Source organism: Moschus berezovskii, chromosome 2, assembly GCF_049115385.1.
Source record: "Moschus berezovskii isolate FMDL1 chromosome 2, NW_MosBer_1.0, whole genome shotgun sequence".
Taxonomy (NCBI): Eukaryota; Metazoa; Chordata; class Mammalia; order Artiodactyla; family Moschidae; genus Moschus; species Moschus berezovskii.
In genome coordinates this window covers 2307831-2448797 of record NC_142461.1, presented here as the reverse complement: position 1 = coordinate 2448797, position 140967 = coordinate 2307831, and the positions used below count along the sequence as shown (strand labels likewise).

General features: G+C 55.2%; 2 protein-coding genes across 4 annotated transcripts; both read right to left on the bottom strand.

Moving 5' to 3' along the window:
• Positions 1-10853: 10853 nt before the first annotated feature.
• Positions 10854-23868, bottom strand: LOC148778442 (paired box protein Pax-7-like). The gene is made up of 2 exons (XM_088843052.1): positions 21702-23868; positions 10854-14713 (listed from the first exon to the last, which is right to left on the bottom strand). Exons 1-2 carry the CDS (start codon positions 22102-22104, stop codon positions 14598-14600), a joined length of 519 nt encoding a protein of 172 aa, XP_088699178.1. The 5' UTR covers positions 22105-23868; the 3' UTR covers positions 10854-14597.
• A 29838-nt stretch (positions 23869-53706) lies between these two features.
• On the bottom strand, positions 53707-119292 carry LOC129538356 (paired box protein Pax-7). 3 transcript variants are annotated; one of them, XM_055398480.2, is made up of 7 exons: positions 118977-119292; positions 116242-116477; positions 115555-115684; positions 113701-113835; positions 63250-63449; positions 55713-55878; positions 53707-54498 (listed from the first exon to the last, which is right to left on the bottom strand). In XM_055398480.2, exons 1-7 carry the CDS (start codon positions 119059-119061, stop codon positions 54041-54043), a joined length of 1410 nt encoding a protein of 469 aa, XP_055254455.1. In that variant the 5' UTR covers positions 119062-119292; the 3' UTR covers positions 53707-54040. The 3 variants fall into 3 exon arrangements, with proteins under 3 accessions (XP_055254455.1, XP_055254457.1, XP_055254456.1); XM_055398482.2 differs by having other exon boundaries at positions 113701-113829; XM_055398481.2 differs by having other exon boundaries at positions 115555-115681.
• Between the last annotated feature and the right edge of the window lie 21675 nt (positions 119293-140967).

Genomic DNA, 140967 nt, shown 5'->3' with positions numbered 1-140967 from the left:
AAATTGAAGAAAGTAGGGAAAACCACTAAACCATTCAGATATGACCTAAATCAAATCCCTTATGATTATACAGTGGAAGTGAGAAATAGATTTAAGGGACTAGATCTGATAGATAGAGTGCCTGATGAACTCTGGACAGAGGTTCGTGACATTGTACAGGAGACAGGGACCAAGACCATCCCCAAGAAAAAGAAATGCAAAAAAGGAAAATGGTTGTCCGAGAAGGCCTTACAAATAGCTGTGAAAAGAAGAGAAGCAAAAGGCAAAGGAGAAAAGGAAAGATATAAGCATCTGAATGCAGAGTTCAAAGAATAGCAAGGAGAGATAAGAAAGCCTTCCTCAGTGATCAGTGCAAAGAAATAGAGGAAAACAATAGAATGGGAAAGACTAGAGATTTCTTCAAGAAAATTAGAGATACCAAGGGAACATTTCATGCAAAGATGGGCAAAATAAAGGACAGAAATGTTATGGACTTAACAGAAGCAGAAGATATTAAGAAGAGGTGGCAAGAATACACAGAAGAACTCTACAAAAAAGATCTTCATGACCTAGATAATCACAATGGTGTGATCACTCACCTAGAGCCGGATATCCTGGAATGTGAACTCAGGTGGGCCTTAAGAAGCATCACTACAAGCAAAGCTAGTGGAGGTGATGGAATTCCAGTTGAGCTATTTCAAATCCTGAAAGATGATGCTGTGAAAATGCTGCACTCAATATATCAGCAAATTTGGAAAACTCGACAGTGGCCACAGGACTGGAAAAGGTCAGCTTTCATTCTAATCCCAAAGAACCATGAACTTCCAGATGTTCAAGCTGGATTTAGAAAAGGCAGAGGAACCAGAGATCAAATTGCCAACATATGTTGGATCATAGAAAATGCAAGAGAATTCCAGAAAGCCATCAACTTCTGCTTTGTAGACTACACCAAAACCTTTGACTGTGCGGATCATAATAAACAGTGGAAAATTCAAGAGATGAGAATCCCAGACCACCTGTCCTGCCTCCTGAGAAATCTGTATGCAGGTCAAGAAGCAACAGTTAGAACTGGACATGGAACAACAGACTGGTTCTAAATAGGAAAAGGAGTACCTCAAGGCTGTATATTGTCACCCTGCTTATTTAACTTACATGCAGAGTACATCATGAGAAATGCTGGGCTGGAAGAAGCAAAAGCTGGAATCAAGATTGCCAGGAGAAATATCAATAACCTCAGATATGCAGATGACACCACCCTTATGGCAGAAAGTGAAGAGGAACTCAAAAGCATCTTGATGAAAGTGAAAGAGGAGAGTGAAAAGGTTTGCCTGAAGCTCAACATTCAGAAAACTAAGATCATGGCATCTGATCCCATTACTTCATGAGAAATAGATGGGGAAACAGTGGAAACAGTGTCAGACTTTATTTTTGGGGGCTCCAAAATCACTGCAGATGGTGACTGCAGCCATGAAATTAAAAGACTCTTACTCCTTGGAAAGAAAGTTATGAGCAACCTAGATAACATATTAAAAAGCAACATTACTTTGCCAACAAAGGTCCGTCTAGTCAAGGCTATGGTTTTTCCAGTGGTCATTATGGATGTGAGAGTTGGACTGTAAAGAAAGCTGAGTGCCAAAGAATTGATGCTTTTGAACTGTGGTGTTGGAGAAGACTCTTGAGAGTCCTTTGGACTGCAAGGAGATCCAACCAGGCCATCCTAAAGGAAATCAGGCCTGAATATTCATTGGAAGGACTGATGCTGAAGCTGAAACTCCAATACTTTGGCCACCTCATGCGAAGAGTTGACTCATTTGAAAAGACCCTGATGCTGGGAGGGATTTGGGGCAGGAGAAGAAGGGGACGACAGAGGATGAGATGGCTGGATCACATCACCGACTCGATGGAGGTGAGTTTGGGTAAACTCTGGGAGTTGGTGATGGACAGGGAGGCCTGGCGTGCTGCAGTTCATGGGGTTGCAAAGAGTCAGTCACGACTGAGCGACTGAACTGAAGTGAAGGAGACAAAAGAACTGTACACAGACATTTGTGAGACACTAATGAAAGCAATAAAAAATGACACAAACAGATGGAGAAATATTCCATGTTCCTGGGTAAGAAGAATCAATATTGTGAAAATGACTGTGCTACCAAACACAGTCTACATATTCAACTTGATCCCCATCAAATTACCAATGACATTTTTCACAGATCTAGAACAAAAAATTGACAATTCCTATGGAAACACAAAAGACCCCGAATAGCCAAAGCAGTCTTGAGAAACAAAAATGGAGCTTGAAAAATCAACCTTCCTGACTTCAGATGATACTACAAAGCTACAGTCATCAAGACAGTATGGTACTGGCACAGAAACAGAAGTATAGACCAGGGGAACAAGATAAACCTATTCTTAAGGGAAAAGATAATCAACAGATGCTAACTCTGAGATGACCCAGATATTGGAATTATTAAAGACTTTATTTATATTTATAATCATATCCCATGAGGTGAAGTGAACATTCTTCAAATAAAAGGGAAGGTAGAAATTCTTAGCAGAGAAATAGAAACTACAAGAGACAACCAAATGGAAATTTTATAACTGAAACATTCAATATCAGAAAAAAATTTTAAAGTCACTGCTGCTGCTGCTAAGTCGCTTCAGTCGTGTCCAGCTCTGTGTGACCCCATAGACGGCAGCCCGCCAGGCTCTCCCGTCCCTGGGACTCTCCAGGCAAGAACACTGGAGTGGGTTGCCATTTCCTTCTCCAAAGCATGCAAGTGAAAAGTGAAAGTGAAGTCGCTCAGTCGTGACTGACTCTTAGTGACCCCATGGACTGCAGCCTACCAGGCTCCTCCATCCATGGGATTTTCCAGGTGAGTTTAATAGCAGAATGAACATAACACAGAAAACAGCCATTGAAGTGAGAACAGATCAATAGAAATTACCTAATTCAAAGAGCAGAGAAAAAAAATTTTAATTTACAGAACCTCAGTGATCCATGGGACAATAAGAAAAGATCTAATATTTCTGTCATTGGAATCCTTGGATAAGAGGAGTAAGAGATAATAGGATAAATAATAAATAAAATATAATGCCTGAAAAATTCCCAAACTTAAGTGAAAAAGCATACAAGATCAAGAGGTTAGTAAGCCCCAAAGAGGAGAAGCCCAGAGAAAACCAGGCACAGGTACAGAGGAACCTATTTACAAAGCAGAAATAGAGACACAGGTGCACAGAACAAGCATGTGGACACCAAAGGGGAAAGAAAGGGGGTAGGATGCATTGGGAGATTGGGATGAATATGTAGACACCACTATTTATAAAATACATAACTAATGGAACCTACTGTACAGCATAGGAAACTCTACCCAGTGCTCTGTGGCGACCTAAATGGGAAGGAAAGTTTAAAAATAAGGAACATATGTATACATATAGCTGATTCACATTGCCTCATAGCAGAAGCTAACACAACATTGTAAAGCAACCACACTAAAATAAAAGTTAAAAACAGAAAAGAAAACCAGGTCTAAATGCAAATTTAACCGAACTTCTGCAAATAAAAAAGAAAGTCATTAAAGTAGTCATAGTAAAACTGCATGTTACATAAATGGCAACAGAAATTTAAGGAATTCCTTAGAAACCACAGAGGCCAGAAGACACCGAGACACCATCTTTTCAGAAAGAAAATAACCACCAAACCAGAATTTGATACCTAGCAAACATATCCTTCGGAAATGAAGATGAACTAAAGATATTCTTAAATGGAGGGAAACTCAGAGAAGTCTTAGCCAGCAGACACACTCTAAAAGAAAGACTAAAGGGCGTCCCAGCTGAAGCAAACTGGTCCTAGAGAGAAACTTGAGCTTCAGGAATACAGGAAGAGCAGCAGACATGGCAGATACTTGGGTAAATAGAACCATCTTTCTCCTCCTAAGTTCTTTATTTTTTTTTTAATATTTTTTTATTGGAGGCTAATTATTTAACAATATTATGTTGGTTGGTTTTGCCATACATTGACATGAATCCGCCCCGGGTGTACATGAGTTCCCCCACCTGAACCCCCCTCCCACCTCCCTCCTCCCTTTATCCTCCCTCTGAGTCATCCCTGCACACCAGCCCCGAGCATCCTATAACATGCATCGATCCTGAACTAGTGATTCATTTCACATATGACAACATACATGTTTCAGTGCCATTCTCCCCTGAGTTCTTTAAAATACATGCTTGTTTTAAAAATGTGTTGTGTTATTCAGGAAGTTTCAGTGTATATATGTGTAACACACAACTATAACATCAAAGGTTGTAAGGCATCTATGTTTTGTGTGAAGATGTAAAACATTAATGCTAAGAAGACTGTGAAGAAATTAGGTATATGTATATACACACATTATAATTCCTAGAAAGAGTGAAAGTGAAAGTCAGTCCCTCAGTCATGTCCAACTCTTTGTGACCTCACAGACTGTAGCCCACAAGGCTCCTCTGTCCATGGAATTCTCCATGCAAAAGTACTGGAGTAGGTAGCCATTCCCTTCTCCAGGGGATTTTCCCAACCCAGGTATCAAACCTGGATCTCCTGCATTGCAGGTGGATTCTTTACTATCTGAGCCACCAGAGAATCCCCTTAATTTCTAGATCAACAACTAAAAAAAAAAAACATAAAGAGAATCAAGAGCTGAATTAAAATGAAGCAATAAAATATATTTTTAAAAATCCAAAATAAGGCAGAAAGAAAGGAACAGGGAAATTTAAAATGAAGTTATAAACAGAAAATAATGAAATGATAGACCTAAATCCAACTTGTGTGTGTTGTGTGTACATATAGTGAACCTTCCCAAATAAAATAATACTTTTAAAAAGCAACCATATATTTTAAAGAACTTGAAAGGAGAAAAATGGTTTGTCCTATTTATATATGGCTCAGCTGGTAGAGAACCCGTCTGCAATGTGGGAGACTTGAGTTCGATCCCTGGGTTGGGAAGATCCCCTGGAGAAGGGAAAGGCTACCCATTCCAGTATTCTGGCCTGGAGAATTCCATGGACTGTATAGTCTGTGGGGTTTCAAAGAAGTGGACATGACTGAGTGAAAATCACGTTCATTTCCGTACTTGTATTTATTACATTAAGTGTATTCAGGAGCTTATTCTTGAGTTTTTATTTATTTTATCACACTGTCCCATTTAGGAAGATATCAGGGAGAATGTTCCTTTAGCAAGTTTTCTAGTTCTCATTCACACTGGTACCTGGGTTACTTATCAGGTTTCCCATTTTCCACTGGCTTCTAGGAAGCTATAGGAATCTCCCCATAATATTAATAAGCATTTGTACGGTAAAAGATCTTGTGGTCACATAAGTTTGTGAAACACAGGGCTAAAGAAAATTAATAAATTTCTTTATTCTGTGTCATTTAATCTTTATGACTACCTTGGGAATTGGTACCATCATTATGCCAGTTTTATAAATGACAAGAAAACTGAGTCTTTAGAGAAGTTTAGACTACTTGCCCAAGGTTAGGACTGGAACGTAGAATGTCTGGATTCAGAGTCTGCCCTCTTAAACAAGTAGAAAAGTTATGTATATGAAGCCCTGGCACAGAGGAAATGCTCATCCTTATGGCATGGGCAACTCAAGGGCTTCTCTCAAGCCTGGCTTCACAAAAGGAGGGAGTGTGGTCCCAGCCCAAACCAAGGCATCCAGCCATCCGTCCTCCAACACTTAGCTAAGTCCTACTTGGGGATGCTCCTGCTGAAGCCAGTTTTATCCAAAGCTGCTCCTGGTGACCCACAAGCTTTGTACTGATCCCCTCATCCTCACTCTTATTTTTTCCTCTCCGACTTCCCTCCTTTTGAGGCTTTCTTCGAGAGGTAAATTTTCAGGACTGAGGAAGAGGGCTTCACGGACTTCAAATGCATCTTGGAGGTAACTGCTTTTTGGTCACTTGTGTGCCCGCAGAAGTGGAGAAGGTAGAATCAGACAGATAATCTTTTTTTTTTTTTTTGCTAAATCTCTTGTATACTCCCCTGTAATAGTATTTGGCATCCATACCCTTTCCCTGCCCTGAGATGGACAGAATGGACTTCCCTAACTCTTAACTTTGGGCTTGCCATGGCCTATTGCCATGGCCAATAGGTTGTTAGTAGATCTGATAGGAAAGAAGCTTGAAATGGGATTCCCCCTCCAAATGCCCTTAGAACTCTGATGATCTGTAATCACGGCCCAGAATCTCTTTTCTTCAAGGTCCTCCAAGAAAAATTATTGTCAGAAGTCCAGCTGCCCATCTGTTTTACTTTTCTATTGCTGCATAAAAAATTACTACAAATTTAGTGACTTAAGACAATTCATTAATTATCTGACAGTTTCTGTAGATAAGAAGTCTGGGCACAGGATAGCTGGATCTCCTCTGCCAAGGATCTCACCAGGCTGAATTCACGGTATTTGCAGGGGCTGCGATCTCATCTGAAGGCTTGATGGGGAAGAATCTGTGCAGGGTGTTGGCAGAGTTCAGTCCCTTCTATAGAACTGAAGTCTCCTCTTTCTCGTTGCCTGTCAGTCAAGGGTCACTCACAGCTCCTAGAGGGTGACCTCACACCCTAGCAATGGCCCTCTTTTAAGGCAGCAGCTCGCTTCTTTTCTTTTTAAAGCAACTTTTAATTGTGCATTGAGATGTAGCTGATTAACAGTGTTGTGATAGTTTCAGGTGAACAGCAAAGGGCCTCAGCCACGTGCATACGTGTATCCACTCTTCCCCAAACTCCCCTCCCATCCAGGCTGCCACAACACTGATATTATGCTTCTTTAAATGCAGCAGGAGACTCCACTGAAGTCTGCTGTGATGAAGTCTTCTGTGAAGTAGTGTGATCACATAAGAGACCATCCCATCATCTGTACCAGATAACATAACTATATCAAGATCGCGACCATCTCCTCATCTTCACAGATCCTGCCCACTTCAGCGGCAGCAGACTGTACAGGGCATTCACGCCGAGAGGTAGGAGTCTTAGTGAACTTCAAGGAGTTCTGCCTGCCGCACCATCCATGCCTAAATTAGTCAAACCACCATTAACCCACCAAACTCTGAAGGTGAGAATGAACGCTTATTGTAAGCCACTGGATTTTGAGACAGCCTATTCCACTGGCTGTCTGATTATTGTGGCAATGGCTGGCTGATACACTTCTTTTCAAGAAGCATTGCCCTCCTAGTTCAGACAGTGTCCTATTCCCCTTTGGGGGAGGCAGATGGCTATGATGGGCGGGGTACTGGGACCAGCGAGGTCTGGGGTTGAATCTCTCCTCCTCTCGCTCCTGGCTGGGGGCCCATTTCCTTATCCAAATAGTGGGATCTGCAACGCCTACTTCATCGGGATGTTGGGAAGGTTAGCTAAAACAATGGATGAGGACCACCTGACATGGAGTAGGCTCCACAAACGCTAGTGTTTTCTCTCTAAAGCTTGTATTTCTGGCCAACATTTCCTTATCTCCAGAGGGTGGATGTGATATGCATTCTGGGAGGGGCCACTGCACTGCTGACACCTGCTACCCGCATGGTGTCTCATCACCAGATGGGGAGCTGACCTGCAGGGCTCTCTGACCTTGAATGGGCTCTCTGTTTGAGCCGGATTGTGGAAGGCAGCCCTCCCTGGTTTCTGTGGGGTAGAGACCCTGTATATCCGCCCTCAGACAAGACCGCGCCTCCATCTCTCCAGCACGTTAAAATTTTAAGTTAATTTAAAAGTGTGACATGGAAGCCTTCTTTTGGAGAGTTTGGTCTTTCCCACTGACCAGCATTGTGAACTTGGGCCAGTGACTTTAACTCTCTGACCCTTGGTTTCTTCCCCAAACATTGAGGGTGAGAGTCCAACCTTACAAGGCTGTTATGATGATGATGTGACAAAATCTGTGTGCCTGGGCCCATCGCCAGAGCTCTGCAGATGGAATTCCCTTTCCCATAGAGACTGTCCATGTCTGTCCTTTTATTGCTATTCCCTGCCCTTCCCAACATCTTAGAAAAGAGCACAGAGGTGGTGCTTAAGGAAACGTTTGCTTTCACCTTCTCATCTTTAGCCTCATTTAATCCTCATGTAAAACCCCCTGCAGCAGATGTTGCGGTCAGGAGGGTTGTTCCAAGCATTTCCACCTCTCACCTCCCAGACACAGGATGGATTACGCTTCCCTGCTCCCTTTCAAACTCACTGGGGCCATCGCACTTGCTTTGGTCTGTGAAGGGTGAGAAGTGACCCAGGTCCCTCGGGTTGAAGCTTTAGGAGATAGGGCACGATTCGCTGCCTCTCTCCTTGTGTTACCAGTGACCAGCAACACTCAAGATAATGTCCATTCTCTACCAGGCTGACTATGGGGAGTCTTGAACATGAACTAGGAAAAACGGAAGCCTTTGGTGTTTTAAGCCGCCAAGACTTGGGTCATGGCTACTGTCTCCCAGCGTTGTCATAGTGAGACAGACTTCATCTCCACCTGAAGGGAGCCGGGGAGCAGCTTGTCTGCAGTCACACAGAGGGCGCTTTGAAGGAGGGTGGGGCTTCACCTGAGATGCGCATTTGAGCCACTCCAGGGGAGAGAGTGGAGGCCCCCGGAGGCCTGAAGGCGCTCTCCTGATGCCTCTTGCAAGTGAGTCCCTGCTCCCTGCCCCGGCCACGGGCATGATCAGGGCCAGGAGGGGCTCTCTGTGCAGAGGAAGTCAGTGCCAGCCTGGGGAGTGGATGGGATGGAGTTGTGGAAGCTGCAGCCTTGGGAGGACTAGACATTCCAGACTTAACTTTGCAACAGACAGGATTGTACTCAGAAACCCGTCTCTGTTCTGGGTCTCTTCCCATCTCAAGGCTCCGTTTATCTCCGTCTCAGGAAACTCTTCCCTTCACTAGTAAATTTTCTCAAGGAATGACTGTGACGCTCACCATCACGTGTGCCTCTCAAACGGTGCACAGAGATGGCGCCATTACGCAGCACTGCTGCAGCAGCAGCTGACCGGCACACGGTTGTCTATTAATGATAAATATCCATTCTTCCCTTTTCCCTTAGGCACAGAAACCTGATTTTATTCTGGGTAGTATGTGTGTGGCTGGGTACAGGACTACATCTGTCTGCTCTCTTTGGGGTACAAACAAAGGTTGCTGAGTGGGACCCCAGAAAGCTCCCTAAGACGGGTTCTCTGGGAAGGTCCGGGTCTGGGGTAACTTGGCATCACACACTTAACATCTAGGACTTTATGTTGCTTCCTGAGCACTGGTGATGGACCGCTCCTAGCCACCGGGGCACTCTCCAGGCTGCTTTGAGACCAGCCTGTGGCTGAGTTTATTGTCATGGTAACCTGGAAGATCTTGGATATCATCGAGTCTGCTTTTTAGAAAATATATGTAAATAGAGTCTTCTGGGGAGAGAAAATTGTCTCAGGACCCACGAGTCATATGCAGAGGTCAGAGTAGAACTTGACCAGTTCCTGACTCTCCCCTGTATCTTCCTGATTTACTGAACAACCATGGCTCAGTTGGGGTGGCGGGCAGCTAGGGAGATAGACCTGGGTGAATTGTGGCTGAGAGCCCTAATTCTGCCATAAGCTGTCTGGATTCCTTGGGGGCTGGCACAGAGCTCACTGTGCTGTAGGGATTCTGTGTAGAGAAGGGTGCCTGGCAGCCTCCCCATTGCTCTGACCTTGGGAAGAGAACTTGGCTGGACTGGGTGGACTCGGATTCTCCCTCTGTGCGTGTTACAATCCTTCACGCACATTACCTCCCCCAGACTCCTCCAGCTCACTCCTCCCTGTTCAGATGATCCAGGTAAACCGGCGCCCTGGGATGACACGGGCGCCCTGGTTTAGAGCCAGAGGAACACATGTGGAGTAGATGGTGCGAGTCCTTGCCCAGAGGCCCTTTACCTGGGCCAGTGCGCCTGTCCCGACTGATGTGAGTTGTTGCTGAGGGCTCACTGCCATTCCTTTCTCTGGAGAACTGCCCTCAGCCCACAGGGGTCACGTTAACCAGAGGGGCTTGGCCACACAAACCCTTTACCCAGTCATCCCATCCCATCCCATCCCCAGGCACGGCCAGCAGCCAGTGAATGACTGATCTGTGCAGCGAAAGTCCCCTGGCCTCCAGGTGAGGCTAATCTACTCTCCCATTCTCAGTCCAGAGTTCTCTGCGGGACCAGGCTGGGGCTGGACTCCAGGGAAAACCTCCTCTTGGCCCAGCTCCTTCCCCCGCCCCACCCTTCTCGTTTCACTCCCTCAAGCAGGGCTCCCCAACTGCCTGGATCTAAAGGCTGATGATCCGAGGTGCTGCTTGTAGAATAATAACAAAGTGCACAATAAATGTAATATGCTTGAATCGTCCTGAAACCATTCCCCCCGCCTCGGTCCCCCGTGGAAAGATCGCCTTCCACGAAATCAGTCTCTGGTGCCCAAACAGTTGGGGACCACTGCCCTCGAGGGTTTCTCTCGAAGGCTCTCCAGTAATTGGCCTGCCCCCAGATCTCTCACATCAGGCTCTGCTTGAAAGACAGTAAGTAAACCTGTGAGCTCTCTCCCACCTTGCAAATTCTGTATATTGACACTCAGAGAGACCACAGGGGGTTCTGTGTTGAGTGGCAGGAAAATTCTGGTGACGAGAACTGAGGTTTCAGCAGAGAGATGTGTCCACTGCCCAAACTTCGATGAGGCTTTTGCTATGTGTTTGACATCTGCTTAGCACTGGGAGACCCGTGGGGCGCAAGAGAAAGGTAGTTCCTACCCCGCAACACACACTCTGTAGGTTGGGTCAAAGGTCTTCTTGAGTGCCCCTCAGTCCCTCTTAAGGGCAGCCGCATATGGAGATCAATTGAGTGCATGGAGCCCTGGAGATGCTTTTAATCTCTTTTTAATGTATATGTAACAGTTACGCCTGAGTTACAGAGGAAGCGCTTACAAGCAGGTAGTTAAAGCAAATGCCAGTTTCTCTTTCTAGTCTACTACTCCATATAGCTGAATAAATTATGGTGCGATTATACTTAAACACACACCTTCGCGCCCACGCGGACACCCCGCTCACACTCTCATGCACACACACTCACTCCCACATGGAGCAAAATGGCTGTGAGTCAAACACGGAAGCAACCAAGTCGCCGTTCCTAGGAAGAAGGAATGATCTAGAGTGCTATGCAGATAGTCCCGGGTCGGGACTGGCCTTATCGATATGCAGGTGTCTCTGAGCATCTGCAGAGGTGGCTGGAGGACCCCCATTTGGCCTCAGTTGTGGTGCCTCGGCTAGAGGGGAAGGAGAAGGTCAGTCGGCCTCAAAAAGCATCCAACAGTGAAGGGCGCGTTCGGGGGCTTGAGGAGAGTATCAACCTGAGAGAGGCCCCAGAGCATCATGTCTTTTTCGGGCCATCGTGGAGCCTCCCAAGTTCCTGGATACACATCTCTGAACGCGTTGCCCGCTCCATGTCCAACAACACAGGATTTCGGTGGAGTGATCAGAGCCATGAATCTGCCATGTTCTCAGGCCATCACCAGATGGGAAATCTGACCTCGTTTTCCTTCTGGGCGAACCTCTCTCGTGATTAGTCTCTCCTTCTCTTTCGTCCCCCCACCCCCATCTCTCTCCTCCTTCACGTTCCTCTGGCAAAAGAACGGCAAATGTAAATCAAGAAAAACATAATGAGTAAAAAATAAAACATAGCTTGGTTCTTACACATCACTTTTTTTTTTTTTCATAGCAAGAGAGAAATAGCAAATGAAAAAGCAATAAAAATGAAAGAACCCAACAGAGCCCGGAATGTATAATTTGAAACACACGGTATGCAGATATATCCCTACAGATGGTCCCTGGCGCTAGCACGACACGCACTGTGGGGGGATTCTTTTTTTTTTTTTAGTATTTATATATATATATAAAAGTCAACTTCCTATAAACGAACAGCACATCACCACGTTTCCAACTAATGTACAATGAGTTCAGAAGAGGGGCCCCCATAGGTAGGACCAATAGCTACTTGTGAGAAGTTGGAGGAAGCATGTTTTATTTTGCTCTGGACTCTATTTACAGGGCTGGAGTGGGAATGTTTCTGGGCCAGCCTCGCCACTGGGACTCAGACCTTCTTTCTCAGCCTGTGGTCACCCCTCAAGAGCTGGAAGCTTTATAATTCTCATCCAGTATCATCTTGCCGGTGAAGCTGCAAGCTGCCAACACCAGACGGAATTTTACAGACTGAGTTGGTTAGACGCATTAATACACTAGGTTTCAGGAAAACACCTGTTAGGGTCAGGGTGTCTTTCTGAGGAGGGTGGGGCCCCTGGGGGAGTAAGTCCCACTTTCTACCAAGACGGTCGCTTGGGAGAACTCCAAAGAAGATGGACGTAAGGAGAAATCATTTGGTTGACACCCATTTTGCCATCGGAGGCAGATATTGGGATTGGTCCTAGCATTGGAATGTCACTTCCGGGGGTGGGGTTGGGGGGAGCTGGATGGTTTTGATGTCACCAGCCTGAGATCCCTGCTGCTCCTGGAAAACCTAGGCTATAAGGAGATGCAGAGGCTGGCTGAGACCGGCTTCCAGAGGGAAAGACTGACCATTCAAGGAATGTGGATGAAGACTGTAGTTCAGCTTAAGGAAGAACTGCTTCCCGGCTACGAGAGCTACAAAAACACGTACCAGGCCACCAACAGACAACACACATCCTTCCTTTTTGTCCAGAGCTGGAAGAGCCCAAAGTCTCCTGCCTTGGATGCTCCCGTTGAAACTTTGGCTGAACTTGATGGGCCACACATGTCTGGGTGTCCACTGCTACCAAAGAGTCTGTTTGTCCCCAGTTAATCATAGGCTCCTCGGAAACCAGAGATACAGGCCACCGTGGCCACGGTCCAGGACAGGCCTGAGACTAGTGAGTCTGAAGGTGGGAAGCAGGTCAGAGCGTTTGGCACAGAGGTGATGTCCATGCAGGGAACTGTCCTAGTATCTTGCCAACCCGGCTCCCCAGAATGGAGGAGCCCAGGTTGATTCCCAAAGCGGCAGCCTTTCCCTCTGGGAATGCCCTGTGAGCTGAGGGCGAGGCATGAGTTGAGCGAAGAGGTGGTGCCAGGGGCCCAGGAGGGGCCAAGCAATGTGGTCCGGTCTGCGCAGATCCAGTGCCGGGGCTCCTGTCTCAAGTGCCTTTGGCCCAGCAGGACTTGATGCAGGTGATCCACGTGTAGATTGTGATGATGGAGATGAAGGTGAATCACTTTGATCAAGGGTAGAGGGAAGAGTTACAAGGGAGGCCGCAGTCAGGGGCTTGGGCCACTGCCCCAAAGGTCTCAACGTGTAAAGAGAAGGCAGTCGGGGAGCCGCTGGAGTGGCCACGGATGGCCTTGCCCTCTTGTCCAGAACCTTTGGTGCCCCTCTCTGCCCAGGGGCAGTGGCTCAGAGACCGGCCACGTCTCCACATCCAGGTGTGCTGGGTCAGAAGACAGAGCCATCTCAGCTGAGAACGGGTCAACACGGAAAGAATCCAGTCTGGGTGGGACAGGGACATGCCCCTCCCGCCCCCCAAATGCCAAGGAGACTCTGTGGTCTTGTCTGTGGGGCAAGCAGTCCCTGATGATCCTTTTCCAGAGCAGATGGAGGCGCCCTTCCTAGAGGGCAGGGCACTCAGGGGATGGGCCTGGGTCTCTGAAGGAGGCTTTATGAGAAATCGAAGCTCCATGGGGTGTGTACTTGAAGGCAGACCGCTGAAGCCTTTGCCGCCCACAAGCAGAGCAACCTCAGTTACGAAACCCTCCTCTGAGCCTGCCTCATCACTCACATGTCCTCAAGACTTGGTCTCCTCCCCCTGCCATATGATTCAGCAAATGAGAAAACTGGAGGGTATGTGTGCTCCCCAGACCCCACATGGGGTGGGCAAGGTTGGAACTGGGGCTTCAGTGTTAGAGCCTAAAGCTGCTTCTGAATACCTGGCCTGGGTCCTGGTACCCTGGGCCAGTCCACTGCCAACAAGCCCCACCCATGTGGCCCTGCCCTCCTGACTAAGCCTCTTCCTGGTCATCCCAATCCCCTTGTTTGGGCTAGATTTACCCCCTCCACCCAGCAGAGGTGTGTGGAGAGGTCCTGAAGTCCTCAGAATTCGTGGGTGATTCCTGGGAGCACCCCAGGGCCAAGGTTCTCCCTCCTTTGTTAAGGAGGACGAGCTGTGGTTCAGGCCCTGAGCCAGAGACCCACCAGGAGGGCTGGCTCCTAGCACTTCTGCCGAGATCAGCCCCGTGGGCTCCACCTCTGTCCAGGGGACCCACTGGCACTGGGGTCAAAGGGCTCCTGGACCTCATCCCAGACAGCATCCTCCTTGGTTGCCCAAGGTGCTCTGTTCAGGGTGAGCTGTGATCTCTGGGTCTGAGATGACACAGACCATGTCAGAGTTTGGCTGCGGCAAGACGGCAGGCTGACCAGAGACCCTCCAGTGGGGAGAGTGAAGAGGTCACTCCAGGGCCCTAACCACAGATGAATGGTGGGCAGGCTGTCTGTCTCCAGAGGGCTGGCCACAGGAAGGGAATGGGTTCCTTCTCTGGCCTCTGGGGACCCCAGGGCGATGGAGGGACTGAGGATGGGAGGCTCAGGGATCAGTAAGGGTTGGGCTGGGACTCAGGCTGGGGCAAGTCACCCCAGAGGCCCTAGTAAGCCTGTCCAGTTTCCACAGGAAGGAGTCCCAGCACAGCCGAGTGCTCCCCGAGCTTCATGCGGCGCTGTGTGGATAGGCTCACGTTTTTGGCCAGGTAATCAACAGCAGCTGGGGAAAGAAAGAGAGACTCCTAGAAACTGACGTTCTTTTTACCTGTTAATTCAACCTGTCCTGCATCTATTCATCCATCCTTATATCCATCCATCCATTTATCAATTCACCCGTCTTTCTCCGCATCTACCCATCTCTTCTTCCATCCGTCCATCCACAGCCATATCTGTATCCATCTATCTGTTGTCCATCCATTCGCCATCAATCTGCCCATCCAGTTTTTGTCTGTCTATCCACCTGTTCATCCATCCACCCACCTATCCATCAAGTTCTTCATAAGACTGTCTCACTTCCTTTCTAGTCATTCAGCAAATATTTGCTTACCACATTGTTTACCCAGCTCCCCATGGGCTCTGTAGGAAAGTACCAAGGGTATCCCATTGTCTAGCGAAGAACTGTCCCTTTCCCCAACACGCCTCTACCCATCCCTGTTCTGAGGCATGGCCAGCGAGTCCCCTGGTGTCCAGGTAGTAGTGAGGGCAAGGTCCTTCTGCCTTTTCTGGACCCTAATGGCAAGCCACTCCAGTACTCTTGCCTAGAAAATCCCATGGATGGAGGAGCCTGGTGGGCTGAAGTCTGTGGGGTCGCTAAGGGTTGGACACGACTGAGCAACTTCACTTTCACTTTTTACTTTCCACTTTCACACACTGGAGAGGGAAATGGCAACCCACTCCAGTGTTCTTGCCTGGAGAATCCCAGGGACGGGGGAGCCTGGTGGGCTTCCGTCTATGGGGTCACACAGAGTTGGACACGACTGAAGTGACTTAGCAGCAGCAAGCCCAGTTCACGGCTGAGGCAGAGCAAGATCTCTTACTCAAAAATGAAGGGAGCTTTTGCCAGGGATCCGAGGGGTCCCTGCAGGAGGAAGGGCCAGGAGCCTGTAATGCAGGGAAATGAGACCTGCAGCCTTGCCAGTTCTGGTCACCCAGAGGAGAGGGATGAGAGCCTGAGGGCGTGTGAACCGTGGAAACAAGGATCCCTGTGACGGAGTGATGGACACGAGCGATGCTTGCACTCATATGTGAGCGCAGACATGGTGAGTTGTGTGCAACTGCGTGAGGCGAACGGTGGGGACACAGTAAATGTGCACAGGTGAGCGCCACCTCAGCCAGGTTCACGCGTCGGTGTGTGCAGGTAGGCCCACTTCTGTTCTGGGCTGGCTCTCCTCGTGGTGCCTGTCTGGGGCTGCAGCAGAAACCTTCCTGAACCGGATGATTGGCCTGGCATGTGACCGAGGCCCCTCACAGACAGGCTGCCTCCCAAGGCAGAATTTGCAGCTCTGGCTGATCTCACCTCCTGGGACGCCTCCGATCTGGAGGTGAGAGGGAGCTGGAGGGAGGGCTCTCCCCTCACTGTCCCCTGCCCACGGCGGGGCCCAGTAACACTCTCCATGCCTTCCCAAAGCTGGGGGGCCCCTGCCTAGGGTGAGTGGGTGGAGCCGGGAGGTGATGGCGTGGCTGGAGGGCAAACAGGGAGCTGAGACGGGCTGCATCAGTAACTGAGTTCCAGGAGGCCCCACTGCCTGGGGCCTCAAACGCCCAACATTCAGACTCTGCACCTGTCAACCCTCGGATATACCCTCTCACCTTTCCAAGCCTCAGTTCCCTTGTAAGGTAATAACGGCACCTGGGTTGAAGGATTATTGTGATTAGATGGGAAAATGTATCTACAGCGGTCAGTCAGCACCACGCCTGGTGCACAGGGAGTTGGATGGGTGAGGGCTCCCAGGGTTGGGGCGCAGTAAGCAGGCATGCCCTTTGACGGGAAAAAGAAGGAAAGGGGCAGTGAACTGGGCAACTCAGGCTCCGACTACCTCCTGCTCACGTGGCTTTGGGCAAAACACTTTGTCTCTCCAGCCCTGCTTCCTTGTCTGTAAAGTGGGGAGGAGGGCTGTTTTAAGGATCAAACGAGACAATGTGCTTTCAGATGCCTGGTGCAGGGGGCTCCAGGCATGGCTCCCTGGACTCCTAAAGGATAAATGCAGGCCCTGGGCCTTACTGCAGGCCTGGACTCCATGTCCCTCAGCTTCCCACACTGAGCCCCCAGGGGCTGCCTCTAAGGTTACTCGGCCTCCAGGCTCCTAGCTGGTGGGGCAGCGTGGTGGGGGCCCACCTCACCCTTGCCTCAGGTCCGACCATCACTCTGGGGGAGGCTGAGAAAACCTCCCATCTATGGTCTCGGGGGACCCGGCAGCTGTGACCACACCAGCCCTACTGCATGGGGTCTGTCTTATCTGGGTTCTGGGTCTCGCCCAAGAGGAGGCCACATTGTCAGAGTGGTAACAGGAAGTGGGGGCAGGGAAGAGCTGACGCTTCCCCAGAGCTGGCTCTGTGCCAGCCCCAGTCTAAGCACTTTACCTGCATCATCTCATTCAATTGCCCCAAGACCTCTGTGAGGCGGGGATTCTTACCATCCCCATTTCACAGATGACAAACCAAGGCCCTGCCCTGAGAGGCTGCGTAACTTGAAAGATCCCAGGGTTCCTAAATTGTAGAGCCATAATTCAAATGCAGGCAGTCTGATGCTAGCTGCTAACTACCCCTGCCAGCTCCACCTCCTGCAGAATCATCCCTGGTCCCCACACAGCACTTGAGAATGTATGGAACAGCCTACAACCCGAAGCCTGGAATGGCCCCATTCTCTACTCCAGGCAAGGTAAGGGACTTGTCTACGGGCCAGCTCTTCCTGCAGGAGAGGCAGAAAGGTCTGGCTTTGAATAACAACGATGGGAACTGCTAAGTGCCAGGCAGACGGTAGCTCATCTAATTCTTTCAGCCGCCCCATGCTTGTTCCCATTCTACAGACGTGGAGACTGAGGTTCAGGAAGAGCCACGGGCCCAGAGGCGCACGTGAGCTGGGGGAGCCTGAATTTACTCTGCCTGTGCCTCTGGCCACTCTGTCTCTTCCGCTTTCGTCTCTCCCCGTCACCAGCCATGGCCCTGCACACCGTAGGGACCTCCCCAGGCCCTGCTGTCAAGACGACCAAGGAAACACCAGGAAACACCAAACTTTACTGACGACTCAGCCAGCTTCAAGGGCGCCCGTCATCCCTCAGAGCCTGCCTCTCCCCGGGGTGGGGCCGGGGTCCCGTGAGGGCAGGGCTGTGACATTTCTCATTACAGCCTGTCAGTGGCCCTTCCTGTCCCTCTGTCTCTCCGAGTCTCCCCTCCTATGCCTCGTGCCCGGGCCTGGGCTCTCAACATCTCAAATTAGATTAATCAGGAGTTGGCAGGCGAGGTGGTGGCGATGCCAACCAGTAAACAAATCTCAGCCGTCAGCGTCTCGTCAGCCAGCAGCCCCAGAGGAGGACCCTTCTAGACACAAATTCTTATTAGACTTGTCAGATCTATTAAAATTCTTTTCACACTTCTGCGTTCTATCAGCCCCATCATTAGTACGGCCCTGGCCTCTGGGAACACCAGGGCCATATCAATCTGCCGTGCGCCCTGTCCCTGCCCCCCTGCCCCCACCCCCTTCAGGGATGGGGAGAGACAGACGGATGACCGGATGGCGGCAGGGAGCAGGGGAGGAGGGTGTGAAGGTGTCCCTGGGAAGGTGAGAGGACCGAGGCGAGGCGGCGGGCTCTCCTGCTTTAGGGTTTGGCCCACCTGACCCCAGGCACACCTGAAAGTGATGCTCTTCATGGTCAAAGGGGTGGCCCTGTGCGCCTGGACAGACACTGTTTGGTGGTCCCAGCCAACCTCTCTGGGATCCCCTTTCCTCATCTGCCCAGAGGGAATAACCCACGCCCTGCACCGGGTGGCGGTGAGGATGGGGCGCCAGAGCCGCAGCAGAAGCTCAAGGAATGGTCACGGCTCCTTCCTTTCCACACGTGCAGGATGTAAAGTGATGCCCTGGAGCCATTAGACACCGCAGTGAGTACTCACAGAAAGGACTCGCAGAGAAATAAATCTCTGTCCTGCCCAGATGCACGTGCACCCGTGAGCAGGACCCCACACCCAGGGCTGGTGTGCACCATTCCTCACCATCTCGCACAAGTTTGTGATCTGACTCAAAGAGAACTAGGTTTGAAGTTAGGAGACTCCACTTTCTGTGGGACCACGGGGAAAGTTCCCAGCCTCTCTGAGCCTTAGCTTCTGCATCTGTAACCCGAGGACAAACAACCTGGGGTTTTTGAGGATCACACGAGATGGAGAACATGCATCTCACCCAGTGCCCAGTGGGCGAACTCATGCACAGGGCAGGTGTGGGCAGGTGGCAGGTGGCCCTGGGCTTACACAGCATGGCTTAGAGCATGAGGCTGTCACACATGGACTATGGTGAATTCAGCTGCCTGTGGACATGGGGAGGTGGTCAGTGGGAATCCCACGTGTGTCCCTGGGCTGTCCCAGGATGTCACAGCCGAGGGGGATGGGAAAACATTGAGACAATGGAATTGAATCCCTGGGCCCCCATTTCACAGATGGCAAAACTGAGGATCAGAGAGGTGGGTGACTTGCCCACATCAGGGTGGTGGAGGGGCAGACTCTCCCTCAGCCCTCTCCTAGTGGAGCCTCTGTGGGCTGGGCGGAGAGTGGAGTGTGTGCTGGGGTGCCCCTGGGGAAGGGCTGGAGGAGGTGGCCTGGGAGGAGCTCTGAGCAGCCCCTGGCGGAGACAAGGGAGGCAGGGTGGGGCTGCAGGGGGTGACTGAGTGGGGGAGCTGGAGGTCGGAAGGGTGAGGGGGGTGGGGGTGAGGAGCGGGCAGGGAGGAAACCCCGGCCAGCTCTTCCCCGGCGAAGGGGAACAAAACTCCCTTCCCACCTCCCGGGCCCTTTCCCTTTTGATCCTCCCCTCCCTTGTGGCCCCCATGCTGACTTTGGGGTTAATTTTATTTCCGAGTTGGGCAGGCGCCCCTGGAATCGGGCACGGGCTCCGGGTGTGACTAACGCCCGCCCCGGGCCGGGGCTGTGGCCGCCGCTGGAGCCACGCTGAACTCTTTATCAAGAGCACGTGTGTCCCGCTCCGTGCCCGGGAACGCAGGCAGGGCACGGGGTCACCCTGGCCCCTCTGGAGACACCGCCATGGCCGTGTGCGCACCCAGGTCTCAGACTCGCAGGCACACACACACACACTCACACAGACACAGTTATACACACATCGTGAGTTCACACCCAGAGGCACACCTGGATACCAGTACACACAGCCACACCTGCACCCATGCTCAAGCGTAGCCATACCTGCGTGCACAGTCTGCACACACGGACTCCAAACACACGCTCACTCCAGCACACACACGTGGCAAACACATGCATACACATGTACACACATGTGTGCACAGCCACACATTCCACACTCACACACATACACTCCACAGCACACAGGTCAGACACACAGGCACCCACACACCAAGCCACACGAACACAGCTGAACGCACATTTCAACACACACGTGTGTTACGGCCACACTCACATGACCAAACGTGTCCGCGCGTTCACACACAAACCCACATACAGCCACGTGCACACAGTATGCTCATTCACACTCACACGTGTAAACCGCCGTGAGCTCAAATACACTGTCACTCACACACTCACGGATCCACAGATATACGCGTGCCCCCCTAGACACAAAATGTGTGCACTCACAGTATGCCACAACACACGCACAGACACACACACTGCAAGGTACTCTTGACACGGACACTCGCGCTCACCTAGACACACGTGCGTGAACACACACACCCAGCGGGAGGAGGCCATGAGCACAGGCTGCGGTGGCCGGCGCAGCTGGCCCGCATTTAGCTGGAGGGAGGCTGTGTGAGGGGCGGGGCAGGGCGGGGTCAGGAGGCGGAGGTCGGGGGCCAGGCCAGGCCCTCGGAGGGGCAGAGAGGGCCCTGGGCTGGGAGGTCACACCCTGGTGCCACACGCCCTTCTGATTAGTTTGACACCAGCAGGTGACGCCTTTGCCAGGGCCGGGCAGGGGCCTGCATGGCCTTGCCCCCACCCTACCCCAGCCGTCGGGACTGGCTCCTCGGCTGCCCCATCCACCTGGCAGCTGGAGGCCACGTCCCAGTCTGCGGGCCTGCCGCCTCTGCTCCAGACCAGAGGCCAAGAGCATGGCGCTCAGGGTGGGCACCAGAGACCAGCTCTGGTCTCTGCGGGAACCAAAGCTGGGGTGGGGGTAGGGGAGAGAACTCAGGACAGCTCTGCCCTGGGGGAGCAGGGGAGAAGGAGAAAGGGGCAGGGTCTGTCCCCTGGTGCCTGGTGCAAGCGGGGAGCTGCATGTCACCTTCCGATCTGATTTTCTCTTGGATTTAAAACTGTAATCTGCTTTAATTTAGTGGTTGGGAAGATCCCTTGGAGGAGGCAATGGCTACCCACTCCAGTATGCATGCCTGGAGAATTCCATGGACAGATAAGCCTAGCGGGCCACCGTTCCTGAGTCTCAAAGACTCGGACACGACTGAGCGACTACTGCAGTCACATTCACAGTGACTGAGAAATTTTTCCAAGTATTTGGAGCAACTTGAGTTTGTAGATTTACTTCCTCCAGTTGTAAATGTCATGAAACAAAGGCAGACCAAGTTTTTCCAGTGAAAACTTAGTAACTGAAGGAAAACGTTCTGGATTTCAAAAACAGTCTTTGAAAAAAGAATGTAAAAAAGTCTTACTTATCATGTCATGTGGATTATGTATCAAAAGGATCATCTTTTAGATATACCGGGTTACCTAAGAAATGTCAGTAAAGATCATTCCACTTGTGACAGGTGGCCAGGAGGAAATTTTAAGTGATACTGGTGGCTCATATTATGTTCCTTCGGGACAGCGAGGCTCCAAGAAAGAAGAGCATGAGTTGCAGGGCTCTGGTGCTGTATCATCTCAGGATGACAGTCCTGCCTTTCTGGGCCTCAGTTTCCTCACCTGTGAAATGGGCACCCCTACCCAACACCCCCTCACAGTTCTCTATAAGTAAGTGGGAGGTCCTTGTGGGGGGGGTGTGTCAGGACAGGGAGGGGAGGGGGACACCCGGGGCGCCAGGCACTCACTCTGGCCATACTGGCCGTACTGGTAGCCGGCCACAGGGTCCACGCTGTAGCCGGTGGTGCTGTAGGTGGGCGGGCAGTAGGACTGGGAGGTGGGCAGGCTGTCTCCCGGCTTGATGGAGTCCGCCCGCTGGCTGCAGCTGGCCGAGATGGAGGTGGCCGAGTCCAGGCCGCCGTGCAGCGGCGAGATGGAGAAGTCGGCCTGGGGCTGTGGTGGCACGGCGCTGGGGTTGCTCAGGATGCTCATCACCTGCGGGGAGAGAGCATCAGGGCAGGGCGGGCATGAGGGGCCCCAGGGGGGACCCCACAGAGGCAAGCAGGGCGCAGGGGCAATGCTGGGCTGGCCTTGGACAGGTCTTCGCTGGAGTGTCTCCCTTGAGGTCCCTGCAGCCTTGCAATCCTCCATTTACCTGGCTTACTTGCGTTTGTGGGGAAGATGGTTAGGGGTTTGTCTGGTTAAATCCTGGCCCAGGGAGCATCCCTGCACTGAGAGCTCTGGGGGCAGGGCAGGCCCAGTTCCGCTCTCTGTTCCCGGCCCCGAGGGGCGCCCTGAGCCTGTCTGCTGGGTGAATGAGTACATACGCGCATGAAAGAATGGGCCAGCTAACTCTGTCTCTTCACCAGACACAGCGCTCCCCCAGGAGCTGCGTCCCCATCAGCCCGGGACGCCCCCTCTTCCGACCAGCGGGTAAAGACTGGATCCATCCAGCGTCGGCCCCAGTCCTGTGCTTACTATACTGGCGTTGAACTCCGCCCCTACGGGGCCAGCGCTTCCAAGCGCTTTCACAGATGTCTGTGACCGTCACCCCCTTCTCTGCTTGGCACGGTTGGCAGACAGGAAGTCACTATCGGTGATGGCAAGCCCAGGTCATGCCGTGGGGCTCGTCTCCAGAAACTCAGCCGGAAGAACCTGGTGCTGGCTCACTGGTGTGTTCACTTATTCATTCAGCAAACACACGCGGATGATGACTATGGCTCCAAGCCTCAGGCCAGGCCCTGGGACTTCAGAGGAGGAAGAGCCCTGGTTCCTAACCTTGGCCCAGGGAGAGGGTCTGGGTCTGGGGAGGGTGGCAAGTCGCGGCAGATCATCAGGATCTGGAGTGACGAGGGGCATGACAGAGGGGGCTGTGGGTGCCCGCAGGAGGGCACTTGGGCATCCTGGGGTGCAGCTCTTGGAGACAGGGTAGTAAAGGCAGCAGGGGAGGGGAGGGAGGGGAGGGACCGGGGTGACCTGGCCAATCCAGAGAGGAGGCGGAGGGGAGGGAGAAGCACTCCTGTGGACCTGACCTGCCGGGGGCCCTGTGACCTCCTGGGAACGCCGCCTTTTATGGGAGGGAGACCCGAGGCCCAGGTGAGGTCCGCCTTGCTGACAGCTGGCTCTGCACGGAGCCGAAGGGCCACACTGCCACCCATGCTGGGCACACGGTGTGCTCTCTGATGATCCCACCCGCCCCCTGGGAAGAAAGCAGACTTCGCACATTGGAGCAATGAACTTTTGGCCGACTGGACACCTTGTGAAAACTTTCACCTTCCCGGGTCTGACACATCCCTGCTCCAGGCAGGAGGCATGGCCCAGACAGAAGGCACTGATGTGGACTCCTCAGGCCAGGCCCCAGGACTTCAGAGGAGGGAGAGCCCTGGTTCCTGACCTTGGCCCAGGGACAGGGATCCTCAGGCCAGGGCCAGAGCCTGAGCTCCTCCACATGCTAACCCTTAACCCCTGTGACCACCTCTGTCCTCAGAGTGTGGCCAGCAGGCCGAGACGGGCTCTGCTCGTGGAACGTGCTCAGGCATCAGTGGCCCCAGATCCTCTAATCCTCCTTATCTTTCTGTTCTCTTAGCTATGGACTCGGTGTGACTGTTGCAGTGCAGAGCCCTCCAGAGACGTGTGGGGCAGTCATGACACCCATTTCTCAGATGGAGAAACCGAGGCCCACCAGAGCTGTGTCTTCCCCAGATCTCAGCGAATGTGCCAGGCCCTCTAGCCTGATGATGTCAAGTCTGGCTCTCAAGGATTGGTTTTAGACACGTGACCACGGTAGAGGTTCTCACTCCAGATGTGGCTTCCCCGGGGGTGGGGGGTTGGATCCCAGAGCCCCGGGGGGCCTGGCTCCTCCAGAATACCACAAGCACAGCCTCCCTGACCCCTCCCACAGGACACCTGGTGTGCGCCTCTCAGCCCTTCTCTCCTCACCCACCCCCAGAGCCAAGGGCACCAGGTCTACTGGGGCTGGACTTGGTCTCCCCACAGTTGCTGAGCTTTGGGTGGAGCTTCGCAGGGTGCCAGCCCAGTGAGAGGCAAACACAGGTGGAGCTGGGTCTGTCCTTTCCTGACTGTTGCGATGGGGTCCTGGGCCTGAGGAATTTGCTGGGGGTGTGTGTTGGCTGGTCTGGGGGCACTCAGGAATCTAACACTGCCCTGGGGTTAGAAGACCCGATTCTCTTCCAGGTTGCCTGTCAGTTTCTTGCTCGAGTCGAGATCTCGCTTCCATCCAAATTCAGAAAACCACTCTCCCTCCCATTGTCTGCCCCATATAAACACTAACACTGCTCCTCCTTCAAGGAGCCCTGGCCCCAAGAACAAACTTGGAGGCTCAGGGAAAACACACAGGTCCCATTTCCCTTTCTTCGCAAGGACCCTTGTGGGGTGGGAAGCCTCTCGGGAGGGTTTGTCGGTTCTGATGAGCCTGGTATAATCCTTCTCATTGCATATCGCCAAGACGCCAGGCCCAGCAAGGATGGGATGGAGGAGACAAGTGGGGAGGTGTCTGGGGAGAGAAGAAGGATGCTTTGGAGGACAGGCTGGGAGGTGTGCACAGATCCATACTCATCCTGCAAGGCAACAGCCGCCCAACAAATCTGACTACATTGCTCAAGAATTATCCGCGGCTCTTCGGAACCTCCCAGATGAACAGGGCAAAGCTTCGTGTGACTGGACCTCCACTTGCCTGTCCCAATTCCCCGCACTCCTTCCTGCCTTGCACGTTACGTCCCCGCCGTCCCAAACCACAAAGCGTTTCCTGGACACCCTTCCTTCCTTCCTTCACGAGACGCTTCACAGAGCGTCACTGTACGCCAGGCTTGGGACAGGCTCGGCTGCGCGCTCTTTGGGGCAGAATGGAGTTGTGTTTCGTCCACCACTGCAGCCCCAGTGTCTATACTATACCTCCTACAGACTGTAAGCGCAGAAAATCCTGTCAAATACATGCATATTCACTTAACAAATATTTATTGAGCACCTAATATGTGCCAGACACCGCACCAGGCACTGAAATACAGCAGTGAAGAGTGACAGCTCCATGACCTCCAAGAGCTGCCAGTCAGTCAAATGCAGGAAGATGAAAGCAAGCAATGTCATTTCCAATGCTGATAAGTGCTGTGGAAGAAAGACAAACTACGCGGAGTAGTCAGGGAAGACCTCACTGGGAAGACCTCGCTAGCATGACCAGAAAGAATCAGCCAGGGGAAGACAGAACAGAGTTGTCCAGGCAGAAGAGCCAGCAAGTGCAAAGGCGGGAACAGGCCTAGCAGGTCTGAGACACAGCGAGAAGGCTGATGCTAACCTTCCTGGAAAGCTCTGTGAGAAGGCGCTTGTGTGGAGCCCAGTGGCTTGCGGGGCTTGGACCCTGCGCCATTAGCAGGCAGCTCAGAGTCCGCTCAGGCCCAGGGAGCTTTCCCCGTCATGGGATCTGTTCAGTGGGATTTGCCTGCACCATCAATGCAGGCCCACATCTGGGCTGGGTGTGAATGGGGCTGTGGAGCATCTGCTTGCTCTCTTCCAGGGCGCCCGGAAGTCTGGGGATCAGAGGGCTTCGCCTGCATCCAGCCTCCTGTCTCAAGGCATGAGCGCTTCCAAGCTGATGGGGTCAGACCCCTCTAAAGAGAGGTGGAGCATGGAATGACTTCTCCGGCAAATGAGCTGTTTTACCCCCACTCTGCAGCTGGGGAAATCAAGGCACAGGGATGTGAAAAGGAGTGCCTGAGATTGCACCGCCAGGAAGTGGCAGAGCTGGGACTTGAACCTGTGTCTAGCCACCCCTCGCTGTGATCCCTCCCCACAGCAAGCTGAGCCGGAGAGCATGGGGAGAGAGGCCCGTGGCAGCCCCGCAGGCCTACAGAGCCCTCGCAAGCCTCGGGCAGGCGCACGGATCCCCACGGGTCGCCCTTCGCCCAGGGAAGCAGGAAACGTTGGCCCACAGTTAGGGGCCCAGCCAAAGGTCTGGGGCTGCAAACTTTTGAACTTGAGGAAGTCCTGATCTGATGCGGTAATCGCCCCCCTCAAGAATGCTATGGCCTCTCCCCCAGTGGGTTTTACTTTTTTCCCAGTGACCTTGCTTTCACTAATGTATTACTTCTTGGTACCTTACCGTTACTAACTCAAAATCAATACCGACCTCCACATCTGTAAGGTTTTATCTGAAGGCAGATCTCTGGGCTGTCCGTCAGGCTGAGTGACAGGCGTCCCTTCCCCCCCCCCCGCCCCCGTCCCCTAAGTCTCCCTCTGCTCTAAATCAGTCCCAGCCTCCCCCGGACTAAATCAATGAGTGGGGGGCCTCACCTCCCCGCGCCCCCGCCTTCCGCCCGCTGGGGAGAGGCTTGTAGGCTTTGGGGGGTGGGGGCCGCGGGAACCCAGCAGCAGCCCCCCTTCCGCATCCTCTGCTCACCGCCCCCCTCCCCGGGGACCTGCCGGCACTCCCCTACTTTAAAAGAAGGGGATGGGAAAATGTAATTAATTCCCTCCGTTCCTGAGCTGGCCCCGAGGGCCTGGGACCGGGGAGGCTGAGCTGCGAGATCTGCACCCTCTGTGATAACCGAATGTGGCTTTGGGAGCGAGGCTGCAATTAGAAGGGCGATCGCCATCGTGGGCGCTCCATGGCCCAGCTTGGGGTGGGCGAGTGGGGGCCGTGGCAGGATGCAGGCGGGCAGGGAGGGGCGCGGGCCGAGGCGAGTGTGGGCGGGATGGCGGGCCTGGAGGTGAGACTGGGGCTGGGATGACGCCACAGACCACAGGACCAGCAACCAGGCGGTAGGTCGAGAGCCCCACCCCGTCCATGCCAGGAGACCCGAGGCCCAAGGCCCCGGCGGACATCAGTTTCACCGAGGGCACTTGGCCAATCAGGGCTCTGAGGTGTCTCCCTGCAGCACTGGGAGGCCAGGATGTCTGCATGAGCAGCCACGCTCTGCCGCTGACTAGTTCTGACCCTGGGCAATTTCCGTAGCCTTCCAAACCTCAGTTTTCTCATCTGTATAATAGGAGTGATAGTAACTGCCACTACCTATAGGGTTATTGGAAGGATTAAATGAGTGAACTCACACAGGGTGCTTCAGCCAGTGCCTGGCAGGCTACTGATTCTTGGTAAATACAAGCTCTCCCCCACCTCCCCCTCTCCCCCCATCTTCAACTGGGTTATGTGCGCTGTGGCTTGAGAGGGGGCAGGTCCGTCCAGGAACTCCTCGCTGTCAGGGACCCTGTTTTTCCCTCTCTTTTGCCCCATGGTGCATGGCGGCCACTGGGTGGTTTCTGAATGAAGCGTCACTCTGCTTGCACTCTGGAAAGGAGCAAGATGGGCCACAAGGAAAGGGCACATCCGCTCCGGGGGAGGTCTGGGGTGAGAAGTTTATGGCCTGCCTTGGTCCCCGAGGGTCCTTGAACCTGCTCACTTATAGACAGTGACAGTGAATCTCGAAGTCCCAGCAGAGAACTAGCAAGGCCCAGATCTCACATACCTGCACACACACACACCATTCACGGGGACACACACCTGAATCCCAGAAGGTGAGGCAGCTCTAAATGCCTCTTCTCCAGATTGCCAAAAAGCCTTTCATCAAAACCCCAGTAAAGCGCCATGATAAACCTCACGAAGCCCTTCTGCCTTTCTTAGACTCATCAACGCAGTGGTACACAGCATGCACGCACGCAGATGCACCCAAATACGTACAGGAAAGCGGGGAGGCACACTGGGGATGGACCACAGCTTCAGAGGTGGGGAGACTGAGGCTCGGCGGCTTGCTCTCAGGAAGTGTTGCGGCCAACGAGCGGCGGTGCGGCCAGCCCCAGGACCCATGACAGTCACCCCTTTTGGCCCTGGGCTCCAGTTTGGCCCCAGATGACCTACTGTCTTGGCACACTGAACACTTTTGTCTCCAAGTCTCAGAACCGACTACACCTCTGCCTGGCCCACCCTCTGACTTCCGCAAGAGCTGTGGGGGTCATGTTTGGGGGGCAGCCTCTTCCTCTGGTTGAGGAGGGAAGGTAAGGGTACAGCTTGCCAGGGACACAATGCAATTTCTGTCTGTGTGACATGAAGGCTGTCTCTTGGGGCCCCAAACTGCCCGAGCCTGGGGCTGAGGTGTGGAAGCCTGGCTCACAACCTGCCCTGGTCCCGCAGGGCCCTGAGTCCATCCCTGTGTCCCGCTAAACCCCGCAGGGGCAGGCTAAAGGCCGGGGAGAAGTCATAGGTTGGCCCCATGAGGGTTTGTCTGCTGAGATAGCTGCTTCTTCACCTTGGCCGCCCAGTGCAAATGCCTGCAGAGTCTTCTAAAACACTGATGCCAGCACCCCGTCCCTTAGAGCTGTGGTCCCCAACCTCTTTGGCACCAGGGACCAGTTCCATGGAAGACAATTTTCCCACAGACCAGGAATGGGGGGTGGTTTCAGGATGATTCAAGCACATTTACATTTATCGTGCACTTCATTTCTAAACCAATGCCTCCCTCCACCGATCTGACAGGAGGTACCGGTCCGCAGCCCAGAGATTGGGGACCCCTGCCTTGGAGACACTGAATAGTTGACCCAAGGGTCTGGGAATCGAGATTTGTAAAAGCTCATTCCCCAGGTGATTCTAATGCTGCCAAGCTTGAGAATCACCACTCTCAGACCATCGCTGTTATTGCTACACACACAATATGACTACACATCCACACTCACGTGGGCGAAATCACGGGCTCACACACAGAACACACACACACACTCACAGTGAGATGAGCACAGCATGACACAGGCGGACCAGCACGGACACACAGAGAAGGACACACGTGAACAGCCGCCTGCCCCCATGCTGGCCACACGCTGCATGGATGCGCACGGGCCAGCAGACCTAAACACGCTCGAGCACACCGCAGCCTCTCAGCTCCGTAACCACTAGCTCACTAACGCAAGCTTCCGAGCCTACACTCACCCCCACCCCCGACGGACGCGCAGACACACATCACACAGACGCACCCCGCCTGGCTGGCCGCCTGTCCCCAGCTCCATGCTGGGATTAGTGCAAGCGCGAAATCACCCACCCAGGCAGCTGCCCCCCTGCCGCTCCGTGCTCTCCCGCGCTCAGTTCTCAGCTAAGAGGATCGGGCCCTCCCCGCTCCCTGCCCCCTGTGGACAGCGGTAATGGGCTTCGGGTGCTGACTTTGAGCTTCCAAACAAGATTTCCTGCAGGTCTCCCTGTCCCCGCCCGCCTCTCGCCTTTCTTTTCCTTCGATTTCTGCTTTAGGCCCTAGCCCGCCACCCCCTCCACAGCAGCCACAACTCACACAGCAGTACCCCCCGCCCCCACCCAGGAGAGCTGGTGCCCCTGACTCTGGTTCCCCTCTCACTTGTCCCCACCCAGCCCCCCAGCGAGGCCATTCTCTTGCGAAAGCACAGAACTACAGTTCCCAAAGCCATCTCCCTGCAAGCCTCAGAACTAGTCTGTGAAACTGCTAACCCCATTTCTCAGATGAGGAAACTGAGGCTCAGGAGGATCTCAACCAGAATAGCCTAGGGGGTGAGTGACAGCACGGGGGCAGGAACACTTGACCCCTGACTTCTAGCCCCGCACTCTAGCCCCGCACTGGCTGTGGTTGCCATTTACCACAGATGATTCCAGGCCCTTCTCAACTCAGTGTGTGTGTGTGTGTGTATTCTGCGGGCCCATCTGGGGATGCCCATGTTTGAGACTAGTGTGGGAGTGCACGCGCGCATGTTCACATGACAGTGCTGTGTGTACGTGTATTTGAGTTGTGTGTGTGTGTCTGTGAGTCCATGGGCACATACGTGAGTATTGTGTGTGCGTGCGTGAGTGCCGTGCATGCACACACACGTCCCCAAAGCAGTTCGTGCAGGTATGAGTTCTGTGTGTGTTTGTGAGCTCATGTGAGTATCGTGTGAGTACTGTGCGTGCACGCGTGTGAGCACCATGAGTGAGTCTCACATGTGAGTGTTGCTGTGGATACTGCCCGCGTGTCTGGGCACATGTCCAGCCTGTCCCCGTAGGTGACCTCTCCGAGGGTGCACGCTGGGGTCAGGAGAATGCCAGGCCATGGACTGCCACCTCCGGCCCCGCCCCCAGAGCCCACCGGCTTCTCCCTCCCCTCCATGGGGTAGCTCAACATAAGGGAAAGTCACTCAGTCCTGTCCGACCCCATGGACTGTCCATGGGATTCTCCAGGGCAGAATACTGGAGTGGGTAGTCTATCCCTTCTCCAGGGGATCTTCCCAACCCAGGGATACAACCAGGGTGTCCCACATTGCAGGCGGATTCTTTACCAACTGAGCTATCAGGGAAGCCCAGTTCAACACAGGGGACCCGAAAAGACTCAGGAGTCAGGCTCTATTTGATTGCAGAGGAAAGTGGGAGGGTAATTTCTGCAGAGGGAGGACTCAGCCAAGACCTCCTGTAAGAGCCTCCTTGTGTGTGGAGGGGGACAGGCAGACAGGGGAAGCCAAAAAGGGGCCTCAGAGAGGACTTTCAGCCCGACTGGGGTCCCCCTTCCTGCCCTGGCCGCAGAGCGACCTTGACCCTGGGTCTGACCAAGAGCTACTAGAGCACAGGGACTGGCCAATTCCCACTGCCACTCGCACAGCGGGTGTCCAGCCAGCACTAACGCACGCGTGTCTGTGAGTCCGTGGGCACACTGTGCGTGTGTTCTGTGTGTGTGAGCGCCGTGTATGCATACACCTGGGAGTGTGTGCACGGCTGCGAGTCCTGTGCGTGTGCTTGTGAGCGCACGTGAGGGCCGCATGAGAGTCCTAAGTATGTGTGAGCATGAATTCACACCTGCAAACGTGTGAGTGACTTTTCTGTTTCTCCCCAGCACAAGGCCTGGCATAGACCGGATGGACGAAAAGAAAGGGAAGGTCCTTCCGCTCCCCTCAGCTCTACGGGTGTCAGAGCCCCCTCTTCACCTCAGGGGTCCTGCAGGCTTAGCTCCAGGCCGTCTAGAAAGTGGGGCTGCAACAGAAACTGGGTGGGCTGCACAGAATGCCTTCCCGCTCACTGTCCAAGAAGCTAAGGTGCTCTCTTTCCCTCACACACATTTCCAATGTTTGGTCAATAAGATGTCAAACTCTGTATCTCTGGAAACATCTAGAAATACCGGTGGGGCAGGGGCTGGTGTGGGCTTCCCCTCCCTCGGTGGATCCCAGGTTGGCCCCAGCCTGAAGGCGCTCGGTGCCAGGATGGGTGTGCGGGCCCTGGGCTCCGGGCTGTGGGCTCCCAGCTCCGTGCTCCGGGCCCCGGCGGGTGCTGGAGCTGAGTGGGTGTGGAGGGTTCAGACACCGCCCCGATGGCACGATAATGGGGGCCAGGATTAGCTCCAGTCCGCTCAGAGCGGCGGCGGGGTTGGAGAAGGAAGGGGCCGATTGCTGGGAAAGATATGACTATTTAAAGATAATGATTGCATAAATTTAATTAGCACACTTTCACGCGGCAAATGGCCGTTTTGTAATTAATGTATCTGGCCTTACTAAGCATGAAAGATGCCATCTCCTCCCCCTCCCCTCCCGTCCCGGCGGCCCTAATGAAAGACAGAAAGCAAGTGACAGAAGCAGTTTGTCAGTGGCTCCAGGTGTCGGGGGCCTAATTGGCTGAGCTGGGGGCGGGGCAGCCGTGAGGGCCGGGGGGAGGGGGCCTCCCTGACTTTGGCCGGCCGGGTTGGGAGAGGAGGTTGGGGAACCGGGCGGCTTGGGCTCTCGGCACCCCCAGCGGGGTGGGGGGTCTCCCTCTCAGTAATTACCCGAGACTGGATGCAGATTGGCCATGGCAGGGAGTGAGTGGTGGCAGGGAGGCCTCGTTAGAACCTGGGCAGACAAGCTGGCACGTATCACAATGCGTTAGGGACTCGCCGCCCTGATGGCTCAGGCCCTGCTGGCCCTCTGGGAGGAGCAACACCCCGAATGTGGAAAGAGGGAATGAGCAAACCTCAATTTTCTCTTGTATATAAAGCAGCCCCTCATGATCCAGAGGCTCACAAGGAAACCTGATCCAACCCTTCCATTCTTAAGCACCTAGTATGTGCCAAACACCCACTATAGGTGCGGGCAGCGCTACCACTCACTCCTTAGCACAGCTGTCCGAACGATGTGATTTCAATCTTGCTAGAGCTGGAATGCATTTCCCCATCCACAGCACCGGGCTATGCCTATCGTGGCAGCCAGAATGCTGGTTGGCTGCAAAGCGTTTGTTGAGGCCTTCTGAGACGCAGAAGAAAGGGCCAGCCTCAAATCGTCTTGTTGTTGTTGAGTCGCTAAGTCATATTCGACTCTTTGCGACCCCGTGGACTGTAGCCTGCCAGGCTCCTCTGTCCATGGGATTTCCCAGGCAAAAATATCAGAGTGGGTTGCCATTTCCTCCTCCAGGGGATCTTCCAGACCCAGGGACCGGACCTGTGTCTTTGGCATTAGCAGGCAGATTCTTTAGCACTGAGCCACCAGGGACACCTGATCAAATCATTAGGTTCAGTGAAGCATGGGTATTGGCTCTTCCGTGTTACAGATCAGGAAACTGAGGCTCGAGGAAACTAAAAACCTCGCCCAAGTCTGTACAATCGGGACGTGGTGGGCTGGGATCTGAACTCAGAAAGTGGAACTCCAAAGTCGATTCTCTTTCTAGCATTCTCCTCCTGCAGGGCCAGCTCAGTAACTCCCCCTCCCCAACCCCATGGTACCATCCTCTGCAGGCTGCCTAAGACGCGTGGTCCCACGGGAAGCCTCTTTGTTAGAGGGGGACAACAGTCAATTGCAGGAATGTCCCCCAGAGTTACAGCTGCAAGGTTTTCTTGTCGGGGGAGCAGCTGACGGGGTCGAGAGGGTGTCAGTGGCCCTGACTGACCCTTGGTGGCTGTGAGAGCCCACCTCTCTGACAAAGACCCTCCACCTGCTTCACCAGTTGCCCTCTGCCAGCCTCCGCCACCAGCCCCTGCCTGGTTTTCTTGGAGGAGGGCAGGGCAGAGAGGCCTTGAGTCAGCCTCGTCTGGGTAGAGCAGGGCCCAGCCAGCCCTCTCCCAGACCAAATTCAATTTCGAAGCCTAATGAGTTTGCAGAGGAGCCGGGTGAGCTCACGGACGCCACTCCTTGCCGGCTGGGTGGTTCCCGGCCGGGCCACCGAGTGCGCAGCGGCCGAGCGGGGAGAGCCCTGGGCTCCGTCAAGAGTGGCGGGGGTGCTGAGCGAGTGAAAAATGTCAGAGCAAATTGCTCTTGACAGCGTTAATATCTGCACCTCATAGCAATAATTACATGTAAATAAACAGCAAAATCACACTCAGCTGGAGGCAGCTTGGGGAGGACGGGCGCTGCAAAAGACCAGCTGGGGACCCTGGTCGCTCTGCTCCATCCTTTTCTTCCCTTCCGAGAAGAGTCTCTGCTCCCCGCCCCCCTCCAACCAAACTGCAGTGCAGCACAGAGCAGAGACCGCAAGATCCTGGCCACCACGCTAAAAACAGAAGGGAAAAGAGTCTTTGAGTCCCCCTGTGTCCTCACCCACCTAGGGGGACAGCCGGGCCCAGCGTCCTCCCAGCCTCTTTCTCTCCTCTCCCTCTGAACATACATTCCGTCTCCTGGTCTCTCTAGAGAGATGCCGCTGAAATCCACATCTCTGCCCCAATCTCTCTCCTGGGCACCACCCGCCTCCCCCCGGCCTTGACCTCCACTCGGACCCAGTTCCTCCTTCTGCACGCCCTGTATCTGCGAGGATTACATCAGCCTCTTCGTCACCCAGACTCCACACGTCCAGTCATCTTTGCCTCTCTCCCAGCCTCGACATTTATGAGGTTGCAAGGCATCACGTAGATGACATGATCACAAGATGACATGGCGCAACTTCCTGGAGCGTCGACTTGCCCTGGTGCTAATTAATTTTATTATGATGGCCAACAAATATGGTTCCACAGTGGCAAAGTAGGCAAAATGAGCATGCATTTTAAAGGTAATACGTGAGCAGTCTGTGACACATTACACACCACTCCCAGGGCCTTCGGAGGGGGGAGGGCACACCTTGGACTTTGGAGTGAACCTCCAGAAGTCCAGTGTGCACCCAGAGTTGCTCCTTGCTGCCATGTGTGGGGACCTCTGGGTTTGGTCTGGTCTGTTGTTTGTAAAAGCAAGGACTATGTCTCATCTGCGTCTGGATTCACAACACTCAGCAAAAGCCCTTTAGAGGCATTTGAGGGAAGACAGAAAAGAAACAAACAGGAAGTAAAAGGCCAGGAGGAAAGCGGGGAGGGAAGAGAAGGGCGTCGCAGGGTGGAGGATGGCGAGGAAGCTGCTGTCCAGGGGGTGACAGTCCCGACGGGCCTGGGATGACCGGAAGCTGAATGGACTCGGGGGTCCACCCTCTGCTTCCCAGAGGACCCAGAGGCTGCTTCTGCAGGGGGACTCAATCTCCCCCCACTTCCTGCTCATGCCGTAGCGAGTTCCCTGCCCTGGGAGAAGGAGCTCAGAGGGCCGGCTGCCAGCTACCCCTCCGCCCTGCCTGCCTCGCCGCGCAGGGCAGGGACGCAAGCTCCATTCTTCGAGAAACAAATATCTTCTCCGGAGCAGCCCCCGCGTCCCGCACCATCTTGTTCAGCTCACCGACTAATCCACTTATCAAGGATAAAGCGCCTGTGAATCCCCATTTGATAAAGGCAGCCACAAAATTAGCAGAAACGTGCCCACGGCTCCGACGTACCAAACAAACAAGAGGCTGGGGATGGCCATGGAGAGATGTTGTCTCTTTGCCGGCCCCAGGCTAGGAGAGATGCAGGACGAGATAGGAGCGTTTCGGCTGGCGCTAGGGGCTGGGAAGGCGATGCCCTGGGTTGTTTGAGAAGGGGGTGGGGAAAGGAATCAGAATGGAGTGCCCACCCCATCCTCTGAGGCATGCACCCCAATGCAGCGGGTTTCCCAGCTCCCAATACAATCCAACTCCACGACTCTATACTGACTGCACTTCCAAAGGTAACCATCCCAGCTAATGCGGCTTCAACGCTGACTCCATGCCAAGCAATATTCTAAGCGTTTCCTGTGTCAACCTATCTACTGCTCACAACATCCCTGCGTATCAGGCACTGCCGTCATCCACGTTTTATAGACAAGGAAACTGAGACCCAGAGAGGTCAAATCACTTGCCCAAGCTCACACAGCTATAACCTCCGCTCCTACTTGGAGAGTTATCATCTAAAGCACTCCCATTCAACCACGACCAACTGGAGCTCCACGTGCGTCTCCAAGAATGGTCCCCGACTAACAGCAGTCCCCAAACCACCTGGCAGTATCCCCAACTAGCCACAGTCCCCTCCTCAGCGACTCGCATAACAGCCTTCAAGTGACTGAAGGCCTTATGTCCCCACGTGATTCAGCGACTGGCAAGTTACCTCCTGGGGCAACTGCCAGAGCCACACGTGTTCTGCGCCCAGGCCCACCTTTAGCGCCTCTGTCATCGGGGCTGTAGGGACCTCCCCTCAGAGGTCTCTGTGCTTTGCCCCAACGGGCTCTGGGCACTTTGCTGACATGACCTCCTAACCGTGGCTGTAGGGTTAAGGATATCAAAGAGACGGGGGAGCAGGCGCTTGGATGAAACCTCCGCTTGTCTGAGTTTAAGCGGCTCCTCCGAGGGTGGCTTTGAGGGAGGGTCTTCCCTGCTCTCGGGCCCAGGAGGAGGGAGGCCCACGCGGGGATGCTGGAAGGCTCAAACCCTGTGCTGCCCACACACCCACCAGCTCTGGGGTAGGGAGCAGGGGCAGGTCCCAGCCTCGGGAGCGGGGACATTAATCACAGGGGGGCCCCTGTCAGGGTGGCATCTGGAACTAAAGAGAAACACTCATCAGAAGGCCAAGACTTTTCACCCCTGGTTCCGGGGGCTGGGAGACCAACCACCGCCACGGCAGGAGGCCAGGGCTGGGAGCGGGGCATCGGGGGCTCAGGCCGGGACTTGGGGTGAGGTCCCTGCCATGGACACCTGGCCCCTAGGTGTCCACGTGAAGGGGAGAGGGAGCCCGGATGGCAGCTGGGCTCTGGCAGGTTCCCACAGCCCACTGATGCGGGAACCCAAGGTGCAGCTCCTTCCTTCCCCAAAGCTACAGCTGGCAGCTGGCAGGGCTGGGAATCAAACCTGAGTCTGGCTGCAGGGCCGGGTCGGTGTCTCCCGCAAGCCCTCTGCGTCTGCCCGCTCCAGCTCTGGGGTCCCCCTCCGTCTGGGCTCCAGGCCCCACCCCACTTCCGTGAGCTCGTCTCCCTCCGGCTGTGTCTCTGACGCCATCACACCCGGCTCCCCTTCATCTCCGCCTCTCCTGGTTTCTGCTTTCTGCTCCCTGTCCTCGCGCCTCTCTGCACAGCTCTGTCCGTGCTGTTCTGTCTCCTTTTCGTTCTGTCTCCAGGCATCCCTCTTCCCGTCTCTACTCTTCTGTACGCTGCTCCCCCAGATTCTCTCACCGTCTTTCCGCCTCCCTCCCTCGGCCTCCCCTCCTCCCTCTTCCTGACCATCCTGCCTGCCTAGCTGAACCCACCTCCCCTCTCTCCATCAGCATCTCACACCCCGAGCCTCTCTAAGGGTCTGTCCACCTCCCTGCCCCTGTGCCCACACACCGCCAGCAGGCAGCGCCCTTTAATCAGCCCTGGAGCTCGACGTGCCAGAGTCGAGGTCACCAGGTCGGAAGGCGAGGTTTGAACCCTGGTCCAGCAGGTTGTCAGCCCAGGCTGGAGGAACCCTCAGCCAGCCTCCCCTGCTTCTTCCCCTGAGGGGTTTTGGCAGCTTTCCTCCAAAGCCCCTTCCTGTCCCCTTCCTCAGCTGCCCAGGGTGGACCATTCTGAGTCACTGTAGAAGCTCAGGAGGCATCTGAGACCCAGGAAGGCACAACGCGGTCATTTCGGTCAGTGCTTCTCAGACTTTCCTGCACGTGGGAGTCCCCTGGGAGCTTGTCCAGGTGCAGAGCTGACATGGAGAGGCGGGAGCTCTGCTCTGACAGCCCGGCACGGAGGAGAGAACTTACTGACATCGGGCAGACCGGGCTTCTGAATTCTGACACTGTCCCTTGCTGCTGACCTTGAGCTTTGCCTCTCCGAGTCTTCAAAACGGGCATGATTCCAGGCCCTCGGAGCTCAGTGAGGACCAAATAGTTAACGGGGGTGGAAGCACATCATTGACCCCTCTGGTTCTGAACAGATGAGGGATTTCTTGTCATTATTAAGGACAATATAAAGGTCCTAGAGGACAACCCCATTTCTTTGGGGGTCAAAGCAGAGTGGGACCTCAGCTGGGATAGGCACTTCCCCCAGATGCTTAGAGAGGGAGACTGGAGTTGGCTGGGGATGGAGTCAGTATCCAGGGCGTTCAGGGAATGACGCCCAGGGAGTCCAGGTGGGGATGGTGTTATGTGTGACGGGGAGGAGAAGGCAGCCCCTGGGGAGGAGGCTCAGGAACTTCTGCCCCGGGGCATCACGTCTCAATTTCAGCCTGGATGTGCACTCTTTGTGTAAGACGCTCGCCAGTGTTCTGATGGGACCTTAATCCTTTGGTGCCGCAGGTCAGACCCCCGTCTAGCAGGTGTCAGCCTCACGCTGAGCTCTCATGCTCTCTGGTGGCCCCCAACAGCTCAGCAGGGTGGAGGGACAGGAGCTGGGGAAGCAATGGGTGTCCCTGTTCAGTGTGCTCAAAAAGGTTTCCCAGGGTTTTGTGTCAAACTGGGGATCGCCTGTGCAACTTGACTGCATACGCTGTCCACGAATCAGATCTGAAAGGATCTGGGCATGGCCACGCCCACTGTGCCCAGGAAAAGCCCGGCTAATTCCCGAGTCTTTCTAGGCAGTGCAAAGTGTGTAGCGCTACAGCAGGTGTCTATCATAAAAGGAACCAGACGTTTAACTACTTCCAGGGAGTTGTTGAGCCTGGAGATTGCTGAGAGGGGCCTCAGTTCAACTCAAACAGCCCTGCCCGAGTCACTTCCTAAAGAAGGGGGTTTGGGGGTCAAGGTGCTGACGTGAGGTTGACAAGGTGAAGGCTCCCTAATCTGCTGTTCAGGATGTACCAGACCTCACAACAGCTGCCTCCAATGGTGCCTTCTTTAAAAGGCACTCTCCCACAACAGAGAGTCCCTTGGACTGCAAGGTGATCAAACCAGTCCATCCTAAAAGAAATCAGCCCTGAGTAGTCATTGGAAGAACTGATGCTGAAACTGAAGCTCCAATACTTTGACCACCTGATGCGAAGAGCTGACCCTGATGCTGGGAAAGATTGAAGGCAGGAGGAGAAGGGGATGACAGAGGATGGGGTGGTTGGATGCCATCACCACTCAATGGACATGAGTTTGAGCAAGCTCCAGGAGATGGTGAAGGACAGGGAGGCCTGGCGTGCTGCAGTCCATGGGGTCGCAAAGAGTCGGACGTGACAACGACTCAATAACAAGAACAACTGATCTATCATGGTGGAGCCTGGGAACTTCTATTTTTAACAGGCATTCTGGATCATTCTGATGCACAGCTTTGGGAACCACTAATTGAGTCTCCTAACCCTGGAGAAGGAAAGGGTAACCCACTCCAGTATTCTTGCCTGGAGAATCCCATGGACCGAGAAGCCTGGTAGGCTACAGTCCACGGGGTCGCAAAGAGTCGGACACAACTGAGCGACGGAACGGAACGGAACGGAACCTTCCAAGAGAAGGCAATGGCAAGCCACTCCAGTACTCTTGCCTGGAAAATCCCATGGATGGAGGACCCTGGTGGGCTGCAGCCCGTGGGGTCACTGGGGGTCGGACGCGACTGAGCGACTTCACTTTCACTTTTCACTTTCACGCACTGGAGAAGGAAACGGCAACCCACTCCAGTGTTCTTGTCTGGAGAATCCCAGGGATGGGGGAGCCTGGTGGGCTTCCGTCTATGGGGTCACACAGAGTTGGACACGACTGAAGTGACTTAGCAGCAACCTTCCAAGAAGAAGGAACCTTCACTTCACGGGAAACAGATGGGAAAACAGTGGAAACAGTGTCAGACTTTATTTTTTTGGGCTCCAAAATCACTGCGGATGCTGATTGCAGCCAGGAAATTAAAAGACGCTTACTCCTTGGAAGGAAAGTTATGACCAACCTAAATAGTATATTAAAAAGCAGAGACATTACTTTGCCAAAAAAGGTCCGTCTAGTCAAGGCTATGGTTTTTCCCGTGGTCATGTATGGATGTGAGAGTTGGACTGTGAAGAAAGCTGATCGCCAAAGAATTGATGCTTTTGAACTGTGGTGCTGGAGAAGACTCTTGAGAGTCCCTTGGACTGCAAGGAGATCCAACCAGTCCATTCTAGAGGAGATCAGTCCTGGGTGTTCATTGGAAGGACTGATGCTAAAGCTGAAACTGCAATACTTTGGCCACCTCATGCGACGAGTTGACTCACTGGAAAAGACTCTGATGCTGGGAAGGATTGGGGGCGGGAGGAGAAGGCGACGACAGAGAACGAGGTGACTGGATGGCATCACCGACTCTATGGACATGAGTTTGAGTGAACTCCGGGAGTTGGTGACGGATAGGGAGGCCTGGCATGCTGTGATTCATGGGGTCACAAAGAGTCGGACCCGACTGAGTGACTGAACTGAACTGAACGTTCCAAGAATCCGCTCTCCCAACAGTCTTGACAAAACCAGATCCTGACTGTACTCCCAAGATGAGGGTCTGCCTCCCGTCAACTCTGCCCCAACCTCCCCTGCCCGCATCACCTGGACCCTGGGGGCTCTCCCTGTCCCAAACAGACCAGACAGCCCTGGGGGCTTAGGATGGGATTGTGAAGGTTCCCTTTTGCGCTTAGGTTACATAATCTGACCTCTTGTCACCTCCTGGATTTCCATGGTGGACCCCAGGGAGCCCAGGAAGGTGGTGCGAGGGCAGAGCTGGACCTCCAGGTGGTCCGTCCAGCCAAGCCTGGCAGCTGAGGAAGGTGTGTACTTGTCCGGTGGGTGGGTGCGGCGGCCAAAGACGCTTCCCTACCACCACTCCCCTTCGTCTGGGGCATCCCTTCCTCTCTGGGGGCTTCTGGCTCTTGGTTTGCCCGCTTGACTATTGCCAAACTAATTGGAAAGCCTCTGAAGGCAGGGGGCACGGGGACAGGCAAACCCGGCTGCCCGGTGTCCAGTGCAGGTCCACCTGTGTTTACCGGACCCGCTACGGGCCAGGCTCTGTGCTGAGGACAGGCCCCCCGAAAAACCTGGTTTTTGCTTAGGGAGAGAGCAGACCCAGAAAGTTAGCATCCAGAGGCAAAAGTGCTACCCTGGGAAGGAGCGCAGATCGCTCGGACTGGAGGACGGACGCTTCTTGGAGGAAGTGAAGGCGGGTTGGCAAGTGAGGGCGGCGCGGTGAGAATGTTCCAACAAGCGCGTCAAGGAGCGCAGGGTGCGGGCAGGGGAAGGACGCGCGGTCCACTGGCCGCCGCCCCGCGCCGGCGTTGTTCGGGGCGGCTGGGCCCGCCGGGCCCCGATGCCGGCCGGCCGCAGGAGTTAGGCGGGCCGCCGAGCGCACGTCCTTATCTCGGGGACACAGTTGTTGGGAATCACTTTGACTGAGTGGTTTTGTCTCCCCGCATTTTCCACTGTCAGGCGGCCTCGGGCCATGGATCAAAGGCGCGGCGGCGGCGGCGGCCTCGCGGACCCGGCCGGGCCCCCCTCCCCGCCGCGCCCCGCTCCACGCCACCCCCGCCCCGCCGCCCGGTCCGCTGGGCCCGCGCCGCCCCGCGCGCAGCCCCTGCCCGAGCCCGCGTCCGCGGCTGGGGACGGAGGGATGGGGGGTGGGAGGCAGGAACGGCGGGGCGGGCAGGGGAGGGGCGGGGAGGGGAGGGCAGGGGAGGGGAGGGGAGGGGAGGGAGGACGGGCAGGGGAGGGGAGGGGAGGACGGGGGAGGGGCGAGCAGGGAGAGGCGGGGAGGGGCGGGCAGGGGAAAAGGGGTGTTTTCGGAAACCGGGAGAGGGTGGGAGATTAGGGGACAGAGCGTGGGGAGGGTCTGGGTTTGAGAGAGGGAGCGATGCGGAAAAGGAGGGGGGACGCAGACGGGCCAAAATGGGGAGCCGGGCGCTGGAGGGGAGACGGGCAGGGCGGAAAGGCGAGCAGCCGCCAGTTTTCCATCCCCTGGGCCCAAGGGGAAGTTCTCGGCTGAGCGCCAGGGGCCTGGAGACCACTCCTGCGGGAGAAAGCAGGGGGCGGCGGCCTGAGCGGGCTGACGGTGGGGTCCGGCCGCCCTCGTCCCAGACCCGGCTGGCCCTCCTGACTCACAAGGAGGCAGAAGCACAGGGTGATTCTGGCTGAATCAGCCACGGGAGGCGGGGGCCACACTCGGGCCTTCTGGGGGACCCTGGCCCAGGCCTCCGATGCTCTTGGAAGCCCCAGGAGAGGAGCCTCCTCCCCCTGATTCCTCCCCATCAACTCCGACCCCCCAGAAAATCCCCTGGAGCGGCTCAGAACACCTGTCCCTACGACCAAGGTGTTGGAGAAAGGTTCCCAGCGGGGGAGAGGGCTCAGCCGGGAGGGTCTGGAGGGAGGGGGAACCCTGGGGCTGAGGTTGGGGCGGGTCAGGAGCCTAGAGCCAGAAGCAGGGAGGAGCAGGAAAAGTCAAAGGTGCCAGGAAGAATTGGTCTGGGGCCTGGCCCCACACCAGCCTGTGGCCTCGGGAGCCCCATCTGCAAACAGCTGCGCCACAAGGCACCGGATGCCGAGTTGCTGTATCTACCAGCACTTGTTCCTCAGACCAGCTCTGAGACGGGCGCTGTTTACTAGCCCACTTTACAGATGGGTAAACTGAGGCAGAGAAAAACCTGTTCAGAATCGCCCAGGCAGAAAAGTGACAGTGCTGGGGTGGGGCCCAGGCCCAGGGATCCCAGAGCTGCTGTCCTGCTGGCTCTGCCCTCCTACCTCTTAGGCCCTGGGCAAAGCTGAAATCAAAGGGTTTAAGGACCTCAGAGATCTCACCAGCCAGGGGAACGCAGACCACTTCTGTGATATGTACTGGCCAACAGCATGGTCTCCGGGGCCAGGTGGGCTGAGTTCAAGTCCAGGCCCAAGACTTGTTAGCAGCTGACCTTGGACAAATTAACTAAACTGCTTGGTGCCACTGTCCCCCACCTCGTCTGTAAGACAGAAATAATTCCAGGTCCTCCCCTTCCAAAGTAGATGTTATGACCATTAAATGAGATAATCCGTATAACCGGCTTAGGACAGCATCTGGCCTGTGGTGTAAGTGCCCCCAAAACTGAAATATTACTGAATATTTGTCTAGTGACACTTTGCCGACAAGGGTCCATATAGTCAGTCAAAGCTATGGCTTTTTCCATTAGTCATGTATGGATGTGAGTGGAGAAGGCAGTGGCAACCCACTCCAGTACTCTTGCTTGGAAACTCCCATGGGTGGAGGAACCTGGTAGGCTGCAGTCCATGGGGTCGCTAAGAGTCGGACACAACTGAGCGACCTCCCTTTCACTTTTCACTTTCATGCATTGGAGAAGGAAATGGCAACCCACTCCAGTGTTCTTGCCTGGAAATCCCAGGGACGGGGGAGCCTGGTGGGCTTCCGTCTGTGGGTTCGCACAGAGTCGGACACGACTGAAGCGACTTAGCAGCAGCAGCAGCATGTATGGATGTGAGAGTTGGACGATAAAGAAGGCTGAGCGCCGAAGAACTGATGCTTTTGAACTGTGTGCTGGAGAAGAGAGTCCTTGGACTGCAAGGAGATCCAACCAGTCCATCCTAAAGGAAATGAACCCTGAATATTTATTGGAAGGACTGATGCTGAAGCTGAAGCTCCAATACTTTGGCCACCTGATGGGAAGAGCCGACTCATTGGAAAAGACTCTGATGCTGGGAAAGATTGAGGGCAGGAGGAGAAGGGGACGACAGAGGGTGAGATGGCTGGATGGCATCACCGACTCAATGGATATGAATCTGAGCAAACTCCGGGAGATGGTGAAGGACAGGGGAGCCTGGCGTGCTGCGGTCCACGGGGTCGCAAAGAGCTGGACACAGCAGCGACTGAACGACGACAATATCTGTCTAGTAATACAGGTGTTTTAATGCACTGATACAATGTGACAAATGCACCAGGAAAGCACAACTCACCCAGCACCAGGGCGTGAGGGCCGGCGTCCTGGAAGGGGCCAAGTCCTGAAGAGTCAGTAGGCGTGGGTTTGAGGTGATGACCCGGGCAGGGGATGCAGCAGGTCCCCAGGCTTGGAGGCGGAGAAGTCTGGCCCCCTGGGGCCCCTCAAAGTTTCCCCTGCCTCTCCCATCTGGGGCCTTGCCTGGCCACCGAGGTCCGCTTGTCCTGCCATCTCAGAGTTCTCCTACCGCCGGGAACCCCGGGGATGGACCGGAGCAGCTCTGAGTCTGTCTGCTGTATTCATGGCTAATCTCTGTTATTTTCTTCCCTCTATCAGCTGGGACGGTCTGGTTCAGAGCCCTCCCCGTGCTAATCAGAAAGGACAGATCCCTCTCTTTGCATTCTCTCCCACCATGCCAGGCAGGTCTGGTTAGCTGAACCGCTGGCCTGGTGGGAAGCCCGCCAGCCTCAGGCTGGGGCCCCAGAAGGTTGGGGAGGGTGGGGAGGAGGTGCAGGCTGGAGAGAAAGGCTGGCCCCCACGGGGAGACCGAGAGGCTGGGACTCGTAAGCTCCTTTTACAAAGAACTCCCGGGAATCATGGACTCTGCACAGGAAGGATGATTCCTAACTAGCGGGTGGCCCACTGCATTCACTGTGCAGATGGGGAAACTGAGGCCCAGAGGGCGAGGCATCTACCAAGGCCACACAGTGAGTCAGAAGTAAAGTCCAGAGGAAACTCAGATTGACCGACTTTCCAGCCAGTGACCAGGCCTGGGCTGGGCTGAGCCAGGCCTCCGGTCCCAGAAAAAAATGGCTAATTCAATTTCTTTTTTTCCTCTTCCATTATGGTTTATGACCGGATATTGAATCTAGTTCCCTGTGCTCTCCATGGGACCATGTTGTTTATCCGTTCTATATATTACAGTCTGGTGATCCCAAACTCCCAATCCGCCCCCCACCCTGTGCTCAGTTTCTGCTTAGGGCAGGGAGAAGCAGAGAGGGAGCAGCCGCCACTCGGTGAGTCCTCCTCTGAGCCAGGCACAGCGTCAGGTGTGCCACATGAACCATCTCATTTATTCCCCGAAATCCTACCAGCTGACTAGAATTGGCCCCATCTTCCGGATGAGGAAACTGACTCAGTGCTCGTGTAACTTACCTGTGGTCACACAGCGAGTTAAGTACAGACAGCCTGGGGTCCAAACCCTGGTCTGTATGATCATTTCACTGAGCCCATGATGTGTCTGAATTAGACACTGTTGCAGCATTTGCCATATTAGTTGCTGCATACTGGAAAAGACCCTGATGCTGGGAAAGACTGAGGGCGGGAGGAGAAGGGGACGACAGAGGATGAGGTGGTTGGATGGCATCACCGACTCAATGGACATGAGTTTGAGTAAGCTCTGGGAGTTGGTGATGGACAGGGAGGCCTGGCGTGCTGCAGTCCATGGGGTCACAGAGAATCGGACACGACTGCGCGACTGAACGGTCCAGTCTGCACCAGCCTCCTACTCCTTCACTGATTTTCCTCTGAGCAAATGCTATAGCTACCCCTTTGAGAAGCCTCCTCCAAGAAGCCTTCTTTGACCATACCCTCCCTTTTCTGAACTCCTCTGCTCCTGCTATCCTATCTGACTAGAAATCCCGCTCAACTGTCAACAACTGATTCTCTCATTGTTCTTTGGTGAGTCTCACCCAGAAGAGACTTGGGAAGAGCAGAAACAGTCATGCATATTTCTTTCTTGCACCTCCCTATACTTTGTGTTGGGCTTCCCAGGTGTTGCCAGTGGTAAAGAACCCACCTGCCAATGCTAGGAGATATAAGAGTCATGGGTTGGATCCCTGGGTCAGGAAGATCTCCTGGAGGAGGGCATGGCAACCCACTCTAGTATTCTTGCCTGGAGAATCCCATGGACAGAGGAGCCTGGTGGGCTATAGTCCATGGGGACGCAAAGAGTCAGCCACGACTGAAGCAGCTTCACGCACACACGCGTACTTTGTGTTAATACCAGGTGATAAACAAATGAATTTGAAGGGAACTGCATGTAATGACATTCAGACTAACTCACCAGCTGCCTCAGAAACCTTGGGTACAGGCCAAGCTGCGTGTAGTATGGCCTGCAGTGCGCCGGGGCCTCACTAACACTCGTTGGAGGCCCACTGTGGACCAGACACCGGATTCTGTGTGTCACCAGGGTGATTCATCATACACACAGTTTGAAGACCTTGGTCCCTCCATCCAGTGGTGCGTGGAAACATTGCCTGCTTGATGACACCAGGCCCATGGGGAGGGGCAGAGGTCAGCTCCCACCTATACCTTCTCAAGGAGGGGGGCTCTTGATCGCTACAGATGCATCATGGTGGACCAAAAAACAAAAAGAGGACCAGAGCGTCTGTGGAGGGCAGCCCTGAACCCACGGCTCTCGTCCAGACTCAGGGAGGCGGGTTCAAGATCCTGTCTTCCCAGAATCCCGTTCAGTCCTCTAAGAACGGAGAAAAGGCCAGCACATGCGTGTTAAGTCACTTCAGTCGTGTCTGACTCTTTGCATCCCTATGGACTGTAGCCCACAAGGCTTCTCTGTCCATGGGATTCTCCGGGCAAGAATGCTGCAGTGGGTTGCCATGCCCACTTCCAGGGGATCTTCCTGACCCAGGGATCAAACCTGTGTCTTCTGTAGCTCCTGCACTGCAGGCAGATTCCTTACCGCTGAGTCACAGGGGAAGCCCAAGGGGTGCCTTCAGTGATGAAAAGACCCCAAAGTCACCCAGAAGCCAGGCCCTCCAGTTCCTAGCATGACCTGCCCACAGGCATGACCTGCTCCCATCACTAGCGTTCAGGAAAGTTCCAGATCCCCGTCTCGCCTGCCTGGCCTCCAGCCTCCTCCCCTCCTCCATCTCCTCCACCCAGGAAGAAGGGGTGAGAAAAGCAGAGACATAAACACGGGTCTGTTTTCACAGGAGACGAGGGCCTCTCCCTGTGGGCTGGCGCTGGGCTCTGACTGACGTGAGCAGGTGGCTGTGTTTGGCGAGCAGCCTCCAGGGGGGAAACAACTGAGCCTTTCCCACTGAGGTAGGTTAACCGTGGACAAAGGGAAGCTGGATGTGAGAGCAGGATCTTGGCAGGGTCTGTCCCCCTGGGGGCTGGGAGGGCTGAGGATGCCCAGGACCCCATGGCTGACTCTGAGCATGCAGTTCATCCTTATCCTGTGCTGGGCCTGGCTGGGAGTCAGGCAGAAGGGGCACTGGGCTGCGGGGAGGCTTGATTAGCTGAGTGGACACTCCCCATGGCCCCCAGTTGGTACCCCGATCAAGGCTGTGACTAGGGTTGGCAGATCTGTGACTGGTTGGGGGTGGGGGGTCTGGGAGCTGGGCTGTTGCTGATACAGTGTAAGCCAGTTGAGGAGGGCAGATACTGCAAAAGGGCATTTGGCTTTAGGTCCAGGAAAATCTGGCCATAGACTCTCGGTCATTTCCACAAGCTGACCGCTGATCCTACACCATTGCCACTGGTCATCATGAGAAATAGGTATGTGGGTGGGTGGCTGGGGTGACTCAGATAGCTTTCCCCTAATCCTGGGAAAAACCAGTGTCCTTCCAACTGGAGCTGGTCACTCCTTCCATCCCAGCTCATCCTTCCCTGGGGCCCGAGGGCAGAAGGGGACAGATGGCCTTTCCTGTGCTTTTCACTCCCTGCACCCTGGCGTCCTCTCTTCCCAAGGCTGGAAACCAACTCAGGCATTTTCCAGTACTGAGGGGAAGGGGGGGAAAGACAGAAAAGATGGGGTGCCAGTACAACAGAGTGGGGAGGTGGGTGGAGAATTCATTAGGCACCTGCTGCAAGGCAGCCCACTCCAGTGTTCTTGCCTGGTAAATCCCGTGGACAGAGGAGTCTGGTGGGCTACAGTCCACGGGGTTGCAAGAGTCAGACACAACTTAGCAACTGAACCACCACCACCGCCATTTGCCAGGCACTGTACTCAGAGTCTCCTTCAGTCTTCACAGCACCCCCGGAAAGGTAAGCATCGTCACTCCCATTTCCAGATGATGAAAGGAGGCCCAGAGAGGTTAAGCCAGTGACCCAGGGCCACACAGCAACTTGGAAAGAGGCAGAACCAGAACTCCAACCTGGCTGCTCCCTGGTGGAGGCTGTGCAGTTTCTCTTGCCCTAGGCTTCCCGGGAGAGACCTCCCGGGACAGGAAGAGCCTGGGAGAGACCCTGAGAAGGCAAAGGGAAGGAAGCTGGAGGCAGAGGAGCCGCTGGGAAGGGAGGAGAGGGAAGAGCGGGGCAGGGCCCAGAGGAGTGCTCACTCGGCTGGGGTTAAAGCCCCATGTTCCTACAACCCGCTAAGCTGGAGAAATGAATTCTGATCCCTCCAAAACCCAACCTTGGAAAATGTGCGAGAGAAGGGTCTCCTTTCAGGGGAGCGGGAAATCCTTCACACCTCCTCCCGACGCCCCGGTAATGCCAGGATGTCCCCAATCTGCTTTGAGGAATGGAGAGATTAAGAATAATAAAAAAATTGCAATAAAATATGTGTGAAGGAGGGGGTAATTGTGGACAAACGCAGCATTCAAATTCATTTTTCAGCTCTTTTACACACCATTTCAATCTTATTTTCTGCTTGTTAATGAGATCTTGTTGCCTGGGCTAGGCAAAACCTTCCAATATCAGGACGTAATTGCACATAATTTTCTCTCCTACCAGTGATTTGCATCAGTTTTTTAAAAATTCTGGGCTATTTAACACCCCACGATCCCCCTCCCCGTCTCCCTGCCTACAAATCTCCTACTCCCTCCTCCTTCCCCGTCCCTGGTCCAGCAAGACTCATTTTAAATGCTTATTATAGACGCAGCATCGCCAATAAAGGGGGGGAAACACACAGAGAGGAAGTGAGGGGGAGAAAAAGGCGAAAGGGAGTTCCCAGTGGCCACTGCGTGAGGGGCCTGGGCTCAGGTCCCCAGCGCCAAGGGACCGCCTTGATCTTATCCCGCCGAGGGTGAGGGGAAGGTGAGATGCATGGGTCAGGCACACCTGCCTGAGAATCCCGTCGCCACCACTCACCTTCTCTGTGGCCTTCAGCAAGTCACTTAACTTCTCTGAGCCTATCTTCCCAAGTTCCAGGGGGCTGGAGTCACTTCCCAGAAGCAAAGGGCTGATAAGGGACATGGCATCCGTCCATGATCAGCTGATGGATTGTCTTTCCTTGCTGGATCGGGTCCCCTGGAGGCCTCAACGGATGCCAGAAGGGTATCGGTGGGATCCTACCGTGGAGAGGCATTCAGGAGACCCCACCAGTAAAGAACCGGAAGGCTCTGAGCTTGGTCCCCACTGACCTAGGGAGGGGGAAGCTGGCTTTCTGAAGATGTAGACCACGAACCTGGCCATGCCATTAATTGCCACTGTGGCCTCAAAACGCAGTTTCCCCACATGGATCACAGGACCAACCTCCAGGGCAGACACGAGAGATAGAAGAGTGGGCTCTGGAGCCAGACCAGTCGAATCCCAGCTCTGCCACCTTCCAGAACCTACTGAGGGGCCTGGCAGGTGGTAGGGGCTTAATTAATGTCTGTTAGATGGGTGGATGGATGGATGAAAGTTGAAAGTTAGTTGCTCAGTCCTGTCTGACTCTTTGTGACCCCATGGACTATAGCCCGCCAAGCTCCTCTGTCCACGGGATTTCCCAGGCCAGAATACTGGAGTGGGTTGCCATTCCCTTCCCCAGGGGATCTTCCCAGCCCAGTGATGGAACCTGGGTCTCCTGCATTGCAGGCAGATTCTTTACCATCTGAGCCACCAAGACACTGCGTATCTCCTTTTCCTCATCTGTAAACCGAGGTCACCAAACCTGGCTGGATGAAGCTGGTGCGACCTTTAGCTCACGCATGGCTGGCCCACGGTCAACACTCGCTCTGAGGAAGCTGTCAGCATATCTCTTACAGGAGATGCGGTGATCATGACCATGTGATTAACTTCACACTTAGAGACTACTTTTCATTTTTCATTAGTTCCGTGGGGGGGGAGACTGTAAATATGTAAATCCCTTTACAGGTTCCTCCATGTTAAGCTCCAGAGAGGAGCCAAAAGCGATGATGCCTGGGGCGGCGTGATGGAACAGGCGGAGGAGTGGTGGCAGAAACACCTGCTTCCTGGGAAGGCACCCATGGTGTGGGCCACAGGCCCGGGGTCCCAGCTCGGCCACCACCCCGGTGCCGGGATCTGGGCGATTTTTTCCCCCTCTCTGGGCCTCAGTTCCCACTTCTGACTCAGATGAGAAGTTGCCTCTAAGAAAGCTAGCTAGAGGAGAAGGCAGTCCCAGCCGCGGGCTGCTCCCACAGAACACGGTGGCACAGGCCCCGCAGAAGCCCCGGGACAGGTGGCCTGCCCATGTGACCATGAGGGCCTCTGGTCCTCGAGACCCTCAAACTATCAGATCCTTGCTCCTGATTCTTTGCTCAGAAGCTCAGATAGGTCAGCACTGATTATGAGTCCATGGCCTGTCTCCCCTGTCACACTGGGAGCTCTCTAAGACACAGCTATGGGTGCTTCCACCGTAAGACTGGGCTGTCCACAGACAAAGGGCTTCTCTTCCATCAGACTCTGGGATCTGAGCACAGAGCCCCCAAGTTGCTCCTCAGGGTGTAGGCTGTGTCTCCCTCATCGCTCTAGGGAATCCAAGGACCCGAGTAGCCCCTCTCTCTGTGCCCGTCACCCTTGAAAGTGTGCCTTGCTCACGACTCAGACGCAAGGGCTGGTACGAACCGTTCCAGCTGCAGGAATCGCATCACCCAAAGGGATGTCACCGAAGGGTCCTTTGGTCCTAAGCTGTCCTCAGCTGGCTTCTAAGAGCTGCTTCCAAGCAAAGCCGGGCCCGTTCACCTGCTGACTCCCTAATGCTGCCAGGCTGGGCTCTAGGGGTGGGTGAGGGCCTGGGCCCCGAGGGAACCAAGCCTCAGGGTCATCTACACCTCTCAGGAGGCTCTTGCCCATATGACTCAGCCCCGCCTATTGGCTCCTAACCTGAGGTCCCAGCCTTAGTGTTCTCATCCAAGACATGGGCTGAAGGAGCTTTTCTGTCTGCTGAGCTAGAAGGACCAGCATCCCGAGATGGTTTCCCCTCACTGCCCGTCAGTCTCTCAAAGAGAGAGCAAGGGTGTGCGTTTCTGCGAGGCAGGAGGGCAGGTGGGTGAGCCAATCTCAGGCTCTACAAATGAGGGCTGAACGCAGGCTCAGTACCTGAAGAAGATCAGTACAGACGCAACGCCACGAACAGGGCCTCAGAGAGTTTAGCTGTCCCTGTTGACTGTGTTCAGCGTATTGGCATTAGACACACTGCATGCCGTGCCATCTGCTGGAGCTTCTTGCCTGTCTGTCCGGCTGCACTGCCAGCCCCGCTGGGGTAGAGAGGGGCATTGCTTACGCTCACTGAGTTACCCCAAGTGCTGAGAACAGCGCCTGGCGCGTGGCAGGCAACCTGTGACCAGGTGTTGTATCAGAGCCAGGGGACACCTGGCATGAGTACATGACTTTTGCCATGAGATTCCGCTGGGAAGACCCTCTATGGGGTCTCTGAGGCTTGAGGGACCCACTGCCCAGGCTGGGTCCGGGACTAGCACCTGGTCCCCCCCCCAGGGAGGAGGCAGGTCCTCCCCAGGTGTCTGCAAGGCGGCTGGCGTGACGAGCAGGTGCCCAGCAGGGCCCCAGCCTCGTCCCTTTGGGCTTTTGTAAGAACAAGAGCCAAGGCTGTCCTGGGGGACGGCGGACCTGTGATCCCGGGTAGGGGGAACATGCCCCCACAGCCCAGGTGGGGCCTGTCCTCACCCCATCACCTGGGGGGAGCTGCAGAGAAACCCCTGCTGTTGGGAAGACAGGACACCATGATGCGTCTGTCTTGGTGGAGAACCCCCGGGCCTGTCCTAGGACCACACAGATGAGCTGGAAGTGTGAAGATGCTCAAACAGGGAAGGACATGCATAGCGCTCAGAAAAGCCGAGAATGTCTGCCTAAGACCCTGAAACAGCCCCTCACACGTTCAGAAAGCATTTGCAGCATGACCCCGGCAGGGCCCACACTCGGAAGCGCACCCAGCCTGCCCTGACCTGTGTCCGCCCTGCCTGCAGCCCCCCGCCCCGCCGTCCAGCAGCTGCTCACCTCCTGGTCCCCTCTGCCCCTGTCAGACACCCCCATCTGTCTTCACACCTTTGGTGGGAACCTCCGGACGGGTTTCCGAAGTTCCCTCGATCCATCACGCCATGAGGGATGGGGCGGAAGCTGGGGGCCTCTCAGAGGCGGGCAGGGACACAGCCAGCTTTGGTCTGGCTGCCCACGGCAGCGGCTCAGGCCCTCTTGCCCGCCTGCCATTTCTGGGCCCAGACAGCGCCCGGAACCTCCTTTCCTTTCACCTCAGTGCTTGCTAGTCTCTCCTCTAGCCTGTAGCGAAAGTGCGGCTTTCGGGGCTAAAGCTCAGCCCACAGTGAGACGGGGGCCTGGGAAGGGCAGCGGAGGGGAGCTGGGCGCCCTGGACATGCGGGTCCAGCCCAGCCCACGTGTCCTGTGCCCCCTGTGAAGGGCGCTGGGGGCCCGCTCAGACTCAGCACCCCTCTTCAGATTTCCTCTGATTTGTTTTGTATCACAAGGCTGGGCCTGGGCCCCATTCTCGGGTGCGGACGTTCTGGGTCTCTGCAGTTATCCCTACCCGGCCGGCTCTGGATCCCGTCGTATCTAAACCTGGCTCTGGAAGGTTAGCTTGGCCAGTTAGTCCTTGGCACCAATGAGATGGAGGTGGTAGCCTTGAACCCCAAAGAGGACAGTTAGGCTCCACGAGGAAAACATTCTGGTGGCAGACTGCATCGCCCCCACCAAGTGGGGCCTGAGAGCCTTGGAGCTTCACCACGGGGAGCTCTGCCTTCAGCTGCTTCCGTTCCCTGGGCACTCACAACTCCGCGCTAGACTTGGCTAAGAGCTTTTCCTAGGTCATCTCAGTCTTCCCAACCCTATGAGGTACGAGCTAGCATCACCCCCGTTTCACGGATAAGAAACCTGGCCTGTCGGGAGGGGAAGGGACCTTGCGTGCAGTTTCCCCATCCATGAAATGGGGTGACGCTAGCTCCCACCACACGCAAATGACGGAACTGAAATACAATCAGCCCTCATGCATGCGTGCATGCTCAGTCGCTCCCAACTCTGCGCCTTCATGGCCTGTAGTTCGCCAGGCTCCTCTGTCCACCGGATTATCCCAGCAAGAATACTGGAGTTGCCACTTCCTCCTGCAGGGGATCTTCCTGACTCAGGGACTGAACCCATGTCTCCAGTGGCTCTTACATTGGCTGGTGGGATCTTTACCACTGAGTCATCTGGGAAGCCCCAATAAGCCTTCAATGACACACAGTGACTGAGGCAAATAGAAAAATCCCCAAACATGCAGAAAATTAAAGGGTATTAAGCAGGGGGAATACTTTAGACCAACGGTGGCTTACTTTTTCTATTCGGGCCAGATAGTAAATGCTTTAGGCTTTGCCAGGCCATGTGATCTCTTTGGAAACCACTCAACTCTGCCATCACCATAGCACAAAAGCAGCCATAAATATGTAAATGAATGGACATGGCTGTGTTCCAATAAAACTTTATTTACAAAATCAGGTAGCTGGAAGGAAGTGACTTGTGGGGATGCAGCTGACCTTCCCTTTGGTCCCTTTTTTTCTTTACGTAACAGAGTCTCATATTACTATATTGTCCTGGCAATGGTTGTGGGGGGAGGGAGGGAGAGAACTAATGTTTATTTGACCTCTATTTTATGCCAGCTCTATGCTGAGTGCTTTGACCTGTTAGCATGCTGAAGGCAGAGAAGGCCCTTCTTAGGAGGTTCAGTTCAGTTCAGTTTAGTTCAGTTCAGTTCAGTCGCTCAGTCATGTCCGACTCTCTGCGACCCCATGAATCACAGCACGCCAGGCCTCCCTGTCCGTCACCAACTCCTGGAGTTCACTCAAACTCATGTCCACAGAGTCGGTGATGCCCTCCAGCCATCTCATTCTCTGTCGTCCACTTCTCCTCCCGCCCCCAATCCTTCCCAGAATCAGAGTCTTTACCAGTGAGTCAACTCGTCGCATGAGGTGGCCAAAGTATTGAAGTTTCAGCTTTAGCATCAGTCCTTCCAATGAACACCCAGGATTGATCTCCTTTAGAACGGACTGGTTGGATCTCCTTGCAGTCCAAGGGACTCTCAAGAGTCTTCTCCAGCACCACAGTTCAAAACCATCAATTCTTCGGTGATAGGTTAGCAACTCTTTATTTAATCACTCCTGCTTAATGGGGGATACCCCAAGGCTCAAAGATGCTCACTAGCCTAACTCCCTGAACAGTGGGGCTGGGCTCCAGCCCCCGCTCGAAGCCTCACCTGTTCTTACAGCTGTTCAGGTAAGTTTGCATCACACGTATTCTTACCACAGACACGAGAGAAGGCGGGAGGCAGGGTAAATGAGTCCTGGATCTCATTCTTCCCCTGGGGATGTCTGAGAGCCTGTTACAGCAACAGAAACGGACTCAACAGTTCTTCCTCAAGCATCACTGAGTCCTGCTCCCCGGGCTCACCGATAACCACATCAGCTCCAGCTTGTCTTTCCGGCTTCATCTGAAGATGGTCCCACCACTTCTAACAGCTCCATCAGGCATGGAGTGACTTAACCAGCAGCCAACCACGTGTGAGGGAACAGAGTTCCCGGGCTGGAATCATCCCTCTGCCTCACATCCCCGCCCGACTGATTCTCTCCACCAGTAGGACGTGGTCTTGCCTTTCACACGCTAGTCACTCCTGGTGACCAAAGGTGGGAGACGGAGCCCAGGATGGACTCTAAGAAGGACTACTGCTTCTGGAACAAAGCCCCAACCACAGTTCGCATCCCCTAGGAAATAGTGCAAGGCTTCCACCAATGCACTAAAAGTGCCTGCCTTTCATGGTCTGCACAGTCATGAAGCAGGTGATGGGTCGGATTAGCAAGCTTTGGGTGGTAAGAAGTGTGGAAATCTGCGATGGAAACCTTTTCTCTGCAGCTGCCCACATGGTCACCGATGTCTGCAGCTTGCAGATGACAAACCCAGGGTGAAAGCCTCACAAACAACGACAAGTGAAGGTGGCTGCACACCTCCCACCCCACCTCCCACGTACACCCTCTCAAGTTGACCAACAGTCAGCGATGTGGCGGAGACCAGAGACTTCTTCCCCAAGAGAGAGCCACCTGTGTCCCCCTGAACCCTCGCTGGATGGGCTGGCAAGCCTCTAGGCCCTGGGGCCCTGGACAGAGAGGCGGGGCCCCCTACCTGAGGCGACAGGCCGTTGCTGACGGGGTTCATGTGGTTGGAGGCGGCTGCCGGGTTCATGAAGCTGTCGGAGTAGCTGGAGAAGCCATGGCGGGCTCCGTAGGCAGAGCTGGTGTCTGCGGCTGCGGCTGCTGCGGCCAGGCCCCCCTGGTGCATGGTGGACGGCGGGAGCGGCTGGGGTCGGTGCACAGTGCTGCCCCCGTCTGCAGAGACAGCCAACAGAGGGCCTGAGCCAGTGGCCTGGCCCCAGAGGGTGACGCGGGGCCGGAACCTCCCGTCTGGAAGGCAGGTCCCCAGCTCCTGTCTCTGGACCTCCATCCAGCAGAGGCGGGGGAGGGGGCTGCCTTCTCTCACTGCTGGGTATGGGACACCCGGCTTCTAAGCAGGACACCCAGAACTAGCAGGTCTCGACTGATGACTGAGCAACGTCCCAGACAGCTTCTAGGCACCTACTGCGCGACAGCCCTGTTCTCAGTGACTGGCACACAGCAGGTGCTCAATAAACCTTATCTGGGCGACAAGTCAGATCCCACTGAGGCTCTGTCAGTCTGCTTGGCGCTGTTGGGTAACATCTGGTGAGCATCAAAATCACCAGTGCTTTCACAAATCCCATCTGAGGGTATGAAGCAAGAAGGATTCCCATTTTACAGATGAAGAAACTGAGGCTCAATGGGATCAGGGCCCGCTCTTGCACAAGGTGATGTGACTAGGGAGCAGGGGGCCAGGGTTTGAATCGCCACTCTGTTCCTAGCCGCTGGGCTGCTCTTCTCTGTCACAGCCTCACCATGTGGTCTTCCAGCAGACGGGACCTCCACTGTGGGCGATGGTTCCGTTTCTCATCAAGAATCACAAAGAGGCCTCTCTCCCCAGGTTCTAGAACTCCAGCCTGCCAGTGCTCTAAGAGGAAGCCATGGGGCTCCTCCATGAGACAGAAGTCAAGCAGTGGGGTTCCTGCTGTGTGCTGGCAGAGTGGAGCAGAGGGAGCAGGGAGAGGGCAGACTGGGGGGCAGGGGCCAGGGAGGAGGGGTGCTACCCTTCTCTACCTACAGGGTGCACCACCGTCTCTTCTGAAATTTAGTAAGATCCAAGAGATTCATTGTGACTTTTGTTGTTTGAGAAGCTCTGTTAAACGTGCGCATGGAGGCGACCTTATCGTCACCTGGATGCAGAGCATCCTGCAAGAGCAGGACACCATCTCTTTTATCTTCACTGTCCACATCAAAACAGACAAACATGGTCATTAAAGAGCAAGAAAAACAAATAACCTCTCTCCCCTCCTCCCGCCAAAGCAAACGCTTTTTATCCCTTCTTTGTAGAGAAGGGAAGGAGTGGGGGGGGGGGGGCAGATAAGGGGCCGGATGAAGGGGCGGGGCGGGTGAGGGGCGTGGCCGGGATGCCGGGAGCAGCTGAGACTCACCTTGGGAGATGGTAGTGGTGGGGTAGGTGGAGTCCGGTAGCTGGTAGGGGGGCAGCGTGGGCATGCCAGTGGGCGGGAAGCCACCTGGCAGAAGGTGGTTGAACGCTGCCAGCTGGTTGGCTCCTGCCTGCTTACGCCAGCGGGCACGGCGGTTACTGAACCAGACCTGGGGGATGGAAAGCCGAGCGTGGAGCCCTCAGCCTACTTTCCAGCAGGGCACTGAGGCACAGCTAGAACTGGGCCCCCGCGCCATCACCCTGGGTCCAGCCAGTGCCCTCCTCCAAGGGGAGAGAGCCCCACCTTCCTGCAGCCCAGGACAGTTTGCAAAGCACTTCCATGGGCAGGACCCCATAATATTCTCATGAACACCCAGGGAGGAAGTCACTGTTAAGATCCCCATTTTACAGATGGGCAAACTGAGCCCCAGAGAGGGGGCCTGCCCGAGTGACTCTCAGCCCAGTGCTCTTTCCCTGCAGCTGCTCCTGCCCTGAAGGAAGTCAGTGGGTGACCATGCTTGTTCATCCATGTTGCTCACTCCTCGTCTCCTCCAGGAAGTCCCCAAGGAGGAGGCCACACGTGCAGAACCCGCCTGAATGAGACCCACCTGCCAGACTCAGATGCAAAAGCTAGTTCTGAGTCTGAGGCCCTGCTTGGCTTACGCTGCACAGGCCTCCTGCATTAGGAAAGCCCATCACCCCACCCCACCCCCACACACAGGGACCTAACATCTTTGAGTCTCCCTTTCCTCCGAGCCCTGTGCCAGCGCTTCCTACATCTGTCCATACACAGACCCATGAGGCCTGCCCTCCTAGTCCCATTGACCTAGGGGGAAACTGAGGCTCACAGAGGCGGAATTACTCGCCCATGGCCACATGGCTAGTCTGTAATGGATGTGAGGTTCAAAGTTCAGTTAGTCTGACTTTCTAGAACCTTCTTGTCTGGATTTGCAGCAAGTTCCCTGCGATGGGCCAGAGAAATACGAGAAAGAGCGTGCAAAATGGGGCTCCTGAGAGGTGCTTCTCCACCTTTGGACTTTGCACATGCTGTTCCCTCCATCTCAAACACTTTTCCCAGTGCTGGCTCCTTGGCCTGCAGGGCTCACAGAAACGCCTCCTCCTGCTCAGTGAGGACAGTCTGCCTCAAAAGTACTTTAGGCCAGTCCCCACCTCCTTTTCTCAGGAGGCCTCCAGCTGTGAGCTCCCTTACTCAAACAATTATTGTCTTTATCTGTTTTTTGTCTCCCCTCTGGCCCTAAGCCGCGCAGGCAGAGGCCAAGCAATCCTGGCCCCCTGCTCACAGCTCTACAGGAATCCTTGTTGAATGACTGAATGGATGGTGGGAGGCAGAGATGACTCTGGTGTGTCTCTGCTGCCCTCCTCCCTCTGCAAGGCCCAGTGGGGAGTCCTCCCCTTCACGGGTGAAGACCTAGGCATCCCCTGGCACAGATCACTTGAGACCTTCAAACCTCTAGTCTGCGTCTGCTGACCTGCGGGATGGGGAGTCTGATCGGGGGTGGAGGGGTGTTTGGGTCCCCTCGTCTTTTCTCCGAGGGGAGAAATGGAATTCAGTTTTCCGAGCTGGATGAGCAGAGCTGCTGGCTCTGACCCGTTTAGGGTTCACAGAGAAGGGAGATGCAGTGGCCAAATAAAGATAAAAAAAACTGGCTTCCGCATAAAATGCAGGTCCTGGCTGCTCCCGCCTCCCCAGGGGCGTCCAGGGTGGATGAACGCAGGCCAGGCTGACTGAGGCCCTCTGAACAGCTTTGTTTTAAATCAGCGTTTCCCAAAGGCTGGGGCTCCTATACTCCAAGGTGGAGAGACCTCCCCAGAGGCGAGTGACACAGACATGAGATAACCTTGAACCACTCCCATCTCTCCCGGGCCTGGGGTGAGTGGAAGACAAGGTCTCAACTGGGTGTTCAACATCCCTCACACCTTCCTAACACTCATCAGGGCCTCCCTGGTGGCTCAGCTGGTAAAGAATCCGCCTGCAATGCAGAGGAACCCAGTTCGATTCCTGAGTTGGGAAGATCCTCTGGAGAAGGGAACAGCTACCAACTCCAATGTTCTGGCCTGGAGAATTCCAGTCCATGGAGTTGCAATGAGTCAGACATGACTGAGCAACTTTCACACAGAACATTCATCAACCTCCCTTTTTAAAATCCAGAGAGGATGCCCTGGCCAGTGATGTTTTCCTGAAAACCTTCCGGTGTTGTCTCGTTTCCCTGTGTGTGTTTCCAGTTGCCTTCCTTCTATGAGAGGGATGTGTGCATGTGTGTGTGTGCTCAGTCGCTCAGCCGTGTCTGGCTCTTTCTGACCCCATGGGCTGTAGCCCGCTAGGCTCCTCTGTCCATGGGATCCTTCAAGCAAGAAAACTGGAGTGAGTGGCCATTCCCTTCTCCAGGGGATCTTCCCGACCCAGGGATCAAACCCATGTCTCCTGCATTGCAGGGGGATTCTTTACCACTGTGCCACCTGGGAGGCCCCTGAGAGTGATATGCATGTTTATGATTTTATTTACTTTTTAAAAGTAAATGAAGATATGGATATGCAAAAGTGGCCCAAATCCTGAAGATGGTGGAGGATGATTTATGTTTGGGACACTCTGCTCTGGTTTTGTTTGTTCAGTGAGGGTCATCTGCAGATAAAAAGAGGACTCAGCTAAGGCAGAAACGTTCTCCCGCCTTCTCTCCTTGGCCGCCTCCCTCCTGCTTTCCTTACTTCTCTCCTTCCCATCTCCAGCGGCTCCTGGGACTCCACTCTGTGTCAAGCAGGACAGGAAGGACAGAGGGTGAGCAGGACATGGTCCTAGCCCTCAAGCTGCCCTTGGCCTGGCCACGTGACAGACACGTCAAAGGACAGCTGCTCTTCAGTACAGTCAGCTTAGATGGGCTGGCGTGCGAGGTGCCATGAGGAGGTCTGAGGAGGGGGTTCCAACTCCTCCCAGAATCCAGGAGGACTTCCTGGAGGAGAGGACATGCCTTTTGCTTTCTATTTCTCTCCTCTTCTTCCTCACTGTCCTATTTCTGTGGGGTTGCCCCCAACCCAGCAGGCATCTCCATCTTCACAAAGTGTAACATGACACAAGAGTAGGGGCTCTGGAGTCTGATCAGTTGCCTGAATTTGAATCCTGCCTCTGACTCTTAGCTAAGATGGGCAAATTCTGTTATTCCTCTGAGCCTCACTTTTTTGTTGCTAATAGGCTCAGTTTTAAAGAATCTGCCTGCCAATGCAGAAGCCGCAGGACCTGGGTTTGACCTCTGGGTTGGGAAGATCCCCTGGAAGAAGGCACAACAATCCACTCCAGTATTCTCGCCCGGAGAATCCCCATGGACACAGGAGACTGGCAGGCTATAGTCCATGGGGTCAGAAAGAGCCAGACACGGCTGAGCGACTGAGCACAAATGACAGCCCCACCTTCTCGGTGGTTCTGGACCTCAAAGCAGTTGACAGAGGCACCGTGCTTATTTAGAACAGCATCTCCAACACTTACTTTGCTGGAAAGCCTCCGACGTCTGAACTGGAAGGGCTCTTAGCCAGTACAGACTGCAGGCTTCCTATTTACAGGTGGAGAAATGGAGGCTCCCAGAGGGACGGCGGTGGACCCAGATCCCCACCCAGAATCTCTAATCAGGGCTGAGTCATTTGAAAACAGAGGCTGAGTTTTATTGCTCATTTTGGGCCTTCTCTCCACATCTTCCCCTGGGAGCAGACACGAACCCATAAGAAGAGTCTGATAACTGAGTTGAACGTCTCATCTGGCCCTTCTTCCGATGCAGCCCCGAGGAAAAAAGCACGACAGACAGACTCGGGCTTGGGTCCCAGGACAGCTGCTTATTACCTGTGTCTTTAGGAAGCTGGTTCTGCTAGTGAAAGGCCAGGTTTCTCATTTGTAAAATGGGGAGACTGACTGTCCCTGCCTCTTAGGATCATGGTAAGGATGATGAAGATAACGCGTGGAGGGCGTTGAGCGGTGTGCCTGGCACACGAGAAAGGCCTCATGAATGTCATCCAGCGTAACGAAAAGATTCAGTTTAAGTTATTAATTAGCGAGTCCCTCCAGTGCCTCCCAAATGGGATTCTGTTCAGAGCTCCCGCCTGCCCGCCCCCAAGCAAACAGCAGGGCTCCAAACTGGGACCAGATGAGCTGCATGCAGCCCTGATCCCTGGATGCTGCTCATCTGGAGGACGGGATGCTCTCCCAGGCCTTGTGGGAGACACCTGGGCGGGCCTTGGGGCCTCTCAGATCTCAGCCTGTTTCTAGAAGAAAAACGCAGACTTCGGAATCTTGGAGCTCAAGATGAAACAGATCTGTTTACCTGCAAGGAAGATGTCTACGAGGTGGGGGTCGGGACCCAGCTGTTAGAAATGGAGACTCCCCCGCGGGCCTCCCCCGTCTCCACTGGGCCCTAGCCACGTGTCCTGCTGCCTCACGCCCCTTTCCCAACCTTCACGGTGGCGGGGCTTCCTGCACACTGAGATGCGGCACCTCCGCCAGACACTGGGGTCCCATATAACCCCACACAATGCCCCGCAGGCTTCTGAGGGAGGCTCCTGATCCTCCGCTGGGGGGCAGGGCTGGAGGGGAGGCAGAAGGGGTGACACATGAGTGACGGAGCCCTGCCCGACCTGTGCCCACCGGCTTCCTTGCTGATTTAGACGCCAGCCCTGTGACAGCAGGGATTTCTGTCTGCCGAGTCCCTGGTGCCTAGAACAGCGCCTGGCACACAGGAGGTGCCCAGTATGGCTGCCAGATGAATAAGCCTGGAGTCTCGATGGTGGCCAGAATTGGGCCCACTAACAATAAGTGAGCTTTAACAATCACAGCCGCTGCTCAGCGCACTTCCTGACTCTGTGTGTGAGTCTGTTTACATGTTATCATTTCGTCCTCAGAACAAAGTGGACCCTGTTATCATCATCTCTGTTTTGCAGAGAAGGAAACCAAGGGCAAGGGAATGCGTGATGGAGCTGGAATTCACACCAAGGCATCTGAACCACTCTGGCACCTCCCAGTGCCATTGAAATGAGACGACAGAGGATTGTCAAATCCTTGAACTACAGGCTCTTAGAATCAGAGGCCAAGACGGCAGAAGTATCCAGCCCTAAGATCTAAGCAGTGCTTAGAGGGCTTCAAGGCCCCTGCCACACTGTCCACGGCAGGAACCCTCTCACCAGGGTCTCCCATCCCTCGGACATTGCACTTTGGCTTGAACACTTCTGGTGACGGGGATCTCATCACCTCCAAAAGCGGTTCTGACTGTCAGTAAGTCAGGATCCTAGAACTTTAAGGAGCCTTCACGCTCATTTAGTTTGGTCCCTTTATTTATACATGAGAGATTAAATCTCAGGAAAGGAAACTGATCTGCTGAGGGTGATGCAGCTCATTGGAGGCAGAAACCAATGGGAACCCAGCCTGTGGCTCCTGGTCTTGTGTTTCTGTCCCTTCATATGGGACTTGGGACATTTTCCTGTTGGCCTTAGTCTCCCCCTCCCCAGCCCTGCTCCAGGGCCTCTCAGAGCACCCACGTCCTCCAAGCCTTCTCTTCTCCAGGCCAAATGTCCTACTATTATTCCTGTCTTGATTTGGGGGGGGGTGTCAGCCTTTGTTCATTCTTTAAAACTCAGTGTGTATCGATCCCTTCTTTGCTGGGATCAGGCCCAGTTCTCAGGCCACGAGTCGGGGGAGAGCCTGCCCCGCCCTGGAAGCACTGAGGGTCTGCGTGGGGAGCAGTGTGTGGAGCATGGCTGCCTTGGCCCCCTTGCCGGGGCTGTGCCTGGGCTCTGCTGCTACCCCCGTTCTCAGCACACCCCCCCTCGGACCTTGAGTGACACCTGTTTCTGAGTCCCCTGGGCCAATAAAAGCACTTCCCTGACAGCCAGGACGTTTTACAAGGAGCGGTCAGGCTTCAAGGTGGTGGGAAGCAGCCGTGGCCACCAGACGTGGGAATGAGAAAGCGCCCAGGAATGTGCCCAGGAGAACAGCTGCAGGGCGATCAGAGGCGGCGGAGGAAGGCCTGGCCGGCAGCTCGGGTGTCACCCCAAGGGGAGGGGGCCGGGACCAGCTGAGCTGGCTGCGGCCGCCCATCCGCGCCCCCCGGGGTCTCCCTGCATGGCGGCCCAGGGTCCCCACCCCTCCTGGGCAGAGGGAGGTAGGCTGGTCCCTGGAGTGCTCAAACGCCCACTTGCTTCTAGCTTTACTGCTTTCAAATGCCAGGCTCTGAGTCCCTGCCTCCTCCCCAGATGGAGAGAGCCTGGGCTGGGCACCCACAGGCCTGAGCTCTGCACTAACATCCCTGCGCCATGCCGCTTCTCGGCCCCTGTGCCTGTGACGAGTGACCATCCTGGCCTGATGGGGGGTCTGAGGCTCCCTGGGGTCCCGTTGGAGGAGCCCCGCAGCAGAGATGCCCCACAGAAGCTGGCCCCTCAGATAAGACAGAAGAGCCCCCAGTGAGCGGCTGGGGGCAGCCCCTCAGCAGACTCAGCCGCCCCATTCACGGAGGGGCCGGGCCAAGACGGGCTCTCATGGGAGCTGTTCATCAGCCCCCCTTCCTCCTCCGCCCCTCCCCACTCCCGACCCAGCCAGGCCCCCAGAGACTCTGACTTAGAACTACAGACATCATGCAATCTGAGAACTCGGCTGGGGAGAGGAGGCCCTGAACCCCAGACAGAAACGGCTCCTTCTGTGCCCCGCCTTCCCCAGGCCCACCGATTGGGCACCACACACTTTGCAGGTGTGGATGTGCAGAGGGTGTTCAAAGTCTGCTCACCCTTCCCTGGATGCTTCTAACAGGCCAGGAATATGCGCCCAGGCAGCTTGCATGCTTCCCATAACAGGAAACTCATTACCCATCCTAGGAAGCTAGGTCTGTTCTGGAAAGTTTTTGTCCGGAATCTTTCCTTCCTCCTCAGAGATCTGGAAGTGTTTCTACTTCCTGAGCCCCCTCTCTTGTGGATGAACTAATGTCCTTCTTTCCCCCCTCCCTTTCTGTCTCTCCCTCCATCCCTCCTTCCTTCATCTTCCTGACGTTCTTGTCGGCAGGAGGAGGGAGGCAGTTCAAGTCCTCACAGCCCCTCCCGGCTTCCCTGGGGCTCTCCAAGGATTGGTCAGTCAATCGATTAACGTTTGCTGCCCATTTGCTCTGTACCAAATGCTGGGGGCGTTACTTGTCTACACAGCCCCTGGACCACTTGCCACAAAATCCCCACTCCCACTACAGGGGCCACTAAACCCCCCGACCCTGGCCACCCCCTCTCTAAATCCCAGTCTCCAGAAGACGTGCGTGCTAAGGTGTGTGCTGAGTCGCTCCAGTCGTGTCTGACTCTTCGTGACCCCGTGGACTGCAGCCCGCCAGGCTCCTCTGTCCATGGGACTCTCCAGGCAAGAATACGGGAGTGGGTTGCCACTGCCTCCTCCAGGGACCGTCCCCACGCAGGGACGGAGCCCAGGTCTCCTGCACTGCAGGCGGGCTCTTTCCCATGGAGCCGCCGGGGAAGGCCCTCCAGGTGACGCCCGCAGCGCCGGCCCCGGCGCCCCTCACCTGCACGCGGGCCTCCGTCAGCTTGGTCCTCTGCGCCAGCTCCTCCCGCGTGTAGATGTCGGGGTAGTGGGTTCTCTCGAAGGCCTTCTCCAGCTCCTCCAGCTGCTCGGCCGTGAACGTGGTCCGGCTGCGGCGCTGCTTGCGCTTCAGAGGGAGGTCAGGTTCCGACTCTACATCCGAGCCCTCGTCCAGACGGTTCCCTACGGCCAAGTGAGAGGGCAGGAGAGAGCGGGGGCCCAGTGAGACGGACGGGAGCTGCATGCCCACCTTCAGGCCTCCATGCACTGAGGGTCAGATCCCCCTGAGGACAGGAAGGACGTCCCTCACGGCGCTGTTTATCAGAGCGAAGGCTGGCACGCAACCTCCCTGCCCACCCTAGGGGGCTGGTTAAATACCTTACGGTCCAGCCATTAAAAAAAAACACAAAACCCTGTAGTTGGGCATTTAGGTTGTTACCACTGACGTGAAAGGATGTTCACGACATAGGACTCAGGGGATGCTTTCATGATGAAGCATATTTGTCAAAATTCCTAGAACGGAATTCTCCAAAAAGGGGAGACTTTTTCCCATTTATTCACCGCACCTCAATCAACGTGACAAGAAGGCAAGGTACAAACCAGTGTGCGGAGCCGAAACCCACTTTTGGAGAAAGCACGCATAACGCATTACGGAACGCTACACTCGACAGATAAACAAGCGCAAACCTTCAGGATGACAGAACTTGTGTTTTCTTTCTGAAATTTGTTTGTAGTTTAATATTTTTAAAATGAAGATCACTTAGACAATAACACTACTGCATTTGGGGAAAACACTGCAGAAACTGAGTAAAAGAAGCAGCAGGAAGGAATGAAAGGGCTGAGGGAGGGGGAAGTGCTTGTGCCCAGGGCCGGCGGCCAGGAAGCTGGGGTTCCAGGCCTGGTTCTCTTCCAAATGCCCTGCACTCTGACCCTGGGTCTCGGTTTCCCCATTCTTCCCTATGAAACGTTTAGACTGTGTGACTTCCACACCCAGGCCCTTCCTGGGATGTTCCAGGGTCGCTAAGTGATCTTCCAGGCTGGTGGGGGAGACCTCGCCCGATGATCTGGGTCATGACCATGACTCCCACCCCGTTGTCCCCAGTAATTTCCACCCTGGAGCCTAGGGGTGGGTGAGAGAGAGCTCGGGGGTCTGGGGCCAGCCTGCTTCCTGACTCTGGATGGGCCATCAGGCCAGGCTGCAGGAAGGGCTTGATCGAGCTCCTCAACAGTCAGGGCTGAACATACCTTGGGGACTGAACTGAGTCTCTGCCCACAAAGCTTGGGCCTCTTGCCCATCCCTGATCTGGCAGAAGGAATGCTAGCAAGGGGCTCGCTGGGGCTCTGAAAATGCGCCCTCAGGAGTCCTGGGGGACCTAGAGGGAGCGGGGAGAAGGGGGCTGGTGAGAAGAGGACAGCAAGGACAGGACAAGGGAGCAGGCAGACGGCTCCCTGCTCCCCGCGCTGGCGGCCTTTTCTTACTGAGCTTTTCTCTCCCTCCTCGCCCACCTCCACCGTCAGTGTTCCTGGAAGCGTTCTGTTTTCTCCTGCACTCTGCGGAGCGCTGACGCGGCACCAGCGTGTGCGAGCCGTGTTCTGGGGGCTCACCCGAGTCAAGCCTCAGAAGGTGCGTGCCTGCACTGCAGACGGGAGGAACTGAGTCACAGCAAGTAACTGGAGCGCCAGAGTCTCAGGGAGTGTCCAGGCCCACACTCAGACCCTGCTTTCCTGGCTCCCGTCCAGTTCCCACCCAACGGCTTCAAAGGTTTGTGACACGAATAGGTCGAGGCTCCTCCCACAAGGGACAACCTCCTTCCAACCCCCAAAACAACAAAGCACCTAAGGTAGCCTCTTAGATGCCAGATGAAGGTGAAGGAACAGGCCTTCCAGGCCGGGGGAAGAGTGTGTGCAAAGGTCTGGCATGTCAAAGGGCACGGTGGGTGATGCTATCATGGGGCGGCACCCACGGCTGGCAGGTCTCAGGCCAAGCCCCTTTTCCCCCAGATCCCCTTTCCTCCCTCCTGCTGACACAGCCATCTTCCCAGGTGGCGCTGGTGGTAAAGAACCCCATGCCGACGCAGGAGACATAAGAGACTTGCGTTCGATCCCTGGGTCGGGAAGACCCCCTGGACGAGGAAACGGCACCCCACTCCAGTATTCTTGCCTGGAGAACCCCATGAAATGAGGACCCTGGCGGGCTAGAGTCCAGGGAGTCGCAAAGAGTCAGACAGGACTGAAGGGACTGCGCTAAGGTGGCCATTGGGACGTCATCCCTGCTCTTCACTGGCCACCGGTGGTGACGCCACTCCGAAAGGAACCAACGGCAAGGGAGACGTGCCTTCATCGCTGCCTGTCTCACCCCTAAAGAAAGGGAGCTGGGGTAGGTCCAGCCCCTCCCTCTGCCCTCTCCCAGCTGCCCAGCTCCCCGTCACTGAGAGGAGGCCTCGAAGGGCACAGGTGGCATCTGGGGTGCTTTCCCCAGCACAGCTGGGGCTCAGAGCCAAACACAACTAATCCCAAGGATTCATTTCCTGAAACTCACTGCATAGCTTCAGTTTTCTGACACCGACAAGGAGAGAGGCCCCTGGGGCCTCAGAAGGAGGAAGCAGAGGCTGGCAGGAAGGGAGGCCCGCCCGCAGACGAGGGATGGGACAACTGGCTCTGTCCTCCAGTGGGGACCTTGGGTTCGGACAGGAGCTGAGATGAGGAGCAGGGTTGCCCGGGGCAACGCCTACCGGCAGAGATTGAACTCAGAGCTGTGAGGTCAAAGGGGGGAGGAGATGCGAGCCCCAGTCTGACGGAGGAGGCACAGCCCTGTCGGGGAGAACCCCCAGCCTGATTAAGTCTCAGTGCAGTTTAGAGCGGTGCCATCCGACACAGCGATGATGGGAGTGCTCCAGGTCTGCGCCGTTCCATACGGTAGTATATCAGCCACCTGTGGTTCCGAGTGCTTGACATGTGTCTAGCACAAAATCTGAGTTTTTCATGTTATTTCATTTTCCTGCAAACTTACATCGCCACACAGGGCTGGTGGCCACCCAAAATGACAGCATGTCTTTAGCACCATTGGTCTCTCTTTTTAACAAGGAGAGGACAGGCTTCAAGCTCTTTCTGTCCACACTAGTCTCGGGTAGAATTTAATGACCTCATTTGTTTTTAGGATATTTGTTTGTATGGGTCCCAGGTGTTTATGGGCTTCCCAGGTGGCAGTAGTGGTAAAGAACCAGCCTGCTAGTGCAGGAGACAAAAGGGACGCAGGTTCCATCCCTGGGTGGGGAAGATCCCCTGGAGGAGGGCATTCAGCCCGCCCCAGTGTCCTTGCCTGGAGAATCCCATGGACAGAGGAGCCTGGCGGGCTATGGTCCATGGGGTCACAAAGAGTCGGACACAACTGAAGAGACTTTGCACGCATGCACCTGTTTATAGGACGTGACACGTGTATTCCCTTTACAAGAAGATCAGTTTCCTTGAATTTGGTTTTTAACGATACTTTTGTACCGAGTAGAATATTCCTTAATAATAGAGCAGGCTAGAATCAAAGTCATGCACGCAATCATCAAATGACCAACGTGGGATAGGTTCAAGTGCTTCTGATACCAGACCACGCCCAGCCTCAGAGCCTTGCCGTCCCAGTGACTTCGGGCTTTCTAGGTGTCTCGTGGAATTCTGCGTTTATTTCTCCCCTCGCCTCCCTGTCCTTCCTGCCCCTTATTCAGCACAGATCTGGGAACTCCACGGGCCCAGAGAGACAGCCGGGTGGAAACCTAGATCGGGAAAGGCAGGGCAGGCCCCTACAGGTCTCGCTTGACTGAGAAGACCGAGGGGCTTCCCTGAAGGTCCAGTGGTTAGGACTCCGCGCTTCCCCTGCGGCGGTGTGGGTTCAGTCCCTGGTCAGGGAACTGAGATCCCACACGCCAAAATAAGTAAATAAACACGAAAGAAACAAAGATACAATCACTTTAAAAAAGAGAAACGAATGGAGGGGTCGCACGAGGATGCTGGCGGTTGTCATAACAACCTTCTGGATGCTGCTGAGTGGGGAGAGCAAGGCTGGAAGATGCAGAGAGAGCTCCAGAGCGCGGGGCTGGGGCCTGTGAGTTGTGGCCCTGGAAGGGATCCCCCTCCTCCTCTTGGCCCTTCCCAGGGGAAGAAACCCCCACCCTTATGTTAGGTTGGGCTCATTCTTCCGTGTGCCAGCCTCATGCAGACCTGCAAAGCGGGCGCTGTTGGCTCTTTCACAAACAGGGAAATGGAGCTCAGAGGTTCAGAAGCTCAGAGGTTCAGTAACTGGGAAAGAGGCCGCACCACCAGTAAGCCACGCTCACTCCTGGAGAGGGACGGGGAGGAAGACACACTGGGAGGGGGTCTGCAGGGCCCCCGGGGCAGCTCTGGTCTGGTCCAGGTTCCTTTCCGGGGAGGCCTGACGCTTGGATTCTGAGGTCTGTCTGCCCTCGCTGCGTGGCTTTGCACACGCTGCCTCCCCTCTCTGACCTGTGTCGTCTCAGAGGTAAAGTGAGGAGTGATGCATCCTCGTATTCCTCAAGGGACTGCTTTGAGAAGAGAATGAAGTGACTTTCAGAGGACTCTGGAGCCTGTAGAGGGCACATGAAACATCACTATTATTACTGTCAATTCCTGATGATGATGCCATGACGATGATGACAGAGAAAAAGCCGCCTCAGGGCCCTGCTGCTCGCCCAGCAGAGCCCACAGGGTAAAGTCCTGCCCTGGAGGGCCTTCCTGGGCCCACCCAGGCGAGGCTGGTTTCTCCGCTCACCCTGGGAGCCCTCAAACCTCCTCAGCAGACAGCAGGCTGGCCTGTGTCTGGTGCTCCAGGTCCCAATGGACCGAGAGGAGGGACACAAAGAAGGCAGATGCCACCACTTCGCCTTGGCTTCCCGCACGCTGCCCCTCCCCATCCCCACCCCTGGGAGCCCATGAGCCTCTGAGTTAAATTAATGAAAAGCATTAGGTGGACTTGGCCACAGAGAGGCCCTGCTGGCTGGAGTGGACTCCTCCACGCGCTGAAAGCCTCTGGGCGCAGCCTGGGCCGCCAGCACGGGGAGAGGGGACATGTGGGAAGCGTGGGCGTGGGCTCGCATCCATTAAAGAGGCTGGACTTGGGGGGCGGGCCGCAGGGGAGCGGTCTCCCAGGCAGCTGCGGCTCCTCCTCTCTGGCTCTGAGGCAGCTGTGGGTGGAAAGGCCCCACAGCGGGCGGGACAGAGCCTGGAATGGGTCTTGAGATGACCCCAGGCGAGGAATATCGTGAGGGACCCTCTCTCTGGGTTCCCAGATCCTGTCTCACTTGGGGAGGTGGGGAGTCCAACACAGTTCCTCCCTTGGAGCCCTCCCAATCTTAGAAGGGTGAAACAGCCTCTGTCTCAGGAAACTCCCGATCCGATGGAGGAGGCGTCACCCCTGCACTGGGAACTTCCCAGTCTGATGGAGGAACACTACTTCCAGATGAGCTGGGCCAAGACTGTCGTGAAACAGGGAGACAGCTCCGTGTGATTTGAGAGCAGCTTGAGGACAGAAAGAGAGGAGAGGCTTCAACAGGTCTGCTCCGGCCAGAGTTCAGCCCAGCCGGGCTGATGAGAGTGACCAGAAAACCACTGGGGGGCAGCCCTCTGGTTCTCGACCCCAGCCTCTGCCCGCTCCTCCAAAGCTCCCTGGCTTTCACAGTCACTGACCGGGAAGGCCTCAGTTATGCCAGTGAGGCCCCACCACCTTCGGGCCTGCCCACAGGTCCAGATTCACCTCCCCCCCGCCCCCCGCTCCCTGTCCAGCTCTCAGCTTCCTAAACGACCCAGCCAGGCTGCCCCACGCCTCCCTGCCTTTGAATTCCAGCTCCTCTGCTCGCTACCCTCCCCCTTCGTTGGCGCACTCCTGCTCATCCGGCACAACTCAGCTGGCAGGTGCCCTCCCCCCGCAAGTCTTTCTGGGTCCATGCAGGCCAGGCTGGTTTCACTGGCTTCTCATCCTCCGTGCTCTCAGAGCTCCTCAGGAGACATCAAGCTGGCCTGTCGCTGGGTCTCTTGGTCCCAGTGGACCAGAAGATTGTGGAGTGCAGCGGAGACAGGGCCTGGCACCCAGCAGGGGCCCCGTAAGGCCTTCTTAAATGGATAAGGGTCAGCAGCATGATCGCAGAGTTCCTTTCAGACAGACACTCTGCAGTAGTCACCACCCTCCCCTTGTACACAGACGCCACAGTTCACAGGCCCTTTCAATGTTCGACACAATCTCCCAACGGAGGGTCAAACAGGCGGGATTAGCCCCATTTTACAGATGGTGGGTGGACTTGAGGTCACTGAAGCCTGGAAGACCACCCAGGACTCAGGACTCCCAGCCTAGTGGAAGCCAACTTTGCTATAATTCCCAGGTGATGGAGAATTCCATTTTGGATCATGAAAGCTAAGGCAGCTTCTGCTCCATCCTACCCCTGACACTCAAACTTTCTCTGTTTTCCCGTTGCCAAAGGAAAAGTCTGGAAACAGGATGGTCACAATTTCGGGACTTACCCACCTCTCTCTCAGAAGGCAGGAGGGACCTGACCACCTCCAAACCAAATCCTTTTCATCCCAGATCTGCGGAAGGCAGCGGTGAGACCCTGAGACTTGGGGCTCTCGTCTCAGCTGCCCCCAACTCAGAGATGCCTTCCCATCCCACTCCTGAGCCCCCCACCCCCACCCGCGCAGCCTCCCAGCCCAACCTTTATTACAGTTTAACATAGGCCGGCCTGGAGCCGCGGCAGAGAAATGAATCACATAATAGTTGATATGCGTTTTAATCAAGTAATTCGGGCAGAGCCGAGAGCTGGCGAGTGCAGGCTGGGTGTCCCTGAATACCAAGCAGGCCTGGGCGCAGGTCTCGGAAAATGGAAAAGTCATTTACAGCTCAGCTGGGGGCCGGCGAGCAGGGGCTGCGGTGGGCGTCCCCCCGGCCCCTCCGTGCGAACTGCTCAGCTGTGACCAGCACGTCCTAGGGTCCCTCTGTGACCAGCAGCTCCTAGGGTCCCTCTGCAGGGTCCGGGCCAGGCCACTCAGAAGGGGCCGGGGGACCGGGGGTGGATGGAGAGGCGGGGATCGGACCCCAAGTTATGCCTCCCTGGAAGCGAGCCCTCCTGTTCACCTCCTCTGCCCAAACTGCTCTGGGGTACCCATCTTAGCACCACTCAGGCATCCAGACTGCAGACCGTCGGGGTCCTTAATAACCCCTTCGCTGTCCCATCATGCCTTCCAGGCAGCCAGCCCAGCACCCAAACCGGGAGATGCAGCATCCTTCTTATCTGCAAGCCCACCCCCACCCCACCCAGGTCCGGCCCCAGAGTCTGTCCATCTCTCCCTGGACTCCCATGGTCATTTGCTGCCCCAGCAACTGCCAGCCTTTGCATGGGCTGTGCCCTCTGCCTGGAGCACCCCCCTCATCCTCCTTCTGGCCTGCCCTTTGCAGCAGGCCACCAAAGAGGGGCATTTAAAAGCACAGGTCCCTGACACAGTTTGCCTGGATTCTGTAGATTTCACACATGTAAATATGGATGATAATGGGAATTCCCTCCCCCTGCCCCAAGAACCACTTTCCTTGATTTGCAGTTTTTCCACAGAGCACATCACAGTCAGATGTGCTAAATGTTCCTTTTCATTGCCTGTCCCCACCCCCTCCATCATCCTGGTCATCACTCGAGTCTAAGTTCCAAGCAGGTGGGCGTTTTCTCTGCTGAATCTCCAGGGCTTGGCATAACGTGGACACCCAAATATTTTGTTGAATGACTGAACGGGTAAATAAGTGAGTCTTTTAAGGCCGTGAAAGAGTGCCAGGGACAAGTGAGTGCTCAGCATGTGTCAGCTGCCATCAGTTTTGGACCACTCCTCCAAGAAGCCTTCCATCTGAATCTGGAGTGCCTGCTTCTGTGCCCTCGTGGCTGGGGCTCAGCCAAACCGTCCACATGGATTCACTTCAGTCCTGCTCTCCCAGAGGCCTCCCGATGGGACTGGAGGCACTGGTGATGTGGGGATCCAAATAGGTTCTCAGTTCAGTTCAGTTCAGTTCAGTCGCTCAGTCGTGTCCGACTCTCCGCGACCCCAAGAATCACAGCACGCCAGGCCTCCCTATCCATCACCAACTCCCGGAGTTCACCCAAACTTATGTCCACAGAGTCGGTGATGCCATCCAGCCACCTCATTCTCTGTCATCCCCTTCTCCTCCCGCCCCCAACCTTCCCAGCATCAGAGTCTTTTCCAGTGAGTCAACTCGTCGCATGAGATGGCCAAAGTATTGCAGTTTCAGCTTTAGCATCAATCCTTCCAATGAACACCCAGGATCGATCTCCCCTAGAATGGACTGGTTGGATCTCCTTGCGGTACAAGGGACTCTCAAGAGTCTTCTCCAACACCACAGTTCAAAAGCATCAATTCTTCGGCGATCAGCTTTCTTGACTCCAAATCTCATGCTATTTCTCAGCGACTGGCTGACGCCCAGCGTCACTCTGCTGACTCAAGGAGGAGAGGGAGGGGAGGAAAACGTGACAAAACTTTTTCTTCTCTGGGAAGTGTCCATCTAACCCCAGCAAACTACCTTAAAAAACAAAACAAAACTCTGAACCTTTGGTAGATGATTTGCATTATAAAAAAACTATCCATTGGGGTATTCTCTGATTGTGGTTTCTGTGGTCACAGTAGAGTCCTGTCCTCGGGCACTAGAGGGCGCTCTTCATACAGTCCTGCCAGGAAGGGGCATATCTAGGAAGAAGGAAGTAGTACTGCTAGAAATAGTAGTGTGTTGTTGTAGTTCCAGAATTCAGAGTCATGTTTTTTCTCATGATGGGTCCAGGGATCCTGCTACCCTGAATTGTGAACCACACACTGTGAAACACAAATCATGTTTCAAGGAGAAGACAGAGTAGGTAAAGGGCTGGAACTGTCTGAGCCAAGGGCACTCAGTCAGGGAAGACCTCCTTGGGACAGAGTTTAAAAGCAGGTTCACCTCCTTAAGGCAAGAGGTTGAGCTGAAGGTAGGTGCTGGGCAGACAAAAGAGTTTGCTCTAACCGGGGGGATTGCCAGTGGGGCCTCTTCTCAGAGTGTGGCCGAGCCTGCAGACGCTGAGAGGGGGTGGGCGGAACAGAAGCTGTGGGATCAGATGGACCTGGGCTTGAATTCTGGCTCTGTCTCCCACCACTATCCATGCTGAATGTGTCATTGACCTTCCAGCCTCATTTTCATCCTTTCTAAAATAGGGGCAGTGGTGTGAGTCAGGGAAGAAGGGAAGACAGAAAACCATCTGGAGGCTGAGCTCCGGGAGTGTAGGTGACTGAGCTGAGTTGAGCTGAGCCATCTTTCCTCTCATTCAGACAGAAGCCTGGCAGGTGGGGAGCCAGCCCTCTGGGCTCAGCCCTCAACCTGCTGGGTGACCTTGAACACATCACTCGCACCCTTGGAATCTGTTTCCCCATCCACCCACTGGGAGAACTGCCATCCACCTGCCCCTCAGGGTACGGATGCAGCTGCGTGGATGGAAACTTTGAGAAATACCATGGGGTGCCCTTGATGCAATGATCACAGCCTCCTGCTCCACTAACTCAGGAAAGCTACTTCACTCCTCTGGGCCACACTTTCCTCTTCTGCAAAATGAGGGAAATCGTAGCACGGACCTCACAGAGTCATCACACACGAAAATTAGTTGAATTACTGCAAGACAAGGCTTACAGCACTGCCATGTATACAGTAAGTGCTAAATATATGTTAGTTATTGTTGTTATTGCTATAACTATCGCTCCCTGAATACAAGAACTTCATCTGTCTCAGTAGCGCTTGGAGGCAAGCACATCTGCCCGGCACCGAGCACCAAGGCCAAGAATGCACGAAACGAACCAATGAACGAGCGGACGAACAAATGAGTAAATGAGTAAATGAAGGCCTCCCCGCCGCTTCTTCCCTTCTCCCTACAGCGGGGGCTGTGCCCAACGCAGTCGCGCCATTTCTTCCCTTCTCCCTACAGCGGGGGCTGTGCCCAACACAGTCGCGCTGTTTCTTCCCTTCTCCCTACAGTGAGGGCTGTGCCCAACGCAGTCGCGCCATTTCTTCCCTTCTCTCTACAGTGAGGGCTGTGCCCAACGCAGTCGCGCCATTTCTTCCCTTCTCCCTACAGCGGGGGCTGTGCCCAAGGCAGTCGCGCCATTTCTTCCCTTCTCCCTACAGCGGGGGCTGTGCCCAACACAGTCGCGCCGTTTCTTCCCTTCTCCCTACAGCGGGAGCTGTGCCCAACACAGTCGCACCCACAGACCCCGCATCCCATCCACAGTGGGGGCCATCGCAGACACACATGGTGCCCACGGAAAGGAGAGGGTGCAAAGGTCTCAGGTGAGCAGTCCAGCTGGGGCACCAATGCTGGCAGGGCTGAAGGGGCCAAGGAGGGCGGCAGGCCCCCAGGAAACTGGCCCGGGGAGGCCCGGGGTGAGGCCTCAAAACCAGCCAAGGGGAAACGGCAGCAGCTGGGGCCGCAGTGAGCCAGATGCAGCCGCCCTGTGTGGCAGGGAGGGAAAGGCAGCCTGGCCACCCGTCCGAGCCCCACAAAGCCGCTGTGAAAAGACCATATGCCTGGGGAGCCAAGCCTGCCGGCCCGCCTTCCCCCACCTCCCAACTCCCCTCTCCCCCTCCTCAAAGCTGCAGCCACTAGAAAGCCATCACAGGAAGTGGGGTGGAGAATGGCTTCAGAGCCTGGTTCCATTCACCAACCCTCCTGCCTCCAAGCTCAGCCCAGAGAAAGGGCTTAAACCCGGGGCTCATGGAACCCCAAACGCTGGTCTCTGTGACCACACAAAGCCTCCTACAGCAGGAGTATACAGTAAGTGCTCAATGTATGTTAGCTATTATTGTTATTGCATGAAGGCCACAAGAGAATAAACATGGAGACCTGCTCTTGTGTTTGAGCTCCGTGCTGCTCCTGTGGCAAGTCACGTGGTCCCAGAAGGACCCTAAGAGATGAGCGTTTCTACGAGTCCTATGTGACAGACAGGGAGGCTCAGGAGAAGTGAGAGCAGACAGATGGTTAAACCTGGGCAGTTCGCACCCAAGCCCTGTCTTCACCATCAAGGTGACCCTTGTGAGCCTGGCATTCAGGGTCCTCCCTGTCCTGGCCCAAACGTGTCTCCCCTGCAGGCTATGGCCAGGCCGTCACACACTGTGGTGGCTTGGGAAGCTGCCTCACACTACTTCCTACTGTCTCACGTCCCCCATCCTTCAAGTCTGGACTTAAAGTCCACCTAGTCCAGGAAGCTCTCCATGATTGCCACACCCTGAGCACCCTCCTGAAATCCTCGTGCCATTTGTCCCCCGTGCCACCCTCTCAACGTGGCCTTGACTCCTGCTGGGGACAGACAATTAAGTTTTAAGGCCTGTGTTCTGTTTATTAATATGACTTATCATCCAGTTTGTAAGAGGCTTATTTGAACTGATTGAGAATGGGACCTAGGTCTCCTCCATCAAGCTGGGGGAACCCCAGAGTAGAGGTTATGCCTCCACAATAAGACTGGGGGTTTCTTAAAGTTCTAATCTATTAACATATTTCTTCTATATAACTGGGCATGACTCCAGGGCAGGGTGATTGGGCACAGCTCTGTGATCCGATCACTCTAAAATGTTCTTAATAACAGTATCCAATACAAACTGCAGCCATCAATTGAGCAAAGACACCATGGACCTTGCCATCACGGGCAAAACAAGGAGAAATGACTCAAGTTTCCCCCGAGTCACAAGTTCTCTCTCAGGACCCTGGACGGACCCCTTTCCCCTTGGGACTCATTTCTGGCTGTCCAATGTCCATCTGACCCCGCTCTCACCTTTCTCGAATGGGCCTCCCAGAAAACTCTAACATCATATGGAACATTAAGGGGCACCCACGGGGTGCCCCATAGACCCCCCCCAAAAAAGCCAGGGCAATTCAAGTCCACTGCCATGGAAACGAGTGGATTTCTCAGAATCACGCCCCTTTGGAAGAGAACCAGTCTCTTAGAGGCAGACAGGGCTGTGAACTGATTCTAGGAGGCGGGTTTGAAGGTGAACCAGGATCGCTGGGAAAACAAGCTGCACCTTTAACGTTGCTGAATGGAGGCTGGCCTCCCTCCCTGGAGACAGAAAGCTTTGCCTGGGGAGCCCACCTAACAGGACAGACTGCCTCTCTGCGGGCCATCAGCAAAGGCCCCACCCGAGTCCCATCTCCCTGTCTCGCTGCCCCTGGGAACTCCAGGTTAAAATAAAGAGGGTCCCCAGATGTGCACCTCACCCCTGCCACAGGCGCTGAGACCACGGCAGGAGGACAGGTTATTACTTCACCCAGAGCAGGGTCCCCAGGGAGCCTGGGGACGGGGGGCTTTCCAGATTGGAACCCTGACCTGTGTGTGGCTGGCTTCCCCTCCAACTTGCTGGCAAGTCCCAACCCCTCTCTGGGACCCCTTAGACCCATCCCTGAAAACCAGAGGTCCTCCTGGGTCTCTGAGAATGAACCTGAGAAGGGGGGCTGGACGGTATCTGATTTATGCATCACTTCCCACTCCGGAACCCAGTACAACTCCTGGCATACAGTAGGGCTCGGGACATGCGTCTGTGGCTAGATGAGAGAATGCTTGAGGGTAGCAAGGAGCTCTGGTGGGGCTGGGCTGCTAAGGAGGGGACGCCCGAAGATCATCTGATTCCTGTGGGGGTGGGGGAGGATGGACTTCATGACCCTGGGGTGCACACCGCATTCTGCCTGGGGCCAGCCCTACTCTTAGGGGAAGGGGTGGGCAAGGCTCACCCCTCCTCCCTCTTCCGTCCCTGCCCTCCCCCTCCCCATCCCCTGAGCCTCTGGCTGGTCGCTGGGCAGCGGGCCTTTCACGGTGCGTTCTCCCGCTGCCCCTCCCCAGCCTTGCTCCCCGGCAACCTCATCCTGTTGTGTGCCCATCAATCTATAGCAGCCCGGCCCCTCCAGCTGGCCCGGCTGTGCCGTTCCCAGGCAGAGCAGGTCCACAGTGGAAGGTGGTGGAAAAATGTGGACAAATTTCTGATTTGCAACACTCTGGGAAAGAGTTTATTGCCATTGTTTGAGGACGAATGTATAAATAAAGCAAGGCGAAGATTGCAGGGGGAGGCTGATGAAAGGCAGAAAACGAGAAATTTTATGGCCATAAGGAGCGTACTCTAATGGTGATTTTTGAGGCACTAGACCATGGTAGTTACTTAGCCAAATGATCGCTGTGAAGCTGGGCAAGGCGGCTTATTTCTTAATTACTGTTACGTATTATGTCAGGCGGACGCCCCAGCCCGGGAAAACTTGGTCTTGAGGCAGACACCAGCTCGGAGCCGGGTCCCGGGGTTGAGATGCTGCTGGGTCCACGGGAGGTCATTATTCACCCCCTTCGAGGGCAAGGGGCTTCCCAGGACCCGATGCCCTCTCTCTGTCCAGGCTCCTGCACCCAGAGAGTAAAGCATCCACTTGACACAGAGGGGTCGAACACGTGTAGGTTCTGAACCAGCTCTGGGTGACACAGCAGAGGATGAAATGGACGAGATGTCCGGTTAAAGATACCAGCAAAAAGCGGCTGGGGCTCATCTGGGGCTCCTCCTGCAACATGAGTCAGCCGGCAGGCAGCAGAGGGGAGGAGGCAGCGGTGGAGGGCAGAGCGACGGCTCGGGCTGTGTCGCCTGGGCCAGGCGCCTCTGTGAGCCTCTGTCTCTTTCCCTGAGAAAAGAGGCGGCGGGACGACTCTCCCTCCTTTTGGCTCTAACAACACGGGTTCTGAGATCCTGTGATGCTGTGATTCCACTGTTTTTAGAGCTGGTGGGGTTGGTTTTTTCCAAAAGTGAGCAGCATCTGTCCTGTGCAACACTCTCGTCCGATGGTTCGCGTCGGTCACGTGATGCAGTGACAGCAGGAGCAGGGCAGTTACGGTTGATTCAGGGTCTACTCTGTGCCGAGAAGGCAACACGCATCGGTCCTTGCATGAAACTCTCAGTCGTCTGTTGGAGCCGCTGCTCGTTGGTGAACAGAAAAGGGCGGAGACCTGCTCAGATGCTAAGTGCAAAGCCTCCCTTCAGCCCAGGTGCCTCCCACGCCAAAGCCAAGGAATGCATTTTAAGTAAACCAAACTGCCTCGTCAGCAGCTCCTACAAGGGTGGTTCTCAAGCTTTAGGGCATCAGAATTCTCGGGAAAGTGAAACTCGCTCAGTCGTGTCCAACTTTTCGACCCCATGGACAATACAGTCCATGGAATTCTCCAGGCCAGAATATTGGAGTGGGTAGCCTTTCCCTTTTCCAGGGGATCTTCCCAACCCAGGGATTGAACCCAAGTCTCTTTACCAGCTGAGCCACCAGGGAAGCCCAAGAATACTGGAGTGGGTAGCCTATCCCTTCTCCAGCAGATCTTCCCAACTCAGGAATTGAACTGGGGTCTCCTGCATGGCAGGCAGATTCTTTACCAACTGAGCTACCGGGGACTCAGATATGAAACAAAGATTGCTGGGTCGCCCAGGGAAGTTTCTGATTCAGTAGGTGGAGCCTAAGAAGCTGCATTTCCAACACGTTCCCAGGGGACGCCACCTCTGCTGCTGGGAGCCACGCTTTGAGAACCATCGCTCCACAGGAATTCAGAGAAAAGTAGCAACAGCTAAAAAACAAAAACTATGCTTCTCCAGGGAAATGGAAAAACATGCAAGTCTTCTTACTCTCATCAGAATGGAAGTAGACAGGCTGAAAGAGACTGCAGACCCTCCTGGCACCAAAACCCTAGATCTTTTTCAGAACGATGAGGGAGAAGACGGTCAGCCCAGAGAGGACCAGCCAGGGGGTCAGCTCAGCAGGTGAACTTTTTCTCTCTAGTCCTGCAACCTGCCATGGTGGCTGGGTCATCAGACCCTGCACAGACCACCGGCACGCCTGGAACCCTACACAGGGCCCTGCCTGTCCCAGCTCCACCCCAGCCTCTTCCCACTCCTTCTATCTACCCTGCCCCCCTTCCTAAGCTCCCTTCCTTCTCCCTCCATCTCTCCCTTCACCATCAGCAATCGGGTGGACACTGTTACTAGCAGCGGAAAGACCGCATATCAAAACAGCGACTTTAAAGGGTTTTAAAAGTCAGGGACCCTGCCCCACACCTGCCTCCTCCCTGGCCTGCCTTCCAGGCTCCCAGCTTGAATTATCTGGAGAGTCATTCTTTCCGCTCCAGAAGAACAAGGATCTTCTTCTGTTTTGTTCACTGCTTTAATTCCCAATGCCCAGAAGAGAGCCTGACCCATTCAAAAAGCTCAACACAAGATTTGTTGAATGAATGAATGCACATTTATGGAACGAATGCAAAGCCCCCTCCAATATGCTCAGATCTCTGCTGTGACTTGGATCGCTCTGACAGATGCCGACGAAGGCTTGCTCTTCAGGCCAACGTGCTCATTGGTGACTAGGTTAGAATCATCCAGCACAGTGATCTCATTAGAAATGTATTTATGCATCGTCAGACACCTGGCACCACGCTGAAAGCCCCAGCTAGCCAGCTGAACAGTTCCAAGAGGTCTGGAGGATCGCTGCTCTGTAAACCAACACACAGGTACTCCACTGAATCCCTTCATCTACATCCAGATGTCTGGTCCACTGCGAGGTGGCCCAGGTGCTAACGCACTGTCTGAACGATGCTCGAAAAACAGCCTCCGCGCTGCCACTGAACCTATTGGCCACCCTGGACTGCGAGAGTCTCCCTGCAAAGCATCAGACACCTTTGGAAATGGGTGGTTGGAGGAGCCTGTTTTTAAAGGAGTTAAAATCCAATTTGATCCTGCTGCTTATGCCTTTTCTAGTTTGATGTGTTTTTGATAAAAATTTTTTTGATCGATAAAAATAAAATCTGTTACTCGCACCCTGGGACAATTATTGCTCTGGGCTCAGTTTGCTGAGTCTTGATAGAATAAATAATGTTATTTTCCCCAAACGTGGTCAGCCATAGGTTAGGTCCGTTAAACCAGCAGGGAGGGAGTGGAATCTGAAAACACCCTGGCTCTCAGAGGGCAAAACCATGCTTCGAGGTGGTGAGGGGTTGGGCTTCCCAGCTTCCCAGCTCTGGGGAGTGAGTGGGGGTACATCTCCATGAAGGTGAAGCAGTCGTAACAGGCCCTCGTGATGCTCTTACCTGGTGCCAAGTGCTGTGCTCGGCACGTGTAACTGACATCCTCCCACGAGACTCAAAGTGGAACTGATACAGAACTGATTCTAAGGACAAGTCTCAAGAGGGGCAGTGACTTACCCAAGGTCACACAGCTGGCCGGGGCTTGAACCTGGGCCACGAGGAGTCTGAGCACACAGTCGGACCCCTTTGCCCCCATCTCCCTGTCACTGGGTGGGCAGTGACAAGGCCCGGGAAACCGCAGAACAAGCCCAGGCCGATGCCTCTCTCTCCACGCTTGCCTTCTCCCCGTCTCCCCTCAGTGCCATCCTGGGCTCGCTCCAAATCGACCTGACACAGGGCTGCTGATCAGACCAGCGCTCTCCGTCTGGCCTGGGGTGGCATTGGGGGAGGGGCTGCAGGCCTTGCCATGGGGGCAACACGGTGGGAATGTCTGGAGCCCGTGCAACAAGAGTCCCATGGAAGAGCCCACATCCGCTGTTAGCCACGGTCCCGCTGGGTATGAGCACATGTGCTTACGATTCCTGGGACCTTTACTTCCTGTTAGATTTTCTGAACAAAAAAGTTGATCTTTTACTGAAAGAACCTGACGTAAGAGGTCAGGGGTAGGTGCACTGAAGGAGCGGGGATGGCTTGGCAACCTCAAAGGCTGAACTAGACAGGCAACACCAGGGAGGCACCCAGTGGCCACCTTCAGAGGGTCAGTGGTGACAGAGAGGGAGATGGTCCAGGGATTCCGAAAGTGAGGGGCTTGACCAAGGTGCCTGGAGAGTCGGAAAGTGTCTGACGGTGGTGTGGAGACGGACACTGGTGGCAGATGAAGAAGGACAGAAATATACAATCCCGGGGGCCCAGGGTGTGTCCAGCTTGCGTGCTGTGTGCTAAGCTTCTTCAGTCATTTCTGACTCTTTGCAGCCTTATGGACTGTAGCCTGAATATTCATTGAAGGACTGATGCTGACGCTGAAACTCTAATACTTTGGCCACCTGATGGGAAGAGCTGACTCATTTGTAAAGACCTTGATGCTGGGAAAGATTGAGGGCGGGAGGAGAAGGGGACGACAGAGGATGAGATGGTTGGATGGCATCACCGATTCGATGGACATGAGTCTGAGTAAAGTCCGGGAGTTGGCGGTGGACAGGGAGGCCTGGCGTGCTGCAGTCCATGGGGTCTCAGAGTCAGACATGACTGGGAAACAGAACAGAACTGAACTGGACTGGACTGCAGCCCCCCACATGGAGTCTCAAAGAGTCAGACATGACTGGGAAACAGAACAGAACTGAACTGAACTGGACTGCAGCCCCCCAGGCTCCTCTGTCCATGGGATTTCCCAGGCAAGACCCCAGGCAAGAATAGTGGAGTGGGCTGCCAGGCCCTCCTCCATGGATTGTTCCCAACCCAGCGATTGAACCCTCATCTCTTAGGTCTCCTGTGTTATAAGGCAGGTTCTTTACCACTAGTGCCGCCTGGGAAGCCCTTGGGGGAATCTTCCCCATCCAGTGATCGAACCAGAGTCTCCTGCACGACAGGCAGATTCTCTACCCTCTGAACCATCAGGGCCGCCCCATGTCCAGCTTGGATGGTATTAAATACATTGCCTCCTCCCATCCTGACAACTTGAGCAGAAAGGAACTGTATCATTCCCATTCTGAACTGAGGAGACAGATGATCTCACGAAGGCTCTAACTCAGAGACAAGGCAGAGCCCGGATGCAAGATTCGAATCCAAGCCAGCCGAGCCCCGGTGACGCTGGGAAGGGGAGGCCTCCCCCAGAGTCCAGCTGTTACCCTCACAGCCCTCCTCGCACATGGCCACGGGGCCCCCCAGCACCCCCCCGCCACAGGCCGGGCCGCCTGCCCTCTAATTAGATTCCCTTGGAAATAAGAGTGTATTGTGCCGTTCTGCTGAAGGCAAATGGATTTTACAATTTCTTTTCTTCCCTCCTTTTAATAGCTCGCAATGTCTCAAGGAGGTTTTACTTAGGGCCTGCACGCTGGAAAATTATTCTGTCTCTCATGCGCTCGTTTTTCTCTTGAGGAAAATTGAAAACTGGATTTCTCCTCCACCACTGGCCCCTGCTCCTGGCCGATCATGAGCCCAGAATATGTGAGTCCGTTCCTCAAACCCTCCTTGGAACCTTCTCGACCTCGAAAGCAAGGGCCCCCCTGCCTTCCTGCCCCACAGCCTGGAAAGCCTGGCAGCCCCACTCATCTCGGGAACAGCGAGCAGCCTTTCAAAGCCGAGCGAGCGGGCGGGGGGCGGGGGGCGCAGTGGTCCGCTCCACTTTGAGATGCTTTTTGCCTCCGGAGAACTGGACCAGCTCCAGCCACTTCTGAGGTCGGAGCTGGGTAAGGCAGGACTTTTATTGGTCCCATCGGGTTCCCGTTAAGTGTCAGGGAATAAATCACAAACAAATGGGTCCCATTTCCATTTCTGAAAGCATCCCAGCCCTGCTTTGGCCCTCCGCATTGAAAGGTACATCCCTTTAAGTGGTGCCTGATGGGATGAGGAGCCAGGTGGATGGTGTCACCTCGGCGGCTGGTGGGCACCCAGTCTTCAGCCGGACCAGTGGCCACGTGTGGCAACGGACAGACAGGCAGATAGACGGGTGCCCCTGGGGGACGGCAGATCTGGGCTCCGAGTGGACAGGTTTCATAAATTATCGTTTGAGAGCTCTTGCCCAAGGGGAGGCAGCAGGGTGGAGGGGAGGCTGAGTGCAGAGCAAGGCCAGGGCTGGGCTGGACCAAGGGTGTGGCCGGCGCTACTGCGGCCGGGGCTGAGAGGGTGGAGTTGGGCACGGCGGGGCCTTGGGGCCGGGCGCACAGGACTCGTGGGACAGGTCTCTGGCATCATAAGCAGGGTGACACCCCCTACACCCCCCACCTTCCCACTCCTGCCGTCCCTGCTCCCACAGCGGGGGTGGAAATGGGAAAACACTCAGCTATACCCGCGCACAGAATTCATCTGACAGTAATGGGACCATCTGCCAGGCATCCAGGTCCAGGCACTTATGGCGCCTGGTCTCACTTAATCCTGGCAGTATTCCCACCAGGTAGGCACCGTTACCCCCGCTGTACAGAGGAGGGCTCTGGAAAGCGGAAACACCACCCCCAGCAGTTACTACCACCCCCAGGAAGCACTTCGTATGCGCCTGGCACTGTTTAAACGTGAGTAACTGAACTCCCCTAACCAGGGCAACATGTTGCAATGACTATCATTCCATTCACAGAAGAAGAGCCCAAGGCTCAGAGAGGCAAAGTGTGAGCTGATCGCAGGTCTGGGGGAGGCACCGACCTCTCTGTTTGGGGAGGGGAGGCTTTCCCAGATGATCTTTGAAATCCTTTGTCAAGAGAGTCTGTTGGTTCAAGCTAGGAGACCTGAGAGTCCCAACTCATTAGGATTCAACTTATAGTTGCAAAACACCAAGACCAGAGAGGGGGTGTGACTTGCCTGAGGTCACACAGCAAGTCAGAGGGAGAGCTCGACTGGCCCTCCTCTAAAGACCCCTGGGCACTCTTGGGTACGTGAGCAATGGCGGGAAGGGTGGCCCGCAGCAGGCCTTCCGGACAGGGCTCTGCAAAGGGTGCTGCCAGTGTGGCCGCTGTGTAGTTAAGCCCTGGGGTCACTGACCCAGGACGCACGCTTTGAGTTCTGACGATGCCCTGATCCCTCCCAGCCCTCCTCTGCAAATCTGGAAGCAATTCTATTGGCTGCCAGCCCCCCACCCCCCCAGGCTGAGGATGCTGCAGACCTGGGAGTTGGGAAGGAGATAAAAACAAGAGAGGGAGGCCAAGTGCCAGGAACTGAGTGGTGTCAACCAGGCTGGGGACCGGATCATCCTTCTTGTGTTCTCCACATGGAACTAGAGGTGGCCAGCAAGACACGGCTTCGGAGACCAGCGGGCTGGGAGTCGAATCCTGGGCGACCTCACACTGGCCCCGCGGCCTCTCTGAGCTCCAGCATCTGGGAGGCAGGCGGGTGCCCAAGGGACGCAAGTGTCTGAGGACAGGAAGGCAAGGAAGACACTCGCTGTCCCCCCCACCTGTCCCGAGGGCCCCCAAGGAAAACGGACACAGGCGCTGGCTACCTCCTCGTGGGCCCCGATGCTGCAGGAAGAAACTTGAGGAAGACGGGCCTGGCTGGGGAGGGACTCCATGACGGCTGAGTCACTGTTTGCGGACGGTTACCTAAGATGTGCCCAAACAAGAACCAGGCAGAGTCCTCCTCCAGGGCCTCCAGACACACCTGCCCACTCCAAAACCAGGACAAAGGCAACGCTCCTCGTGGAGAAAGACGTGCCAACCCGGCACCAAGCACATGCTCCACGGTGGGAGCCGCAATTATTTTCACAAACACTTAACGAGCACCTACTCGGTCCCAGGCACCTTCTCACGGGCTCTCCCTCCTAAGCTGCCATCCGGTCTTAGTTCTCATGGTTCCCGGTTTTGCAGGTGAAGAGGCTGAAGCTGGGAGCGTGTGGCTCAGGCATCCGTGTGATGAAATACCCACAGCTCTGATTCTGGGCTCTCAACCTGGGCCACTCACTAGAATCCTCTCGGGAGCTTTTTAAGAAAATACTGCTCCCTTCTGAGGTAATGGTCTGGAGGTGCACCTTGGGCGCTGAGGTTTTTAAAGCTCCCCCACGTGACGTGCATACGGCCAGGGCTGAGAACCGCTGCTCTAGGGCTCCTGGGCCCTGCTCCAGAATTTCCCATCTCCTAGTTAGCTCTGGAGTTGAACAGACGGATGGTTAAGACAGTTCAGAGGACCAGCATGTATGCCAGTGACCTTGGCTGGAGGAAGAAAGGAGCAAAGTGTGGACTCTCCCGAACTAACCCCTGGTGCTGGCCGGGTTGGCTCAGGGGCCCCAGCCGAAGGTAAGAGGTGGGCAGGAGCTCCTGGGACTGGACTGGGGAGGTCATTCACACCATCCTCCTGTCTCCACTGCATTCTTGAAGTAAAACCCACCCTGGCCCCTAGCTAATCCTCCTCTCCACCACCGCCCCCCGACTCAGGACCTCATGATTTGTAGAGACTAGTGGGTGGGCATTTCCTTAAACCTGACCTCAATCCTTCCAGCTGCACCCTCCAGAATCTGTCTCCTGGAAACTGTCCTCCCTGGGTTCCACTGTTGTGAGGGGATCTAGCTATGCTTCTTGGGAAAAGCGTTTCCCTTTATGGGGCTGCTGCAAAGTGAGGGATGTATTTAGTCCAAAGAATCTTTCCTTCCCTTGCAAGTCTCTAATAGAGGACGGAAATAAAGACCAGTCACAGAACAAACTTCTCCCCAGCCCTTCCCTTTCTGTAAGATTTCAACACTTGACCATCTGAGAATGGGTGTTGTTGCTGCCCCACACTGTCCCAGCAGTGAGCAGGCACAGGAAGTCCAGCGGTTTGCCCCGCTGCACACTTGGCTAGTTGTGGGCAGGGTCAGCACCTGAAACCAGCTCCTCAACTCAGCCACTGAGTCAAGGGCAAGCAGTCAAGGACCTGTCATCTTTGGATCTACAGCAGGAGGGAACAGAGCCAGACCAAAAGAAGGACTGCCCAGCCTTAGGCGTCCCAAGCCCTAGAACCAGCTGCTAAGGGGGAGCGGTAGGATGTCTCAGGGGGCTCTTCTGAATGAGCCCCAAAGCACGCCTGCCCCCGAAGCCAGCACTGGAGCCAGGCTCCCAGAGACCCCCACCACCAAGCAGTCTGAATCTCCCTGCAGATGAGCCAGAGAGGAAATTCAATCCTGTTTCCTTTTCTCTGAACTTGCCAAGAGCTTGTTTGCTCAGAGAGGCCCGTGAGGCCTTGGCTTCCCCGGTTTCAAATAATTGACTTTCACAGCCTGTCTTCAGGTGGAACGCTGCCACGCACCACCTGGGAGAAAGGTTGAACTCCGAGGACTTTGCCAGGGAATGAATGGGGAGGTGTCCTAGCTCCGAGATTGGGTGGGTGCCTCCCAGAGTCAGCTAGGGGCCCCATCGCGCCCTTCCCCCACCTGAAGCCTTGCTACGGTCACTGGCTGCCATGGAGTTGACTCCAACTGCTGGCCTGAGATGGGCAGAGCGGGCTGAAGGTCCCTCGCACCCTGGAGGATCCTGCCGAGCAGCTATTAGAGGGAACGTGTCACTTGCAGGTGTGTTCACCTGTGCCGTTTGTCCTGCTGGTGCTTGAGGCAGAGAGAACACTTCCCTGCACCCAACAGCCTTTTCTCTGCAGGCCCTGTGGTCCTCACAGGCCACAGTACTCAGGTCCCCCTGGACCGAAACCAGACCACTGCGTGCGTACAGGACAGGGCAAGAGACAGGCCTTAGGTTTGGAGTTGCAAAGTTGGGGGCTCTTCTCCTCCAGATTAAATCATCATTTCAAAACAGAATCATTATTCTGAATTAGCAGAAAATGGTGCAAATTTTCTGCACCTATTGGGCCTTCCCGTATAGCTTAGCTGGTAAAGAATCCACCTGCAATGCAGGAAACCCCAGTTCGATTCCTGGGCCGGAAGATCCCCTGGAGAAGGGATAGACTACCCACTCCAGTATTCTTGGGTTTCCTTCATGGTTCAGCTGATAAAGAATCCACCTGCAATGGGGGAGGCCTGGGTTTGATCCCTGCGTTGGGAAGATCCCCTGGAGAAGGGAATGGCTACCCACTCCAGTATTCTGGCCTGGAGAATTCCGTGGAGTGCGTAGTCCACGGGGTTGCAAAGAGTTGGATACGCCTGAGCAACTTTCACTTCGGGTGCAAATAACCACGCCTTCCTTCCTCCTGCAGGAAACTCCATCATTTCTGCAGCTGAAATGCCCCACTCCCCGAGCCCGCCCATGCCCACGTCTGTCTAGCTCCAGACACAAGACACCTGGTCCCTCAGCCTTCCGTGTTGGCTGGAGTCCTGGGAAGGACATGTGCCATAGATGTGTTGTCAAGGCTACTGGGGCCAAGAGCTCCAATTTCAACCACTCTCAGTCTGCCCCGGAAATAAAAATAATCAGCTGCCACATTTATTGAGAGCTGCATCCAGGCTCCCTGCTGTGTGCGTGCGTCATGCCATCCAACCTGCTCAGCCACTGTCTGTGATGGAGCTCCATCACATGAAGGAGTGAGTGGACATGAGGGAACTCAGGCCCAGAGAGATGAGGTCACCATCCCAAGGACACACGGCAGGGTCAGGATTGGAATTCAGGTCCAGCTGACTCTGAAGACGGGGAGCTCAGCTACCACCCTACACTGCCATGTTAGAATCCCTGGAAGCAAGAGGTGGTATCTCAGGCTGGGCAAGGTCAAGAGCCTGGCGTGGTCCCTGGGGAAGGCAATGCACTGTCCTGTTTCCCTCAGGATTTGGGGTTCACCTGTCATATGTCCAGGGAAGCAGATCCCAGAATAGGAGCTCCTGGCCTGCCCTCCTCTGGGCCTTACACTTTTCATCTGTATAATGGGGGCAGAGAGCTAGCTGACCCCAAAGCTCCCCACCCCTCCCCACTCTGACAATCCATCACGCACTGTGAGGCTGATGTCACCCTTCAGGCCTCAATTTCCCCTTATGTAAAACAGGGTGACAACCCACAGAGCATAGTAAGGATCACAGCCTTGGAAGAGTTTTGTAAACTGTGAAGTGAAAGCCGCTAAGTCGCGTCCGACTGTGTGACCCCGTGGTCCATGGAATATACAGTCCATGGAATTCTCCAAGACAGAATACTGGAGTGGGTAGCCTATCCCTTCTCCAGCAGATTTTCCCGTCCCAGGAATCGAACCGGGGTCTCCTGAATGGCAGGCACATTCTTTACCAGCTGAGCCACAAGGGAAGCCCAAGAATACTGGAGTGGGTAGCCTATCCCTTCTCCAGCAGATTTTCCCGTCCCAGGAATCGAACCGGGGTCTCCTGAATGGCAGGCACATTCTTTACCAGCTGAGCCACAGGGGAAGTGCTGGCCAAAGGAGAAGCCGGCGGTTACTTCGTAAGTGGACTCCAAGCATGGCTAGCTCACCCTCAGCCCCGGGAGCACCTCCTCTCCCCCCTCCCCCCAAAGCTTTGTCTTCCCTTTTCCAGGTCACCGGCTCCCCATTTGTCATGCCTCTTGCTCTCCTCTGGGTTTGGAGGACTCTCAACAGTTGGGAAGGGGAAACCCAGATTTGGCTGTAGGCCGTCAGGGGGGCCAAGAGAGGGGTCACCACCGCCTCAGAGGAACGAGATCATCTTTCTAGCAAGATGGAATCGGTCCCAGCCCTGCCACTAATTAGCTGTGTGACCTTGGGCAAGTCACTTAACCTTTCTGGGGCCTTTGCCCCTCCATCTGTGAAAGTGAGAGGGTCGGACTAGATGCCCCCTGAGCTGACAGATGAGATGGATCTGATGCTGGGGAAGCTCCTTTCTGCTCCAAATCACAATCCTAGTGCAACGACCTGGGAGAGCTGGGAGTTTCCTGATCCTGGATGGGAAAGGGAATCAAAGCCCCAGGACCCCGCATTCTTCACGATGGGTGAGGTGCAGGTGGACATCTTTCTCTGCACTCTCTCCTTAGTGGGAGGGAGAAGGAAAGGCCGTGGTACCATGTCCGAGCCATCAAGGAGTACCGTCACGGAGCATCACTTGGGGTGTCCTACAAGGCTGCTGGGATGCGGCCATCATCTTTGGGTCTGTTTTGAGGACAAGGTCGCCAAAGCTCAGAGAGGCTTGGCCAGGGCCCCATGCTTCAGAGGGCTCACTTAAGGCTCTGGGAGGTCAATCCCGCCCCCAGCCCCCAACTCAGGGAGTTCATGGAAGAAAGGCCGCGTCTCTGGACCTCGAGTGCCTACCCCGTCCCTGGCAAAGCACCCATCCCAGGGCAGCCTCTGAGGACATCGGTGCTCGCTGAGACCAGGCTGTGCTCGACCAGGGGCCAAAAAATAAAGAATGCCACTCTCCGGGCTCCGGGAGGCTGGCTTCCACCCCCTCCCTGGAAACGTTCCTTGACTTCAAAACAGGCTGGAGTGTAAGAGCAACAACGCGTCCTGTGCCCGTAAACAAACAGGCAGCCGCTTAGCCCCCTCCTCCCAGCACCCTCTGCTCACCCCCTGCCACTCGAAGGCGCGGGCAGAGGGCAGGGCTGCACGCCATTGTCCTGGGTAATTAATTGCAGTAATAAGGAGCTGCCTGCTTCAAAGGCCAGCCGGCCGGGGAGCCCAGTCCTGGCTCCTGTGTGCGGCCGGAAGGCAGCACGGGCCCCGGGCGGGCCTCTGCGCCTGCACCCTGAGGGTCTGCTGTGAGCTGGCTTGGCACCAGGCCGTTGGCTTTTTCTAAACTGTTCATCGGGTCATTCATCCTGTCTTACAGATGACAAGACCGAGGGTTAGAGAGATTCTGGAAAGATGCACAGGAGGCAGGAGCTTGAAGAAAAGAAAGACAAACTCATCTCCCTCCCCTCTCAGCCTGCGTGCCCCACCTCAGGCACCGCTCACACCATGGGAGGGGCATATCCTGTCTGTCTGTCTGTCCCCCACACCAAACAAGGGCCCCCAGAGGGCAGGGGTGTCCCCAGGCCGTTCTCTGCTCCAGCCCAGCGCCTGGCATCCAGTCAGAGCTCAACAAAGACCAACAGGGCATCAACGATTTCTATTCTGTCACCCCTGCTTTACCGCATTTTTCTTTTGCTCTTTCCCCTGCAGCACTCCTGAGCCCCTAATATGCCCCAAGCTCCTGTGGGCTGCGTTCACCCACATTATTTCACGGAATCCTTATTAAAGCCCCCAAGAGAACAGAATTCTTAGCTCCATTTTACAGGTAAGAAAACTGAGGGTCAGAGAGAATTCTTCTCTGGGGGTGCTGGCTGACCACTGCTTCGCCCCTAATTCTTCCCACCTCCCGATTGCCCTCCCGCCCCTCCACCCTCACCCAGCCCCTCCTCGGCCGGCCCGGCACTTCCAGCCTGAGTCCGCCCCTCCTCTGAGCGCCCTTCTGTTTTTTCACTCAGGATTCCTAAGTCCAAGGAGCCGGGCTTGTTTATAGCCCTGCTGTTGCCTGGGTCCCAGCTCAGGTCAGCTCTCTGGGGCTAGGAGGGACTTTTGAACGTGCTAAATACAGGTTACAGGGGTCAGAAGGTCACAGCCCTTCCCTGGGGGACGTTTGACTTGAACCATCCATGAAATAGCGACTGTTATCTTGGGGGGCGGGCTGTGGGGAGGAGAGGCAGATTTCTTAAATTATGCTGATGCTTCGACCACCTCCCCATCTCGGCCCTGCCCCAGGCAGGCCTCACTCACCCCCGCCCCGCTTTGGTCTCCCTGGGTAGATTCAGCATCTGGATTTCCCCTTTGCTTCCCTCTAATTCTGCCCTTCAGCCAGAAAGGAATACAGGGTCTGGGGGACCAGCAGAGCAGAAGTGAAGGGAGGAGGGGATATTCGCTGGAGGCCTGCTTTGCTCTGGGCAGACTGGGGTTTGAGGGGGGTCTCACTTCCCTTTCACCGGCCAGGTGACTTGGTGGAAATCACCTGTTGGCGAGGGGCAGAGCCAGGACTGGAGCTCGGTCTGAAGCTGTGTTGGGACCCCCAGGGCAGGCCGCCTGGTCAACAGTCCGCACTTCCACTGCACGGGGCAGGGCTTCCATTGCTGGTCAGGGAACTAAGGCTCCACAAGCCACGCAGTGTGAACAAATGAAGTCAGGACCGAACCAGCAAATCAGAATCGGGCCCACCCTGGTGACCCCTCTGCTGGTGGAAACTGCCCCGCCTTGAGGCCCTAGCCTCAAGCTCTGCTTCCATGAGCACCCAGAACCCTCCTCAGCCACCCAGCACAAGTATGCATGCCCAAGAGGCCTCCCCAGACGCTGCCTCAAAACACAGAGCCCTCCATGCTTTTCCAGAGAGGAAAAGCCCCTCTTCCCTTCCCACCCCGCCCTTTCACAAAGCCTGGACGAGGCTGAGATGACCCTACTTGATGGTGACATAGCTGAGCTTCAAAGAGACTTGTCCCTGAATCCCAGGGAGTAGGGTGACCAGCCACCCCAGTCTGCCTAGAACTGAAGTTTCCCTGGGAATGTAAAAGCCCCAGTGCTGACCCAGGACAACTCCATGCAAACCAGGGCAGACTGGACCCCTCCAGAGAGGGGAGGCCCGATGCAGAGGCTCCAAGGCAGCAGCATTTTCCTGCCACCTGTCTCCACTTCCCTGTCTTCCTCTGTCCATCCCTTTCTCCAGGGAACAGCCACCAGGGAGGAGACCCCTCCTGGCGCTGCTGCGAGGGAAGTTACTCAGAAGGTGAAGGCAAGGCATCCGGGTCTGATTCTCTAGCCCGCGATCAGGAGGCTCCTTTTTCGGGCCCCCTCAGTACTCAGACTGGGACAGGTGTGGGAGGGGGCGAGGGGGACGGGGAAGGGGAGGCAGGGCGGGAGAGACTGGCCTCACCCCCGGCCGATGCCTGGCGCCCCTCTCCCTCCACCGCCCCCTGTCTCAGGCAAGTTCCAGATTCAGGGGGCAAGTCTGGAGCACCTACTCTGCCTATGGTATGGAACCGAGCTGCTGCTGCTGCTGCTAAGTCACTTCAGTCGTGTCCGACTCTGTGTGACCCCATAGATGGCAGCCCACCAGGCTCCCCCATCCCTGGGATTCTCCAGGCAAGAACACTGGAGTGGGTTGCCATTTCCTTCTCCAATGTGTGAAAGTGAAAAGTGAAAGTGAAGTCGCTCAGTCGTGTCCGACCCTTAGTGACCGCACGGACTGCAGCCTACCAGGCTCTTCCATCCATGGGATTTTCTAGGCAAGAGTACTGGAGTGGCTTGCCATTGCCTTCTCTGAGCAGAGGGGGTCAAATCAAAATAGAAAGCAGTTAACTAGTCCTTGCCCTGCAGAACCTTCTAATCTGGCACAGGAAATGGAAGCAGAGAACCAAACCCACTAGGACAGTGAAATCTTCAGGACACACACACGCACATGTACACATACAATACACAACGCACACACACCGTGCACACGACTGCCCACGTGTCCTCGATGTGCACAGGCATGCACACATACATACCACGCACACCACTGTCCATGTGTACTATGCACACACATCCAGACCCATACACACTCCCCATCCTAGTTGGAGGGAACCTAGAGTTTTTCCCCTTCCGGTGGGTGATCTGGGTGATAGTCAGGAAGGGATTCTGGCCCCACTTCCAGTCCGGCGCCCCTGCCAGCTCTTCTCCCGCAGCCCAGTGCCCCAAGATTCAGGCCTCTTCCAAAGGACTGCTCCCCCAAAACAACACCGGTTCTCTCTGATCTGAGTCACAGCCAGCCCGCTCAGAAGCCTGCTTATCACTGGGACTAAGATTCGCTTTCGGCTTCAAACTGTGTCCTGAACACAGACCCTGGAAAACAGGGAGAGGCCTCAAGCGTCAGCCAGGCTTGGAGTACACCCCAGCGGCATCTTCCTTCTCCCTTGTCTTACTTCCCACCCATGACGGGGTGAGTAACCCCATCCTCGACATGAAGGCTTCCCTGAGGGATGACACACATCCGCACCCACTCCAGCCCCCGGGACACAGTAAGTGCTCAATAAAAGCAGTTATGAGGAGGCGGCGAGACGGGAGGAGACCCCAGTCTCTAGCTTTTCTCCAGAGATACCCACCCTGGGGTCCCTGGAAGACTCCAGCAGGCTGTGCCGGGCAACATATGGCGGGGGGGAGGGGCGGGAAGGCAGGTGGGGGCAGGGAGGAGGAGGAGGCAGGCTGCACTTAGGAAAAAAGAAAAACCCACACAAAACCAGTGAATTCCAGCCGATTATTTCTCCTGCCGCAGATGCGCATTAATGCAGGAGAAGCGGGACGGAGCTCCGGGCTGGGGGAAGAGAAACAGCTCCTTTTAACAAGCCGTTGTCTGGCTTGATCTTGTCACTCTGAAGAGGGCCATTGAGGGGTATTCATGCGTCGGCCCTGCGGGACAAAAGGGGCCGGTACTCGTACTGACTGCTCAGTTGCCCGCGGGCCTCGGGGTCTTTGTCTAACCTTCCCTTAATAAACTTTTGGGAAGAGTTCATCAATCCGCCTCAATAGCTGATGTTCTCATTTTCAGAGAGGGAAGAAAAATAGCAGAAGGCTGGCGTGGCTTTTTTTTTTTTTTGAGGAGGCATTCTCAGTGAGAAGGGGGACGGAAAAGAGAGAAAAGGAGAAAGCCGGAGGACACCCCGCTTTAAAGGGAAAAAGAACACATCACAACTACAGCCACAGATTCTAGACGGTCGCCCAGACGAAAGCGCTCTTCACAGGGGCCCCAGGCCTGCCTGCGTCTGAGCCTCTCTAGGCCACTGGCACTGGGGCCCCTCGGCCGGAAAGGCTGAGGTGGCCGCTGCAGGGAGTCGGGGTGAGAGGAGACATTTCTTAGAAGGAACGTGTGGCTCAGAAGGGATAACAGGCAGGCGCCTTCTGTCCAGTTTCTGTGTGAGATCTGGGGTCACGTGGTTTCCTTCCCATTAGGTGTTTTTTAAAAGTGGGAGGAGGTGTGTGTTTATTATTTTTAATTAATCAAGAGAGTGATGGGATGAGGTGGGTGGGCAGTTTTTTCTCTTCTGAGCAATGTTTCCTTCTGCAGTTTCAATCCCCAGCCCCATTTCCCTCTAAAACTCTGCTGAGGTTGTAGGAAGTGCCCCCGTGCATGCGTGCGGCTAAGTCGCTTTGGTGGTGGCAGACTCTTTGTGACCCCATGGACTGTTGCCCACGAGGCTCCTCTGTCCATGAAATTCTCCAGGCAAGAATACTGGAGTGGGTTGCCCTCCTCCAGGGGATCTTCTTGACCCAGGGATCGAACTTAGTCTCTTACGTCTCCTGCATAAGGGGCAGGCAGGTTCTTTACCACTAGCTCCACCTGGGAAGCCCAGAAAGTGCTCCCCCTGCCCCTCCCCAAAGGAGTAGGACCTAGAAATCCCACCCTCCCCCCATTTCCATGATGCATGGTGAGGTAAGGGGATTGGGTTGAACTGGGGGGAACAAGAAAGACAGGATATTCCAACATTCTTACCACACTGGACGCTGTGCTAATTTTGACTCTGTATGTGTTAACTCACTTCTCACCACTGTGCAACTTTCTAACACATTTTTTTTTTCTCATTTTACCTGGGGAAACCAAGGCTCAGAGAAATGATACTTGACCCAAGGTCCAAACTCCAGTCTTCTCTAATCCACATTTTCAAGTTTTAAACAAAGCTGCCTCTTTCATTTTAAGGTGTTATTTATAGTCGTAATAGCTACAGAAGTCACACTTTTAAAGGTGCCGGGCATTGTCATAAGACTTTATGGACATTATTCTCCAAGAGCCCAGTGAGATGGGTCCTTTTATTATAACACCCATAATACAGAAGTGGTGACTGAGGGGAACTGGCAGACAGCCCAACGGGCAGAGTCCGATCTGAACTCCAGTCTGTCCTGACTCTGGAGCTCCACCTGGGCCCCCACGCTGCTGTGAGTGCGATGAGAGGCAGAAGCAGGAAGAAGGAAGCAGATGAACAGACAAACCTGACTTCTACCCGACGAGCCTGGAAGTGGTCTCTAGGTCCCGGTTCAGTTTTGCAGTGCAGGCTCCCAGACACACACACACACACACAGACACACACACACACACCCCTCCTCAAAGTCTCCCCAGTGGCTCTAGTTCAATGTTTTACACACACACACACACACACACACACACCCCTCCTCAAAGTCTCCCCAGTGGCTCTAGTTCAATGTTTTACAGGCCTAATGAGTGTTGACAAGTTTAATGAGTTTGTTTTAAAGAGGGGAGGGGGGACCTGGTCAAACTGAGATTTCCGAGTCAAATGAATTAGTGGAGGCCGCCAGACTTCAGCTGACAGGCCTGGAAACCCTCCCACAACCGGCAGCCTTGAGCCACAGACCCTGGCTCCCTCAATGGGAGCAGGGCCCCACACCAGCCAGACACCGGGGGCTTCGGGGGCCTCAGTGCGGCCCTCGGGTGCCTGGGTCCCAGTCAAAGCCCCCTTTCCACAGCCCCCCTCCCTGCTAGCCCACCCCAGAGGGCCCCCCTTCTGCAGGACTCTCCTCCCCCACTGAGTCCCCAGTGAGAAATTTGATTCAAACCCAGTTTGGCACTTGTTTGCATATTGATTGCGTGGTAATTAAGTGGCTTCATCTGAGGAGGGGATGCGCCACCTGCATTTCTAAGCTTCCCAGTCAAGGGCTGGGACAGGGCGGTAGCCCTTGTTTCTGACCGTGCAAACCGGAATCCAGGGAGACCAGCTTCTGGAAGGGACTTATGTCATCCTCCTTTAAAACAGTATTTTTTCTTTCTTTCTTTCTTGCGGTGTTGAGATGAATTGGGAAGGAGCTTGATCAGCTCCAGATGAAAGAGCAGAGTTAAAATTAAATCATAATAATTATGCCAAAAAGAAAAAAATGCATATGCGCTTCTGATGTGACTGTGTCACAGTAAGCCTGTGCAAAGCGAGCTCAGTTCTCCCTTTGATTGGCCCCCCTTGAGCCATGGTTGGGGAAGGTGGTCGGGGGGCTGACCTGAAAGCCAGAGAGGTTGGGATCAAACTCCTTCCACTTCTTTTTCTAGACCTGATCTTATGCAAGTGACTTTAACCTCTCTGGACCTCAGTTCCCTCATCTGTAAAGTGGGTTTAATAAAACCTGTAATACTCAACAGGGTTGTGGGCACCTTAAGGAGGGCGATTGCCTGGCACACAGTGAGTCCTCCACCCTGACGAGGTTATTTTCCAGAGGTGCATCGGGGTTTGATCCCTGGGTTGGGAAGATCCCCTGGAGGAGGGAATGCCAACCCACCCCGGTATTCTGGCCTGCAGAATCCCAAGGACAGAAGAGCCCGGCAGGCTACAGTCCATGGGGTCCCAAAGAGTCAGACACGACTGAGCAACTAACACTTTATCTTAGCTGGAGAAGTCCCGACCTGTCCACCGGGAACTATCACAGCCATGCAATCTAGTCCCGCTACCTCCCAACCTCTCTAACCTTGTTGTTTTCTCTCCACCAGCCCCTGCCACCCATGAAGTTCTCCAGGGGCACCTGGTCACCTCTCCGCTTGCCAGGAAGAAGTAGGTGAGCGGAGATTCAGGAAGGAGAAAGGCTCTGCATCCCCGTGAGGTGGTTTTGCTTTATTCTCCTGTGCTTTGTCGTCCACTAAGGAGAACAGACGGAGAAGGCAATGGCAAGCCACTCCAGTACTCTTGCCTAGAAAATCCCATGGATGGAGGAGCCTGGTAGGCTGCAGTCCATGGGGTCGCCATGAGTCAGACATGACTGAGCGACTGCACTTTCACTTTTCACTTTCACACACTGGAGAAGGAAATGGCAACCCACTCCAGTGTTCTTGCCTGGAGAATCCCAGGGACGGGGGAGCCTGGTGGGCTGCCATCTATGGGGTCACACAGAGTCGGCCACGACTGAAGTGACTTAGCAGCAGCAGCAGCAAGGAGAACAGAGCTGGAGCTGATCCATCTCAGGCTGGGTCACAGCATCCAGCTGGGATCCCAGCCCCCCAGCCCCTGCCCGTCTTTCTCCTTCTCTCTCCCACATGTGATTATTTATTGGATATTCCCCCTGGAAGGGGTGCCCCGCCCCTTCTTCAACTTTCCCCTAATCGCTGGTCTAAGGCGGTGAACTTGTGAGCAGTGTCCTCTGGAGTGAGCATTTCTTCACAGGCTGTTTTCCCTTCCAGCTGGGAGGAGGAGGGGGCGGGGTGCGGGGGGCGGGCCGGGGGGATGGGTCACTCCGAGGCAAGTGGGCAGACGCTCGCACCGCCTCTCTGGACAGGACTGTGGTGCCTCTCTGCTGATTTCTTCACTTCCTAGGTCTTGCCATTGTTCAGGGCTGTAGCCAGCTGCGGGCGTTAATCTTCAGCGTATTTGCAACCCCAAGAAAGAAAGGCCCCGCGTGCAACAGGGCTGGGCCGGGGGCCCAGGGAGCGGGCAGAGGCTGGGACGCCAGGGTGAGGAGGGGGACAGGCATGTGACTGCACACACATCCACCCGCCAGGCCCCGGGACAGAGGCTGCCGCCATGTACGCTGGCATGTGAACCTTTTGTTGTCCCTCAAACGCTTCCTGGGGACCGGAGGAGAGAGGCTGGAACTCAGGGCAGCCCTGGTTTTCCTTCTCGGCTCTAACTAGCGAGGCGGCTTCTGGCAGCTCAAGTCTCTGAGCCTCAGCTGCTGTCTGTAAAATGGGGGCAGGTGCGTTTAGACCCCAGAGAAACACACTGACCTCGCCCACGCACAGCGGAGATGACGCATCCCCGAGAGTACACACCTGCCCAGGGCCGTCGCCCTGACATCGCCAACAGACGCACATTCATGTCGACACACCCACATACACCTGAACACACTCACACGCCGTCCTCACAGCTCACATCACAAGGACGTACTCACACATACCAACATCCCAAGACAAAGCCCCCTGCCCTGACTTTCCTGGAGGTTTAGTGGCTAAGACGCTGCGCTTCCAATGCAGGCACCTGGGTTCGATCCCTGGTTGGGGAACTAAGAATCCACACACCGAGCAGTGTGGCCAAAAAATAAACTGATTTAGAAAGGAAAAAAGAAAAAACACCCCACCCAATCTAACCAGAGCCAGCTCCACCTCGCCCTGACTCCTAAACATGATCCATCAGCTACCACGTGTGCACAGTACAGCCACAGCCGCAAAACGCACACACGGAAAAGCACTCCCTGAACAGACCCCAGCGTCTACCTTCTAACGCACTCCCGAGGCCACCATGGATTTCTCAGTTCAGAATCCCAGAAGCAGATCAGAAATGTGGGCAGGGTACCTCATTTAAAAAAATCAGATCATCAAGCCGTCGTCTTGCTCAATCTTCTGTTAATGACAAGCCCCTGGCTCTAGAGACAGGGGGAGCCCCTCCCCAGGGACACAGGACCCTGTGAATCAGTGCAGGGCGTTCCAAAGTCAGATGCCTGCCAAAAGCTGGTGCGTCAGAGCAGGAAGAGTTTGTGGCGCCCGGATTCTATTTCTGGCTCTGCTGTTTGCTGGCTGTGTGTCTCTGGGGAATCCAGCAAACCTCTCTGAGCTCTGCTTTCGTCTTCAAAATTGGGATAATAAATTCCCACAGGGAAGGATTGGGTTACGTGAGATGAGGCACCTGACAAAACGTCACGAAGGGGACAGGCCGGCAGCACAGTTCCCAGTGAGACATCCCTACCTGTTTGTGCCCCAAAGGCTGAATACCTCCTTGTGACTCGCGTTTTGAATCTATAAACGAGCATCGCGATAATCCCTCCTTCAAGGTGCTCTTGGGAGGATTTCATGCATTCATTCCTGTAAAGGGCTTGACCCATAGTCAGCTCCCAATGAACTGTTCTCCCAAGTAGATGTTCAATAAACGGCTGCCTCTCTCCTGCCATCCAGGCCTCAGGTCAAATATCGCCTCCTCCAGGCAGGCTGCCCTGATAATCATTGTCCCACCGCACCCCATCAGTCACTTTCTATTAGGACTCTGCTTTATCCTCTTCAAACCTTTGTCCCCCTTCTGAAAGGATTTCTTACTTGAGGATGTGCATGTTGCCTCCCTTCCCCCAAGGTGCAAGGTCCAGGAAACCAGGGCTGTGTGTGGTTCCGGGCTGTTCTCCCAGCCCCTGGCACAGTGCCCATCACACAGTAGATGCTCAGCACATCCGTGTGGGAATAAAGCCGTAGTTCTAGCTCCACCCCCTGGGGCACCAGTGGTGAGCGAGAGGAAGGAGGATGGTGGAGGTTGCAGACTGAGGGGCCCTTCCTTCTCCTCCCATCCTCCGCCCCCCTTCCCGACCTGCCGGCCCAGCCTTTCCGCTGCCTGCTGCCAAGGGGCCCAGTGAGCCTTGATGGGCTTACCTGGGTGTTAATCCCCCAACAATCCCCCCTGGCCTGACCCGAGAGCCAGCCTCCATTCTTGTACTGGGTCTAATTAAGTGCCTGAAATGCCACTTCCCCTTTCAAACCAGGCAGCTTTTCTCCAAGGCGAGGCAGGTAAAGCCCAGCCTGCTGCTTTGAAGCCGAGGAGGCCGGAAGCCCAGGCAGGTGCATGAAGTGGGGGGGGGGCAGCGCTGAGGGGCCTGGGGGGAGGGGCACCTCTGTCTAGCCCTCACCAGAGAGGACAGATGCCTGCAAAGCCCCCACCTCGGAACGCTCACCCTTTCGAGGCTCTTGAGCGCTAGCAGACCCAGGAAACCTAAGGGATTCTCCCTCAGGGAAATGCATACACACAGGCGTGTACCCACGAGCAAAGATTCAGTTCGGGGGCTCCATGTTCCCCTCTGAGCCTCTGCAGTCCCTGGGTTAAGTTGACGTGATGTCACTTTCCTTTAAATATACATTTGTATCTAGATGGATGGATCAATGAATATTGATATAATCTAGATACATGTGTCGGAGAAGGTGACAGCACCCCACTCCAGTGCTCTTGCCTGGAAAATCCCATGGGCGGAGGAGCCTGGTAGGCTGCAGTCCACAGGGTCGCGAAGAGTCAGACACGACTGAGCGACTTCACTTTCACTTTTCACTTTCATGCATTGGAGAAGGCAATGGCAGCCCACTCCAGTGTTCTTGCCTGGAGAGTCCCAGGGACGGCGGAGCCTGGTGGGCTGCCATCTCTGGGGTCGCACAGAGTCAGACACGACTGAGGTGACTTAGCAGCAGCAGCAGATACACGTGTGTACACTGAGATAGCTACACGCCCAGTCTTAACGTTACGTCTAGGGAAGGAGAGGATTCTCTCTAGAGAAGCAGAGGATTATATATATATATATATATATATATATACTTTTATTTTATATACTTTTTTCTGCTTTGAAATATTATGAGCATTACATGGGTTTTGTAATATATTTTAAAATTCATATGAAAAAGCATATGCATACCTATTTTGCAGCCCCTGATAAAACAACGTGTGTTTGGCTCGAGAAACTCTCTTCTCAGCCACTTTTATGGATTCCCTATGCCACACAAATTACTTTCAGGCCTGTTCAGTTCAGTTCAGTCGCTCCGTCGTGTCCGACTCTTTGCAACCCCACGAATCACAGCGCGCCAGGCCTCCCTGTCCATCACCAACTCCCGGAGTTCCCTCAAACTCATGCCTCAGTTTAATCACATGCTCCAGCCATCTTTCCTCTGGTTTCACTCACTCCCTCCTGTCGTAACTCTTGCTGTCCACTGGTTGGGTGGAAAAACCAAGCCTCAGGGAGGTGAAGCGACTCTCTCAGGGGACACAGGGCAGGGGGCTGGGGCTGGGTCTCACTGGTTCCTTTCACGGCCCAGTGGTGGCTGCCTTGGGATGCGAGGGCTGGGCGCCCGGAGCTGAGATGAAGGTGAGTGTCTGGAGGCCATTCCCACGGCGTGGGCAAAGCCAGGCACAGGGCAGGCAGGGAATGCCCTCAGCCCCATGGTTCTCGGCACAGTGCTTTGGCAGAGCACCCCTTCAGTGGGGGCAGGTGACAGTAACAAAACATGAGACGCCCAGAGACCTGGCAGAATGCTCCCTGCACGGCGTCTGGTCTCCCAGTCTGGAGGTCGGGTCTCTTTTCTGACACTGTCCTCAATTTCCTGTGTGACAGGAAACAAGGCTCTTTCCCTCTCTGGGCCTCAGTTTCTCCGTCTATAAACGGGGTGCTGCACTAGACCGATGGCTCTCAACTGGGGTGGCCATCGGAATGACCCAAACCCCACTCCCCTCAGAAGTCCCAAACTGAGAAAGCACCAGATGTGTAGGCTTGGCAAAAATGCCTGGGTGACTCGGGCACACCCTTCTGCCCTCCTGGCCTTCCACCTCCCCTACCCTGTATTGAATCCTGCTGCCAAGACGGCACTGCAACCCAGCCACACCACCAGTGTCCCAACGAAGCACAGAGAGGGCAGCTGCCTCCCCGTGGTCACACAGCAGGCAGGGCAAGGACTCCAGAGGTAGACCCCATGGTCTGGAATCCAGTCCAGCTCTGCCTGCTCTCCCTGAGAGACCTCCCAGCCAGGAGAGAAAGTTCCCTAATCAGGGCAATAGAAGAGGAGGGGGAACCATTTGTCACCCGAGAAGCAATATCAGCTTATCTCTGAAGACCAACGACCACAGCCTGGGGCTCCGATTCCAGGCGCAAACAGAGCTCCTCCCTCCTCCCCTCCAGAGCAGCCAGGACAGTAGTCCCGGCTCCTCTCCAGGACAAAGCTCCATCTCACCAGAGTTTTCTCTATCAATAATTCTGACTTTCTCCCCGCCACAAAGCTCCCAGTGCAGATATGCTCATAGCATCAGCGCTTGGAGAATCCTCCAGACTGCGTCACCTCTGAAGCTCACGCATGGAACCCCAAGACTCCATGGAACACCGCTGGAGAACCGCTAGGCTGGTTGCACCTTGCCATTGCTCAGACTGGAGCAGGGCCCAGAGAAACTGTCCAGAGTCACACGGCAGTCAGTGCGGAAGCCAGGGCCTCTTCCTGGGAGGACCTGAATTCCAGCCCCAGCCAGGATACTGTGGCTCCTTTCCCTTCTTTATTTTCTCTTGCTGCTAAAAGGATGCTTCCCAGACCCTCAAAAGGCCAAATCAGTGGCATCCCTCAAGTCTCAAGATCCCAGCAGATGCTCAAGGGAAGCTGGGGGGGGGGGGACCAGCTTAAGCCACAGTCTCCCTGAGGAGCTGGGTTCCTGCAGGATGGGGAAGGCTGCTGGGGGCTGCACTGTTCAGAAGTGGCAGGAAGCACAGAGGGGTTTGTGCCCTTCAGGCTTCTTCGGGGAAAAGGCACCAAAGTCCTGCACACGCTGCCAGGGAAGAGGCCCCCACGGCCTTCTCCCTCGGGCACACTGCTCTGTGCCTCAGTTTCCCCCCAAAACAGAACTGGAAAGCATGCATCACCTTACACACAGAGAATGACGTGCCATACGGATGGGAAAGGGCAGGATTTCCATGCCCTTCCCCCAAAGCCTTCAATTCCTGGAAATGAGATTTCCACCAGCTTATTTTGACCCTTTACCAAAGCAACTGCCAGCGTACCACGTTATTTCTTCCTCCTTTGGGCTCTCTCTGGCTACGCCCTCTGGACCTCAGCTTTCCCATCTGTGAAATGACCTGATGGCAGTTTTAGATGTACAGGCTCAACCATCTTACCCTTTGGGATCTCAGCCTAGAGAGGAATTTCAAGCTCCCTTGAATTCACCCAGCCAGCCATGGGCTCAGCACACATGGGTATCAGGTAGGAAGAATCTGGAAACAACTGCTTCTCTCCCTGCCTCTCTACCGAGGCTGGGGCTCCCCTCTCCTAAAATCCCTCCACTCACCCTCTGGGCCTTCTGTCTCACATTAACCTCCCAGCTGGTCTCTGCACACCTCCTGCGGTACACACTCTGCTCAGTCCATCCCTGCCCCGCCCTGGCCCCCTACTGCCCTTGAAGTAAGGCCTAACTCCTTCACTCTGCCTCGAGGAGTCTACAATCGGGGCTCTGATGGGATCACCCCCAGCACGGCTCACAGGAAGGAGGGCTTCATTAACACCTGTGGAATGACGGGACGGACAGCGCTCGAAGCTCTCCCATGTCATTTGGGTCAGGGTCTGGACCTACTCCATTTTGGAAGCGAGGAGCCGGGATTGGGGAGGGGAGGTGTTTGGGGGCCTGCTTCCTTTATCCCTGGTGGCTAAGCTGGTAAAGAGTCCGCCTGCAATGCGGGAGACCTGGGTTCGATCCCTGGGTTGGGAAGATCCCCTGGAGAAGGGAAAGGCTACCCACTCCAGTATTCTGGCCTAGAGAATTCCATGGACTGTATAGTCTATGGGGTTGCAAAGAGTTGGACACGACTGAGCAACTTTCACTTTCACTTCCTTTATCCCTGGAGGGTGCCATCTCCCCAGTCACTGCTGCCCACCTTCCTCCCTTACCTGCCAAAGCTGCCTTTCTCTGGGAGTGGGAGTAGGTCAGAGCTCCTTAGGAAGGAAAGTCTGTCGGCACATCTGACAAGGCTGTGGAGTTCTGTTTTGCCTTCTTTGGCCTCTGTTGAATAAGGAGCGACCCACTGACCACTGATTTCTTTCAGTTAAGGAAGAACTCTGTTGGCGCCCAGCTGAGTACCTGCCCTCACCCCCACACATCCCAGTCCAAATACAGGGATCGCCTGTGGATTTCTAGCCCCCGTTATTTCTGACTCCAAAGGACAGTGGGCTGTAGATGGACAGAGGCCGTGGAGAAGGAGAGGTGGAAAGGATTGGAGAAAAATATCAATTCAGTCCCTCAATCGGTCCTGTGATGTATGTCCTTATGTTGTTGACTTTCCAGCGCACTTCGCAGGTGTTACCCATGGGGCCATTTTACAGACGGGGTCACTGAGGCTCTCAAGGGAACTCACTCAAAGTTACGCAGACCGTGCAGAAGTCCAGGACTTCTCCTTTCTTCTCTCATCTCCTCCCTCCCTGGCCTCTCACTCAGGCCTCTCCTCCAGGGCCTCTCCGAGGAGAGGCCTCCGCCCACCAGACGTCACTCATCACAGGCCGCAGGTGGACCCGCCTGGGCTGACTTTCTGAGGCCTCTGGACCCAAGCCCCCGGGTTCAGGAGGAGGAAGGCAAGGCCTGAGAGTCAGGGCCGCATCGCTAGCCAGCACTGCTTCACCCCAGACACCGCTCTCCCTTCTTCCGAGACCCGTCCCAAGTCAGCCAGCGGCTCCAGGCTCCGGGGGGACATCCTCAGCCCCCGGGGCCGCCGGGGGCGGCTGACCCAGCTGAAGCCCCCCAGTCCACCGGGGTCTGGCGCGCCCCGGCCCTGGGCTCGGGCTCGCGGTGGGGTTTTGCGCGTCCTGTTTTGTTCGGTCCCCGGCCCCCGCTCCCGGGCTCCCAGCGCGCCGGTTCTTGACTTCATCCACTAAGTCAATAGCCCGGGCGCGGGCGGGCCGCTCCCCCCGCGCCGCCGCCCCGCGCCGCCCCCCGGTTTTCTTCTCGGGATAATGGGGGCTCTTTGTGGCCTAATCAGCCTCCTGAGGGGCCAGGAGGCCGGGAGCGCTTCCCCCGCGGCCGTCGGTGAAAATGAAAGCGGGATTAGGCCGGGGCCTCGGCCCACACCATAGTAAAGCGCCACCAGGCATTCGCCCCTTCAAAGCCCCTTTCGGGGGTTTGGTTACTTTATTTCTAAAGTTGTTTGTATTTCTAAAGTGGCCATTGAGGCGCGAGCGGGAAGGGGCGACAGGGCGCTGGGAGGAGGGGGCGGCCGGGGCGGGGAGGAACTCCCCTCACCTCCCTCCTCCCCTCCTCTCCCCTTCCCCTCCCCCATCTCCCCCTCCCCCCATCTCCCCTTCCCCTCCCCTCCCCCATCTCCCCCTCCCCCCCTTCTCGGCCCCGCGGACCGGTTTCTAAAGAGCCTTTCCCGGCCCTGCTTCCTGCCCGCCTCCCGAGGTGGGGAGGGGTCTTAGCCCCACTAATCAGATCGGGAAACCGAGGCCCCGCGCTAGAAGATGCGCTCCCGGCATTCAAACCCACCGCGCAGCCAGCCAGGGGCGGAAAGCGGGGCTTGTGTGGTTTTGTTTTGTGTTTTGGTGGGGGGAGACGCCTAGGGCTCTCAGTTCCGAGCGCACCAGCTAAATCACTTGCTGTCGCCTGCCTGTACAGGTCACCAAAGGAAAGTCCCGACCCAAACACGAGGCGACCCCTGAGGGAGGGAAGTTCTGCCCCACTTATTCAAGAAACTTCCAGGACCTCCTGTCTTAGGATTCACTCTCCACACTTCGGATAAACCCCAGAAATGGGGGCGCAATAATTCAGAATCTTCCCCCATCACCGAAGCTGGGAGGGGTGGCAGAGATTTTGCACGTGGACTTTCGCGGGCAGCTGGAGGAGGAACGGAGAAGCGGTAGAGATGGGGGTGGGGCAGGGGGCAGCGGGAGAAAGGAGACGAGCTGCGCCCCTTCTCCCAAGTGCAGGCACTGGGATTTCTTTATTTCTGCCCTACTTTTTGACCCTCCGAAGGGTGAATCCGCGCTCTAAATGTCCAGACTAGGAGGGAAACTGTAAGGATGAGGGTCTCGAGATGAGGCGGGGAGGGGAATCTTAGTGCAGATTCTGGGGTCAGGTTCTAGTCCTTTAGCGGGACCAGCCGTGGGTCCGTTGTACCCGTGGATACAAGAGAGATCCGGATACAGGCTTTTCATAGGTTTTCACTGGGAACCAGAGAGTTCCGGAAGCTTCCTTAAGACCCCCAGAAGGTTCGTTAAGACGCCCCCAACCCCTCCCAACGCCAAAACTGTCGCTCTAGAAAGAAAACTCTACCGTGAATCCCATGTTCTTGTCTAGACAGCGCAGAAAATTCGGCGCGGGCTTTCAGGATCAGCTTCCAGGCAACAGGAAGGTCTGGCCCCATCTCCACGCACAAGTAGAGACAACACTGCACCCAGACCCACGGACACCCGCTCTTGCCGTCTCTCCGCCTTCCCCAGCTGCCTAGAGCCCGGCGGTCTGAATTCCCGCCCCAAGCCATCGCATCCTCTCCTCCTGTCACCCCGGGTGACCCGAGTGGAGCGGGCCCCGCGGAAGGATGGCCGCCACTCGGCTGGGGCTCTGTTGGGTCCGCGTTCCCCAGAAAGGACCCCAGAGGGGTTCAGGGGGAGTTTCCAAGCTACTTCTCAGTGCCGGCACCCCACCCCCTTTTCGGTCCGGCCTGGGGCCTCTTTGATCTCCGGTCAGACAAAGAGCACGGGGAAGGCCGGCGGCTCCGGGCCCCGCTGCCGGCCGGTCCTCCTCCTGCTCGAACCCGCGGCGCGCTTGGAGGCACCGGCGGCTGCCTGCGGCTGCCCAAATGAGCTTGGAGGCTGCGTGCCAAATTCAGCCACGGCCCCCAAACATGTCCTGCTGTTGTGCCTGCCCGTCCAGCTACCCCACACACAAACACCTCATGCCCCCCTCCGCCAGCATCTGGGAACACTAAGACGCACACAGGTAACCAGGTAGGCAGGTAAACACTCACACGGACACATGCTCTGAATCAAGTCTGTTTATCATCAGCCTTTAATTTTGTGTCTCTGCCACCTGGCTCAGAACTCCAGCAAGGCAGGGGGCCTTCCTGATGTCGCAGGCATCCCGGGCACTTAACAGCGTGCCTGGCACATAGCAGATGCTCAACTTTTAATAGAATGAAGGAAGACTTGGGCCCCCGAGAAGATGTCTTTTCTCTCCTCTCTTCTCTCTTTCTCAGGAACAAAACAGGAGCACAGCGTTTGGGTTTAGTTCTGCACAGAACAGCCTCCTAAAGGACCCCTCCAACAACCAAACTGGGGTGGGACGGTGGGAGTCACTGCCTCTGTTTTGGAAAGAGGAGGAAGCAGCAAGGACCAGAGGGCAGCATGAGCGCAGCCCCACCTCTCGCCCCCCCACCCCCATCCCCCCATCCATTTCCTCCTCCTGGACGCCCGCTCCTGGAATCCAGTGCTCCCTCAAGAATACCGGAGTCACCAGAAAACGTGTGTTTGGCCTCTAGCAGCCCAATGAGAGACCCTTTATGTTCTGCCTGTAAAACGCCTCCTGTATGGACCTCTGTGAATGGCCATTTCTCAGATGCTATCCGATTCTCAGAGGGGTCCAGGGTCCCCCAAAGAATGAGAATCTTTGACTTGGTGCAATTCTCTGGTTTTTCATGAAAACAAACAAACAAACAGACCCAGAGGGGACTAAGAAGAGTTGTTCAGGATTTCATTGCTAGTGAGCTGGGGGGTGGGGCTGGCAGAACCCTGACTCCCTTGGTCCACCGCAGCGCTCCTGGCCCCTCCCGGATTCGCCCTGCTGGGTTCAGGCTGAGATTGGGAGAGCAGGCCCTCGGAGGCGGGAATCTACCTCTCAGCCGCCGGGAGCGGGTGGCTGAGAACTGGATCCAGAGCAGCGCGAAGCCGGCAGCTCGTCCAGTTTTGTAACTCCCTCTGCTCACCCTCCACTCTGCGCGTCCGAAGCTGCGAGAGGGGATGATGGCCTGGGCGCCATCTCCTCCCCAAGCTGGGAATTTCGAAGGGGCGGCTGCTTAAAACCGGAAGGCGGTGAGCCTCTGTCTCCGGGCTGCGCAACCCGACTGGGACGTTTCTTTAGCGACGCTCCGAGGAAGGGTTCTCCGCCCCCTGTCGCTCGCGGCTAGTCCCGGAGGGGCCAGGCACACGGGCCGGCCTCTTTCCAGCACCCGGCTTGGCCTCCCGCCCGCCCCGCCGGCCCGACTTGCTCGCCTCTAATTAAGCGGCGGGATCGCAGCGAGCCGCCGGGCCGCGCTGTAATATGATGAACGGCCTTTGTGCAGTGTCACCGAAAGCTCTTCTGATAAGGGCAAGCCGCGGAGGATCAAAAGGACGGCAGCGACTCGCCCGCCTCCCGCCGTCGCCCGGCCCTGCGCGCTCGCGCCCGCCGCCCGCGGGCTGTCTCTGGCCCCGCGGTCCCTCCTGAGCCGCCCGGCCCAGGCCCGCCTTTCGGCGCCTCCGCGCCTCTTTGTCTCCCCTCCTGCTGCCGCGCGCCTCCCTCGCCCCGCGCGAGCGCTCTGGGCCAGGCTCTCTCCTCCCGCGCTGCTCTTTCTCCGAATTTCCGCGCGCGCTCCCCAGCCTCTTCCGGACTGTCTCTCGTCCCCCTCCCCCGCCCCGCGCCCCGTTCCGCGACTCTGGGTCTCCCGGGCCTCTACTCATCCCTCCTTTCCTCTCGACCCGGGCTCGGGCCCAGCACACCCCGAAGCCCCGGGCGACCGCATCTTGGAAACGTCCACGGGTTGACCCGCAGCCCCAAGGAAGTTGAACCAATTCATCCCCAGCCCCTGGCAAGCCACGCTCACTCAGCTGCCCAAGAGAGCTGCCCAGGGCGCCCTGGAATGCCCTCCGGGCCTCTGGGGAGCAAGACTTGGGGTGTACGCAACTTCCCCCGTCGCTCCCTCGCTGCTGCGGTCGGAGACGCCTCACCGCTCCCTGGGGGCTGAAGTTTCAAGTGCAGCACCCCCACCCCGCACCGCCTTCCCTACACCCCTTCCTTTGGCCCCCACCTCCCCTTTGCCCTCGACCCCTTCTCTTCCTCTTGCAGGCCCCTCCCCTTGGCTAGCTCCTAGTGCCCCCTGCGCGCTCTCCCTTCCCCCCACTTTGTTTGAAGTTCTGGAGAGATCTATCTACTAATGGGGAGTTTCCCCCTTAGGTCACCGTTCTGCCTTGATTCGATTTGGGAAGGCGCGTTCCCTCCCTCCCCCTACCCGACCCCAGCCGGGGCCAATCGCTCCGGAGCGGGTCAGAAAGCGCTGACCCCATTTCCACCTTTCCTCTTTCAGTCAGAGCTGGGGGAAGGCGGGGGGGGTGGAGAAGCAGAAAGGCCCGCGACAGCAAAAACTGAGAAGGAGGGGGATTGTCCCAACCTTCCAATCCCTCTTACCCCAACCCCAACTGGGTTTCCTAATTACCTCCTTAGTCTGGAGTGGGAGAGGGAGAGGGACTATTTTCATGGAATTCCTGGAATGTGCCCCCCTTAGTCATGGCCTTCAGGGCCCCAAAGCCCCTGGAGAACGTCCCCTTTGGGGTGTCTCTTCTGCGTCCCTCTTTATAGCAGGAAGTCTTCCCCTCACCAGGGGCCGTCTATTATATGGTGTGAGTTCTCTCTGGCTTTGGACTCTGCTTGTCCCAGGGCCAGAGCCAGAGCCTGGGATCCTGTACATTTCATGTTTATATCCTTAGTCCCCATTAGGAATGAAGCCTCATCAACTTTGCTGATGAAGGTAAATAGAAACGCCAAACAGGCAACCTAGAAGGAAATCTTATTTGCTCAGTGCTCTCTCCCTATATAAAAAAAATATGTTTGTAAATAATATTATTTATATAAAATGTAGTGTGTGACAACTATCATTTTCATAAAGACGTCCTTTAAAAAAAATAGCCCAAATAATCACCTTACTGCTTTAAGGCTACTGTTATATGTGCTTTTAAATCCTTCCATGTAAATTCCACTGAAAAATTTGGAAAGCTGTGAAAGGGGAGGGGGCCGCGGGGGTGGGAGGGGGGAGGTTAATCCGGGTTTAACGCTGCGATGCCGTCTTAGGACCAGGGTTAGCCTGATTGCGTTATCTCTTCCCAACATTTGAGACGCCCATATTTCACCCAGCCAAATAGCTCCGAGAACAGCGCAGATGGCTGCCGTGGTCGCGCCTCAGGAAAATGTGTTATTAATATCTAAATAACTTCGCAATACTGTCTGGTAAATCTCCTCTCCACCATTCCAAACGATGAATTCGTTTGAAGTCTTCCCCCAGCCTCATCTTTTCACTGTCTCTCTCTTCTCTCTTCTTCTTAGCCAGGCTTATTTCAAACTGGTAAATATCTAATTCCTTTAACGGCTGTGCCGTGCACACCAAGTCTTTTAGGTACAAACGCCTGGAAACAGCCAGTGCGTGGCGGTGCGCGCCCGGGGGTGAACAGAAAACCCGCGTGCCCTCGCAGCGGGGGACCCCACCCTGCTCCGAAACGCGTTCGGAGACGGGGGGCCGCGCGGGAGCCTCAGTCTGGGAGCCGAGCCCCTTCCTTGGCGCGCCCCAGGAACCCTCTCCCGGTTCCCTGCGGAGTCCCGAAGGCCTCCCTCCTCCGCAGCGCGCGGCTCTCGGCGGCTCGCGCCTCCGAGACCCCACCCGCAGCCCTCCGAAGGCGTCCCTCGCTCTCTGGGGCGGGTAATTACCCTCCGCTCGCCTGTTCTCGCTTGTTTCAAGTTTGTTTTCTAAATGTCTTCTATTAGATTATGTTCGTTCATTCCCCCTCCAACCTTATCTCCTCTGTCTCTTCTCTCTGTGCCCGTCACACTCGATTTAGGCACGAGTTTATCTGGCAAACAGTTTGCCGACTCTGTTTATTTACCGTGGGTTCTGGGGCTGCGAGCGCGCGCGCGCCAGGGTTCGCCTTTGTAATAGTTATCTCATTGTTGTTCTTCGTTAGTCCCAGCTCCCTCCGCCCCTCTCTCGTCTTCGGTTGGGGGGAGCAGAGGAAAGACAGGGGGAGTCTTGTCATCCCAGTGTGGGCTCGCCCCTCGCCCGCGGCCCCCTCCGCCGGGGCAGATCCCCCCTCACCCCGCGCGCCCCTCTACGCTCCCCCATCCCCCACCGCCCCGGCGCGGCGCAGCCCTCGCCCCTCCCTCGCCCCCTCCGGTCTCACTGAATATCCACCGCCCAGCGCTGCCTAAAGCCGGGGAATTGCCTGACACCCTCCCATCTTCCTCCGAGCCCCCATTATGCGAAGCTGATCCCACTCTGAACAGCCTCAAATCCCGCCTGGACTCTGTTTGATTAGATTGCCAACCCGGGGTAATCCTTTGATTTGGTGGAGTGTCAATTACCTTTCTCTAAACACACATTTACAGAGGAGGGAACTTGTTGGTTTAAATCAATGCAGATTGTTTCTTGATAAATGGACTCTCTTCGACCCCTCCCTCGCTCGCTCTTCCAAGGGCCCCTCTCCCTGGGGGCCCTCCACTCCCCTCTCCCCTTCTCGCCTATCCAGTAAACAATGCCCCTTCCAGGTGTGAAGCCGAAAAAACGGTGTGGGCTGAGGGGAGCCCGGCCCCCTCCCCCTATTCATTCGCTCCCCCGGAGCCTAATTAAATTTGGCAGGTCCTTGTACACACAATCAAAACAGCTTCCTCCGGTGTAGCAAACGACCGAAAACCGCATTAGCAGCTATCGCTGCTGCCAAATTAAATTGTTTCCCACCTCCTTTTACAAGTGTCTAAAACCGAGACTTCGGGCTATCCCCTCCTTCCCCGTCCTTCTCCGTCATTTCTCACTCGACACCTGTAAGTTTGCTGCTTTGAAAATGAATTAAGGAAAAACGCAAAGAAATACAAATCTGCCTCTCACACACCCCTCGGCCCCCCAATTCAGATGTCGACAGATTCTCAGATGGACTTCGCCCCCTCTCCCGGGGAGAATGCACACTCTTCTTTTTAATCTTGTGACTTTCCCCCTTATTCCATATTAACTGTGACCCAGCTGGGCTTTCTATCCTAGAGGCCCCTGAGGTCTGATCTGGTCAGTTTCAGCCTAAACTTGTCAGATGCAGAGGCCTCTTAAGGGTTACTGCTGTTGTTACTCTTTTTCTAAATCATTTCTTCACACTCACTCCCTTGGCGCTCACAGAAGAACGGTTTGACTCTGCAAACCCCTATCAGATTTCCCACAAGCATCTCCCTGGACTCAGGTTGGGAAAATCTTTTTCTTTCCCCATCCCTCCTCAAATCCTTTTCCAGGCGGGTCCCTGCCTGGGTCTGCCCTGATTCTCCTCGGAGAAGGGGTGAGGAGGAGAGAGGCCAAGTGGCTGAGGGCAAGGAAGCTTTCCAGGTGTGCTGAACGTGGCCGGAGCCCCTGTCCACAGTGGTCTGAGAATTCTCACAACCAACAATCCTAATAACTCAGTCTTAACAAGGATAAGAGCAAAAAAAAAAAAAAATATGAACAGCCTCATGAATATCAGCCCAAGGGGAGCAGGAGTGAGCTGTTCAGAGATGAAAGTGCACAGAAATAAAAGCTCAATTTAATCTGCTTTAAAACCCTTCAACTTAACGTTTGTGCTTCAAACTCTGCGAGTGAGGACTGATTGCGGATAAATAGTTTCTTACCATGCCTGGGAGCTATTACACCCCTCTCCAACACAGTTTCCTATTCAGCAGTCCCAGTTTTCATTACCAGCTCTAATAAGTCTTAACATTATTAAATGCCAAGCGGACGATAGGAAAAAACGGACTCAGGGAGGGATCTCTCTTTAGCGCTTAAAGAGGAGAGCTCTTAAACCCCTTCTTGGGCGACTCCCCGCCATGAGAGGGGCAACCCCCGGTGAAAGCATTTGTCAAGAGCAAGAAGCCAAAGCAAAGTTTGTGGGTGTGCACCCCTCCCCCTGCTCTGCCCAAGGGGATCTCTGCCTCTCCCCGACCTGGCCCACTCGGGTGGAGGTTGGGAGGTCTTTTCACCTTTAACTTGGCCATGAAACTGACACCCGGGGCCTGGGAGAGAGATGAGAGTTTCCAACTGGGTGGTTCACCAGGATGCCAGTCACTGGCCAAGGTACTCGAATCCAAGCTGATAGATACGCTTTGTCCACAGATGGAAAGACAGCCCTCTCTCTTCCCCTCTCACACCATCCCGCCCGTCTGTGACCACACCAACACATCCACGCAGAATCCCACGATTCCGTTCCAAAGTCCGGTGGGCAGACAGCCACACTGAGACACATGCACTTACACGGCCATCCAGCTCCCAGCCACAGGGCGCCACATGCCCGCTGTCACTCCAAAACCACACGACTTGCTGGACACCGGGCCCACCGCTTTCGTTTCATTTCTGCAACTCCACTCCTAGACTCGCAGAAGCGCCAGTACTCTGCAACCGCCAGCCTCCTCCTGAAACCCTTGGGGACCTCAAGCTTCCCGGTTCCGCTCAGGGAAAACCTCTGTCCAGCAAAACGGCTTGTCCACTGGTTCTGTAAGCCCAGGTCAGCACTAGAAACCCCTGGATTCCTTTGGGCCAAGGGCATCGTCAGACCGGACCTGCTACCCTCTTCCTTTCTCTTCCGTCTCAGGAGAAATGCATCTGCTGTGCTTCCTCACAGACTGAACTGGACATATCCCTGCCGTGCACACACACACACACACACACCCCCCTAAAAGTCTCTCTGAACAAAACCAAACCTTCTCTTTCCTCCCAGGGTACCTCTCAGAAGATGCATCTGCAGTGCTGTATTTGGCCAGGAAAGATTATTCGAGTTCTCTGTCCCCTCCCAGCCCCCGACAAAGGAAGTCCAACTAAGTCCCTTTCTACTCCAAGCTGAAACACAGAGTGGGTCCCCACGCAGGGATTCCGGGCTGCCTCTGCCCAGCCAGGGGCTCCTTGGCATGCAGTCCCCCCACCCCACTGCAGACCCCAGGCCCTCCGCAGGCCCCACACAGCGGGGTGCCGGGCACAGCCCGCTCCCTTTCTTTCCTGCCCTTTTGTCCCGGTGGGACTGGGCTCTACTAGGGGCCCTGAATGTCAATAGCCCGCCCCTTCTCCAGCCCCAGCCTGCTCTCACACTGGGCTGCCCCTGCTCCCCCCCCCCCCCCCCGCCGCCCCCTTAGACCAGGCCTGTGGGGGCTGGGCCTTGCTGGGACTTGTCTTTGCAAGCGGGGCTTTGTCTGTGAAGTTCATCTTCAAGGTTGGGAGAGACTACTGAAAACCAGAGGGAGCCCCGGGTAGGTCCAGGGAGGCGAGGAGAGAACCTTAATAACCCCTTGGAAGGAAACTCAAACAAAACTGTGTGCTTGAACAAGTTTCAGGGTTCAAGACACTCCTCTCCCACATTTTCCAAAGCCCTCTTTTTTTTTTTGGAGGTTATAATGGCCATTGCCTTTCCCGTTTGCCCGCTGCCTCCATGCGTTGTGTGTCTGGGTGTTTAGCTTCTTTCCCTGGTCCATCTTTGTGACTTTGGGTCTTGCCTTTGTATTTCTTTTTCCATGCCCCCCCACCCCCCCAACCGCCTTGACGCACACTGACCAAGCCTCAAAGAGACCCGTGGAGGCAGTGGTGATGGGGAAGGACTCTCCTTTCTCCTAAAACTAACCCGTCAGTGAACAAAAGCACAGCCCCCTTTCCTGGGCGTGCAGGCACTTGAAAGAGAAATGCCTTCCGTAGCTCATCTCCAAAACGGCAGGGCTCAGACTCCAGCCCCGCTAAAAGCTGGCAGAGGGCGTGATGAAGCTCGAAACTCTCCTTCCCACAGGGACCCCCGACCCCGGGCGTCTGGGAACTTGGCCTCCACCCCTGGGCCCACCGGCGCGTGCCCAAGAGGAAAGCGCCTTAAAAATGTATGCTTCTGCCTCCGCGCTGTCTGTGCGCCCTGGCGTCGCGGGTCGGAGAGTGAGGCGGCTGCCCACGCGGCCCGCGCTAATTTTTATTGATTGCAGCGGTCAGTCAACTGTCAGGCGGGGTTTCAAGGGACCGTTTAAAGAGCGTGTGCGGGTCTGGTTAACAAATTCATTTAGGGAGCCGAGGGCTGGCTTCTCTTTCCTCTCCCCCCCGCCCCTTTGCCCAAGTTTCCTATAAATAATAGATCGACACCGGGACTACTAGCCAAAACGCCGGCCCCGGAGGACGCACGGCCCGGAGCCCTCGGTTGGAGCGGGCGCGCCAGGGTGCGCGGTTCGCGGCCCCCGGAGCCCCCACGCGCCGCCGGGGTCCCCGGGGACGGCTGGACCCCATCTGCCGCTCAACGGCGTCGCGGGAGCCGCTCCCGGCCCGGCCCGGGGGCGCACCGAGGGGGCGCTGCACGCACACCCCGCCAGGCTCTCGCTCTGCCCGCCGGCCCGGTGGGACGGCGCCGCCACTGGCCCGCGCGCGGGCGCGCGGGGAGCTCCGCGGGCGCGCGCAGCCCTACCTTTGTCGCCCAGGATGCCGTCGATGCTGTGCTTGGCCTTCTTCTCGCCGTCCTCCTCCTTCTTGTCCGCTTCGTCCTCCTCCTCCTTCTTCCCGAACTTGATTCTGAGCACTCGGCTAATCGAACTCACTAAACCTCAGAAATTCAAAGGCAAAAGAGCGGGTATAAGTCGTTGGGGCTGCGCAGGCCGGCTGCCTGGGGCGCTGGGAGAAGTCAGGAAGCGCCTGTGCCCCTAAACACACTCAGGGGGACTATCGCAGGTAAACACGTGCACTTATTGGCAGGCACAGGTACGGTCACCCACGTGGAGACTCACCTGGGGCACGGACCCCCCAAGGCTGTGACAGAGGCTCCCACCTAGCGCCACCCGACCACGTCTCTGCACCCTGACTTTGCACCATCACGGTCAGTGAGAGCTGCTCAGGCGTGTCCGACTCTCTGAGACCCCATGGACTCCAGTCCATGGAATTCTCCAGGACAGAATACTGGAGTGGGTAACCTTTCCCTTCTCCAGGGGATCTTCCCAATCCAGGGATTGAACCCAGGTCTCCTGCACTGCAGGCGGATTCTGTACCAGCTGAGCCACCAGAGAAGCCCAAGAACACTGGAGTGGGTAGCCTACCTTCCCCTAGAGCACTCATACCCACCCCCGCCCCCCAGGACCTCCCTGGAGCCCCTCCAACCCGCTTGCTGCTCCCCACACTCAGGTGTGCATCCCAGCCCTGTAGCCTGAATGCACAGGCACACACACACACCCCTGAATGCTCAGGTACACAGACCCCTGAATGCTCAGGCACACACACACACACACACACACCCCTGAATGCTCAGGTACACACACCCCTGAATGCTTAGGCACACACACACACACACACCCCTGAATGCTCAGGTACACAGACCCCTGAATGCTCAGGCACACACACACACACCCCTGAATGCTCAGGCACACACACACACACACACACCCCTGAATGCTCAGGCACACACACACACACACACACACCCCTGAATGCTCAGGCACACACACACACACACCCCTGAATGCTCAGGTACACACACACACACACGCACAGACACACACACACCCCTGAATGCTCAGGCACACACACACACACACCCCTGAATGCTCAGGCACACACACACACACCCCCCTGAATGCTCAGGCACACACACACACACCCCCCTGAATGCTCAGGTACACACACACACGCACAGACACACACACACCCCTGAATGCTCAGGCACACACACACACACCCCCCTGAATGCTCAGGCACACACACACACACGCACAGACACACACACACCCCTGAATGCTCAGGCACACACACACACCTGGGGGCACGTTCCCACCCGCAGGCAGCAAGATCCAGGGCCTCCACATTTGGGACCCACTGGTGGCTGGAGGCAGCAACAGCACAGAAATGGAGACTTGCAGAAATAAGTCCAGGGAGCTTGTGACCCACCCGTCTAGGGTGAGCTCAGCTCTGTAGGACGTTCTCTGGAAGGCGCCAAGGGAACTTCCCTTGTCACCCAACTTTGTAACTTTCTGCTCAACTCCTTCCCCCCCTCCCTTTTTCCTCCCTTCCTTCTGCTCCTCTCTCCTTTCCTAACTTCTTTTCCTCCCTTCTTCTCTGTTCCCATCTTCCTTTCGGTTTTAATTCCCTCCTGTGCCCTCGCCTCCTTTGCTCTCGGGCTCTTTTTCTCCCAACTTTTCTCCAAGTTCCGTGGCTCCCATCGTCTCCCCTCCTCCGCCAGTCCCAGCCGCACAGGACCCGAGCCCTGGCCCTGCTGACGTGGAGAAAGAGGGTGCGGTGAGGGCTCCGGGTGCTGCCGGCTCAGCTGCCTTCTCACCTGAGGGCACGGTGCTGCGGTCGCAGTGCCCGTCCTTCAGCAATCGGTCTCGGATCTCCCAGCTAAACATGCCCGGGTTTTCCCTCTTGTACTCCTCGATCTTTTTCTCCACATCTGGAGTCGCCACCTGCTTCAGAGGTGGAGGTGGGGGAGTCGGAGTGGAGAGATGGGGTGGGGGGAGGGAGACACTTTTAATATCAGCCCCTCAGGAACCCCAGGGCCAGGCGGATGGCTCTGGTCACCATGCCTCCATTCTGAGACTGGCTTTATCCTTTCCAGAAACCTGTTCCTGGCTCCCAGGAAGGCAGCTGGGGTTGGGGAATGTGCAATAGGATAGTGATAGATAATAAACTGGAAACCTAATTAGGACCCCCTCCAACTATTCCAGGCAAGACTGAAGGAAGATTTGCCTCATTTAGGATGGCAGCGGGGCTTTGGGCAGATGTAGGGACAACACGGGAATGACTCATCAGCCTTTTAGGAAATCCGGACCCCAGTTATCCCCATCCCTGGGAAATTCAAGTAGTGGAGGCGGCCTGGGCATGGGGACCGTCTTCCACTGCGCTGCCCATAGGCAGCAAGCAGACTCCCTACTGCTGCTGGATGACACAGGGTAGAGAGGGGGCTCCGGCCAGGACCCCCAGCCGCGGGAAGGCTGGCTGTCAGCTCTGCGGCAAAGACACTCACTCTGGGCTTGCTGCCGCCGATGGCCCCAGGCCGGATGGACCCGGTCTCCTGGTAGCGGCAGAGGATCTTGGAGACGCAGCCGTGGGAGACACGCAGCTGACGGGAGATGACGCAGGGCCGGATGCCATGGTGGGCCATCTCCACGATCTTGTGGCGGATGTGGTTAGGCAGGGGTCGCCCGTTGATGAAGACCCCACCCAGCTGATTGACCCGGCCTTGGCCAAGCGGGGTGGACACTGGAGAGGGACGAGGAAAGAGAGACGCACGGGCTGAGGATGAGGATACTGACCACCGCCCTTTGGGCTTCAGTTTCGTTGGAACCCTGAGACCCCTGGAAGCAGGTCTCCGTCCCCCACATTTGGAGCTGCAGCAGTTCAGATGTCAGGGGGAAAGCTGCCATGAAGCCAAGGGAAGGCCTGGCAGGGGTGGGGAGAGTGGTCACGGCTGGCTGCCAGAGTCCTCCCAGGTGCCGCGTGTCCCCAGTCCTGCTGCACTAGGGGGGATGAGGACACACCTGGGGGACCCGCATCTGAGAAGGGGACGGAGAGGCACAGAGGGGAGAGCCTGGAGACCAGCGGGGCCTGGGGACTCTGGAGCCCACGGCTCTCTGGACCGGCAGCTTGGGCGGAGGGTCTGCTTGCCTTCTAGAGAGGCTGACAACGGGTGAGATGGGGCCCATCTGGTCGGTTCCATGCTCTAGGTGGTCAAGTCTGACCCATTTGATAGCGGCCCTGGAAAGGCTGGTTGATTACTAGCATTTACAGCGCTGACTTGTGCAGTAGAACTGTCCTACCCATAACTGGGTAGTCGAGGCATAGCAGAGGGACCGGCCACAGAAAGCCGCTGGCTCATGCCCCCTGGGGCTCCTGGCTGCCCCTCGAGGGACTCCCCTTCTTTCCAACCCCTCTCCCAGTTCAGATTTCGTTTGGGGATGATTTGGGGGTGATCTGCGCCACGGTCAGCAAGCTCCTAAATCGAATACTCATTTGGCCTCAGACACCCATGAACTGTCCCTGCAGGTTCGGAGAGGCCGGTGCACAGACGGGCCAGAGTCCCTTCTGGGGACCAGGAAGACAGACACGGCTCCTCCGTGTGAGGCGGGGAGGGGAGCACTCGGAGGAAGCGTTAATGCAGAGTCCACACAATTTCTTCCCAGAAGGTTGGGGGTGGGGGGGACACCCGGTGCACTAATCCAGCCTCGATCCCCCCAATTTGGGAACTTGGCGGCTGCGGAGATCTGGTAGATTAGAACGATTTCACAGCCCCCGGAGTGGAGGGAGCTGACAGTATAATTGGAAGAAAGGAGGCGAGCAGAGGCTCAGTAGCTGAGCTGTTCTTACCGCCTCCTCCCCTCGCTCTGCCGGCGCCACCCCCCACCATGGAAAAGTGGGTGCCTGAAGCCACCCTCGGATTTAATCAGAAATCGTGCGTCGCCAAGTCAGAGTCACTCGGTCTCCGTGGCGGGATATGCCATTAGCGCTGGAGAGCTCTCGAGCGCCCAACTTTATATTCAAGAGCCTCTTTAGCGACCGGCACTCGGCTCTCCTCAGTATTCTCCGTCATGTTGGGCAAATATTGTCCTAATCCGCTGCGCGGCCGCGGCCGCCTGTTTTACTCGCATTCGCTGCAAGAGAGCGGCTGCGACAAATCCCCGGGCCGGCGCGCCCTCCCGCCTGCGCGGCTGCTCGCGCGCACTTGATCACGGAGCCGCTCTCCTCGCCGCGGTCTAATTCCGGGGCCCGCGCCGTCTAGCTGCCGGAGGGACACCCCCTCCCCAGATCGCAGGCTGCCTGCCCGTGCTTCCTCTCCTTGCCTCGCTTCCCTTCCTCGCGCACAAGTGGCTCATACAATTGTAAGAAGAGTAATTAAAAAATAAAAGTCGCACCTATCTCTAACCACGTCTGACATCCTGGGCTACCTACCCCCAGAAGCCAAGGGATCCCTCAGTTGACAGGTCGAAGGCCTAATATTAGTTTAAAAAGAAAACAAAACAAAAACGCAGGAAAGCGTCTCGGTGCGCTCCAGCCCTTGCTGGAGCCGAGAACCGGCTCACCCGCACCAGTCCCTTCGGCTCATCCCCGGTGCTGGGTGTTTAGGGAGGAGACCTTAGAAAACTAACACTTTCCCCTTGTCTGGACATTTCCGTGCCCTCTCGCTGTCTTGAGGTCTCTCCCGAGGGGTTTCTAGAGTTCGGAAGCCCGAGTGGAAAGTTTCCGGGGGGCGGAAATCGTTACTGTTTATTATTTCACATTAGTTTGTTTCCAGCCTCGAAGGCGAGGTCCTAGTTAAGACATATAAAACATCACACACTGTTGGTATTTCGAAGTAAAAGGGATTGTTAAAGCATTCCGGGGTGAAAAGAACAAAACAAGAGTAGAAAGCCCCGTGGCTGGCAGAACAGGGGAGAGCCGAGAAAGTATTAGGTGGAAAGTATCTGAAAATAGTGGAATGAGTTGGGATCCACTAGGATTTGAAATTGACTAGGAGTCGAGATCTACTCGGAGCCCAGCCTGGCGGGGAAAGGCCGCGACCCAGGACCCGTGACGCTGGGGCCCCGGTCGGTGAAACCCACGCGGAAACGGACAAGTGTGGGTCCCCAGAAACTCGGAGCCCAAAGGGAAGGGAACCCCCCGGCGCCCCCTTTGCTGGCGCCCCCGCCACCCCGCGAAGATTGCCACCTCTCCGAGGACTCTGAGGCCCCGGCGGAGGAGGGAGGCCACCCCGGGCGCTCTTACCTTCCAGGGGAAACCCGGTGCGCGGGTAGTTCTGCCCGGGAGCCGGCCGCACCATCCTGGGTACCGTGCCGGGAAGCGCCGCCATTCTTCGCTCAGGCCGGCGGCGGGTCCCGAGTCGGCAAGAATCGCTTCCCGTCCGCTCCCCTTCCCCCGGCCGCGACCTCTTTCTTTCCTCTTCTTCTCCGTCTCTTTTTTTTTAAACCTCCTCCCCCTCCCCTCGGCAAAGGCTCCCCACCCCCAGCCCCGGCAGAGCCGCCCGCGTCCAGAAGCCGGGAGGGCGGGGTGGGGGTGAGCTTGGGGGGCGGAGGTCGGGAGGCTGGGGAAGGCGGGGAGGCGGCGACGAGGAAGTTCAAACAAACAAACACCGCCGCCCCAGGACTCCTCCGCCCGCCCCGCTCGGCCAGAAGTTGTGCGGGCGGACGCGCGGGGCAGCAGCGGGGGCCGCGGCCCGGACGCCGCGCGAGGCCGGCGGGTGGCGGGGCGATCGCGGCCGGAGTCCGGGCCCCCAGCCTCGGGCTGGCGAGGGCCGCGCTCCCGCGCTGCGGGCCGAAGTTTCAGAGCCGAGCGGCTGCGGACTGGATTCCTGCTCCCGTATTTATTTATATATTTATCCTCTCGCTCCCCCGCCCTCTCCTCTCCTGCTCTTCTCCACGCCTTCTTTCTCCGACCGCACTCGCTCCGCGCGGACACGCCGGCTTTCACACTCCCGCCCCCGCCCCCCGAAGATCTGGGGGGGAAAGAAGGAACCTCTCGGGTTTCGGGGGCCGGAGGGGGGCCGACAAGGGGGTGGCGGGGTCGGGGGGAGGCGAGGGGCGAGCGATCCGCCGGGTAAGTTGCGCAGAAGTGCTGGCTGGAGCGCGCGCGGGAGGCGGCGGCGGCGGCGAATGGGACGTGATGGGTTCGGACTTTTCTTTTATTCATGAGGAGGGCAGGGGGCCAGGGCGGAAGGCAGCCGAGGACCAATAACGAGGAGAAGAAACCTTCTACGAATTTATTTTTTTCCCCCTGTTTTTTAATCCTCGACTCACCTCGCTTTGGGGGGAGCATCTGAGCCGCCCGTTAAGACAGAGGCAGCAAAAGGCGGGGGCGTGGTGGGGGCTGGGGGCGAGGGAGAAGGGAAGGGCCCCCGGTCCTGGCGTCGTCCCCTGGCGGATGGGCCGGGTCGGCCTAGCCCCCAGCCCCGCGGTCGCCCACAGCCCGGCCCTGCAGTCCGGCTGCGTGGGAATGCCTGCCTGGAAATCCCGCCTCAGCTCTAGCCTCCCAGAGTCGGAGCCCAGCTGGTCTCCCTGGTCTCACTCACACACGCTGACATTTCTGCCCTTGGGGTCCACCTGGAAATGGCCTAGGTGACCTGCGGGTGGGGGCGTGACTTTCTCTGTGAAACTGCCTCTGAGCCCCCGTGTCCTATTCTTGCCCGGCCTCCTGCAGCTCTGGGAAGCCCAGAAGGATGGCGGGGTCTGGGGCTCAGAAAGTCCTCTGCTCCGTGTTAGGGACCCAGCCCCTCCTCCCCTCCCCTCCCGGGCCCCCAACCCTCGCCCATCTCCAGCCACGAATAAACTCCCGCCGGCCTTCAGCACACACCCAGAAGCCCTCTCCAGCAGGTACTTCACTGCCTTGAGGCGGACCCGCAAGGAGGTGCCCAGGATCTGGGGGCCCAAAGGGCTGGGACGTGGGGGGAGGGTACCCCCGAGACCCCAGTTCTGAGGTCCTCTGCTGGCGGCAGGGAGGGAGCCCCAGTGGGGAGCGCTCTCCCCACCTTCCCCAGGGCCGGAGTGACTGGACCCTTCTGCCAGGGGGATGGCGAGTCCTGCGGGCGAAACGCCCTCCCAGCGGGGCAGGACGCCACGACTGCGGGTCTTTTGTCTCCCCCAAGAAAGAGTGTCTCCTGCCCAGCGCTGGAGGCCAGATACAATAAAATAAACCCAGCCCCCAAACTCGCCCCCACCCCCAGCCTGCCCCCTGCCCGCCCTCTCCCCGTGCTGGGGTCAGCCCCTCCTGGCCTGGCCTGGGCACCCCCTCCCCTCCCCCTTTCCTCACCTGTGACCTTTGCCCCTCTCAGCCTGCAACCCTCTCCTTCCTCTCCTCTCTATTCCAATCCTGGGGGCTCTTCCGGCCGGAGGTGGGGCGGGGGTGGGCAGAGACCTTCTAGAAATGGGGGCCTGCTGAAAAGCTGGTACACTCGTACCCCGCTTGGGCCCCAGAATTGAGGGGGGAAGGCCAAATAGCTTTAAAATTGGAGAGCCCCCCCACAGTCCCTTTAGGAAACCAAGGTGCCAGGCTACCTGAGTTACAGGGGCTCTGCAAGGTTTTCTGTGACCCTTTCTTTTCTGGCGATGCTACCGCACTGAATCCACTTGGCCCCAAGAGATGAGAAGGTGGCATTTTACGCCGCAGTGTGTGAGTCTGGGGACGATGAGTCAGCCTTGAGTCAGTTCCTTTTCCATCTCACCTCGCTGGAGGTTCTGGCCTGCCTTGCCCTCCTGAGGTGGCTGTATATATATACACAGTATACACACAGATATACCTTTGTAATACACACACACGCACACATATACTGTTTATTCATTCATGCGTCCATCAGTAATTTCCATCGTGGTGAAGAAGAATTTAAGCCTCCCTACCTCTGTCTGTGTGGGTGCAGTGGGCCGTGTGTCTGTGTGTGAACACAGGTTTCTGCCCACATCTGTGTGAGTCCTGGGGAAGGTGGGTCTGTGTGTAGGTCTGCGGTGGGTGTGTGGCTCGTGTGCCCTACTCTGTGTACTTCTAAGTGAGGGTCAGTGCCAGCGTTTAGGCTCTGCCATCTCTTCCTTGTTGTCCTAGCGTAGCTCTAAGCACCCATCAGAAAGGTGAGCCAGGATCTGGTCAATCCCCCAGGGTGAGAGAAGCCCTCTAGAGCGCGGTGAGCTCCTTCTCCCGGCACCCTTGGCTGCGGGTGCAGGCTCATCTCTGGACTGGGTGGGGTGAGCGCTCAGCCAGTCCTCTCGGTTCAGGGCCCCAACTGGTGGCTGCCAAGGACCTTGGAACCCCGGGCGGCCCACTTGGGGCCATCTAACTCTTGGCCTGGTCCCTGCCCTCCGCTGCTGCAGAAGACTCAGCGGGGTGGGTTCAGTCAATCACGAGGGAGACCCCCCAGCCGGCGCCCCTAAACCCGGGCGCCATCGCTGGGTTTCCGTGGCTGGGGGACCCCGTGGGCTCCCGCGGGGCGGGCGGAGGGGGTGTCTGTCGGAATGAGCGTGGCCGTTCTCGCCTATTGGAGACCAATTTCACAAATGATTTTTGCAACAATTAAGAAGTGTGGCGGGGTGAAATGGCGATTTCACATCCAGCAGGGGAAAGGGGGGCGGTTCACCTGGGCTCGGGCCGCCGCCGGGACGGAGCGCTCCCGTCCTCTCGGTTCCCTTGCTGACCCCCGGCCCCGCTTCACTCCCCCGCAAGGGGTTAGCCTCCTGGCAGGAGCTCCACCCGCCGTAAGCCAGAGGGCGTCTGTGGGGCTGACGGTGGCCCCGCTCCGAAGCCTCTCCCTTCTCCTGTTTCTTCCGCCGCTTGCACGCTGTCTCTCCCGCGTTTCTGCCCCTCCCTGCCCCCGCGGGCTGTCTTTTTCGCCCAGTCCCCCGTCTCCTCTCGGCCTCTCTGGCCCCCCCGGGCCATCTCCTCCCCGCCTCTGCGCAGTTTGTCCACCGCTCCCCCATCGCCATGGCTTCCGGAAGCGTGTATTGTCCCCCTTGGCTCTCTGAGCCTGAGTCCCTGGGCAGGGGGCCCTTTGGTTAGATGGGGATCCACAACGACCTTTGGGAAGACACTTTCCTCTGTTTGGCATCCACCTTAAACTCTCGAAAGGAGGCTGTCCAGGCCCGGCCCAGTGTGGCTGAGCGACCCACTCACTGCAGGGACCAGTGTCTCCTAGACACTCTAAAGGCTTGAACAGTGGTTCTCTACCGCCACCTTGTCTGGGCTAAGATCTCCACCTCTTTATTGAGGGCCACAACAATGCTAAAATAAGGAATCCTCCACTCTCCCACGTTCCCAAATGGAACCCTCCAACCCCAGTGAAAATGGGAAAGACAAAGAAAGGCTCAAGGGTTAGGGGCAAGACCCCAGGTTGACTTCAGCTGGAGAAGTTGGCCTTTCTCTGGCTGTGAATTGCTGAGGCGCGTGAGATCAGTTAAGGCCACCACTGGGGCTCCTCTCCCGGGCCCCCAGGGAGCCAGGGGTCTCTCTCCAGCCCAAAGGAGAGGACACTCTTTCAGATCCCTGTGCAATGAACACTTTTTGAAGGTGATTACCCAATAAATCTTCCTTTAAAGGGTGATAAAATCCACCTTGAAAACCAAGGGTTTTGATTTTCGCCGGGCCTTTTGCATTTTCAGAGGCTCCAGCCGAAGACATCAACGAATGGAATTTTTCAGTCTTCAAATGTTTGATAATGAGGGAGGTGGGAGCGGGAGAGAAATGGAATATCCTCTAACAAAGGCCCCTCCGGTGGCAGCTCCGGGCTCTCTCCAGGTTCCGGAGGCTAGAATTCCTCAGGGCCGTGTTGGAAGAGGCACCCTTAAGAGAAAACACCTTTCCCCCCATTCCCCAACATCTTTTATAATTTTTTTCCTTTTAGAAAGGAACATTCTTCTCAGAGTGACCTTGAAATATTTGCTCAAACTCGTGGAGGAAGAAAAGAAAAACAGGGGTGTTTCTGGGCTTGACATTTTAATTTCCCCCAGAGAAACAGAAAAACAGTTCCCAAGGTAAACGAGGGCACACTCATAACGAGGCTTCTCCCAGGCCCGCTGCTCCTTAGGCTTCAGGCAGCCTCCTCCTTGCTTCCTTCTTCCTGGGGCTCCGTCCTCTTCCTCCTCCTTCTCCCCTTCTGGTTTCTCCTTATTCTCAGGCTGGTCCTGAGAGCCTCCTGAAAACTTGGAAGGAAAGACAGTGAGGCTGAAGCTCAGAGGTGCCGAGCTGCCTGGGTCCCCACTGACGCGGTGACTTGGCCGCCAGGACCGCCCCCTCGTGCTGTCCTGCTCTTCCTCCTCTGGACTTCCCTCTCTTGTAACTGCTTTTCCGCTGACTCTCAGAAGTGCAGTCAAGGCCGAATTCACCGTGTGCTCCCCCATATCTGTACACACCTTCCCTCTGCCCGTGAGTCTCTCTTTCCTTGCCATTTCTGGGGTGGGCAAAGGACCTCCCCAGGAAGAGAGAGTGCCCCTCTGATTGGGTCCCAGTGGCCTAAGGGGCGTGGAGTGGGGTGGTGGTGACTGTGTGTCGCAGTGTGGACCAGTGAGGCTGAGCGCACGTGGGTGCCCAGATGAGTGTGTGAGAGCTCATGGGGACGTCTGTATGTGGGCGTGTGTGCCTGTGTGTGCGTGCACACACAGATCCGAGGAGGTGGAAGTGAGTGTGCAACAGAAAGCCCTGTGTGCTGGATCCACGGAGGAGCCTGGGGAGGGACGTCTCCTCCCAAGCCCCCGCTGCCTGAACAAAAGACCATGTGTCAGAGGAAGGTGGGCTGCAGCCACTGACCACTTCAGTTCATTTCTTCAAGTTCAACTTGCCCTGAGTCCAGCGTTAACGGGTTGCCTACCGTGCTCAGACAGTTACCTTATCACAGCTGAGCATCTATGGAACCGGCAAAGCGTTTTCATTAAACAAACCCAAAAGGGGTGGTGGCGGTCTGCTCCAGCCAGCCCGGAGCTTGTGGCTCTGCATACGTTCCAGGGAAGCCCACAAGCCCAGTCAAACTTTCCTTCCAGGCCCCCAGGCTTTGGAGGGCTGGGGTGGGACCGGATTGAGGATTCAAAGATCAAACACTGCTGGGTTCCCACCTCAGGTGGGCTTGTTACTAAGGGCAAGCTGGTGTAATGAGTTCCTCGGGTCCCCAAGGTTTCTCTGTTCTCCTCTCCTGGAGAAGGCCCCTCCTCCATCATATGGGGAGGGGTCTTTCTTCTCCTGCATGCAGAACTACTTTGTGTAGCTCCTGCTGTCACCTAAGTTCCTTAGTAGATGTTCAGTAAATACTCACTGATAAATGGGTGGGTGAGTGAATGAATCCAGCACAAGCAGGCTGTCTGGCCTTGAGAAAAGGCTGGGAGACCTGGGCTTGACTCTTGGGAGGCCAGTGATTTGCAGGGATACTGAACCTTTGGTGTGGCTTCTGTGCGCCAAGACTTTCTCAGTCTCTTGGAGCGTGAGAAGGGTGACTAGCCACACACGCAGAGAGAAAGAAGCCCAAATGGAGCTCACAGCCTGGCTGATCTGTGCCATCTTGAGCAGCGGTGGTGAGGTGGGTGCAGATGCCTAGGCTAGTGTTTGATCTGCTGTCGGCACTCAGTGGGTGCCGGCTCTACTCATTCCCACTTCCTCCACACAGTTGGCCACTGGATTCCATTTGCATTTATCTCTGGGACTGAGCTAGAACACAGGGTGCTCAAGAAAGGGCTAAACCGAGTGCCCATGTTACTCTTTGACCGTGAGCCCCAGTGTGGGTAAGTAGTAGTGCTGAAGGGTAGCCCCGTGCCAGGCACGCAGGAAAGCCTGTTTAATCTGAAAGCCAGTCCTGGTGGGAGATACCAGCATCTGTATTGTACAGAGTGGGAAGCTGAGTTTCAGGGAGGTCCAAGGTCAAATTCTTTCCGGAGCTATTTTTCCTCTCTTCCCCAATGGCGTATTGGACACCTGCTGACCTGGAGGGGCTCATCTGGTGTCATCTTTTTTGCTTTTTCAAACCAGTCGATCGTAAAGGGAATCAACCCTGAATATTTACTGGAAGGACTGATGCTGAAGTTGAAGCTCCAATACTTTGGTCACTGGCTGTGAAGAGCCGACTCATTGGAAAAGATCCTGATGCTGGGAAAGATTGAGGGCAGGTGGCAGAGGATGAGATGGCTGGATGGCATCACCGACTCAGTAGACTTGAGTCTGGGCAAACTCCAGGGGACAGTGAAGGACAGGGAAGCCTAATGTGCTGTAGTTCATGGGGTCTCAAGCGGTCGGACATGACTTAGCGATTGAACAGCAAAGGTCAAGCTGAGGCTGGTTCCAGGCCAAGGGGCCATCAGGCGAGCGGGTGAGCGTGGTCCTCCTTGGCTGCGAGGGCTGTTCTCTTCCTCGCTCCCGTTCCTTTTCTTGCTGCCTCCGTCTCCCCTCTGGTGAACTGGGTGGTCGCCAGCTCCAAGCACAGAGGCTGGCGCGTGGCAGGTGCTCAGAGACGCTACTGCATGAGTGAGTGGATGACACTGAAACGCCCTGATGGCCACGGGGCATCGTGTCCTGTCCGAGGGTCCGCAGGGTGGGCAGGGACGGCCACGCCAGAGCTGGGGGCGTCTTTGCGATGACCTTGTCCATGCAATTCACAGGTTCAGGAGCCCAGCCCCCTCCTGGGGGCCCTGGGGAACCCAGAAGCTCAGACCCAGGGAGGAGGTGGCCAGTCTTGGGGGGTCACTCTGCAGCCCCGCAATTGCCGGTCCTCATCGGCATGTGTAGACGGAAGGCAGAGAGCACTGCACATTTGTCTAGGTGAATTAAAAGCACAATCCCCGTTTCCCAGAGGGAGCGGTTGGTTCATATTTATACATTTAGTCTTACAGGTGTAAAATAGGTTTCCTTTATGCTTATATAATAATTTTTCATTTGAATTTCAAGGCTTTATTCCCTTCTTTGGATTCAAGTCTTCCACCTGAACCCAATTCTCTCCATAACCATTAATTCCTTCATCATAGAAATGAATTCCATCTAATTCTCTATAGTGGCAGTTAGAGGAGATCAAAAAGGGCCTTTGCACAGGGCCCCCCCGCCCGCCTCTACCAGCGTGGTTTCAGCTCTCCTGTTCACCCCACCCCCACCAATGCTGGGTTTCAGAAACCAGAGCTTGGAGCAGAAAAACTTATTTCTCTCACTCAGTAAGAGAGTGTGTGTGTGAGCATGCGCCCATGAGTGTGCTGCAGAAAATACTGCTCAGTTTCAGAAAGGCAACAACAGCAATAATAATAATGATGGTTATGATGAACCAGACACCTGCTAGGCACTTCATAAACATGATCCTTTTGAAAGCTCCTACACTCTCATGAAGGAGGGATTGATATCTTCATATTACAGAAGAGGAGATGAAAGTCCAGAAATGTGAAATAAATTGCCCAGGGTCACAGTGCTCGGAGGTGGCAGGGTTTTAAATTTTTTTAAAAAAATTATTAAGTATTTCACACAGATATAATAGAGTGGGCACCTATAGACAACTTCGTCATGCGCTCCTCTGCTGAATTATTCCCTTTCTTTTCCTTCAGAAGAAACACAGTCATGACTTTGCTGTTATTCCTGTACACGCTGAAGGAGGCTCAGTAATGGCCCCCAGAGATGGTTGTTGTTCCATTGCTCAGCCGTGTCTGACTCTTTGTGAGCCTGTGGACTGCAGCACGCCAGGCCTCCCTGTCCTCCACCATCTCCTGGAGTTTGTTCAAACTCACGTCCACTGAGTCGGTGATGCCATCCAACCATCTCACCCTCTGTCGTCCCCTTCTCCTCCCGCCCTCAATCCCTCCCAGCATCAGGGTCTTTTCCAATGAGTTGGCTCTTCACATCAGGTGGCCAAAGTATTGGAGCTCCAGCTTCAGCATCAGTCCTTCCAATAAATATTCAGGGTTGATTTTCTTCAGGAGGGACTGGTTTGATCTCCTTGCAGTCCCAGGGATATCAGGTCCTAATTCCTGGAACCTGTAAATGTTACCTTAAAATCAAAAAGGATCTTTGCAGATGAGACTAAGCTAAGGATCTTGAGACAGGGAGATTATCCTGGATTTTCGAGGAGGGTCCTAAATGCCATCCCATGTGTCCTTCTAAGAGAGGGGAAGAAAGAGATTTGACACAGACAGGGTTGCTGTGACTGTGGAGACAGACTGGAGCGATACGGCCATAAACCAAGGAATGCCGGCAGCCATGGAAGTCGGGGGAAGTAAGGGATGGATTCTCCCGTAAACCAAGGAATGCGGCAGCCATGAAAGTCGGAGGAAGTAAGGGATGGATTCTCCCACAAAACTTCCAGGGAGAACGTACTTTAGGACAACTTGGTTTCGGCCCCGTGACTGTGTGATGCCCTAGAACCGTGAGAGAATAAACTCCTGCTGTCTTAAGCCACCAAGTCTGTAGAAATCTGTTACCACAATCACAGGAAAGCAAAGTACATCCTTTTATAATCTTACAACCTTTTGCCATGAAATATGCAGTCTTTACAGTTTATATAATGATATGCTGTAAGTAGGTTTCATCCTGAAACTTGCTTTTATTTCCCAACATGATGTTTTTGAAATTCATCCTTATTGACATAAGTGGTTGTCAGTCTTTTTGGGTTTTGGGGGGCCGTGCTGGCTCCTCATTGCTTTTGTCTTGCGGGCTTTTCTCTAGCTGTGGTGAGTGGGGGCTGCTCTTCGCTGCAGTGCGTGAACGTGTCATGCGGCGATTTCTCTTGTTGACGAACACAGGTTCTAGGACCCGAGGGCTCTGCGATGCATGGGCTTAGCTGCTCCGAGGCCCGTGGACTCTTCCCAGACCAGGGGTCGAACCCCTGTCTCCTGCATTGGTAGCTGGATTCTTATCCCCTGCACCACCAAAGAAGTTCCAAATAGTGTTAATTCAAAGACAGAGAAGTAGCTAATATGCTGGGCAAATACACTTGCATCTGGAGTGGCCTGCTTTTCGCCTCTGTGAAATGTTCTGCTGGGTAGAAGCTGAGATGTCTCTGGCTGCTGTGTTCTGTAAGGGCAGGCCCACACTTGCCTTCCCTGTACCCCCAGGTATCGGGACCCAGATGAACACAGATTTTCCATGTGTTGGGAAAGCTGGGATCATCGCAGCCGGCAGAAGCTATGGGAACCTGATTTCAAGTGAACTTAAGGATACCGTGCCTCTGAGACCTCTGAAGAGGCGATGTTCCCAGACATGATGAGCAAGACACTCACAAGGAACACTCAAGTGGAGACAAAAATGTGTGTGCACGTGTGCATGGTGTGTGTATGAGTACGTGTGCACGTGCGTGGTTAGTGTGAGCTCCTTGAGGCTGCAGATACAGTCCGCCTCCCCCACCACCCCGACCAGGACCTAGGAAACAGTGATTATTTGTTGAGCAAATGAGTGAGCGTGATTGTGAGGGTAGGGACTGGTTGGAGATCTGTCCTGTGTGTTTTTAGTATGTATGATGAATTCAAGTTGATACACGTCGGTATAAACTGTAAGGTTGTGAGTAAGCGCTTCTGTGAAATGATCTAGACTTTGCACCTCATTTGAACACTTTTACAGTTTGTGGAGTTTTCATAACCATGTTTTAGAAACTTGACTCTCTGCTGAGAACCCCTGCCAATGGGTGAGCTGGAGAGGATGGAGCAGCTTCCTGCCCACCCCGGGCTTCTTGGGAGCTCGGGATCCAAGCCAAATACCCTTGAGTAAGAAAACCAGGAGATTGGTTCAAGGTGGCAGAGTAGAAGGACGTGTGCTCATCTTCTCTGGCCAGAGTACCAAAAGCACAGCTAGCTGTTGAACAGCCATCGATGGGAAGCCACTGGCACCCACCAGAAAGGAAACCTTGACTCTCTCCTAATGTGGCGTGACATAGAGGCAGGCTGTTACTCTCCCGAGATGAAGGAAAGCTGAGGATGAAGGCATGAAGCAACTTTCCTGCTGTCATAGAGCAAGCTGGTGGCAAAGTGAAAGTGAAGTGCAAGTGAAAGCCACTCAGTCGTGTCCGACTCTTTGCAACCCCGGGGACTCGACAGTCCATGGGATTCTCCAGGCTAGAATACTGGAGTGGGTAGCCTTTCCCTTCTCCAGGGACTTTTCCCAACCCAGGGATCGAATCCAGGTCTCCCGCATTGCAGGTGGATTCTTTACCAGCTGAGCCACAAGGGAAGTGCAAGAATACTGGAGTGGGTAGATTATCCCTTCTCCAGCAGATCTTCCTGACCCAAGAATTGAACCAGGGTCTCCTGCATTGCAGGCAGATTCTTTCCCAACTGAGCTATGAGGGAAGCCGGTTTGCAAAATCCAGGTAGGGTCAGCGAGTGGGATTCTGCAAGAGGACATAGGCTTTATATCTGGATGTCCATTTTCATCTAGGTTTTGGCCCTCAGGGGCTGTGTTTCCTGGGACAAGTGACATAACCTTTCTGAACTTTGGTTTCTTCATTTTAAAAATGAGCACAGAAACACTTAACTTGTGGGGATTGCTGGGGAGAGAAGGCACTCAGCAGGGCTCAGTAAGGGGCAGCTCTGATTGCTTTCCTCAGTTGAATAGTGTTTTCCCTCTTTCAGTCCTGGGCTACAAGCTACATTCCACCAAAAATTATCAGGGAAATTTAGAGACACAAGCCGCCAAACCAGTTGGCTGGCATCAACTGCTATCACCAAGGGGCCTGAGTTATCCCTTTTTTGGGGGTCACTGGGGCGTGATGACCTGTGACCTATGCAGCCAGCAGGGGTGGGAGCCCAGGAGATTTGGGGTCATCTAGGACTTCTGGAAAGATCTGAGAGACCACTTTCCAATCTGGGTTTTTTTCATTATGTAGGGGGCAGTAAATCAAAGGGACTGCCCCAGGCCACAAACTTTAAAGAGCTGTAGGCTGACAGAACTGGGCAGGGACGATGCGGATGGGGAGGAATCTATAGCTCCCCTGGCTTGTTACCAAATGGATCTGAGGAGAACAAAGTAACCCACAAGGAGGGAAAACCTACCAAAAATCAAGCTGAGAAGTAAATGACAAGCTAAAGAAAATACTTCCAACATCTCTGCTGCTCACGTCTTTGCTATACAAAGAGCTCCTGCAAATCAATAAGGATGACGAACAACCCCTGGTCGATGGACACAGACAATTTATTAAAGACATACATGAGAGTTGTTAAGTGTTAGATGCTCAGTCATGTCTGACTCTTTGCGACCCCATGGACTGTACTGTCCATGGAATTCTCCAGACAAGAAATAATGGAGTGGGTAGCCACTTCCCTCTCTAGGGGACCTTCTGGTCCAGGGGTCAAACCTAGGCCTCCCGCTTTGCAGGCAGCTTCTTTCCTGTGTGAGTCTTCAGCTGCTGGTCTTACCAGATACCCCGTCAGTTCAGGTTAGTCACTCAGTCGTATCCAACTCTTTTCGATCCCACGGACTACCAGGTACCCAAGAAACGAACTTGAGTTACCGTGCTCACCCATCACAGTGGCAGCTGAGGTTACTCAGGGTTACTGAAGGGTCTGGAGACTGGGACTCTCTCATACTGTTCGTGGCAGACTGTACTGGTCTCAGTTTTCTGAAGGGCAACTTGGAAAGCACGTTTCTAAAGCTTTAGGAATGTTTAGAACCATCCTCCGGCTATTGCTTTATACTTTTAGGAATTTATCATGCATATGGGCAAAGATGTAAGTGTGTTCGTCACATCTTTTTTTTTTTACAATAGGAAAAACAGGAAAATAAACTTCTAACAAGAGGATCTTGCCAGGATGGAACGAAACATCCATGAAGTGGCATCCTCTGGAAGCATCACAGGGACACATGGTGCAGGGAGTGACATTTGCACAGCCTTCCTTTCACTCCACGGTAGCAGCCACTCTAAACACTTAGCTCATTCAACACCTACAACTGTTTGAGACAGCGGCTGACGTTATCGTCCCAGCTGGGGAAGAACATGGAGCACGGTGACATTAACTTTTCTTGGTCTGTTACCTGGTCAGTGGCAGACCTGTGTGAACTCAGGTCACTGGATGCAAGGTCTGTCTTAACTGAACTATGCTATCTCTCAGAATTTTTAATAACTTGGCAAAACGTTTATGAAATATTGAGTGAAAGAAGTCACTTCCAAAAAGGCATACTACATTAAAAAAAAAAAAAGCAAAACTTATGTGTAGAAAAGCAACCCCAGAGGAATGTTGACCCAAATAATGAATAAGTACTGCTAAAGGGTAAGATTGCTTGTGATATTTTTCTTCTTTTGTCTCCGGGCACTCTCTGAATTTTCTGTCGTGAGGATTTTAACTTTGAAAAAGAAAGCCATCCACTTGCAAATTATTATAAATGGAAAGAAACAGACTTTGGGCCCATGTTGCCGTCTTAGCACCTAATTACCCCCCAACCCAATATCAAGGCAAAGAATCGAGACTCTTGGGTCACTCTTTTTTTTTTAATAATTTTATTCATTTATTTACGGCCGTGCGGGGTCCTGCTGCTGCGTGGGCGTTCTCTAGTTGCGGCGGCCAGGGCTCCTCTTCGCAGCGGTCCTGGGCGTCTCGTTGTGGCGGCGTCTCTTGCTGCAGAGCGCGGGCTCGCGGCCACCGGGCTTCCATAGTGCGGCTCGTGGGCTCAGGATTGTGGCTCCTGGGCTTAGTTGCTCTGCGGCCTGTGGGATGTTCCCAGATCAGGAATTGAACCCGTGTCTCCTGCACTGGCATGTGGATTCTGCTGAGCCCCCCGGGAAGCCCCTCAGGTTGCTCTTGCTGTTCTCCTGGGTGATGTTCCCCAGACCCTTGTGCCGTGACTCCCTTCTTTTCCACGTAGAGAGTGGGGAAGCCCTCGCTTGATTTGCCTCCACCCAGCGACCAAGGCAGCACCCCAACGCCTCTTTCCCCGACACCCACGATATGCTGGCCCCAGACAACAGGGAGCAGCAGTGGACAGACCGCACTCGTGCAGTTAGGGATGTCAGGTGCCAGTACCTCTGTTTGACTTGGAGTCTTGGGCCCGACTGCTGTGTTATTCGGCTCCCAGATAAACAGCATATTTCCCCACCCCCACTTTTTTGTCTGGACTGTCCCAGCAGCTTCGGTAGCAGCGAACACTGGCTCTCCAAGCGTGGTTCCCTGGACCAGCGGCATTAGACCACCGGGGAGCTTGTTAGCAATGCAGCTTCTCAGGCTCCACGCCAGACCTGCTCCATCAGAAGCTCTGGGTGGGTGGGTGGGGGTCTGGGCGGGGGGCAGCAAGGATCTGTGTTTCAACAGACTTCCAGATGATTCATGTGAAGGGTGGGGGTCTCTAAGTCAGGATTGTGGTGTCGGGTTTGAGTATTTGCGGGCGTGAGGGGGACCATGGTGCTGGTATTGGGGGGCATGTATTTAGGGGCATGAGAGGCATTTCTCATCTCTTTCAGATGCCCCCACAGTGACTGGCTCTGCTAAACTCGTTTTTGAAATCCTGAACCGGCTCTGGGAAATGAGTTCGTCTCCCCTCCCCTCCCCCTCCGTCCCTCAGAACGCTGCTGACAGCTGATTAATGGGGAATGACTCTCCAAAGATTTCTTTACATATATTAGGTTAGGAAAGGCTTTGAAAACTTTTTGTGGCAATTGTGCCTGCGAAGATTCCCTCCGTTGGCTCTCCTCGGGGACGGGAAGTATATTCATCTCCCTGTGATTTAGACAATGACCTTGGTTCTTGTACCTCTCTGGGCAGTGCTGGACTGGGAGCCAAGGGGCCTGGGGCCCACTTGGGCTCCAGCACAGATTCACCAGATGACCTTGGCCAAGTCACTTCCCCTCTGGGCCTCGGCGGGCTCCTCGGTTTAATTACAGGGTCTGAGAGTCCCTAGAAGCTTGTATCCAGGATTTGGAACCTGAAAATTGTTTTCTGCTCTGAATGTCCAGAGCTGGGTCTGGTTGAGAAGATTCACAGAGCTGTGTTCCTATATTGATTAATTCTGGTGAAGAAACATGGAATTGTAAAGTGAGAATGTGCGTGTGTGGACTTCTGCGTTTGTTGTTCAGTAGCTGAGTTGTGTCTGACTCTTTGTGGCCTCATGGACTGCAGCACGCTAGGCTTCCCTGTGTTTCCTGTCTCCTGGGGTTTGTTCAAACTCACGTCCACTGAGTCACTGATGCCATCCAACCATCTCATCCTCTCTCGTCTCCTTCTCCTGCCCTCAGTCTTTCCTAGCATCAGGGTCTTTTCCAATGAGTTGGCTCTTTGCATCAGGTGGCCGAAGTGTTGGAGCTTCAACCTCAGCATCAGTCCTTCCAATGAATATTCAGGGTTGATTTCCTTTAGGATGGACTGGTTTGGTCTCCTTTCTGTCCAAAGGACTCTCAGGAGTCCCCTCCACACCACAGTTTGAAAGCGTCAGTTCTTTGGTGCTCAGTCTTCTTTATGGTCCAACTCTCACATCCACACATGACTGCTGGAAAAACGTCTGTTGGCAAAGTGATGTCTCTGCTTTTTAAGTGCTGTCTAGGTTTGTCACAGCTTTTCTTCTGAGCAGCAAGCGTCTTTTAATCTCATGGCTGCAGTAAGACTGCTTTGGGCTGGAACTCATAGATATGTAGACAGATACAGAAAAAGGAGCAGACTCCAGTTGTCTTTATTCTCTGAAAGATACATTAACCAAACAGTGTTGACTGATCCTGGCTTGCTTGCTGTGAATTGCAAAGTGTGAGCCATTCAAATATGCTCACTGGAAAGTCAAGCATTTCTTCAGGTGCTCATGGACACCAAAGCTTTTGCAGGGAAACTGGGAGTAGGCATGAAAGTAGAGCTTCCTTGGAAAGCACTGGGAGTCCTTTAAAAACCTTCCAGAGGCAAATTCTTTATTTTCCCTTCAAGTGCGAAGTAAACCCTAGAGGGCCGGAGTGGGAGAGGGCAGTGGGGAGAGCGACCTGGAGCAAGCCTCCCTCTTTGTGTCCAGGTCTGGGTCCCCAGACTTGGGGCGTGCGCGGGGGCGGCCGAGTCAGTTGCCTCCAGCTGCCGGCCTGACTCACCCTGGGCACTGCTGGTCTCTGTGAGTGCCATGGCATGTGAAAGGTTGGGAAGTGAACACCTACACTTTGTCAGCGGTGCGCGCGCTTAGGCTGCACAGTAAACAGCGTTGGAGCTTCTCTTTGTCAACTGGGTGATGTCCGCTGACCTACAGCCAGGTCCCAGCGTCCACCAGCCCACAGCCGGCTAGTGCTCCCTGCCGCCAGTCTCTGCTGAGTAATGGGAGTACTAACAGTGTCAGACCCAGGGCACTGCTGCCCAGCTCTAAGCCAGAACCTGGGGTCAAGGTTTCCAGTGGCCTTACTGTCTGAACCTACCCAGGGCGGTCAGTACAGAATCCATTACCCCTGGTCCTATTTGTTAACAGATTGTGTGTGTGTGCTCAGTCGTGCCCGACTCTTTGTGACCCCATGGACTGTAGCCTGCCAGGCTCCTCTCTCCATGGGATCTCGCAGATAAGAATACTGGAGGAGATAACCATTTCCTTCTTCAGGGGAATCTTCCCTACCCAGGGATCGAACCCGAGTGTCTTGCATCTCCTGTATTGGCAGGCAGGTTCTTAACCGCTGAGCCGCCTATACAGATCCCAGCTATAAATCCCAAGCCATAGAGCTAGTGGACTTCAGCACACCCAGCCCTCCTGGGGTCTGACGCCCTGGCTCACCGAGCGGTGTGATCCTGGGCGTCTGTTTTCTTCATCTCTGTGTCTGTGAAGCGGGGCTGGTGCCCTAAGTGATGAAATGTTAGATGAGGGGGTGTGCGAGAGGCCCTTAGCGCAGCCGCTGACATCTAGTAGTTGCATAATCAATGTTTATTATTATTAAAGATTCGTCACACACACTTACTGAACCAGGTATGACATTTATTGCCAAGCCACACCGTAGCCAGAGGGACAGCATGGACACAAAAACCAGGAACAGCTCAAAGGGGCTTTCTCTGCCATTTTCTGGCCGTGTGGCTTTCCTCGTGGGTAGAGGTCGGTCTGCCCCGGGGAGCTGTCCAGGTAGGTGACTAGACCGGAGTGGCCTGGGTGCAGGGTGAAAGTCACAGGCAGGACTGGAGCGCTGAGGACTTGCTCATTTGACCCTCACTGAAGCAGCTACGTTCATCCCTCTTCAGCATACTTGGGGGATTGGTTCCAGCAGCCCTCTTGGGTACCAAAATTGCGGATGCTCAAGTCCCTTGTATGAAATGGTACAGCGCGGCAGAGTACAGCTCACCCTCTGTATCCGTGGGTTCAGCACCCACGGCGACAGAGTGTGTTTCTTTTCTGCTGACTGATCTGGCCGTGTGGGGTTTCACTGCTGTGCTGGGGACCCTTGGTTGTGGCTCGCGTTCAGAGCGTGTGGGCTCACTTAGTTGCTCTGCGGTCCATGGGATCTTAGTTCCCCGACCAGGAATTGAGCCCTAGGCCCCTGCATTGCAAGGCAGATTCTTAACCACTGGACCACCAGGGAAGTCCCTGTATTTCCCTTCATTAGTGGTGATCCAAATGACTTGCCCAAGGACACACGATCGAGGTAGGGGTGGAGAGCATGCGAGAGAGAAGACAGGATGGGGGGGCGGCAGGGCAGGACCACCGACGCTGAGGTCGAAGAGGATGGTGCTGATCCTGAGAAGGCGGCCCATCATGGGCGGAGCCGGGGAATGGAGAGGACCGTGTTCTCCTGGAGCGGGGCTGTGTGTCCCCTCGCGTGCCCACTGCCCCGTCAAAACCGCCCCCCAGCCGTCAAACCCCACGGCCTCCCTAGCACCGGTTTTCTCTGCTGCTCTCTGCCGAGGCAGCATCTCTGGGAGGTGGCCGGCAGCCTGTGCAGAGTGGCTTCTCCACCTGTGATCTGAATCCCCCCTGCTGCTGCCGTGACAGGCGGAGAGCAGAGACGAGTTTAGACCGTTTGCAAGCTGGAAGCCATTTCAAAGGGAAGGCTTGTCCTTGATATTCCCTGGAAATGTTTGGGGAAAAAAATGTTTTTGGATTATAAAAGCAACACCCGCTCTTTGCGATGCAGGACGAAATAAAGACTGCCCTTCACGAAATCATTCGCTGCGTCTTCTTTTCACGCGTTTGTTCCCAGCGTTTTCCCTGTGCCTACATTTGCCACCCTACTATGTGCTGTTTTCTCACATCTATGAGAGTATCTGTTCATGCTCACAGTTGCTTTATTTTTTTAATCCAGACAGCTCATCTTCCGTTGTACGGATATAGTGCAGCTCCATTAGCTATTCCCAGCTGACACTTCTGCGGTTGCTTTCCCCTTCCCCCAGGAGAAATAAGGCTGTGATGAGCCCCCCGGCACACCTGTTATATAAACCCTCCTCTCTCGGCCCCAGGGAAGAGCCAAGCCCCTTGCATCATTTTCCCATCGCTTGGAGAAGGACCAACAGTCACTCTGACTACAAATGCCTGAGGCCAGGTCCTTCAAAGAGAGCTCTCTCCCTCCTCTATTAATTGGGCAATTTGGAAACCTGGGCTTGAGTGAAAATATTATTTTTCCCCAGTCATTCTCAAATTGCTTATTCACCAAGTTAAGGCAGCCAGTCAAAGCAGGGAAAAGAAAACAAAGCCCCAAACTCGGAACCAGCTGTGCCTGCTGTGTAGACAAAATAACCCTTTGACAGAGCGATCCCATCGCCTCTTTGACCTGTTGATCCCCCACTGCACCACGAGGCTTCAGCTGCTCCAGGGTTTGGGCCGCTTGTCTCTTCCTCCTCCTTCTCTTTCCCCCTCCTCCTCCTCCTCTGATTCGTTTGTTGTGCAAAGGATATTCCCAAACAGAAAGACAGAGGAGGAAGAAAAGGATGCTCGCATACATTCCTGGCCCAGAGGAGTCAGGCTGGTCCTGCCCTCCCTCTCTTGCTCCCTTCTTTCCTTCCTTTCTAAATCTTTCTTTCTCCCCTTTCTCTTTTCCACCCTTTCTTTACATCCAAAACAATTGTGGGAACACACATGCATGTACATGAACCACATAAGGGCTTCCCGGGTGTCTCAGTGGTGAAGAACCTGCTGCCAAATGCAGGACGCGTGGCTTCGATCCCTGGGTCGGGAAGAGCCCCTGGAGAAGGAAACGGCAACCCACTCCAGTATCCTTGTCTAGGAAATCCCGTGGACAGAGGAGCCTGATGGTCTACAGTCATGGGGTTGCAAAGAGTTGGACGCGACTTGGTGGCTAAGCAGCAGCAGCATACAAAGCGCGCCATGTTTAACCATTTTAAACCGTGCACTGTGGCGGCATCTAGAGCGTTTACAACGCTGTGCAGCCGTCACCACTGTGTAGTTCTGGAATATTCTCCCTCCTCCAAAGGAAACCACACACCCTTTAGCAGCCACCTCTCATTCCTCCCCGAGCCCAGCCCTGGCGTGTGTGCGCGCCAGCCGCTTCAGCCGTGTCTGACTCTGTGACCCCGTGGACTGCAGCCCGCCCGGCCCCTCTGTCCATGGGACTCTCTAGGCAAGAACACTGGAGTGCGTTGCCATGCCCTCCTCCAGGGGATCTTGCCTCCCCAGGGATCAAACCTGTGTCTCTTATGCCTCCTGCACTGGCAGATGGGTTCTTGACTAGTGCTACCTGGGAAGCCTGACCCCAGCCCTTAGCAACCACTAATTTACTTTCCATATCTATAGGTTTGCCTACTGCAAATGGTTCCTGTCAGTGGAATCAGACAATATGTCTCCATGAGTGTCTGGCATCCCTCGCTTAGCATTCCCAGTTCATCTGTGTTGTAGCAGGAACCAGGACTTTAATCCTTTTTATGGCTGAATAATATTCCATTGTATGGATACACTTACTTTTGCAGTTTTGAGCCCGGTGGCACAGCAGGGATGGTGATGGTGGTGGAGGACTGTGACGATGGGGCTGGCTCATCAGAACTTTGCTCTGAGCTTCCTGGTGGCCAGTGCAAAAAGGGGAAGCAAGTGGGTTTAATCAGTCTGATGCAGGGACTCTCAGGCTGGGCAGCAGTGATGTGTTGGGCTGATAGCTCTTTGTTGTGAAGGGCTGTCCTGTGCTGTGTGGTGTGTTTAGCGGCACCCCCAGCCAGAAACATCCCCCACCCTCCACCCCCCTCAGTTGGGATAATTAACAATATCTCCAGACAATGCCAAATGTCTTTTGGGGTTAAAACTGCCCTGGTTAGGTACTGATGATCTAGTGAAAGGAAACCATCCCTGATGTGGGGTCTTTGGATAAAGGACTGGACAATGTGACCAGCAGGGTCTTCAGGATCAAGTCTCAGAGTCCACACATTTTTCAGCCTGTGCTGTTCCCAGCTGGCTCTGGTGACTTCCATCGTTGATGTTAATCTTCTCTGCGTAGCACAGTCTATTCCTCCCATCCTGGGACCATTTCCTTGGTGAAGCACTTTTGCCACCTGCCGGGCTAAGCTCCTCACGTACCCCTCACGGGGTTTATCTCATGGGCTCCTCAGACAATGTCCCTGTGTATCTTTACCACCCCCTTTTACAGATGTGGAGACTGAGCTTTAGAGAAGATAACCAAATGGGATCCTCTCAGTGGCAGAGGGACCTCTGCACCGGGGTGCCTTGGCGCCTGTGCTTTTAGGAACTAGATCTCAACTGGGGCATGCTTTTGTCCCCCAAAGGGCATTCAGCAATACCTGAAAACATTTGCAGTTGTCTCAATGATGGGGGCAGGGATAAGTGAGGGGAAGCCACTCGTGTCTAGTGGGTAGACGCCGGAGATGCTGTTCAACGTCCTGCAATGTACAAGACAGGCTCCTATAACACAGCGTTGCCAGCCCAGTGGGTCCGTGGTTCTGAGGCTGAGAAGCCCTTCTTTAGACGCTGGTCCAGTGGGAGGAGAGGTGAGCCTGGTGGGATGGGGGCATCCTGGAGGAGGAGAGGAGATGGGGAGGATAATACGATCTGTGGGCAGGTGGGGCTTCCGCTCACAGGGTGTGGGGGCCTTCTCCGCACACCCCCCCGCCTCCTAGGATGAAGACCCAGACCTGGACCTCCCCCCCTTTCAGCTGATGCTCGCGTGGGTGTGGCTGAGCACTACCCAGCCCAGGAAAGCCTCGGAAGTCTAGACACATCTGTTTCTTTGTTTTCAGTTGTGGAGGAAAAGTCAGAAGATAAATGGATCATCCTAGACCTGCAGAACGACCCAAGGTGGTTATACTGAGAGAGTCACGAGACGGGGACTTGGAGTCAGGCGGGATGGGGGCCCGGGCACTGTTGCCTGATGACAAGGCGTCCTCTGCCTCCGGGGCCACTGAAAGTGCTGCTTCAGCTCCTGCGTCCTCATCTGAGCAACGAGGATAATAACACCCAGCCCCCGGAGTTGCTGGAGAATTCCATGAGATGCTACAGCGTGATGGCACGGCACTGGCTCCCGGTCAGCTCTCACCATGCGGCACTGGTTATCACTGCTGCTGTTACCGTTACTATTTAATGATTGTTATCATCAGAATCGGGCTTCCCAAGGAGCACTTGTGGTGAAGAACCTGCCTGCCAGTGCAGGAGATGGAAGAGACGTGGGTTTGGTCCCTGGGCTGGGAAGATCCCCTGGAGAAGCAAAGGACAACCCACGCTAGTATTGTTGCCTGGAGAATCCCAAGGACAAAGGAGCTTGCTGGGCTACAGTCCATGGGGTCGCAAAGAGTCAAATACAACTGAGCAACTAACACAGACGTGTTAGTCAAATCCTGGAAGATGATGCTGTGAAAGTGCTGCACTCAATATGCCAGCAAATGTGGAAAACTCAGCAGTGGCCACAGGACTGGAAAAGGTCAGTTTTCATTCCAATCCCAAAGAAAGGCAATGCCAAAGAATGCTCAAACTACTGCACAATTGTACTCATCTCACACGCTAGAAAAGTGATGCTTAAAATTATCCAAGCCAGCCTTCAGCAATACGTGAACCGTGAACTTCCAGATGTTCAAGCTGGTTTTAGAAAAGGCAGAGGCACCAGAGATCAAATTGCCAACATCCGCTGGATCATCGAAAAAGCAAGAGAGTTCCAGAAAAACATCTGCTTTATTGACAATGCCAAAGCCTTTGACTGTGTGGATCACAATAAACTGTGGAAAATTCTGAAAGAGATGGGAATACCAGACCACCTGACCTGCCTCTTGAGAAACCTGTATGCAGGTCAGGAAGCAACAGTCAGAACTGAACATGGAACAACAGACTGGTTCCAAATAGGAAAAGGAGTACGTCAAGGCTGTATATTGTCACCCTGCTTATTTAACTTCTATGCAGAGTACATCATGAGGAACACTGGGCTGGAAGAAGCACAAGCTGGAATCAAGATTGCCGGGGAGAAATATCAATATCC

What these genes read in the sequence shown, in the direction of transcription:
- LOC148778442 (XM_088843052.1), bottom strand. Translation starts at nt 22,104, where the DNA reads ATGGAGGATTGCAAGGCTGCAGGGACCTCAAGGGAGACACTCCAGCGA. An exon ending in GTACGGCCAGTATGGCCAGA is followed by an intron (nt 14,714 to 21,701) that starts GTGAGTGCCTGG and finishes TTCTTTCCCCAG; the next exon opens with CTGCTGTTGATTACCTGGCC.
- LOC129538356 (XM_055398480.2), bottom strand. Translation starts at nt 119,061, where the DNA reads ATGGCGGCGCTTCCCGGCACGGTACCCAGGATGGTGCGGCCGGCTCCC. An exon ending in TCGGCGGCAGCAAGCCCAGA is followed by an intron (nt 115,685 to 116,241) that starts GTGAGTGTCTTT and finishes CCACCTCTGAAG; the next exon opens with CAGGTGGCGACTCCAGATGT. An exon ending in TGACGGAGGCCCGCGTGCAG is followed by an intron (nt 55,879 to 63,249) that starts GTGAGGGGCGCC and finishes TCCATCCCCCAG; the next exon opens with GTCTGGTTCAGTAACCGCCG.